We start from the raw sequence: 144,179 nt of genomic DNA on the forward strand, positions 1-144,179 counted from the left end.
TTATGTGGAATATTGCCTATACTAAACCCTTTAAATAACAGTCTGTTAGTAAATTTAAAATTATTGAAATTTACATTTATAGTTATTTATATACTATTATTACAACTTACTAGTTTTTTTACAATTTAACTTAATCCAATTACGTCTTACAATATTATTGTATAATATATTATAATTTGAATCTTTAGAGTATTTTAAACTGATTTTAGGTCATCAATGACCTCAGTGGCGTAGTTATAGGGTGACGATTGGGATAAATCTCCCCCAAAGCTTTTTTTTTTTTTATAATACTTTGACTTGTACTCGATATAAGATTATTTGATCATAAAATTTCCCACATTATGTTATAATCTCGAATATAATCCACCACATGTCCACATCCTTACCTTGCCTCTCAAATTATATCTATCGCCTATCATAGTAATAAACGCGATACTCTCCAGATATAGAACACTATGACATTTTATTGGTTGAGCTAAATTTGTGGAGGCGCAAACTAAGCAGATCATCAATAATATTCAAAAATCAGCTCTTCACTCTTCAAGCTCTTACTGAATATAGTGTTCATTTATTTCGTAATATATTTAAAGTTATCAAAATTGTATGTACATTGCAGCTGTCTCCTTCACCACGCCTAAGTGGATGTTTTCACCTCTACAAAGAATAAAGACGTATTTAAGAAATACAATGTCTGAAATAAGAATAAAAAACACTAGCTTTTTATGCATTGTCATAAAGCGATTGTCTTTACATTTTTATAATAATTAATTAATAACCATCATTTGTCATAAAACAGGATCGATTGAATGGATTAACTATGTTAGCTGTCCACAAAAACATACACAATTACACAGAGGAATTAATAAACGAGTTAGCCAAAAAACCTAGGAAATTGGATCTCATTTTATAAACTATAGAATTTATGATAGGTAATTAAATTTTTATGTAAAATTTAACTGTGTAATTATGCATAAAAAAAATATAAAAACCTGTTAGAGGGTGTGGGGCAAAGCCCTCCACTTTGCGTTTATCCAATAAATCATATATACCCCCCAGAACAAAATCATAACTATGCCATGGAATGACCTACCTATGACCTATCTCTATATTATCTAGGTCCGTTGGCCCCGAATGAAATTGAAACAGGCAGTACAAATAATTTAATTGATCCACCCACCCCTTCCAATTTACCAACCTTTCAATTATTAATTTTTAAGTATAGCTATAAATAAATATTTCATTTTAAATATAAATAATTTAATAAAATTCTTGTGTTTAATAAAATTATAGCAGAAAGACACTTTAAAGTATACTATCTATTATTTAATAACCCACCCACCCATCGACTTAATTTTTAAGGCAGTTTAATTGAACAACCTGAAGCGATTGTTCTACACCATTGATATTTTTTATTTATATTTTATAAATAGTTCATTTTTCAATATATATAAGAATATACGTTCAACATAATTGAAGCATGAAAATGATGTTTAAGTATTAATTATATAGACATCTATTATAAAAATGTATTTCTATTTATTATAATTATCTATTTAAAAATAATAAAAATATATTATTACAAAAACGTAATAAAGTAAAAAAATATATGGTACTTTAATATATTATTTTAAATTTATAGTAGTTTTAATTAGTTTAAAAACTCATTTTTATTTTTAATAAAAAAATCACTTAATTTGTTTAAACAATAAACTTATTGGTTCATTTGGTGTCAGTAGAATAGATCTTGGATTTAATTTAATAGGAATCGTTGTATCTTTACACGGAAATACTTCGAATTTTGATATTATTTCTGCTAGTCCCGTTTTGGCCTCCATCATTGCGAAACGTAGACCTATTTGTGCCGAACAAAAAAGATATAGTAAATATATTATTTGTCCAGTTTTGATATTTTAGTCATTATCCGAACTACGTAGTAGGATACAATATACTATATTTAAGTAAACAACTTTTACCGATACAAATCCTAGGTCCATCGCCAAATGGCAGGAATGTTCCATTTGGTCTCGAAGCTTTATTATCCTCGGTGAACCGCAAAGGATCAAACACTTCTGGATTTGGATAATATACGGGATCGTGATGTATTGAATATGTGGGTATCAAAATTTTCGTACCGATGTCCAAAGTTATGTCACTGTCTGGTATTTTAAATTTTTTAGTACATACTCGCAGTAAAGCAGGTCCAGGCGGATGTATTCTCAACGTTTCTAAGGTATTTGTAGTAATAATAAGTTATAGTTAAATATTTTTTTGTTATTATCTTCGAGTGTTTTACACTAAACTTGTGCTCTAACCATTTAACACCATATCCAAATACTTCATATTTTTTACCACATCGTAAGTGAGAATCCCTTCGTTTTCATTTAGCGTGTGCTTGATTTGTTGACGCAATTCGACTTGAATTTCTTGATTTAAAGCCAACTCATACAGACAATAGCTCATAGCGGATGCAGTGGTTTCAAAGCCAGCCGCGAAAAATACAAATGCATTTGAAGCTAAGACATCATCAGTAAATAATTCTGTAAATTGTTAAAATTTAGTTAGTACAATTAATAATTAATTATTATATATCGATTAATATAAGAAGAGTGACTAAAATGTCATCATATGCATATCTTTTTGCATTTATATAGTCACATAGATGTATTTATTATAAATTATAATATATAAACATATGTGATTATTTATTATTATGCCCTTATGCCCTTATCTAAACAAACTGTTCTATCGACTCAAATGACACCCATCGGCTATAGACCATTATTGGCTCGATTTCAACAAGAAAACGCTCCCTGCGTATGCCTCTGACTGTGTTTTATGGACTCTCACGCATAATAAATTGTGTAATATATACATTTAGTATTCTTAAATAATAAAAATATTCTTTCAAATATTTCCAATGTATTAATTATGTTCTTAATTAGTATTAAAGTACAAATAGATAAATATTAAACCTATTTTTTCTTCCTTTTTAGGTAGTATAAAATAAATGGTAAGTCTGCAATTGAATTAGGGTAAGTTAATATATTATAATATAATTAAACCTAAACCCTTATATATATATACTTACATGCGTGTTTAATACATACATGAGAAGGTAGTAAACTAGACTACTAGACTGTACGCGTAATGTATGTAATAGATAATATATACATAATTAATGAATTCTACATAATTAAAAAAGGTAAATATATATTATTATATATTGCGCACACACTTTATTTTTATATTACTATACCTAAGTAATATATACAGAGTGTCCCGCGAGGATTTACCCATTGCGATATCTCCTAAAAAAAATATTAAAATTAATGAATTTCTTAGTAATTATGTTAGATTCTTGGAGCAATTGCCCAACCAGAATTTATTTAAGAGGGGGGCATCAACTTCGTTTGATATGCAAAACACTGTTCACATATTCGATTTGATTCATGATAAAATAATAATAACTATATAAGTAATTACTATGGAACGGATTTAAATACAAATTGCATTTTTTTCCGAAAACATTGGTTTCCAAGCACAAAGTTCATTTCATATATCAATGAATTAAAAAATGATACTTTTATTTTTTATGTTTTTAAGTCATTTTTACATAGAAATCGATAAAATTCAATCAAAATTATGCGGCACCTAATAATACTACAGTGCTATTATGAAACACAAGGTAAAAGTATAATGAATGTATCTGTTTAAATTGTTTTTTTTTTTTTTTTAACTTTTATTTATAATACATACAATCTATAAATACATTTTACAATAAGCATGTTTGAGGAATTACGTTTAATGACATGATTGACTTGATAAAGAAATCGCCCAGCGGCAACACTTACTGACAAGAGGGTCAGAATTATTTTAGGTCACGGTTCCAGCTACGCTTTAACCTTCTAGGTGGGTTACCAGGAATGGACTCAGAGTTTAGAGCAAGGATTAGGGGGTTAGAGTGGTTTGTAAGGCGGGCACGGAAAAGTTTGTAGGAGTTTTTGGCTTCCTCTTTGACAGTGGGTATTTTTAAGTCTGAATGTAAGGTATGATTTGAAACATATGGAGGGGCGCATGTAATCATGCGAAGTGAGGTTGATTGGAAAGTTTAAATTGTATATTTATTTTTCGGAAATAATTTTCAGGATAAAAAGAAGATAGGAGAACTAAAAGATGATAAAAATGATATGAATAATTAATACCTAAGATTAAAAATGTATATAATTAAACAAATTTTTTCAATGTTAAAATAATTGTAAGAGCATATTTTTTAGGCATTTTTCTTGTTTTTTAGAGCATTTAAATCGGTTTCCTATTAATTACTAATTACATTGGTATATTACATTTACTATAGTTACTAGGTAGATATCTACCTATAATTAATTGTAGTCTCGTAATGTATCAAATGAAACATTGCTTATAGAATAGGCGTAAATAGGGGCGGAGCTTAGTCCCCCAAAAATAATTATATTTTGTGATAATTTAAAAACATCATAATAATACCTAGTGAGCTCTCCCCTCCAAAAAAAAAAAAATTTCAAACACTATTTACCTCTATATGAATAAGTATTTAAAATGTCTTTTATACAAATTACCAATTTTATTGTTGTTTTTTTTTTCATCGTTCCTCAATTTGGTTAAAATCGAAATGAAATCATTGCGATCTTCTTTCTCGTTTTTACGTAACTCCATTGTATCTTGAAATAGGTTTAAATAAAATTCATAGACTAGATCGGGCATACTACGTAATCGAAACAAGTCCACAAGCCATCCTAGATCAATTAACCTCATAAAGTTTAATACAGATGATTTCAGTGTGGGTGTAAAGACCGCTTGTCCAGCTCGTTGAAATTCTGTGTTTGTGTCAAAAAGAGTATTGCAATTTATCCCAAAAGCACACCTTCCAATTGTATCGATGGTAAATTTTGATGATATATCGGTGACATTAACAATACCTGTGTACAACAAATATAATGATGCTAGTTATTATTAAATACAAACGCATTATGTTAAATCACAATATATATTATTGTCTTTATTTTAATAGACATTTTAACATATTACCGAATATGTTTGTAAGCTTTATAGTATAAATACTAACTACATAATACTATAATAATTATAACTTATATATACTTCTAAATTGTCTAATATTGTAAATTGGGTTATACCTATACATTTGTACTCGGTAAAATTCGAAATATTGACATAAATACATAACACATTGCATTTAATAAATGACAATTTACCTCATGTGTGTAATTTTACGATTTATTATTATATTATTTATTACCAATTTAAGGTCACTCTTAAGTTATAATGATTGGTAAATTATACGTTTAGAATATATAAGCTACAAAGTAATATACACAGAAATTTAATTTGGAATATTTATTGTAACGTAGTACAATTACGTAAAAATAATAACGTAATGTATTTAATTTTTATATATAAAATACTTTTAATACGAATATATTATTGATTAGTCGTTTGTAAAATTTGCTTGATACGGTGATAAAAGATAAAAGATATAAGATACTTGACGTATTTACTATTTAAGTAATAATATGCTAGCTAATTTGTGATTTATTAAAGTAGGTATATTCTTATAAAAGCTAATTTTATACTTAAAATGTTTTTTTTTTCGAAAGATATTAAAAATAAATTAAAAGTCACAATGTGTATGACAGTCACAAATTTAATAATTTTAAATTACGTTTCTTTTAAATTAAATTATCTACCATAGAAATATCTGATTATTCTGATTGGTAGACGCTAATTTATATTTGAGTTTAAACGAAACGGTTTTTTTATTGTACTATTACTATTGTTTCAATAATATATTGACCTAAAATGTGTTTATGCACTCGAAAAGTGATAGTCTAAAAACAGCTTTCACTTATTATCCATCGCGGTGTATACCTAAAATAATAAAACACTCAACTTCAGCCTGCAGTTTAATAGTAAGTGATTATTTATTTTATTTTTTATCAATAAGCTTAGTAGGTATGACTAAAAGCTTCAATCATTTTAAAGTGTATGAGGTATTCGCTAACCTGCGACGCTCTGAATCACCTATTATATACCTAAGCGAAATCATGCATCGTAAAGTATATAACTCGCAGTATGATAATATGTCTATATTATAGTTGGTAAGTACTTAGCAGACAATATTTAATGTGACTATGCGACATTGCCGAAATTGGTCTTTTAACTGACAACAGTTATTATAATTAATAATATGAAGTGTTAATTTACGTAAAGCAGCAAACAATCAAATTATAAATAAGGTTATCATGTTGTTTTTGACATAGATTTTGATACACATTAATATTGTAATTATGATTTCAGAAAAACTTGGTGAAATTTTCATTCGGAGTCTTCACGTGTGTCTACAGTACCTATAATATTATAAACTTCATTATTCATTTTAAGGCTTTTTAAGCTTTCTAGTTTCTATATTGTATACTGTATAGCAATTGCCAGCAGGTATATAATATATTTATATAAAAACTATCAAAATTGATTAAATTATTGACGTCGACCGTGATATTATGCATCTTGTATAATATATGGGAGCATAATATTATGAAATATTATACCTTGGCCACCAGACGTCAATAGCAACAGTTTGTCGACGAGTTGGCCGGTGCACACATGCAGACTGGCGAACATGGCTTTGAGCTTGGCCACAGTGAACGTGGGGCTCAACTTAGCCCGGACCGCTTTCCACCTGTCGCCCCTCAGGTTCACCAGACTGTTGAACAGCCCGTCGTGTTCGAACGACGTTCGGCTTATCAACCGATCGTGGAACGACCCGAACTCTGTGGCCAGCACAGCGTGTACCAGTTCGGGGTCACGCACCACCAGCATGGGGTGCCGGAGCTGGTACATCCCAAAGTACCGATGACTGGCGAACCGCCGGTAGAGCGTGTCCACTGTGATGGTGGCCGACTCGCGGCCCGTCGTGGGCCCGGCGAAGTGGCCCAGCAACGGTGTCGGTTTGGTGTGCGGCACGCCCAGCGCCGTCCAGTGCCCATAGTGGCGCGTGCAGTACGCGTACGCCAGCAGCACCGACGCAATTGCGGTCACCGGTACGATCTCCAGCCAACTACTAAAGGAGATCATCACAAGCGACGCAAACGGTTGGCGCAGATCGGCACAGATAAATTTATGGATAACATCCGCGGACAACGGCGTCGGGACTGACGATACACTGCGTTAACGGAAAACGATGTCGTGAGTATTATAATAATAATAATAATAATAATATGTCGTCATTACTATTTAATCTGTAGTGGGAATTCCCCACTCTAACTGTCGGGCACAGTCCATAATTATATAAAATAATCTTGTTTTGTCCGTGCGGTAATCGATGTTTTGGCCTCGTTAAGATGTATAGAATGACCGTAGAAACGATACATAGTAATAATAATTATTATTAATAACGGGGCAGGAGAAGCTCCAGAAGCCAGCCTTTGGACGCGATACTTAAATTTATTTAATATCGTGTTATTGCGCATATTCTTATTTGGATATACGTTTATGTGCGATTCAATCCGCATCGAAATGTTGGTTAACATAGTATTTGTTCACTAACATTGCAGGATTAAAAGCATCTATCGTATCTAATTTTTAAAGTCAATTGGAATATTTTTTATTCTTTGATCAATATCATATCATCTTCCACGATCAAAACAGTAATTAGTATACCAAACTCTATGTTGTGGTCAATATTTTTACAAATGTGGATGGAGGCCGAACGGTTATGATTTGCGATTTATTCCAGAATATTATCTATGACTACTTGAAATGAAAATTAAGGATAAATTAACATTTATTTATATAGTTTACATTTTAAATAATATGCATATATATATAAATACCTATATATATTATAAACTTTTTTTAATTTGAAAACATTAAAGGATAGAAAAAAACAATTTTATATAACCTTCCTATTCAAACTCCTTAATAATAAAATAGACGATTCTTCCCTCCTAAGCAACATCATTTTAAGAACAACTAATACAAACACTCGGAATAAAGAATTATTTTATATAAAACCCTTCACTCAAAATTATATGTCTTGTGTCCCAACAAATATTTTACTGTCTAGTGGAAATTCTGTAAATAATTTAGATTTTTTTTCTCTATTACTTAATATCTCAATACTTATTATTATAAACTTTTATATTTTATCTTTTTTTTTATTGTATAAATACTTAGATATGTTATAATCTTATATTTATGTATTTTTAATATTATTCATTTTTTTTGAATGTGAATTGGACCAACGTTCGTTAAACAAATAAATAAATAAATAAATAATGATATATAAGTTACAAATATACATGTACATAGTTGCATAGTTACTCAAATTATTGCAACGTATCAATTATATTGCTTTGCATTATCAATATTTTTGTAGGAAATTAAAAATATTAAATTGTTGTAATTGGTTTTTTTTTGTTTGAAGTAAAATGTATTTACATATGGCTGCATGTTAGGTTTAGAGGCTAATTATTATTGCTGTTGTATTTTCATTGGTTTTATCTCTGTAAATATTAATTTTCATTAACTTGTTCATATGCATTTTTTTAATTTTAGAGTATGAGTTAGTTCGATTTCATCAATCGTTTTAAATAATTAATTTACGTAATAAGCCTAATATGCATTAAAAAGGTGGTTATATTACTCTCGAATTAACGCCATTGATTTGATGATCATTAATGATTGCATACTTTAAATTATCGTATCGAGAATTGAAGTGATGATAGTCCTATGTGAAAAAAATAATAGCAACAAATAACACATCGCAGATGTATTTATAACATAATAATTTATTAATACTTTTTAATTATTAATTAACCCTTATCATTGAATAACACAATATTTTAATTGTTATATTATTGATCAATACTTTTGAATGATAATCGAATTGATTCGTTTGGTGTGAGTAAAATCGATCTTGGTTTAATTTTGATTGGAGATTGTGTTTCTTTACATGGTGATATTTCAAATTTTGACAATATTTCCGCTAGTCCAGTTTTGGCTTCCATCATTGCAAATCGCAAACCTACGTTTTTATGGACGTAATACATTATTTAAAAAAAATTAAAGTGCATTGATAGTAGTAATTATAGCTAATTACCAATACATTTCCTAGGTCCATCACCAAACGGGAGGAACGTGCTATGTGGTATTGAACTCATGTTTTCTTCAGTAAATCGTTCAGGATCAAATATTTCTGGGTCTGAATAATACTTGGGATCATGATGTAATGAATACATGGGAATTATTATTTTCTCACCAACATTTAGAGTTATGTTACTGCCTGCAATTGTGTACTTCTGAGTGCAAACTCGATTTAAAATGGGAACTGGTGGATGCAGTCTAAATGTCTCTAAAAGTATATTTAAAAAAAAAGTTAACCATACAAAGTTAAAAATATATTTTATCTATTAATATTTAATTTACTGTAGATCTACAACATAACGCAATAAACATAAATATAATATATACATATATACTAACCATTTATCACCATATCCAAATATTTCAAGTCTTTTAACGTATCATATCCAAGCTTTCCATCGTTTGCGTCCAGTGTTTGCTTGATTTTTTCTCGTAATTTTACTTGAATTTCAGGATTCATCGCTAACTCGTATAAACAATAACTCATTGTGGAAGCTGTAGTTTCGAAACCAGCCACAAAGAATACGAATGTATTTGCTGCTAATATGTCATCAGTAAATAATTCTGAAAAGTAATTCAGAATTGAATAACAATATTATACTCTACATTACATATTTTCTCAAGATAGATTTTATTTTAATTAATATTATAATACATTTCGTGGTATAATTAAGTTATTTTTGTAATTTATGTATTTACAAAAAAAGTGCATTTGAAATTAATCGAATTAATTTCTTCATTTTAATAGTGATTACTGATTATGTACATTATAAGCTTATAGTTATAACTTATAGATTATTAGCAAATAATAATGAAATAGAGTATTCTTTATTCGAGTTATATTTAAGAGGACGCAATACCCGTATGTGTTGTCTCTGTCTTACTAAAGTATAACACAACAAATTTTCGTTCAGTAGAATATATTTTGTGGCGTTAGCTTTAATATTAGAGTAAATTTACCTATTATCAAATTTAAAGGTAAGAATATTATCTAGACTATGACTTATGCTTTTAATGATATAATCATTTTAAAGTGAGTTAAAGCTATGTAAAATATAATAACTTTAAATGTTCATAACTCACTTTAAAATGATAATATCATTAAAAGCATATGTCATTGTCTAGATAATATTCTTAACTTTAAATTTTATAATAGGTAAATTTACTCTAATATTAAAGCTAACGTCACAAAATGTATTCTACTGAATGAAAATTTGTTATGATGTACGTAAAACAGAGACAACACATGCGGGTATGGCGTCCTCTTAAGCTAATGATTGATCATTATTTGTATGCTATTATTAATATAATTATCAAACATCAATAACTATATTGGAAAAAATTACTAGATTTAAGCACAATTTAATGTATATTATACTTATCGTCAATCGATATACTTAATTAGTAATTATTGAATTAGTTAGCTAATAGTTGAATCTTTTTATAGTGTTTTAATAAGTAGGTAATACTGGTAATAGATTTTATAAAGCTACCGAGTACAAATAAACAATACTTAGTAAAGATTTATGATTAATATTTTATTACCGATTAACTTCTATAATATATTTAGTCGGGGGAAATACAATAACATAAAAATAGTATACAAAGTAATAAAAAGTAATACTAAGTATAAAACTAAGCTAAATGAGCGAATGTCCACCCAATACATATTGAAATAACTATAATAAAGCTAGATATACTGTGATATTTTTTAGACCCATTAATGACTAACACCACACTTATATACATGTATATATAATAAACATAATATTATTAGGTATATATAACAAAAATATACAATAATATTATTATAAATAAATACGTTATTAATGTTAATATTATATAGTCCACGACCTAGTTCTAACGGCCCATGGGTTGGAAACCGCTGGTCTATATAATATATGACTGTAACCAGTTTAATCTTATACTCATTTGTCGTAAATATAATTTCAATATATTTATCGTATTTATTTAATGATATACTAACGTTAAATATATATTATAAAGTTATAATAATATAAATATAAAAATATTTTACTTTTTTCAGATTCCATTAGTTTTTCTTCTTCTTTCAGTTTTACTAAAAGTGCTATAAAATCGTTTCGTGAATTTTTTTCATGTTTATGTTGTTCCATTGTTGTCTCAAGTAGATTATCAAAAAAGTCATATATGTTACTAGGCATACCACGTATTCTAAATACATCTAAAAGCCGACCAAAACCAAATAGTCTGATTAGATTTAGTAAAGTCGATCGAAATCTCGGCGCAAAGATGGCTTGTCCTGTACGACGAAATTCGGAATCCGGATTTGATAATGTATTGCAGTCTAAACCAAAAGCACAACGGCCAATAGTATCAGTTGTAAATTGAGCCGATGCTTCACTCACATCAACAATTCCTGTACAAAATAAAAAATTGTCTGCTTTGTTTTTTAGGTAAAATTAACAATAATTAGAAATTAGAACACCTACCTATTTGAAATATGTATATTTAAGTATAAACAATCTAATTTATTTACGTAATGGTCTTACGAGCTTACGACTATATTTATATTAAGTATTTTATAATACCTATCGTGTTTGTTATATTATTGGTCAGTGACGTAGCCAGGATTTTTCTTCGGGGGGGGGGGGGATCAATTTTAGTACAATATAATTTAAGATTTTTGTTGCGATTTTTACCATTAAAAATTAAAATAATTTTTAATTTTTTTTAATATTTTAGGGGGAGGGGGGATCATCTTCCCTGGCTACGGCACTGTCATTAGTACACATAATATAGAGTTTATACCAATAAATCTAAGTTCAAATTTAACTACGAAATGATTTATTTTAAATAAGTACTTAAAATAGCTATATATTAAATATTATGCATAGATACCGATATAAAATGATAAAATAATCATTATTAAAAATTACAATGTGACTGGTATAAGGTATTGTAGATTAAATCATAAGTGGCTATTGTATTATTAAAATTATTAAAAAATTAGGATTATTAATTAATAATCTGTGATAAAATATATTAATATAATATTAATCGTAATTGTATTGTAAAATTATCATTTGCAAAATGTTTTTATCTTAATATGATTTTTAATGTATTTATATGTATGTAATATGTATTATTTATTTACATAATGATGTATTCATTTATAATGTTTTATAATGTATGATTATAAAAATGCTTGAATATAAAGTATAAATAAATTAAAATTTATCGTTTAAAATATATAGGTAAATAATTAGTACTCAGGAAGGTAATTAATGAGTTATTTTAGTGTTTTGCAATGTAGCATTATTAAAATATATTAATTTCTAATTAAGAATGTGGGTACCTGCTACACCTAGTCCTAGTACGTATGCATAAATATACCTTATGGCTTACACGCATTATTTAGTCATCAGACATACCTACGGTTATTTGTTTTTTTTTTTGTTTTTGTTAATTATAAAAAATATGAGAACTAATGAATTTCGTAAACAAATTGAACATTTTAACCCGAGTATAGTAAATAATAAATATTGCAAATGCCCTAATATAAGTACTCATATTTTTATATTTATATATACATACAGAGCAGTTCTCACCTAACATGCTCACCTCTATTTTTTCCTTTAATTTTCATGTTTATTTAAAAATGCTAAACATCAGATTTCGAATAGTTGTATTATCGAAAAAAGCGAGTAGAGCATGCTTAGTAAATCGCCTTGTATGACGTGGTCACGTGTGTTATATTGTATATCATTACCATTGTTGCTCATTATTTGCTTGTTCAAGTTGTCGATCAGACGCGTTGTGCACACGTTTATGTCACCCAACATGAACTTGAGCTTAGCCGCCGAAAAAGTCGGACTCAACTTGGCCCTGATCGCTTTCCACTGTTCTCCCCGCAGGTGCACCAAGTGATCAAACAGCTTGTCGTGCTTGAACGACTCCTTGCTCGCGTTTCGGTCGACGAACGATCGGAAGTCCTTTACCATGATGGTGTGCACCAGTTCTGGGTCGCGAATCACCAGCAGCGGTTCGCGTCCCTCGTAGATGCCGAAATACCGATGTCCGTCGAATTTGTGGTATAACGAGTGGATGACGTCTACGAGCGGTATACGGCCCATGACCACGTCGCTAAGGCTGCCGAATGGCGGCGTTGGCTCGGCCTGCGATACGCTGAATCGCGACCATCTGCGGTAGTGGTACGTTAGGTACACGTAGCTCAGGAACGCGACCAGTAGAATGACGGCCGCATACAATTGGACAAACGGAATAGGCCACACGTCCGACATGGCAAATTCAACCGCTCAGTCAGCTACACACGAAATATTGGTGACACACGTATTTATTTAACGGTCCGCACAGTGTAAGATCTAAAAAGGATTATGTTAACTTTATCGCCGAATGCAATGCTCCTTTTCACCGGCGTAACCGTAACTGCTTGCACGTGCTATGTGGATTGGTCGGCGATGGTAGTATGGTACCGTTGTTGAACTTGAACGATAGGCACAACAGTGACGTTGTATATTATTATTACGACGACTTATTCCAATTCGACGACGATCACTACAAAATCTACGGCAAACATCAATTGTGTTGCTTTCCACCAGTATATATTTTATACTGAATTATTTGCGCGTACATTGTTTTATTATGAATAATAAGATTGGAAAGAGAAGAGGGTATTATTATCTATATCAGTATAGTAGTGGTAGTATAGTCTACTTTATTTTTTTCACTTATTTAGAAACGAAGTTCAAAAATAATTACTGCGATTAACCGCGTTCACGTGTTCTAATATAAAAATTATAATGAATACTATATAGGTACTTATTGCAAATCATTATCTGGTGAGGTTAATGATGTATACATTATACAAATAATATTTATATTATATTACTATGATTTGTGAGCCATATTATAGCCAATTAATAGGTACACACTATATATTCGTCATCATGATATCATTATTGCGCCAAACAAAATTGAAGAATGGACGGAATGGAGAGTTAGTTACATATAGTTATTAAAATAATAACTAGGTAAGAAGTAATGATTAAAGAGTTCCTTTCGCCGTTATAATTACCTACTCATGTAATTTTAAATTGGTCACTTACGATAGTGGTGGAACATTTTTGATAATCACTGTTATCGATATATTGCGATATTTTTCAGGATTATAATTATTTAAAGTATTATTAAAAAGTATTTTTTTAGTTTATAAGTTATGATAGGTACAATACGTAAAAATAAGTACATTTTTAACTTGTATATTACAGTACAAAAATAAATAATCATTTAATTTTTGATTTTTTAACGAAAAAGACCATTTTTTATGTATGTAAATTATTTAATAAAATATAATTACATAATACTTAATATTTTTTTTTAAATAAAGGAACATTAATTGTTCTGAATTTTGGTAATAATAAATGATATAACAGTACTTTTTTTTTTTAAAAAAAAACTGCATCAATAAAATAAAACACAAAGTAATACAAAGGTAATTTAGAAAAACTTAATTAATATTTGATATGTCAAATTACTAGTTTAATATGAAATATCTAATTATTATTCTGAATTGTAATTTTTCCATTATTTTCATACATTCTGTATAGTATATACGAAAATAATAAAACATATTGTTACAAGCTGTCCAATATTTAATTAAATATTAGGAATAAATTTGTTTATTTCGAAATTCGATGAATAACCACCAGTCGAATAATTAATATGAATATTAATAAGCATTTTGATCTCTGAGATACATACTTTAGACAGAAACTAACCATCAAAAACATAACAACCTCCGTGTTAATTTTATTTTTATTTTTATAGTATTTAATTATTATTTCTGAATTCTCAAGAAGTTAACTATTTAACATAAATCTGTTATTCGTATACGAACTTGTATTATTTAATTTTGTTTTGCATGTCAGTATAATTGTACAGTTAATTCCTAATTAAGTGTGCTGTACACAATAGTACGCATACGTTTCCAAAAACCAAACCCAGTAAGTATCTATTAAAAATATTAAATAATAATGAGTTTAGTATTATCACTGAATTATTATTATTATTATTGTTTATTCCTATTTAATTAGATTATGAAATCATCAACTTTAATAAAATAAGCATTATTATTTTCTACATTGGCTACCAAATACTGGACTGATCATCAATAAAAGTCATATTTAAAAATTAATTTTTTGTTTCCATCATACAATTATTATAAAATTAATATTTTACATATAATGTTATGATTTTATGGACATTGAGCTCATACATAAACCTAATGAAGTTGAACTGTAATCTTTAAAAACTAAATACGTATATTAAATGTTACGTAGTTATTTTTTACGATTAAATTATCTATATAGTTAATATTATGTATAATACTCCGTAATTGATAAATAACAATTAATTCATTGTTAAAATTAATACATCATTATATATTATAATACATAATAGGTATTAGGTAAGTATACAACTTTATACGAGTGATACATCATACATATAACATATACCTACCTACATTAGATAAATTATTGGTATAATCAGAATTTCAATTTTTGGGGTAAATCGTATAATTGGAATGTTATAAATAATTAATATCATGGACGGAAACTGAAAACAAACAGTTTGAACTGTTTTGATTGTTAACTTATTGAATATGATAATGCACGTGTTTTGTCATCACGTTTAAAAAAAAATACGATTAATGTTTTTACATTAGTTTACTAAAATATTATCAAAATCTGTAGGATTGCATTTTCATATAAAAAAAAAATGTATACTGGCGTGTTTTAATAGCTAGTTAAGTGTAATTTACATTTTTAGTTTAGATACATTCATTTATTTTACTTAATGTTTTATAGGAAGCTCGATTTCTTTTGAAAGTCTTGTGAGTTGTGGGACAAAATCGTATAGTTATACACCATAAGGTTTTATTACATTTATATTTTTACTATTGATATGGTTCAATTTAACCAAGTATTTTAATAGTATTGAATTATATGTTGATAATTTGTTAGCATTTTGAAAGATTAAAAATATTTTTTAGGTAAATTTTTAATCAACAAAATTGAAAACAAATATAATATTTTACTACCTATTACTTGATTTTTTAAATGTTGTTATATATTTTGTCACACTTTATAAATTAATTAAATGAAAGTATAATACAAATTGATAATTTTCCAATAGATATGTGTTTTTATACAACAATTTTATCCTCACACGATTTTTCTCTAGGGTACATACGAATAACGAATTTACCCCACACTTGGGGTAAATCCGTATTTTTCCAAAAAAAAGTAAAACATAAATTAAACATGTTTATATAAAAAAAAACGTAATTAAGTTTCAAATAAAAGTTATAGACCGTAAGTTTTTCTATGTATACCAGTTGAAAATATTTAATTTCGTAAAAAATTGCATGATTTATAAGCTATGAAAGCTTAACCATAAGGTACTGTCTCGCCTTACCCTAGATATCGCCAAAAAAGTTAACAGTATAATAAGTTATAACTAATATAATAACCAATCAATAAAGGTTTCAATAAATGTTTAAAAATAACATTTTTAGTTGAGTACCTAATTTATATACTTTGACTACAACAATTACATTTATTCTAATTTTTGCTATAAATAGTTATATTTGTTAAAGGTATCTATGTAAATTATATAAGATATAAAATTTGAATATTAACCTCTACTATGTCTGTTACTGAAATTCTATTTTGGCAACAACGTAACTGGGTCACTAAATATAGAATGACATTGATAATACTCTCCTGGCTTGTTAAAATTTGTACGGCTGAGCATCCGCCAGACTACAGAACTTTTAAAAATAGAAAAACTAAAAAAAAACTTTTACATCCTTCTGACAACATTTTTTCTGTGAGAAAATTGTATGGGTAGTACAGTTAAATTAAAACGAAATAAAAATTATAACAGTTAGGTAACAATTTTCCATTTATTTACACAATAACAATAATGAAGTCTGATTTTTATGATACAAATATAATATCCTCTTCATTCTCCAATTCACTATAGATGTATGCGCAAATTGGGTGAAATAGGCTGTTTAATTTTCTTACATACTAACCCATCAATTGGTTACTAAAATGGAATTTTTTTGTCTTAGACAAGGAGTGTTTTGATTTCATCATACAACACCAATACTAAGGCACCGCCAGTTCCTCTCAATACGTTTGAGAAAGCTCCCTTGAAGAAAGCACCAGTTCCTTCGGTCTTTGCAATTACTGACCAACAGTGGAGAGTGCTCTTGTAGACGATTTCAGACTTAGCACGACCACTTTGCATCATCATACGCCTTCTAACTGTATCGAAGGGATAGGAAACAATTCCAGCAACAGTTGTCACAGCCTACACAAATAAATGAACATTAATTAATAACTATGAATTTTTAAAACATAATTTTGAACTTATTAAATCTATCATATTTTTAATTGAGAAAATAGATCAAACATAAAATTATATCAGTATATTCAAAAAGTATGCATTTCGAATTTATTTTTTTATAATTATAGAGAAAGTTTATGTTTTTTGAACACATTACAATGTCCACCTATAATTTAATTGATATGCAATTAATTTATGAATGATTTAAATTTTATTAGCTCGCCAATACGATGTTAAATAATTTACCTGAGCGATAGCCCACGATACAAGGAATCCAGCAGATTTCGGGTCTGGCAACATTCCCTTAGCAGTATCGAAGCAACCGAAGTATGAAGCTCTGTAAATGATAATTCCTTGAACGGATACACCAAAACCTTTGTACAATCCAGTGATTCCGTCAGATTTGAATACTTTGGACAAGCAGTCTCCAAGACCGTTGAACTCCCGACCAGCTCCAGCTTTACCAACATCAGCGGCCAACCTTTTTAAATATTTAAGATATAAATTGTAAAAGTACATTTTTAAAAACTTTTAGTAGTGATAAAATTATATTCTTATTTCTTAACTTACCTAGTTCTAGCGAAATCCAATGGGTATACAAAACATAAGGAAGTGGCACCAGCTGCACCACCTGATGCTAAATTACCGGCAAAATATCTCCAGAATTGTGTGTTCTTATCTACACCACCCAAAAATACTTGCTTGTATTTATCCTTGAACGCAAAGTTCAAAGCTTGAGTCGGGAAGTACCTAATCACGTTGGCCATGTTTCCTCTCCAATAAGCTGTGACTCCCTGTTCCTTGGGGATACGTATAAAGCAGTCCACCATACCTTACGATTTATAAATTGTATTAGTGTTTACTTAAAAGTACAAGCAAACGTTATACATTTTCAGTGAAATGTTGGGCATCAGAGTGAATTATAAATGATACAAATCGTCTAAGAATCATTTTAGTCAACTAAAATTATACTTTATTGTCATTAAACAATTAATACCTTTATATCTGTCTTCAACTGCAATTTGCTTGGAAATATGTTGTACTTGCAACAACAATTTGACACGCTCAATGGGAGCAACAGCTGTCTTAGATACGGCAGCGGAAATACCACCGGCTAAGAAATCCTTAGCGAAAGACATAGGATCAGCTAAGGCAGGCATCATCTGTGTTTCTTTCTTGTTCAGAGCCATTGTTTTTTAATGTTGGTGTTTAACTGTGAAGTAAATAAATTTGATCGAAAATGACTCACACGCAACGGAGAAGGTACTGACACGACTGACTCTCAGGGCGTCGTAGCTAAGCTTATATCGTTGGGCTTTTGGCCACCCGGCGTAATGCCAAGTCACTTTGGGCCGCTACTATTGCGTTAATTTTACATTGATATCGTTATTGTGTAAAATCAAATGTAAAAATTGAAAAAAAAAATATTTAAAGTGAAAAATTGTTTCTTAATAAAAAGTTTCTTTTTATATAAAAATAATCATAATATATATAATGTATTTTAATATAGTATATTTATCTGTATATTTCAGATATACTGACTAATTTCATATTTCACATTTTATAATTTAGTTAAAATTTTTATTTATTTAATATGAAATTAATTAAATAAATTATATATATATATTACTATAATTTGTTTAACAACTATGAATTTGAATCTAAAAATTATTTAATTGGCTACGATATTTTTTAATTTAATAAAGCAAATAGATAAGTATAATGTAATGTATTTATCCAATGTTTCTAGGTAGTAGGTATTAATTGTATACTACAATATTGAAACAATATTATACTTATTTTATAAACAATATCGTATAATATAGTGAAATATTACCAATTAATACAGAATAATTAAAACATATTATTGCCAATCAAACGTGAACTACTTTTTATGTATTCTATTAATTCTAAATAATAAAATGGAGTAATAAATTCAAATATTTACACATATTAAGATAAATTAAAATAAAGCCTAAAAATTTTAATATAGGTATGTATTTCTTTTTAGGTATTATTTTAACTGTTATCATATTATCATATAATAAGATTACAAAAAAAAAAAAACAAATAATTGTTCTTAAGGCCTTAAATTACGGATATTTCGCCATAATTTTTACTCTGAAATAATTTTGGCAATCAATTATCGGTTTTTTTTTTACAAGGTCATCATTAGGTGTGTCAAATGATTTGTCAGGGACTATAATCATACTAGCTGCCAAACAATCATTATTCGTTCTGTTTCTATTGTAATAATTTAATCATTCTGCATACCCAGTTTAACTGATCGACAAGTTATTATAAAACTACAATCATTGTTATAAATTTAACGTTTTACATACTTTGTTAGTCTAGTAACCTTTTTAATTTGTTGTTTTAAACTGAATACAGTAGATGTAAGTATCAGAATCAAACTAAGAAATATAAACTATACGTTTTAAACCATTATTATAAGTAATATTGTTTTATAATTAAACTTTAACAATAAAAGAAAAATATTAACGTGTACGATTAATTTAATTAATATTAGGTATGTTAATGATATCTTAAAATCTCACTGAATTTAACAATAAATTGTTCTAAGCTACCTGGAAAATCTAAAACCGCGTTGACATCAACAAGTATAAGTCTTTATGAACCATTTTTGAATTAGGTAGATATCTATTTTTATATGTTTATATGATAAAAACATTGTTTTCAAATGTATATTTCATAAAAACTTTTTCTCGTTTATTAAAAAAAAAAATTAAAGTATTTTTATACCATTTAAAAATTTTTAAATTCTACCAGATTATTTTTTAAATCAACTAAATAAATAATATATTGCTTTAATAGGTACATTTGTATAGTAAAATATATTTTACATACTAAATAGATTAATAAAAGATAGTCAGTACAAATATTTTTTTTTTTTGTAATTATTCTTAATGCTTTTTACAATATTACCCTAAGTTAATCATTAGTTTTTGAGTAGAATATTAATAATTTATCTTTTTAAATATTATGATTTTTAATACCAACATACCTATAGTAGCTAACTATTATTTTATAAATCTAATTGTAACGTTGTTATCTATTATTGGTAAATAGAGCAGGCGAATAGCCAAAAACAAATTTTAATGTTTTGAAAAATATATAACGAAAATTATTTGATGGTTTTTTAAAATCAACCTTGTTTATATATTTTAATTTTTTCACTAGCTTATTATTCAGGTAAATATATTTGAGTTATTTTTCTGTAAACTGTTGTAATAACTAACTATATTACGATGTAAAATGTTTAATCTATTTAATGTGTTAATATAACATAAATAATATATTTTTGAGTACCAGTATGTTAGTAAAAGTACAGTATAAACACTACGAATAAAAGACTATTAGTATATTAAGTATACAATAAATTGAATACTTTAATACATTACTAAAATGTAGTAATATAAATTTATTTTAACCACTATTGCTTTGTTTTGAATGTATTTGAATTTTTTTATTATTTTATTTTAGTAAGCAATAATAATTTTATTTTAATCTGATTTGCAGTTGATAAACACTTATTCAATAGTGGAACATCAGGCTATTGTTATTTATTCGCAGAAAAAAAAATGTATATAATGTAATACAAATCAAATATAATAATATGTAGATCTCATAATAGTATAATTTGTATAAAATTACATTTAATTTGAAATTCAGGCGCAAACTATACCTCTAAATGTACATTAAAAACGTTATAATTTATAACTTTCAGAAGCTGTGAAGGCGCTAAATACGTAGTATCACAACATTTTTAAAACTAAACTAAATTCTGAATTTATCTACTTCTACAAAATTACAAAAAAATTGTTTTTATAGGTTGTTCGAGAATTGTTTAACATTTTAAAACGATTATTCAATCGGTTATTTATAATTTAATCTTTTATTGTATTCCATTAACCCCCTCCCTACTTCAAAAAAAATATCGCAGTCCCCAATGAAAAATATTTGTATTTATACATATAAACAAAAATGTAACTCTCTATGATCATATTGTCAAGGTTTATTTTTCTGAGTAAAAGAAAAATAAAAATAAGTTTTTCAATTACATTTGTAGAAATTCATTAAATATTATTTTTATATAGTTAAAGGTAATTCCTGAAAAGGATAAGTAGAGCTATTCAGAAACCTCATTACACATATTAGACAGGAGGTAGCTGGTCTCGTTTTTTTGCTGTTAGGCCGTTTAAAATAATGACATAACATGGAGTCCGAGTTCAGTTATTATTATTTATTAATATTATTTTTGTAGTACTAATACGGCAGAGTCCTCGCAAATTAGAAGCATAGGTATGACTGTATATATATATATATATATATATATCACTGACCTTCTTGAGAAAATAACTCATAACGAATCAAAGCTTTACATATAGGCAACCGCAATTTTAGTTAACTATATATTTATTTAATACTATGGTCATACAGATAACATTTTATATTATATTATTATGCATTAAATCAAGGGTTCATGATCTTTAATAATTAAATAGTGTATTTAATAATTCAATTATTATAATTGGAATTAGGTTTATTTTTTGTACAAATTATTGACGCCATTCAGTCATTAATAAGTGTGTGTTCGATAATACATAACCACACATGCAATAACGTATTTATAAAACAATTGAATATAGGCACAAACTAATTTAAACTACTTTAAGTACTAATATAATATATGAGTATCAACATACTATGTAGGTTGGTTTTATGTGTAATAACAGTATCATTTGTTCACATGATCAAATAAAAGGTATTATAAATTTAAAATGCATATTAAGATATTAAATACCTAATTAAAAAAAAAAAACTTTCATATAACATGTCACAGTTAGTGTAGTTACTTAATGACTGTGCTTCTAAAGTTTAGGTTTTCAGGTACAGTACCTATATGTTTTTAATAACGAATAAGTAAGTACCTATAATATGAGTATTTTTTTTTATTCTTTGAGAAGATAATGGGCTCTACTAAACAAATTTGCCTTATATAGTGTGTATAATAATATTGTATTAATATAGTATACATCTATGTGGGTGGTTATATGTATAAATGTGTGTGACGTGCGTTTTATACATATGATAACCGATAAGATATTAAAATGCGACAGTGTAAAAAATACGCAAAAACAAGAGTTATTCTAATTATTGATTAATATTATAATATCGAAACAAACATAGAAAACAAAAAATACAAAATATTGTAAAGTTACACTTATAAAAAACATTGTAGATACTATATTATTTACCAATATCTACAATAAATAATCTATTAAGTAGCTTATTGGTAATTATCAATTATTATTACACAATGTATAATATATCCACACGAAAAATGGAGGGGCAGATATGTCCCCCATCCGTAAATGCACATTTGCGACACACTTAACTACTCCTCAACAAGAATAATGCATACAAGAATTACAATGAAAGTTAAAAAAATGCCTAATTAATATTTTTTGTAAAAGGATAGGTAATTTATAGATTATTAGGTCTTTGAATATATATCATAGCAAATAAATATAATAGAATCACGAAAAATATATGAAGTAATTATATTTTTAATAATTATAACGAAGTTTATTATTGAAAAATTGAGAAATAATAATTCAAAATTATCATCCTGTACTTATATTAGGTAATTATTTACAGCCGACATTTTTGGCAATACAATTTTTTTAGATTGATGTCAATAGTTATCGAGTACCTAATCATAGATAATTGTGTTTGTAACACTGAACTACAAAAAATTGAATTAACCTGTGAGCTATAACTATATAAAAAACATGCATTACAGAAAAAAAAAACAAAAATATAATTAAATTATATTCAAAAAGATAGATAATGAATTAGTTAGAAAAAAATATTTTTAAACTATAATGACTAAGGCTGGTGATCATAAAATATTTTAAGAATTAGTGAAAAAATGTCTTTTACGTGTAGGTAGTAGATATTTAAACAAATAATATAAATTGTGATAGTTTTTATATATTATATTTTTTTTACCTTGTATCAAAATGACCTTAGCTCGTTATCAATAAGATAACGTTTTTTATATCATGACCAATCGGTTATATTTTATTGGTTATTAAATTATACTAATTTTCTATTATAATTGTTCATTTTTGTAGTATGCACGATCAAAAATATAAATTTTAAATTAACATCAATAATAATTTATGTATTGAACTACCTATAATAGGTACATTTAAATATATGATAATTTTTAATAATTCAGATTTGCATAATCTAAATACGCGTATATGTATATAGTTACAAAATAAATGTTGTTTGAAGGTATGTAAAATAGTTTATAAACTAAGTATGTGTATAACTTGTACAACACGTCATTATATTTAATGATATATTTATAAATATTTATCAATTTAGAAATACAAATAATTCGATAGGTATTGTATAAATACAAGTACAAAAAGGTAGGCAAGTGGGTACCACATTGCATTAGGTGTTGAGTGGGTCACTGATATGGGTGTGTTAAGTTTGATAATATATTATTGTATAGTGCACACGGTAAAACATTTTCAGTTTATACCTAAGATTTAACAATTTAATATACGACTCTTCTTACGTTTTGCAAATTACATTAAAAATAATTGCTACTGGAAATTCAAATTAATTTTTATGAACGTTTGAATTTATATGCATTTGAAATTTAAATTTTTATAAAATTTGTCAAAATCACAAATATTACAAACTACAAGTATTTTGTAGTAAAAATGTTATAAAATTTTTAATTTTTATAGCCAAGTTTTTAAATACAATATAAAATTCATCATAAGTATTTATTTTCATACTAAAACTAAAAATATACAAATAGGTTCTATTATTTTTATAGATATTTGAAGAAGTTCAAACTTGAACGCAATTATGTATTCTAATGATGAATGACGGTGTTAATTAACTTGTTTAAATTAAAAACATTATTCACGAGGGCTTAAAATGTATATTATATTATTATACATTTTACTATATGCATTAAATTATTTTAAGATATTATTTGTTTATTTTATACTATGAACCTGTTTTTACTGTTTTACGATATTTATAAAAATACATTATTACATTTTAAATTATATAAATTAATATAAAATGGTATACTAATTAATAATTATATAATAGATGCAATATTTTTGGAAAAAATTATACCTACTGTAATACTATTAGTTAAAAAAAGACTAATAAGTAATAGCTATACATTTATAACATAAAAAATATATTTAGTGATATAGGCTGACACATTGACAGTCCATCTCCACTCAGAATGGTTTTTCGGGTATCATTCAATGATTTAATTAAAACATAACACACCCATAATAGTGACCCACTCGACACTTAATGTACAGCAGAACAGTTAGTACCCACATGGCCACATGTCTAAACCTTTTTTTTTATAAATTTATTTAATTATACCATTTTAATTTTTATAGGATAACAAGAAACGTATGTGTATTATTTATTAATTCGTGTGCACTGCGCACGTTATTATAAAGTTTCTATCTTTCTGAAAGTCACTCATTTTATGGATTAAATTCATTACATTTTTACACTTGTGGCGGGTTAGGTTTTAAGTGAACTTAGGTATAATTAATAAAACTCTCGCAAAAAATAGAGTTGAATAATATTGTATTCCTTCGAACACAGATACATAGACATACAGTACATGTTATTACTATACATACCCATGTAAAAACCAGTTTAAAATGCTAACGTATACGACTATTACCACTTATATTTGTCAACTCAAATATTTTTTTATCGTATATTTACTATATTAAGCGTATATGTATGTCCTCATGATTAGTGTACTCACCAGACGTCGATTTTTCATCAGTCCACCAATCAAGTATTCTTAATAAATTTTGTTCAAACTATATTTTAATACCTGTGCGTGCGTGCGTGTGTTTGTGTGAATAAAATGTTTCAATTCAAAACGAAAATAAGAAATGTAGTAGTAGTTAATATAACAACTAGTATTTAATAATTTTCACTATGTAATCAATAATTATGAATATAAATACTAAAAATGCACTTAAAATAAACTAAATAAATAAAATATAAAAAAAAAATTTAATAAAATAAATAAATAAACTAATCACTTATTTCAAAAACAAACATACGTATTAACTGCAGCTGCTATGACTAATACACAGTATAGTTAGGTAACTAAAAGTTAATGGTTTAACGAGGACTAGGAATAAAAAAAAATTATACCCAACGAAAAGATTTCACATGTTAATAGAACTAATTTATAAATAGAATTCATTATAAACAAAAAGACCACAGAAATCATTTCGGTATGATAACAAACATTATTTTATCTATTTTCCTACAGTCCTACCTATAATAAATGCATCTAATTTATTATTGCAGATTGCGAATATCACTTCATTATGTTAGTCTAATAGAAGAAACCAAATGTCTACAAACATTCGAACTTCATTATGATAAGTTATCCGTTATGTAAGGTGCTTGGTTTGGTTGTTTTATCTGTTATCCCTTATTTTTTTAATTGTATAAATTATAGGTATAATAAACATTAACATTAATAGGACGTCAATTCTCATATTTTGTTGTTTCCGTCGACCGTCTTACGGACGTAAAACAGCAAATTTGCGTTCAGAGGAATTAATTTTATTTAATATTAAAGTAAATTTCCTTATTTTCAAACTTAAAGGTAATAATATTATCTAGGGCTCATAGGTTTTTATTGATATTTTAATTTTTAAGTGAGCATTATAGTAAGTTGTATGTAAGATATTAAAACATTAAAATTGTCGTAACTCATTTTAAAATATTAATATCAATCAAAGCCTACGAGATGCCTTAAATAATATATTACCTTCAAGTTTGATTATAGGTAAATTTACTCTAATATTAAAGCTAATAACATAAAATTGATTCAGCTGAACGCAAATTTGCTGTTTTCCGTTTGTAAGACGGAGATAATACATTCGGGTATGACGTCCTCTTAATAAATAATGTATAAATAAAAAATAATTTTAAAAGATTGGAGCTAAGCTAACATTATACATAAATAATTAAATTATATAGTACAAAGTAATACATTTTATTCAAATGATTATCAATTTCGGATAGAACAGAATATTTAAAATATTTTTTTGAGTTAAAAAGCAGTCTTAAAGAAGAATTATATAACCTATATAACAGGACGCATTTAACTGTATTATCTTTAAATTTAGTTTTTTATAACAGCGGAAAACTGGATGCTCATTTTTTTAGATGATTGAATTTAGTATAATATTTGTTAGTCTTTTAAGTTTTGTCTGTTTTAAAATTTGTCATTGTCTATTTGGATAATTAATTTTCGTCACTAACTACTTCAATATATTATTTTTATTAATTTATTCATTTCCTTATGTTATATAATATAATATAATATAATATACGTATATATCAAATTTTCAAGTACTATAAAATATAAAATATTACCTTAATAGATTGGATAATTATTATTTACAATAAAAATATAACCATAGTTATCACATAATATAATAGAAAAACGGGCTTATTCGAATGTCAATAATATTGTTCAAATAATATGTTAGAAATAAACAAAAATAAATCTTATTTGAAAACGTATTAGCTTTAATTTAGTGATACACCTATATATTTTCGTGATATAACCTTTTTGTAAATAAATAATAAATATCTTGTAACTTTAATGCTTAGTGTCTCAATTGAAATAAAAAGAAAACAGCATTTTTTTTGTAGTTTCTAATTTTATTTTGAAAATTAATAAAAGGTAGCTAATTTAAACATAACACACCCTTATATATAAGTAAAAATTTAACAAAGGATAAAGGATAAAATAGTACGCTACAAAGAGACTCGTTTCATGTTTATGACGTGTAATTTTGTATGACGTACAGAAAAATCAGAAACATTAAATTGCAATAATTATATTTTATGTTGACGTAACAAGGGAAATAAAATGGTGTTTATTTATTTATTATTATATTGTCTTATATAATTTTATATATTATGTATAATTGTATAAGGTATATTGGTATATACATAGAATAAATAATGTATAAGACTTACAGTATGTAAAATGATTACGTTTATATTATAAAAGCAGCATATAATATTATAAATAATTTAAAAATTTGGAAATGAAATTTACATATATTTTCTAATCCAATACAAGAGAGGTATATAAAAAAGAAGTTATAGTATTTAATAGCTATATGCAGGGACGCCTGTAGTTATGTAGTTAGCTAAGCAAAAAATAATTTAAGTGTTAATATTAGTCGTCGGTACAGCTTCACCTCCACACAACAAAACAAACCCTACAGTCTTATGTAGTTTTTATATATTAATGATCAGCATGATAAGATATAATACTTAAAACATAACTAAATTTATTTATTAATTATTCTAAGAAAATGTATTTTCTTATTTGCATTATATATTTATGTACATAATTAATAATTAAAAAGCAATGCCCACCGCTTAGAACTCATTCCCAACTTTTGTCAATTTTTTTCATTTGTATTCCAAAATGTTTTTATTTTTCATACCTTTGTTAAAGAATATTAATAAACCCTAAATTATATTATTATAATATTTTATTTATATACACCATTATATTATAACATATTTTATAAGGAGTTGCTCAAATATTTACCTAACAACGTACCACAGGCAACGGTTAACATAATACACAGATACACTTTTTCATCATCTGCCCCAAATACACCGTAGCGCAGAAGATACTCAAAAATCCTCATCACTCCACCGAGCCCTCAAAAATGAGAACATAGTTGCAATCAGTACATTTTTCTACAGTATAAATCTGAGCAATTCACTGTAAATAATGTATCAATACTTGTTCTAAATTGTAAAGTATATTAATCCCTTTTGAAAAGGTCCTTTTCCTTAAATTTTAATTATATATAGGCTAAAACCTATATTATTGAAGCCTGTCTCACATACAAAAGAAAAAATACACAAATAATAACGAAATCAATAATAATATCATAAATCATAAGTAACTAATATAAGTGATGTATCTATAGACGCTTGGTTCATTTGTGACTGAACTTACGTGGCTAAGTCAGTACAACAGTTTGTCATAAGTCATAATAGGTATTTTGTATTTGCTATATTGACCATAATTAACAAAGAAGGAATTTTTATATTTTATTATTTTTTGAAAAATCTAAATTATTAAAAAATATTTTCTCAAGTAGTGCATTTGCAATATAATCTGTCTCTTCTAGGCATCCATGGCTATATATATATATATATTGAACAAAGGATAGAATTTAGAGTTAAGTATGTCATTAAGACCTATCACAGCATCATCATTGCCATAATTTATAACGTTTCCATTTGGACTACCCAAATTATTAAATACAGTTTCAAAGAAAAGTACCATACGATTTTATGTACCTACCAATTTATAACTGCTGTGTAGGTGTACACTGTACACTGTACATCTACACAGCAGTTATAAGTTTGTAACAATTAATAATTTTAGACATATATCTTGTAGACTCATAATTCATTAATCAAATCTCTGTAAGAAGATATTCCTAAAGTCTAATAACAAAATCAAGAACTTCAAGACTTTTGTAGACTTTGAACGTGTTTATATCTATTTATATACTTAGAAAAGCTTAGCTGAGAATCTTAAAACCAAATAGCGTATGTCTTACAAGTCACGACTTACAGTGTAATGACTGTAATGTGCTTAACGAGATACTTAGCTAAGTGACAGGAAGTAGCTATATACATACATATATTAAATTTCCTCGCTTGTTCTTTTGATTTTATACATTTTCTTTTACCTATGATTTCATTAATAGTATTTACTTTCCAATGAAAAATATAACAATACTTTTTTTAAATATTTCGATACATAAAAAAAATGATTGGGGACTTGGAGTCAAGCCACCTGGTCCTAATATTAGATCGGTTGATGAGTCGTTACTGGCGAATGTTCACCATTCAGGTTCCGCGTAAACCGCAGACCATTGCAATATCGTTTTTGGCAATTAATAAAAATATTAAAGAAAATTACGATGTCCGTCACTTTCGTAGTTTTTCGCTAATAAAAATATGACTTTGACTAGGTACTTCGAGTACGTGTACGGCCCGGGGAACGTGTCGATAGTTACGGCATCTGGTGGACGGTAGTGTGTGCGATCGCCTCCGAATCCGCAGATGCCATTTGCATGGCGCGCATGCGCACTCGGACCGCTGCTGAAACGCGTCGACCGCAGCCGACGAATCGCGAACATCCCCTCCAGCTCAGGCACTCGGAGACCGTCATGACCCTTTGCACAAACAACACCACCATCCACCACCGACCGCAACCACGCTTCAAGACGCACGATTTCACCCTGCCGCCGGGTCGATCGCATCGATGTTACACCATTACAATAATCGTCATCACAATAGGTAATTTTTATATAACAACATAATAGGTATCACAGATTCACGAAATACATTATTATTATTACTATGTTCGTATAATCTGTTATGGTATTATTATCTCCTCTCACGGTGCACACTACGCGACTCACGCAAACACACTATATAACATACACGTCCGGCAGAAGTCATTTCGTTATGGTCCGACGTATTTGTTATTGTTGCGATTTTGTTTATGCTTTTATTTCCATAGCTCCGTTGGTTTGGGCGTTCATGCGTGTGCGCGTCTGTGTTTGGTCGAATTTTGACAACGCACTACAGCCGCCGCCGCCGCCGCCGACAATGGAACGGAACGCGGTCCGACGACAACGACCGTCATCGCCGCCACCACTGTCGTAGCAGACCGGTCGTCACTCGTCAGTCAGTCGGTCGGCGTCGGATGGTTGTACGCGTATCGTTCTTCGCAGTCCACGCGCACCACACTGTACGCGCTTTCGTTTGTATCAAGACGACGAATAAAACTCTTTTCCTCTCTCTCGCACTCTCACCACTCTTTTTAATACCACTTATTCTCACGGTTTTTTTTTTCTGCTGCGATCCATTCTTGGATCTTGGCCGTACATGTCTTTCCTCCTCGTAAATTAAAATATCATCGTCTTTTATCGATTTAATTGTATTTTTTATTTATTTTTTTTGTTTCTAAAAGTGCCGACTGTATATGTATATTATAGTGTCAAAGTATTTTTTTGTTATTTACACTTATACATTATATTTAATTAATTATTTACCTATATCTACCTATCTGCATCGGAGCCAACAAATTTCGTTTCGGGGTACGTAACCGACACAATACCTAACAAATTATAATATAATATCATTATCTTTCAGCAGTCCCATCCATGTATGTTTGATTTTTTTTACCACTCTGTTACCCGTTTCCGTCTTCTACAGAGAACGAAACCAGATGTCATCGCAACTAAACTACAATATCTATACATATCCATTTTAAACCGATTAATTTTCACTAATACATAATATGTATATAATTTTTTATCGTTTCACAACTCTGTTATACAACATAGTTTGTGGGAAGATATATTCGAGTGGTTCTCCTGAAAGAAGGGATGAGGCTCCTCATGGCCCAACTATCCATTTATTCTATTATCGATGTTGTTTCTATGTTTTATTAAATAGTTTTTTGCGCTCTTGTTAGTAAATAATAATATCTGTTCTGTAACTCGACTAAAAAATGTTGGTCTGGACAATTTTCAATTGTTCTCAATGAAATGATACAGATTTTTGTCGAGCATTAACTACCTATTTGCTTAAATATGTATCTAAATTTCATTTATATAATTTATCACCTATAATGCGTGTTGTATTTTACGATTTTAGATTTTACGAACCCGTTTATACAACATATACATTGCACGGTACATGACACAATATGTTGTTGTAATCAATAGAAAATAATATGACTAAAACGAAAGTAAAAGGTTTTATTATGTTAAAATATTTTTCTACAGAAGATTTTGTTAAGCGTGTTAGTTATTGTTTACATTTCGTAAGGTGATTTCAAGTACCTATATTAGACTATACGTACTATGTACTGTAGATCTGTAGCAACATGTTAACGGCATGCATGTAATAAAAGAGAACCTTTTTTTTTTTCAATGAGCCGCATTCCTATTATTACCTGCAACGTGGCTGCGATGTTCTATACGGTCAGCTCCCATTTTGCCGAATTTATTAATGTTACTGTACGATTACATACGTCATTATTAGGTACCTTTTATAGTCATAAATAAAAAAATATCAATAATTGCATAATAAAAATAATCATATAAAATAAAAAAAATTTTTTTGAACTTGTTAAAATTATTTGTTGTGTTTAATAAAATGACTAAGATTGTCCAAATAATCAATCCATTTCATTTATGAACGGTCACTTGTCACTCTTTCCATAAGACAAATTCTTTGTTCAAGCTTAGTGTATTCATTGTAAAATTTTTAACTTGTTTTCCACGTTGGAGAAGTTTCATGTTATCCTCAATTTTCAGAATTCGGATAGTATAGTAGTAGATCGTTTCAAATTATAATTATTTCACTATGTTTATTATTATTTATCACTTTATAAATGACAAATTCATAACCATGTTTTAATAAAAAAAATAATTTGAGAATTATGCGGTGAGAAATGGGTCGGTGGCAAAATGGGATTAATTTGGTGGTGAAACGAAATACAACCGTTCTATTCATATGATTCTACATGGGGTCTGTTTTTACAAATTCTGATAATATTCAAGAACTGTTTTAGTATGAAATGTTAAATTAACAAATAATTTTTTTACGCTTATGAGTTTTAATTGAATGAAGTAAAATATATATATATATTTAAGTTATTAAGTGCTTTGGAATTTAAGTTATTTATGAATTTGCATATTATAAAACTTAATAATTTCTGGAAAAAGTAATCTTTTTTCTTAGATACCACATTGAAACATTAAAGGTGTAGCCTAGACAAATTAATTTTTTCATTACAATGATTAAGTAAATATTTTACTATTTTATTTATACCACATTTCTTAATAGCGAAGGTTATAAACTTATATCTACTTATAATTATTGTATAACCCATTTAATTTATGTTAATTTAAAATTTAGAATTAGTTAAATTGTTTGTTTTATAATGTTTTATGCTAAATATTAAGTATCTTTTATTTATCGAAGTTTACTCATAATTCACAAGAGTTTAGTTATATTTATAGATGTTATATTTAGGTAGTTTTTTAATTTTCAACATATTTTCGAGTAAGTACATACCTATTTATATTTCATTCTGAGAAATATAACATTTTATTTATACAACTAACAAGTATCAATTATATTATACATTTATATTTTATACCCATATTAGTTAAATATGGGTATAAATAATAACAAATAAAAAAAGCAACAACTACCTCAATAAAATTTAAAACAAAAATAGGTATTAATATATTTTACATCCTGCAGATTTATGTGGATGTATAGCATTAGTAATTTGTCAGTTACCTATATTTATATTTACGGTAATAAATAAGATGTGAGACGTGAGTAACACTTTTTAATCAAATATTACAATTTAAATCTCAAATTTATACAATTATACATATCTAAGTATTAAAAATGTAAACAAATTATAGTAAAAGGTAATAGTTTTACTCCATTAGGCGTAAATGCATAAAATTTTTAATTTACATTTTTATAAAAACATTTTTAGGTACCTACCTTACAGTTTCGATTACATACCACGAATTGTATTGAATTGCCATGTATCTAGCAAACTTATGTGAATTTTACATACATAAACAATAATAATAGTATTAGTAAAAATATTTTATAGCTAAAAATATTTTGATAACTATCAAAATAATATTATTTATTTTATATGCATAAATCTTAAATAAAATAATTGGCAAGTATGTCGCACGACTATCTATTATTATTTTTTTGAATTTTAATAAAATACCTATAAAACTAATATTGATTTTGTTATATCGTGTACAATTTAGGTATATATTTTATGAATGGTTTTGCCATAAATTAAACCACTTTTTTCAAAAGTTTTCAATAGTTTTATTTTACGCGTGAGAATCTACTACGAAAATAGAATTATATAACCTCTTTAAATCAGCTAGTTAAATTTTCTAAATTCTTTTATAGTACATTCATAATAGTGTTACAGAACGCATTATTGTTTAATCAATATATTACTGAGGGGCTGATTACATTTCTCAGAAATTAGTGGTTTTTTTTTTAAATTTTGATTGGTAGGTACCTTTATGAATATATTATTGGATTTTAAATTACTTGTTATTTCTCTGTTATCGCGTACTCGAATTTAATTGATTTGAATCAAAAGTTTCATATGATGACATCGATTTATACAGAATTATTCAATTAACTCAGAAAATTATTATTTTTAAGTTTTGAGTAGTCTCAAGTAGAAATTAATTGGCTACTAAAAAAAGGTATTTACAGCAAACTGCAGTTATGTTTCAACTATTTTTTTTTATAACATTACAGAACAGATTATAATTCATACTAGTTCTTAAATATCTTTGAAATTCACTTGTTAGCTTAAAATATTTTTATCGAAATCAAAAACCGACCAGTACATACAGCTAACGAATGTTTGAAACTCTTCTTGCTTCGCACACTTAAGCGAAGAACTGAAATTATTAAATATTAATTAATAATTATTTAATTTAAAAAATAAATCTGCAGTGCGTTGGGTGCTCTGTTAAATGCATGTAATATGTATGAATGCATTTCATCTACAATCGTCGGCCTGGCGGTAGATTTTCCTTGTAATATACGTATATAGAAACTATTGGGAGATATAATCATTAAATTACCTATAATCTTAATTAGGTTATCAGTCATTAAAGTTGCTTCATGACACTTATGAAACTTTATGTAATATTCTTTTTATACGAAAAAGTGTCCATCTTAATAATATATTTATTTTACTTAAATTGTATATATAATAAATTAATGTTAATGTTAAAATATATAAATTAATTTGTTTTGCTTCATTATGAATTGACTATAAGTACCTACATTTTTAAGTACTAATAAAAGAAATTATTAGCTCATTAAGTTCTTGAGAATTTAATCTTAAAAATGTTCAAATGTGTTAGATGTCATTGTTCATATGATAATACGTATATTGCAGTGTTGAGAGTAACTTAATTATGTTTTGTGTAACAAATACTGAGATTGTTCGATTATTTCCTGTTATACAATTCATGTATTATATTTATAAGTATATATAGTATACACCTCCACATACCGGACGTTGTTTCTATCTCGGGTAATTATTTATTTCGATAAACATGTAACATATCGATATTTAGCGACACTATATGGTCATAACGCTATTAATTGAATAAAGTCTCATGTCGCTGTGAATTGTGATAATGACATTCTATGCCAAATAAATTTCATTATTTTGATAGAAAGAATGTATATATAAATATTATAATAGTAGTAAACTTGTAAAGTACAAGTAAAAGAACTTAATATTTTATTTTCGTGGTATATTGGTTGTAGACGGACATTTTTCATTTCTATATATACGAGTATATAGGTAATATTTATAGTTTTTTTTATGCTAGGAGAGATTTTAGCTATAGATACTATTTTTATCTGGATGATTATAGTAATATATATAGTTATTAAAACTTAAAACCATACATGATACACCTATTAGCCCAACCAGGAAATATTTTCTGGAGGGGTTGCATGTACATTGTAATTTATAATTTAATCTATAAAATCTATTAATCTATCTATCTGTATTCTATATAAGAATTTTATACATTCTACGAATGTTTTTTGATTGTTTTTTTTTATTATTATTTAAACTTAGTTATTTACAATTAGTTTCAACAGTTAAATTGATTGTTCCTTAAAGACTCAAAAACTTCTGGACTGTTTTCAATTAAATCTATATTAATAGATTCATTGAGACTCTGGGGGGTGTTTAAAGCTTATTTTCTTAATCCCTATACATCGCTATAAATTGTTTCACACTTAAGTATATTTATTTTTGATTCACGAAAATCGAATAATTTTTTTGATTTAAATGGTTGTTATTGGGGTTACATATTATATTAGTATATTACTACTATAATAAGGCTAGCTAAGAATTTTAAGCTTATGTGCTCAAAAACGTATAAAGACGAATACTAACTTTAACAATGTTGGATTGTAAATACGCTGGCTTTAAAGAATTTGTCTCCAGTTTTTTGTTTTACATATTTCCAAAACCAAGAAGTGGAAAATTATAAAATTAATCATTGTAATTAGTTTTGTATTATATATTTCAACTGAATCAAAATGGAAAATGATAGAAAGATTCACTTTAACTAAAGCGAAGTCTGATTAAAAAGTTATAATATAATATATCGTTAACAGGGATACTAGGAATAGGTACTTCAAATATAATTAATACAAATAACAAAATTTTTCCTATCATAATTCCTTTTAATAATAATTATAAGAAATATATTTATATTATATTAAGGTTATATAGTTTACAAAAAACAAAATTATTTCTTGACTTATACTTAGTTTTATTTTTAAAGTTTTTGCCATTTTATATCAATTACTATTATTGGATTAATATTGATGTGCCGGTGTTTGTTAATTGTTTTTTAACCATTTTATCTCTCTTGACTTGTAATATTTTAAATGTAATGTAGTATCTCTAGTAATTGCTGTATTTAGTAGTATAACAAGTATTAATTAATAAGTAATAAGTATTTGTATTAACTTAGAAATTATTGGGCAAAAGTCTAGGTTGCATTAAAAATAATCTTTTATCATAGTTATTCTTGGTGATTTAAATGTTTAACTTTTATAATGTACCGACAATATAATTCAAGTTTACCCATGAGGTTAAAATATACGTCTAAGCTTGTAATAAAATGTATTGTTATTTGATGTGTAATATTGTTAAATCTGTAAATTATTATTAAATCCTCAAAAGTTTCTTCAAATATTTATTTTTCATGTTTTGGTAATAGATAGTCGCATATTTACCCCATTTCCATAAATTTAATAACATAAATATTATTATAAGGTTCTAGCCTGCTATTTAGCGTAAAACTCAGATATAACATACAAAAACTCGGGCCATTCAGATTAGATTTTTGTTTGTAGATATCTTTGGACGCAACTAAAATGTAAAAACAATTTTACTTTATATATTTAATTTTATTTTCACGGATATTTTATTGATACATGTTAAATTGTAAAATGATTGTTGTAATGTATTGTAAAAATAAAATTCACTATTAGTATTAGGCACTTAAAGTCTCAAGAACTGGGATTTCTTTATGATTGGATTCAGAATTTGGTTTCTGGGAAATTGCGCCTTTGAGTCTAAATGCGTTATTGGACATATAGGCAATTACATTTTTTAGGTTTGTCTTACGTTAAAAAAAAAATCTTTAATTTAGTAAGTTATTCATTAAACTAGTCAGAGAACAAAATGAACTTACTACTTTGGATTTTTTGCTAATAGATACTATTTGGATTTATGTTTCGACTAGTTGATCTAGAACCTAGATTCTAGGTTGTCAGATATTAATTTTAAAATTAGATATAAACTTCACCCCATTCTAGCATTGTTCAAATAAGTTTTAAATCAAATTGAGCCTTACATTTTCAAAACTTTGAAGTATAGCTAATGCTCTACAACTTAAATTGTTGATTTTAAACAGAGATTCAAGAGAATCTAATATCTGAAATTAATTGTTTTCATTTATGTAAACTAAATAATTTTAATTTTGATCTATATATTATTTATTTTGTTTTATAATTTTAACTTTGACATGATTGAGTTATTTAAAATTATAGTAAATAATATTATTAGATTTTTTAAGTAAAATTCTGTATTTGATGATGATTTTTGAATTTTTTTATTTGTTGTATTCAGTACTCAAGATGTATTAATTTATATTATTACCTGCATTATTGTTATGGATTTCATTCACTCACACAGTATTTTTCTGAATTAAATAAAAGAATAAAAATTACGTGTAAAACTGCTGTTATGGCAACTTTAATGACACATAATGAATAAATGAATGATAAAAGGTAGGTAACATTGTCTGACATAAAACAAAAGTTATATCTCAATAGAACATGTTGTGAACATCGCCATTTGTGGGATTACTCGACTAATTCAAAATTGCTCTGGGTTAGTTTATGACATGAATCATACTCAATTTTTTTATTTTACTTTATTATGTATACTAAGTATAATATACATTTGACTTTAAATTTATAGCACATGTTATATTTTCGTTTTTTAACATTGATACAATTATTATATCAATACATAAATAGTCGTACAATAATAATTGTAAAACTATTTCAACTATAGTCTGTATATAATTTCACAATCAATTTATTATCAAATGATTCAATAGTCGTATAATTTCTAGTTTAAATTGTAAATAATTATACGATGAGTTATAGTAGATAATAATTAACTTCCGTAACTGTTGTAACTGTTAGACGTAAATAAAATTATATTCTCGAGTGCATTATTAAAAATCACATAAAAAAGAGCATGGTATTGTAAAGTATAATATTTTTATAATGTTTAGTAAATTTTAATTTCAATTTTAATAATAGTCAAATTTTGGGAATATTCTTTTAAAAACTTTTTGTGAGTACTATGACAGTAGGTGTCGACTGTTTACATATATTAATGATTGTAATATTAAGCGATTTCTTATTAAATACATTAAAAAATATGTATGTTAAGGTTCTTAAAATGGTATAATATTGTACTATGTTAGAAATTACAATAGTATACGAGTACATTCTCCAAATATACTATGTTGTTGACAGTTGTATAGTTGTATCATAATATATTTTCTGACTATAGTCTCTTCATATTAACGTTTTGCAAAGTAATGATTGATCTACACGTAACTGAAACGTAAAAAAACTGCAACTACTTAATATATTATAGTATAAAACAAAAGTGGTTCGTAGTAATAATTCATTCTTATTTCAATAATTATAACGTGAAAGGTCGTTGTTTATAAATTATAATATATATTCGACAAATTATGATTTCTTTTATTAAACATCTTAAATTGAAAAGACAGCGATAAAATTTAATTATAATTTATGTTGTGTATTTATTTTGCAGTGAGGTACTAAATTACATCAGAACGGCACTTGTAATATCAAAACTACCGGAAGGGACGCCGGTACAGCGATCAATGAGTTCGACCTATCGACCAGTAAGGATAGGTCGAGCACCAAGAAAAAAGATACCTCAACGTATACGATTTCAATTCTGTTTACTGTTTGGTAATATTGTACACCAATTACAAGATTAATTAAGAATACCTACATATTAATATCCAACATGAGCGCAAACGAAAAGAGACAAAGGACCCAACCCAGTGCATCAATGGATTATGCAAATATTGCTGTGAGTGTTAAAAGTATTTATTTTGTATGAATTAAAACGAGGTTATCATATATACGTATTTATATGTGATTAACTCGAAAATTATTAGTATTATCATTTTATGACAATGTGATATAGAAAATCTTTATCATACGTATTTTGCCTTTAGAATATAAAATAATTTATATGTATACATATTATTTTATAATAGTTAATAGTCATAGTTGTAGATGTTGTAGTGGCATTTTATAAGTAAAAGTAATACGTAATAGATGTAATGATCGTATTTAATCATTACTTATAATAATAAGCTTATAATAATATGCTTATATTATCAGCATAATATAATAAAATAATTTTGGCGCTATACATATACCTATAATTTATATATTTACCTACGAGAATAAATATATAAATATATATTTGCTTCATTAAAGAAATAATATTACCTACTAGCTTAGTTGATTAACTTAAAGCTTTTTAAAAATATCAATGATTATTATATGGATATTATTTAACATAAAGATTGCAGATTAATAAAAAAAATGAGAATGTCGATTATGAATCGAATTAGATCTGAATGAAAGGGTTTTTTGATAAATACTAAATAGACATCAGTTGTGTATAGTTTGTTGACTAATCAGTTTAATCAATTATGCAATTTTAGATTCTAAGCAGAGAAATTAATGTAGAGATCTTACAATGATTTCCTTTTTTTAGCATTAATTGTTACATATGTTACAATTTCGTGTGGTTTATTAAAATTGAAACCAATTATAGCTATCTATTATATTTCTTTAAAAAATATTAATAGTTAAGAAAAAAAATGCGTTTAATGTATGTTTCCTAAGGAGTTTTATAATAGTTTTTAACCTTAAACTATAATACGTAAGCTAATGTTTTCTTAAGTAGACAAATTAAAACTTAGCTTAATTATTGAAACAATTATAGTTTATTCCTTTAATTTAACAGCGAAACGCTAAATGAATTCTAATTGAGTATCACGCAACCAAAGAAATTTTACATCGGAAAAATAAAAATGTTTTTTTCTTAAATTAGCTAGGGCATAAGTGGTTAAATAATTAGTGAATACCTATGTTTAATATAAACGACTAAGTGCGTGTTTAATGTAAAAATACATCTTAGTTATATATTAAATATGAAAATTGTTCTTAAAATATTATTTATATAGACAATATATAGTATTGAAATGAAATACTGTATATTTTTCGTTCTAAATGCTTCCACGTTAGCCATTAACTTCTGTTTCTGGTGATATCCTTTTATATTGTGCATACAACTTCGTTTCAAGTTGAAGCACCTAGCCGCAGCGATATAATCCGTAAAGTGGATGTCTTTCGTTGTTTTTGTATTTTTCATTTTCGATTGTCGTTGATCTGCATATACCCGGAATTGATATTTCACTTAAGATGTAAAGTTTATACCTCTGATAATTTGAGGCTATCGTTTATAGTTCTACAAGAATTTTTCGTTTGTGTGCTGACTGCTGATGCTTACTAAACTATATATTTGTATTCAGCGTCTTATTTATTAAGCTGTTATTGTGGTTCTTAAAGTATTTGTATCAGATCTCTATTTGGAATTATAAGTTTCCAAATTACCCTTGTAATATTTCTGGTATTAACTTTGGATCGAACATTTTCACTGATTTTAATGCTAAAACACATACTATAAATAATTATAGACGAAAATGATTCTTTTGAATGTGTAAAATATTTTCCTGGTTTAAAAATACCGAACAATAAATTATTAAGAATAAATATGTGGACACGGCATTTATAAATTTAATAAAATAAAAAGCAACGAGATGTCCTCGAAAAAGTTCCATTAGTTTTTATTTTACATTATATGTTTCAAATTTAAATTCTTTTTAAAATTTTCTATCATTCATGTTAAAACCTTTTAAGCTTGTTATTTCTATATACAGTGTCTACCGCGTATAAAATACCATTAATTTTTCCAAGGAAAAACGTTCAGTATATGGCATATAGTATACTAAAAAACATAAACAATGTGCATTTCAAATTTATTTTGTATACAATATTGTTTGTTTAAAAAATTTACACACGGAAACAATGTTTCTGCTGAAACATTATATTTTGTTCGTTATAATTTTTAATTGTTTTAGTTTTGGGTGATTTGTACGTTACATACTAATATAATATATTATTATGTACATAATATAAATATACTATACTGTACTTGTATATATATTTATGAAACGTGTTGTGTATTACAAGCTATATTAATTTAATTGAGTAATATTACTATTGATTAACTTCAGTTATTTATTGTTTTATTATAAATAAGCAAAGAGCTCAATATTATTATTCTTATAATTTTAAATGAAAAAATAGTTACATAAATGATAAATGATATAACTATGTTTCTACTTACAAAACATTAATATTTTATATTCTATAAAGCATATTATGACGTCCAAAAAATGCGAAGTTAGTATGTGAAGTATGGCTCTAGTACTCGTGACATAATAAATAATTATAATTATATACAAGTACCTACCCACTAAAATAAATAGAGATTGATCTCAAGGGCAAGTTAGTTTTATATATTATGTATATAAGTAAAAGAATATGAATATTATGTAAATGTATAATCTAAAAGCCGAACAAAGTACAAAATCCAGGCATATATCACTCGTCTCACTTCTTAAATATCGCCACAGGACAGTAATTTTGTTAAAATATAAAAACTTGAAAGTAATGATAAATCAATATTCATGGTATTCAAAAAATTGTTCTTAAAATTTCGCTTGCGGACGTTTATTTATATAAAATTGTTGTCTTTAGTTTTTCTATACGATTTGAAGAAATTTTGATGAAATTGATAAATTACTTTTATTAAGTACCACCTGTTTATAAGTATTATAAATTTATATACAATAAAAAAAAAAAAACAGTAAAACCATTTCACTCTTTACTTTATTCAGGATCTAAAATGTAATTTATAAACAATTTTAAAACAGCTAGGTATCACAAATAAATAACATTTATTGTTTTATAGTGTACCATTATTTTATATGTATCGTAAACGTAATAGGTATAGGTACAATACATTCGTTGACAATATTGCAGAATTTGAAGGTCGATTTCTAGAATATTTGTGCGTTCGATTATATCATAAGTAGTGAACATATTGCTATAATATTTAATTTCATTATGTGTTTAAACATTATGTCTATGTATACTTTATTTTAAACACGATAGGTACATAAATTATACAGACATATAATTAAATAACTAATCATTTATTATATTCTAAATTATAATTATTAATATTTATTACCAATTAGATATAAAGTCTGTAGAGTGTAGTTATATTAATATTAATTTTATTATTTATATGATTTATAAGATGTATAATTTAATAATTAATATACTAAGTTATCATACTTGTTTTCATACTTCAAGGAAATACCTATCGATATTGTAATTAAATAATTTATATAATCATAGTTATTATAGTAAAGTATATAACAGTAGATCCGAACAATTCTGAATTACATTTAATTGACCTATATTTTTTTTAGAATAACATATTTGTAGTAAATTATAATAAAGATAGATAATAATATTATTACCATCTAAATATTTTATTTTTATAGCGCGTAGTATCTAGTTAAAATTGTCAATAATTTGGTTATATGTTGGTACATATTTTTTTAAATTTTATATTTTAAGTATAATTGAATATTTGTTTTAAATATTTTTATATTCAACATTCAATTTGTGAAATTTTGAAATAAATTTTAAATTTAGATTTATGACATCGATGGTATTTTCGATTAATTTTGTACATAATATAGTGTATTAACCTGTACTGTAACATATGTATCTGACATGTATGGTGTAAGTGAAACATGCTTGATAGCTGATAGTTATATCAATTGTTTGTAATATTTATTTATAATTATTAAAAAAAAAGTCAAAAAATATAAATTAATTCATTATTATGTTTTTCTTGATATTAAACAATGAATTAGATTTAATAATTATTCAAATATTATTACGATAGCGCAAAATTATTAAAATATATTCTAAATAGTCACAGTAGTCAGTAGATAAGAATAAATGAAGAAATAATCTACGTATATGAACCAAAACATAACCTAACCTATTATTTACGTAGTTATGTATTTGAACTGTACATAGACAATAGACATATATGATTTTAGAGGGTTTGGAAAGTTTGGATTTTTTATTTTAGTAGGAACTGATATTCTGAAGCATGATCAACCACAATCAATAAGATGAAGTATTTAATTTTTCTTAAAATCCATATATTTAGACATTTATTGTCAATTAAGAAATATATTCTAAAAAATCTGGAAAAGTCGTTCAATTGTATATGTAGAGGTATCGAGTGGTGCTCGTCATTAGGTTTATCACTTTATTGAGTGTTAGATTTGAATTTAATAATGTCTTAACCAACCATACATACCAAGCACTGTCTAAAATATTAAAAAATATATTATACCTATAGAAATTGATAATACCAATACATATTTGATAGAAATTTAAAATACCTTAAGTTATTCGTTTTTGATTAATAACAATAGGTAAAACAAACAATTTTTTTATTATTAGGTAAATATTTTATTTTATTTTTTTAGTTTTTCCCGGTTATTAAATAAAGTACGAAGAATTTTCTACTTTTGACCCCTAAAATTAAAATAAGTATTATAGAACAAAGTACTTTATACTATACTGGCGATTCTATTAATCAAACAACACTCATTATTTCAAAATATATTAATGATTTTTAAAAAATTTCCTTTGCATTATTTCTAGTTGAAATAAAACAAATTTTATTTTATTTTACTTGTGTTAAATGAAAATATACATTTTTTATTTCATATTCAGAAGCAGAATAATTTACACTTTTATACATTTTTAAATAATAAGTGCTTGATAAAGAATCATACAGCTAGGTTATACTATATCTTTGTATATTATCACTCGCTTAGTTCCTTTTCGAATCCAAAATATACAAATAATTAGGATACTATGTTTATTCATATTTGATTATTATTTTGTTTAATCTCCATGATTCAGAAACATTAACATGTATACTTTTAAGTAGTAAGTCGACTGTTGACGAGTTGAACTGTATATTTGATACATAGACCATAAAATGAGACAATCGTAATTAAATGTTTTAAACATAATAGCTTAAAAGTTAACTGGTTTTAATGTTTCATTGTTTTATATCTTATTGCCTTACTTGAATAGTGAAATATACTGGTATTGAGTACCTAAGCTAATATCATCGTCACTTATTAGTAAATACAAGGTGATCGTTAAAAATGTTTTTCTTACATATTTGTTTTTACTTTTTTGAATGGCAATATTATTAATATCATATTCCAATCAAAATACTTTTCAGAGTATTTCGATATAATTACCTAATTTTAATACAAACATATTATATTCAAGTTTTTAATTGTTGACTAAAATTTCAGTACTTATAAAATAAATGTTTCTAAATTCATGCGTAATAGGTATGTACATTTAGCATCATCGATTTTTATCCTAATAACATTGTAACTATTCTACTTTTGTTGATCTTATTTACACAATTTAAATTGTGTATTATTAACCGTTAAAGTTAAAATCGTCTAAACTGTATAAAGTATAATTATTAATTATCCAAATCATAATATATTCTCTGAACGTGTTATTCAAAAGTTAAAAAGTATGGAATTATTGGCTGTTACATATTTTCATTATTATTAATTTATAAATGACATGATTTTTTTTTGTCCATATAATGGCGCTTTCAATATGAAAACTTCAAAACTATACATATTGGGTCTTCGAAATTTCGTGCTACTATAAGTATTGCAGTAGTGAATACTGATGAGTAAATATTTGAGAGTATGTAAACTGTCGGGTTGTCAATTTAATTTGTTTCGTCGTCGCATGCCAAAAACATAATAAATGTGTATTTCTGTGTATGCTAATATTAGACTAGTTCTTTCGCTGTATTTTCACCTTCAATGTCATTACGTTTTTTAGCTTATAAAAATAAGATAATAATAATATATTAGTTAAATTATTTTTTTACTGTGAATTTTTATTTTACCAATAAAATTACTATTATTTTATCTTTACTTTATAATTCTTAATGTTATATTATTCTCAAGTTGGAGAATTTTGTATTGTTAGTGTTATCAGATATTATTACAGTTTGAATGTACGTATTATTATTTATTTTATAAATACTAAATACGTATGTCACTTTCGTATATGATATACATATAATACATAAATTATTCGAAATTAATATAATCTGCAATTATTATTGGTTAGTTTATCGACTCATCCATTTTTATATTTTCACTGCATGACTACGTTTTGCTGCAGTGAATTGTTATAGATGAAATCTACATAAATAAAAAAAGTATAAAATTAGAATAGTTTTTATTTTCATAGTGATTTATTTTTAGTGTTGATAAGTTGTAATAATTATACTTTCAGATGTTGGTATATTACATCATTATTATAATTTTACTAGAAATTTGATTTTTATTCAAAGTTCAATATGAATTATAAAAATATAAAATAATCCTATACCTACATTTAACAAACAGGTTAAGTCTTGTGGGTTATTATTTATTATTTTGTTCTCAAATACGTGTACTATTATCTTTTTGTTATATTTTTTTATGATGGGGAGGGGGTGCTCCAATTTTTTTTTTTTAATTGAAAGTAGCTCCTTGTTAGATAATAAATTAAGGGTACTTAGATAGTATTTCGAAGTAATAATTTATCAATTTTATTAAAAGATTTTTTATTTTACCTGTATAAAAAAACTATCAATATACATTCAAGTACGATTTTTTTTTAAATTTGATTATTTATTATTATTATTTAATTTATTATACCACACACGCCTACTACATTTTTAGTAATGCATTTATGTATAATTTTGATGCGAGAAAATCAAGAAAAGTTACTTACACTCAATGTTTGTATCCAATCAAGATAAAATTTACTTAAAAAATATAATAACTATTATTGTACTGTATTAACTAAAAATAAAAATAAGCGTGGAAGAATTATAAATTTATAAATTATAATAATATATAATATTATAATGTTTAATTGGCTCTAACTGCCCTAATTACTTTATTGCATATATTATCTAAACATGACAATATGTATATATATATATATATATATTGGCATATTGCACTCAAACAGTGTACGCATTTGTTTCTATAAAAATATAAGTATATAAATGACCCAGAGAATTTCATTTCATTTTATTCTCTTTATAGACAATTGGACTACCTTATATATTATTATAAATTAAAAAACATATGCTCGGTATAATTTTTATATGCCAAATGATTATGCATTAAGAATTAAGAAACCTTAAAATAATAAAAACAAATTGCGTAAAATAAAATAGTTTTGAACTTACTTATTTTTCTATATATAAATATATGTTTTAATTTATTTTTGTTTCAAACAAATAGTTTTTATGATAAAAAAATGTTAAATGCTATAATTATTTATTTTTAAGTAGGCGTATCTGTTTTACAGGTATTTAGTAGAATAATTATATTGTATTATTATTTTCGTTTTCAACGATTGAGGTTAAAAAATCCCTTTTATACTGAATTTTTGTTTATCGCCTACTCTAATGATTATTCTTTGACTACAATAGTAGTTATTACTATATTTAACAGAAATAAATTACTCTATTTTGTTGTAATCCTTTTCTGTTAAGTAATATAATTTTAGTATTTATATCAAGTATTAATTATAGGGACTATTAATGATTATTTATTACTTATTAATTATAAATATGATTAAAAATTATTTATGTTGTTTATTGGATTCGTTTATACAGCTTACTATAAATATTAATGTTTAATATAAATGCATAAAGTAAAAATGTTTTTAATTTAAATGGGTTACGTATAAAAATAATTTATATTTATAAAGGAGATAGAGACAATAACTACTTATTTGTAAGAAGCTTCGTTAGTTCGATTTAAAAGTTATTTTCTAGTAGGAGATTTAAAAATATTAAAAATTTTAATTATAATATTATTGAGTACAATAGTACAAAGTAGAAATGTTTTAGCAGTTACCTATTTCAAATTCAAAATATTACAAATGGGCTTGCTTTAATTTTTGACATTTTTGATAAAGCTTTTACATAATATTATAATAATAGGTAGGTATATTCAATTTTATTTAGTTGAAATAATAATTATTTTTTGTAATTCAATTAACGATTTGAAAAATTATATAATATTATTTAAAATACAAAAAGTTAAAGTTTAAGTTTAACTTTTTGCATTGATTAAAATTGGTAATGACTTGTGTTTTATACTATAAAATCTTAGAAGAATTTCTGAAATCATTAATAATTTTATAACTTTTAAAATCAAGTATAGTTTCCTCGCTTTGATTTATAAAAGAAAATAATTATTTAAGTTAAACTTTAAAAATAAATAATTTATTTAACGTTTATAAAGGCTAAAAAATATTATATTTTAGTCATATTTTTTAAATATAAATAAATATAGAATAAACAATATTTTAATTATTCATAATATGTATATAACATAGTATGTATTGTCTAATGAAAATAATACAATTTGGATACACACATAATATAATCAAAGTATTAATTATTATTATTACGTTGGCATTTATTGACTACCTATTGAATTTATTATTGTACCTGCAAAAATTATAACAAATAGAGACGTCTTTTAAAGAAATATTTTTATATCAAGTTACATATAGTCCATTTAACTCTATAATGGGTTTTACATATTAGCATGTCTTTTTTTTATTTTATTGACGTCAACTGTTTTAAATCAATTAAATTAAATTTATTGGGTTCAGCGTTATATATAGTATTAATTAGTAAGAAATTGGGAGTTCATAAGTATTGTAGGTAGTTACAACTTTCCATTTTAGTAGATATCCATACAAACCAGTTTTCAAGTGGTCTGATACTAAAACAAAGCAATTATTATTATTGAAATGCCACATTGTTGATTTTACTTAGTGTATAAAATTATAAATTATTTGCATTATTCTTATACACACACATGTGAAATTTACGATGCGTGAAGCGGTTTTCTTGTGTGGTGATGTTATATATGCAATGTAAAACGCAAACAAGGTACCTACACACCAAATATGGTTTTATAAGAACGTTATTCATAAAATATACATAATATGAATATATGTACCTATTACATATTATATTTTACAATTGTTATTGTTATACTTTCACTATGATTTATATACTTATTAAGAAATAATAATATTTATCTCGTTTTATATTGCATTACAGAAAAATAAGACGATTGGGAATGATGAGAGAGTTATAACTTTAAATATTTTATAAATTTAATTTAATAAAAATAATGGTATCTGATCGATATTAATATACATTATGTGAAACACCAAACATACTGACTTCCATTTTGTTTTTTATTTTTAATAATATTTTTATCCAAATTTTAACTTTTAGTATACGTAAGGAACATATTTTTAATTTTTTACCATTTAAAAAATGTCCTGTGATGGTAAAATTTTTTTTTACGTAATAACAACCTTATTTTATTGTTAATTGTTAAGCAGATGAAATTTTTTGAAAGTGTTGATGCGTCTAAACTGAAATTTGAACAACTACTTATTTACAACATACTTATTATACATAATATTATGTATATCTATTTACTTAATATATTTAGTAAATAAATATTAATAACTTAGAAATTACTCATTTGAATTTTTATTTGATATATTATCTATATTTTCAACAACTATAATTTTCTGTTTAATGTTACTCAATGTTATTTAATGTCAATTAAAAAGTGTTGTTCTTTTTTTTAAAATAGAAATTTATTTCATAACAGCACATTCCTCAAAAGGTAAAAAAACGGATTAAGAAAAATGGTATTCCATTATTTTTTTTATAAATTCCAAAAACTGTAGTTAAAATAATAATGCGTCATTGAAGGGTAAAAGGGGGAGTGAATTTCCTTTACATAGAATCGTGGATGGTTGCATGAATAAAAATAAACGTTCTTGGGGCTTCCGGAAGACGTGAAATCGATTGGGAAGGAAATATAAATCAAAAGTGTGTTATTGTGGTGGGGGAAGGTCAGCGGTAATTGGTGGTGGTGTAGGTACTTTCGGACCACTGCCGTAATAATAATATAATAACATATCGTTGTTCGTTTTGAATACATAATACAAATGCCTATAATGATTACAAAAGGGTTGGGGACATCGTATGGCATTGGCCATGTCGAGCGCTTTTAACGACGACTATCATAATATGTCAGGTATATCATAACGGCCGTATTTTTGTTTAAAATGACAAACTACAGTAGTAAATAAATAATGATAATATTAATAAAACCTAATAAATAATAATAATAATAATAATAATAATAATGTGACGGATTATTACAAAACGTCTTTATCGAGCGTACGTCCTCGGGAACTCGCCGCGGCGACCTTGCAAGGACCGGGACGCCACGCATATTGGCGTGGCGCGGTGTACCTACATGTGACACGCCGACGCGCGCGCCTTTGCGATAGGGTATGGTCGTCGGCGGCGGCGGTCGTGTACAGCTGTTGTTAGCGCGTTTTTCCCCGGGACCAGCTGCGAAAGGGCGGCTTGCCAACGGCGCAGGAATAGCGGTTACTGTCCCTCCTTCCCCCCTCCGCGCTGAAAAACCTTCACGGCCGCTACCACTCTCCCCCCCCCGCGTCCAGCACGCCGGCGCCGCGACGCCAAGGCGGCCCGTCGCTTTATCGCTCTCGCCTCAATATTTCGCGCCTGTCCCCCGCCGAACCGCCTCTTCCGCCACCGCCGCCACTGCATCGGACAACGGTTTAATATTTTCGATTTCGTCGTTCGTTATTTGTTGTTTTCGCTGTTTTTCCATCGTTTTCCGTTTACACGCGAGTTTAACGTATTTTTATTTTCTCGCTAGTTAAATCCACCCGGAGCTCCCCTATCACCCCCACCCCCTTCTCCTACAAAGTGTACTTTCTACCCCCGAACCTACAACATGATCACGGGCGAAACACGCAGCCGCTACCTGTAACACGCGCACCGCTCGCCGCTGAGACCGAAAAAGACAAAATATCGAAATCCGATCATGCGAAAAGTAAGTGTCGTAACCGCGACAATAAAAGACGATCGAATATTATTATGTTCGTCGCTGCACGTTATTAATACAGGTACAATAACAATACCTGTCCACGCAATTTATTATTCCGTGTGTGCGTGCGTAGACTGAGCATGGTATTATTTTCAGTAGTTTTTATCGTATAATATTTTCCTGACGGTGATTTCAGACGTTTTGTTTTTATTACAGTTTTGCGATCTTTATGTGAGTAGTTTGTTCTTGTATCCGTATAGGAAAAATATTAGAAATCATTATAATATTATTCCACTTTAAATAAACTCACGCAATTATGTTCAGTTAAAAATAATGTTCATTTTAATATTAATTTATTTCATTTTACTTTTTAATGATTAATACTGCTTACTATATTCGATAGTATTATACAAGTGTTATAATTTTTATTTTCTATGTAATAGTAGTTGTTAGTGCAAAACGTCTATTTCAATGAAAAATCAAATTATTTTTTACAACTCAAATGAACTGCACCGCCATTTCAATTTTTATAAATAAACATATTTATATTAGAGGCATATTACCTATATATTATATATTTGAAATAACTTTTTTGTATGTTTATGAAATTGCGAATGGTGTTTGTAGAAATGGTAATATACAGTATAAGTATGCACAAATTGTTAGAAAATCAATGTTTTGCAACAGTGTGCTGTTATTAAAAATTAGCAGCTCTGGGATCACCTTTGTTTGGCAAGATATTTAAATAATATTGCCATACTGTTTAAAAAAAAAGATTTAATATGCAATCTTTATGTTTTTACAAAATCATATGTGGGAGTTATCCTAGTAAAATTATTTATTTATAATTCATATAGCTTATGAAATATTTATTTAATATTTTTATTCATTAGCTATAAATTATAATATTATAAACTGTATATTATACAGTGCATTTTTTGTTAATATAAATAATACAAATTTAATTAATTAATTAGTTAAAGTTTATAGTTTTATTCCATATTTTCATATTTATAAGAGTATTTCTTTTTTGTTTGGCATAAACTGTTTATTAGATCGTAGTTAATATTTTTTTGTTTTTCTTTTATAATTAATATTTTTTTATTACTAACCATCGAATTAAAAATACCTTTACATGATTTTGTATGAAAATATATTAAATTAAAAAAAAAAACAGTTTGAGGTTTTTTTATAATTGTTATGTAATACTATTGTTCTTTTATTTTTATTATACTTTTAGTAAAAAAAAATAATTTGTTAAAACAAAATTTCTTATACTTAAATGTTTGATATATTATTAGTTATACATATTATCTTACATAGATGTATACCATTTATCAAATTAGATCCATGTTAATTACAAATGTATTTAATACAATATACGAAGTATTTTTTATTATCTACTCGTATTTACTTTTGTGTTTAAATAAGATATTTTATACAATATTGCTAAACTATACGGATAAGCAAGTCCAATAATATTCTTTAACGGTATTTAACTTCCATGAAGATTTTAACAGTATCGTTTTTGTAGTAATCAATCTGTATATTAAAATATAAATTAGAAATTCATGCCAATGTATTTTGTAGGAATCTGTATCATATACTAAAAACATTTTTTTTTTTGTGTGTGTGTGGAAGGGAATGTTAATATCTATAACACTACGCGTAAACAATAGGTTTATAAATTATTAAAAAAATAATAAATAATTATTTAACTAATATCGATACTATTATACTGCTACAATATATCTAGGTACTGTAGGTCAAGGTCTGGGTTGTACTGAATTTGTATTTTATTATGTATGACAATATTTGTTTGAGTTTTTACAATTGCATGATCGGGATTCAATATGAATTTAAAAACTTAGATTGTATTTAAATATACACTTTAATAAAGTTATTTAAGAGATTATTCCCTGATGATTGAAGTTTGTATGCGAAAAACATAAATATAATGTGACCATGTGAGAAGTAATCTACTAAAAGATTAAAAAGACATCGATATGAAATTGTTTATAAGGTTTCTATCATAATTTTAATATCAATATGCCGTTCACTTTGTATACTAAACTTGTTTAACATCATATTATCATAATCAAAAAATTTGGTGTTATTATTATATAGTTTTAAATTAAGTATTATACTATTATTTTCATTAATCTATATAGATTAGTTAAAGGGTAAATGGTTTAATTTTTAAAAAATATGTATTAGATTTATGAATAAGTGACTCATGACTTGTATGAATACTGAATTAACTAATAATTAGTAAAACAGTAATGAAGTTGAGTTTTTAAAAATATTAATCAGAAAATAGCGTAAGTTATTTTATTGTATTATTACTACATAGCTTAACTGACAGCAAATAAATCCATTTAAATTTAATACAACTTGTTTTGGATTTATAATGTAACCACGTTACATCATATGTTAAAATTGAAATACACTTAGGGCTTATTGTACATATGATTAAATAATAACATTAATAACAAATAGTTGTTGATCATGTATCCTAAAAATATTAAACTCTGGTGCAATTGACTAAATTTGTGCGGACGCATATTAACCGTTTATGTAGGTACATAAGACAGGGCAACAAAGGCGTAGCAGATACTGTAAGTATACAGTATACATAAACTTACGGAGCATGTCAGTAAAAAATTACATTGCATTCGGATTGCCGAAACCGGTCTTTAATGCACGGGTGTGATTTGTGTACGCAGAGTGCAACCTTGGTCTTGAAAGAAAACCGAAGTCTTTCACCTTGAACTCCGTGCTATGCACCCGCTGTAACCAGCCAGCTACAGCCATTGAGTCTGTGAATTCGGTACGCGCCCTTGACCTATAGGCTGGTGTTGCATTATATGAGTGTGGTCTATTGTCTACATTACATAAATGTATTACAATAATACAATACCATAATATTTATAATAAACAATTGAATAAAATATTTATTCGTTATGGGTGAAGAACTAATTGGGGTTCGTATTTTTAAAAATTATTGTTGTGGTAATTATGAGGCAAAAATGCAACATATAAAATAATTCAAAGTTTCATATTTTTTTTTTGAATAGTAAAAATCTCTAAAAGTTTCATTTTATAGATTTTCAAAATAGTACATAGAAGAAGTCAACTTTTAAAACATTAGTAGAATATTATAGTCGAAGATTATTTTAGAAATGTTGGCGTGGTTTTAATTGAGTTTTATTTTTATTTATTTTTTGAATGTGATGATAGTATAGGTAATATTTCTTTTTATTTTTATAATAATTTAATTCATTAAATATTATTGGTTTTACCCTGCTTTGCAGAGGTTAGGCGTGAGATAAATTAGGCCGTGTATAAACACAATATATTTATCATTTATGTATTTAAATCAAAATAAATTTCAGTTTTTAGTTGAAATTATGTATTATGTATGTAAGAGATCCAAAGCGTTTCGTTATTTGAAATGTAAAATACATCTAATTTTTAATTAATTGAATTATTATAACATACACAAATATTTGACTAACGTTCGATGTTTGAATACTTAATATTTTTGAAAATATTTTTTTTGTGTATATTGTAAATTTTAGAAAAAAAGTTGTAATGGTGTATATATCTGAATCATATAAAATAAATTGAAAAAAGTAAAAAATGTACTTAGAATGTAATCATTGTAATGTTATCTTTTATAAATAAAAAAACGAATCACTGTTTATAAAACGTATTTAAGGATATAGGTAGTATTTGACGTTAAAGTCGTCATTTGAGTTTTAAATAAAATTGATTCGTCTGTTACTCTGTTATCAATATACTATTAATCGGCATGCATTTGTTTTCGCTTTTATCTACTGAATACATAATAATATTACTATAAAAATATAGTTAGACGTTAAAAACGACACTTCATAAATCACGTTATGATAATATTTATTAAATACTTCATTAACTACTTTTATCGGTTTAAATATAATATAACCGTTGAAATTATTCATGAGTTTTATTGAACACGTATTGATTTACAATGCAAATAACAAATTTGGGTTTTATTCAAATTTGATATCCACAACTGGCATAAATAAACAATGATTTCATAGCCTCTGATAATATTGTATTATATGTCGTACATATAATACATTTCTTGAAATAAATTTAGAAAAAGATTATAATTTGTAATTTATTTATCTATATACAAATCGATATTGGCAGTAGTTTCTTTGTAGCAGCTGCAGTTGTTATATGTCATACAAAATGAGATAAAATGCTTTGTACTAGATAATTTTAGAATCTTATTAGTTTAATTTAAAAGAGGGTGTATGTTTAACTTATTGTGAAGTTTTACCTGCCTCAAGTTATTTAACTATTTATGATTAATGTATAGGAATTTTTTTTTTTTACAATTGGTACTTATTGGTTAAAAAAAATCTGTATTTTAATATGGTCTGAAAATGTATGCACTAGTAAATTATCATATGATAATAATTTGCAGAAGAAAGTAACAATTTTTTGAAAATTTATACTTACATTTATCTTGAGTAATGAAGTCAACGGTTGGTAAAAATATCGTTATTAATACAATAATAATAGCAAAAATAATAAATTAAAATATTTTGAAATTTTTATTTTAGCTTAAAATTTATTTATTTATTTATTTATCTTTAGTGATTAGGTATTTTTATATTATATTATAATATAAGTAATGTTTATTTTTATTTTTAAAGAAGTGTTTTCAATTTTTAAAAATCGGATGACTTAGTTAAAATATATGGTACCTAATACCTTTCTATTTGAAAAATAATATTTTCATTAAGATTAATAATAATATTATTATTACATAGGTATAATTTAAAAATGAAAATGCTAAGTACAATTGTAAATAAACTAAACAATTCAACAATAAATAATTACTTCTTCATATTGAATATTATTTATTCATATTTTATTTTTTGAATGTAAAGTGAATAAGATTAGTCAAGTATTAATTGACTACATATTTATTATTAAACACTACACTGTATCGGACTAATTAAACTTTTTAACGTAATATGTTACTGTGTTCTCTGTTTTTTTTTCATCGATTGAATATGCAGCTAATTGCTAATCTTAAATTTATTAATTAATTAATGGTTATAAACATTCCATTTTTAATTTATTTCAAGGGCTATACAATTATTAATAGGAAAAATTAATCATGCAGCTGGATTCATATTGTAATACGCGTTAATGTAGAGCTTAAATCATTTACGAAAGTATGTAAACTGTTTGAATGTTATGTTTATGTGTTTATATTATTATGTTAAAGACTAGACTACAGTATTATGTGTATAGTGTTTATCAACTAAAGAATATATAGATATTTTATGGATTTTTAATTTTATTAACGTCATTATCTTTTATGTGGGCGTTTTGTGATGTGAATTTCACTAAATTAATAAATTATTATATAATTATTACTGAATTGTTTAATTTAAGAATACATTATTATTTTATAGTTTTCTATATAAATATATGTTTCAATTCATCATTTATTTCATTGAAGTATATTTATCAAACATTAAAAATTACTTTATTTTTTAAATTTATCAAAAATAAATAGCATTGTACTGTATTCAAGACTGATCGAAGTTAATTATATATAAACATAAATACATAATATTATCTAGTATAGTATTATACTGATAAACATAAACGATTTATAAATAATAAATTATAACTATAACGTCATGATCAACATAAATTGTACCTACAAAAATTAATTGAAATCAATGTTAAAAAATGGAAATTGATAAATAAGTTGTATACTCATTATAATGCATATCTATCAATTATTATCATCCACAAAAAAACAGTAAAAAAAAAAAAAATCGAGGAACCACTTTGTTATATCGTAGGTATTAAGTGTACTTCATCATTGCAAAATTATATCGGTAAGGTATAATGGACGTGTTAAATTTAAATTCAATGATAAATTGATGTAAACTGACGACTTGTCAGTCAATATTTCTAAGAATAATTTATTATGTATATTTATATTACTATTAGTAATTTATTTTTCTATTAGTGACATCAAATATGGTAGACTGAACTCATTTTTGCCTAAAACAAATTGTATATATTATAATATTATTGTAATTATTATAACATTATTTCATATAATATTACTTCTTGTTCTTAATTTATAATTGCGTAACCTAAAATATATTAGTAGCTAATGTATAATCAATGATTGTATTAATGTCTATATTTCGCACAATTTTAAGATTATTTGATAATAGTTCTCAACAATTTGGACACTTAATATTGAAGCTTTTTGTTTCGATATAAATGAAATATTAAGTAGGCATATAATAATATTGTGGAGATCATTTGCTATTTTAACTGTGATATTATTGATTTAAGTCCATCAGTTTTTATCGTACGTTATTAGTAATTAGTGTATCCAGGATCAATAGGAATTTAGATGAATTGACTGTTCATTTTATATCTGTTATCTAAGTAGTCATTTACGATAAAACTTGCTTATTTTACCTTTTCATTACATTTATTATGGAACACTAACAGTTGTATATAATGATCACTTAACTATAACATAATATTATGTTTAATACTATATGCAGTTACAGCTTGTATATATTATAACAATAAATATATACTATAATATACACTTAAACCTAGCTATATGGCTATATATATTTAGGAAAAATACCGTATTTATAGATATATAATTTATTTATTGTGCTAATAATATTATAATAAAATTAAATAATAATATATAATATAATATTAAATTATATAATTATTATAATATATTTATAGTAAACAAATATATTCACGAAAGTTTAATAAATGCTGCTTGTATAATATATAATAAAGATATTTAATTTTAAATTAATAAGTACATTTTTTTTCACATCAAATAAATATATAATGATTTACAGTTTACACTATATTATCGTTTTTAGGCCTGATTTTTAAGAGGATGCCTACCCGCAGTGTTGTCTTTGTCTTACTAATTTATATCATCATAACAAATTTGCGTTCAGCACAACATATTTTGTGATGTCAGCTTTAAATGCTTTAATATTAGAGTAAATTTGCCTATTATCAAATTTAAAGGTACGAATAATATCTAGAAAATGAAATATGCTTTTATTGATAAAGTGAATTATAGCTATGCAAAATATTACAACTTTAAAATGTTCATAACTCACTTTTAAATGATAATATCAATAAAAGCATATGCCATTTTCTAGATAATATTCGTACCTTTAAATTTGATAATAGGTAAATTTATTCTGATATAATTATATAAAGCTGATATCACAAAATATGTTTTGCTGAACGTAAATTTGTTATGATGTACGTTAGTAAGACAGAGACAACACTGCGGGTAGGCGTCTTCTTAAATTTGAAACCAATTCAATTTTAATAGTTTTAACATTTTCTATAGCTTTTTTAATTTTAACTTAAGTCAACAATATAACTTTAATTTTATATTTTTATTATTAAAGTTGATAATATTCAACGAACATTTTTATCTTTTTGGTAATAATACACAAATAGTTGACAAATTTAAATTTTTGTTATTACAAGTAAACTTTATAATAAGTGCTTGGCTGAAGGCTGAACTATAATATAAGGATTTGAAACCATTATAATATTATAATTTACAATGACGGTTGAAATAATAACTTTTTTATAATGCTAAAAATACAATACCACATATACAATGGTGAACTACTAATAAAAATCTACAATTTTGTATTAGATTTGAACCATTTACTAATTTTAATTATTTTTCCTAATGATATGCACATAAGATAGAATTTAAGGCATGAAATATCAGCGGAATTCTTATTATAATATATATAATGTTACAAAATATAATCAATACTACGTCTCATGTTTATAGTAGGTACCTACCTATTGGCTCTTCTAAATTTTAATGCTATTTAATTATTATAATAAATATACTTATTACGTATTTAATTTATAAAATATTAGATTTTGTACTGTTCACAGTGTTACGAATATATACAATTATATTGTGCATTGCCTTAAATCGACTGTTAAAAATAATCGAATGTTTATTGGTTGATTCGTTAAAGGTGATTTTATCGTGTATTATATCTGCAACGAAACAGTCTCCTGACTTAGCTATGCAATTCGGTATACTAATGACAATACGATGTTGGTAAACAATCGATCACCCGCGGTTAAAAAGGGTGTGCGTTCCTGGTTAATATAAATATGTAGTACTAGACATTTACACTTTGCTTTCACGACGATGACTGTGATGAGTAATGACTGTATTGACATGTATTCGTAATATTTGTGCATATTACATTTCGTTGATTATTTATACTGTTGTATAGGTTCAATCACAACGATAGGAAACTTTTTAAATATTGCACTGCGTCGATAAAGTAGTTTTTCTAGAGATAGGTATTATAACTATTATATTATATCATATTGTATACCTATATACATTAAATAATATTAATTCACAAGTCTTATTGTATGAGTCTGTGTAAAACAAACGAAGAAACCAATTGTAGAACGATTCTTGTACATAATACAGTCGAGTTGCGATAACTCGAAGTTGAAGGGAGATAAAAATTCGACTCGACTGTATTAACTAATAGTTTGTTCAGAACCGATTATTTGTCATAATATTATAATTAATTATAATACAAAGGATTTTCTATAAACACCCTTATATATTATCACTCCCATACAATTTAAAAATAGCTCGGAAATCGTTTTTAATAATGCCTATTTTGTTTTAATATATAAATATTGATGTGTAATCGTTAAATTTTTAATAAATACTATTTCTGTTGATAAATTATAAGTTAAGATTAACTGGCTATATCTCCATTTAATATTAGGTAGATACACCGGCATATTACATACATACATAGTACATACATGTATATATTTAAAATGTGTGTTTATTTCGATGTAGGAATTGTAGGATATTATAATATATTATCTTCTTCATCAAAAATTTATTTTTATTTTTATTGTGAGATCTTGTAAATTATAACTATTGCATTTTCATTGTTGTATTTTTATTATTTATTAGAACGTTTATATTTTAGATTTACGTTATATCATAAGTACTATTGTTATTACAGGCCGAGAGCAGTAGATCCACTAATGAAGTGCATCGAGAAACACACGATTTAGATGAAGAGATGGAACGTGTATTTGCTGGCGTTTCTAGTGGAGCCGATCCTCACCGATTTGGCTTGTCCAGATTTTCTAGCGATCGGTCGCCTCGACCAGGGGATAGACGATTTAGCGAAGATGATTATACTGGTATGTTTTTGTTGACTATTATATGTGTAGTATTAAAGAAGTATTAAATTCGGGTTCATGGTTATGTTTACACAGGACAGGCCATTTATAAATTATATTTATGTTGGGAGACTTATTATTAATTATTCTAATAATTAATTGCAATTATAATACAAACAATATAACAGAGGTAGTAGAATCCAAAAAAAAAAAAAAAAAATTAATCGGTAAGATAAAAAATGTGGTTATTGAAATTTATCTATTACAAGGCTAATATTTTCCAAATTCGGTCAACTCAGCAAGAAACACTATGAATTTGCAATAAAATCATTATATAACGACCGTCCTGGTTTATTGATCTTGGATCTACATCTACAAGGATCATAGCAGTTTAAAGATCCTAGTCTTAGTTAAAATTTGACCTCGATAATCGTATTTTAAACCAATTTAATAAGCCATTTTATACAAATCGTCACATTTATTGTTTGCAGTTCATCGAAATACCAGCCGATCGCTCGTCCATATACCGCTCAAGTCTATTCCAAAATCAATAAGAAAACAATCTACCACATCGATTAAATCCAGAGATCAAGAGACGGTAAATTACTTTATAATATATTGTTTTAAAAATCTATTAATAATTGTTAAATTATCATAACGATTTCCTAACTTTCATTAACTAATAAGGAATTTAAGAAGCCTGATGATCACAGGGATGTAACAGATTCTGATAGTGCAATGAGTCCACCAACTACAAGTCAACAAACATCCAGGTAAATTACTTCCTATATTATTCTTTATTACCTTATTTTATAATTACATTTATGCATAATTTTATTTTAAATAACAGAAAAAATATATGATAGAAAAATGCATAATAATTATTTATAGTACCTACATAACATCTATAACTATAACTATAACTATCTCTTACTATACCTTATTGTATATATTTTCTGTCTTAATACATAAAATAGATGCACAATGACAATATAACGACAAAATATACCGAACATAATGTATGTTTATATAATTCCTTGACCAAAATATTAAACTTAACTTGTAACTATATACTTTCAAGTTTTTAACTGTTATAATAATAACTTATAAGGAACCGTATAATAAACCTTTAAAAATACAACGATATTAACATAAATCGAAAAAACGAAACAAATAGACAAATTCAAATGTCTTTAATAGCTCAAAACAAGTTAAAATATATTAATAAATTATAACTAGAAAATGCTAATATAAATATTTAGTAATCATACTACTTTCTTTTCTCCACTCAGAAGATCGAGAAATTAGAATTTAAAATAATAAGAATATAAAAATATTTAATTATCTATTTTCTATAAATATTTTATCACGAAAAAAATTTTATAATTGGCTTATTAAATGTATACATAATATGACATTATTATCATTATATTGTTGTAAATAATAAAGGTTTTACTATACATTTTTATTCAATTTATAAATAGTTTATAGTATACATTTTAAATTTCAATAGTATTATATTAAATATTTTTGAAATAGAAGATTGAAAGTATAATTATTATGAAAACTTAATGAATATATTATAATTTTGTTTTAAAAAATACATTATTTTCTTTTAGTGAAATGTTTACCCTAAGGCTATATTATAATATTTACATGACTAATGAGTATACGTATACTATACATGGTTCATAAATGTTTATATTATAAAAAGTTGTTGTAAAATATTGTCAACTACTTATATAATGTGTGTAACGAAATTAGATGTAGACTGAATATTTTAAATTAATTAATTAACATAATTGTTTTTTGTTAAGTTCCAATTAAATGAAAAAAATATTTGTTTTATCCTGCGTTGGTATTTAGTCTTTTTGTTTAACCTGCTAATGAATTAAGAGCTCAAAAACATAATATATAGTTAACAATGTATATAGTATATTAGTTTAATACATTATAATAACTAGGTATTAAACAAACAAAAGAATATTTAAGAAATAAATTAGTAGAACAATAATGCAGTAATTTGTAAACATTTGAATTTTCAAATTAATTTCTTTTTCGTTGAAATATAAGATAATAATATAATAATATTATAAATATTTATATATTTAGAATTTATGTTTCACTTTTAATTGCAGAATATTGAATAATAATAATTAAAAAAAATGACCCTATTTGAATTTTTTTTAAACATTTTAACGTCACAACTACAATGTAATATTGTGGTTTATTGGTCTAATAGAATATTACTCAGATATTATAGCACTTACACCTTATAATCTAGTAAAAAAGTTCAGTTCGTTAGTAAAAACATAAATTTTATATCTAACATAAATCATGCAAATCGAATTTGGTTAATTTAATTAAATAGTTATAATATCAAGTTACATTTTTAGATTTATTGCACAAAAATACCAATCATATGTATTATGTGATCAAACTTTAAATTACTTGACATAAGACGCAACTAACATAATATAGATTTATTTCTGTGGTTAAATATGACATAATTGAAATGTCTCTGTTATCTATAACACAAAGTTAGTAGCTACTACAATAAGTACAATAGATATAATGATGTAATGCTTACTTTGTTGTAGAAAAGGTGGGAATCAGTGTAGTATTCTGTGAATACTTTGTTAACAAACAAGTTAATAATCAGATAAAATTCTTAACGATAATGTATTGTTAAACTAAATTAATAGATAATTATTCTTTAAATAATGAGTCAAAATATAAGAAAGTAAATATTAATTAAAAACCACAATTAGTGATTTTGGTAAACCACCAATATGATATGGTTTATAATTAAGTACAAGGTATTATTAAAGAGGTACTATTTGTTGCAATGAGTGTATTTTTTCTTCAATATTAACCACAATAGTTAAACAAGTTATTGTTAAATTTATAGTTTATAATCAATTTATATTTAATATTCCAAAAAAATATGAAAACAATTGAGAATTATATTAAATAATAATTATTATAAACTATATGTACAATAATAGGTGAATCGAGATTCAAAAGTTTGCTAGTTATATTTTGTATCTTAACACCTAAAATCTGTATTCAAAGATTATGTTTAGTAAAAATTTAAGAAATATAAAAAGAAATATTATTATTATTATATTCACTTTTAATTAAATAATTGTTATAGGTTTACCCATTTGTTTTTAAAAACCATATAGCTCAACAGAAAATTATCTTTGAGATTTAATGACGTACACATGTCACACACACATAATTAGTTCAAAAATTGGTTTAAATTTATAATATACAATCAGACATAATTCTTGGATGACTATTCGAAACTGGTATTTTACTTTTGTTTAATACAAATTATGGCTACAGGATAATTGCTATTTTTGTGAAATCCTAGCTTAAGCCTTTCGGTGGGGAGCAAGTGATCTCCATTGTCTACCCTTAAATCTATCTCTGACCTCATCTTAAAATCAAACTTATTTAAATTATTACTAACATGATCACAAAATATGTTTTTTTTAGAGATTCCTAACTTGTTATTTTATATCAATTATTAATAATTATAACTTAAATGCTATGAAAACGTTGAACAAGGAATTTTTTACTCCTGTACATCGTACTTGATAACTGCACTGTTAAATTTATTTTACGTTGGATTAAATTATTAAAAGTTTAATTATATGATAATGTATATAAAAAAATAATTGACTAATTTCCAGAAAAAAAAAATTATGCATTTGAAATTGTGTAATTTGTTCGTTAAGTTCACTTCTAAAAATAATGTAATCTCCCTGCTAAAAGGTTCTGTGAACAGACAAATACTAACTAATATTACCTAAAATTAATATTAATAAGGCTATTATATATATTACTTGTATTAAAGTGAAATAAATTGTGCTCTAAAGCAATGCATAATAATTGTTTGTAGGAGTAGGATATTACAGTAATTTATTTTGTACGTTGTATAAATATATATTTGTAATACATATATTCATATATATAATACGTATATTTTCATATTTGTATGCTATGATTTAGCAACAGCGGTGTATTACTTTCCATGGCTGCTGGCATTAGTCCAAACTTTGTGGACATTGAATCAGATGGTTCGAGGGCTGAAGACGGACTCTTGAGTAGTGAATGTGATACTCCAATGTACGAAAAACCAAAATTCAGTCACTACTTCAGACAGGACTCCGTTGACAAACACGTTCAGTTTAATATCGGTAAGTGCAACCAATGTAAATTAGATCAGTTAAACGTATTTTATACGTAATAACGAAGGTACATTTAAATTTAACATATTACATACAATTACGTAACGTGAAACTATAATATTAATATAATATATTATATTAATATTTGATATTAATTTTGTTTTAATTTTGATGTCACGAATTAGGCCTAGATGACTCTAATACCAAATAATAGTAAATTAGTAAATAATATAATATAATGTAACGTTTTGTAAAATTTTCTTTCATAAACCCACACATTTTTTTTTTGTTTTGGTACTTAATTACATTATAAGATAAAATATAATGCCTGTTTCAAAATTCTATAAAAATGAAATTTCTTATTCCACGGAGGTGTTTGATGTGTATCTACATATTATATTATTCAAATGTACACATTATAGATATGCTTAATAATTTTGTTTTATTTTAATTAAACTATAGATAAATTATAATATTATATATTCCCTAAAAAAATGTTTGGTTATGTATACGTGACTACAATTATTATGTTAGATACGTATTATTTATTATAGCTTCTGTTAATCGATCAATAGCATATCACTATACAAAGTACATCGCATTAGATATTACTAAACTTATTAATTCTAATTTACTGAAAATTTACTAATTTAATAAACATTATTTCTACAGTTTATATAAATTATCAATAATAGTTAATATTTAATTGGTTCAATTTAATTAAGTGGTATTCAAAATAAAGTTAGAACAATATGATTAATACGTATTAAATAAGATAAAATTAATTTTTTATTAATTTCTCTATATAGATTAACTTTATTTTAAAAATGTATTGTATAGTCGAGCCAAACATTTCAATTATAGACTATAATATTAAGACATATATATAAAATACGTTATGTACTTATATCTACTAAAATAATAGAGTACGTGTTAAATCGGAAGATTTATAGTCGTATTACCCTGTTACTCGTGCATAGTCAATTAGTTACTTTAGTTTGCTTTAGTTATGAAGTATACAATTTTGATCCAAACGTTTTTGTTATTGGCATTATAAAATTATTCAATTCTGTAAATTATACTTGGTTTTGATTACTTAATAATGACTTATTTATATAATTGTTGTTTAATATGTTAAACTATAAACTATGTTATTCGCATAGCTAATTTAAGTTTAGCAAAAAATCATTAGATTTTTTAACATAAATATTTAAGTAAATTAATCTTTCTTCGAATTTAAAAGTTAGAATATTATCTGAGTTTTTTTACAATGTTTTAATTTTATAATGGTTTATGTGCAGTTTTAAATTATATTATACATACTTATGATTCACTTTGAAATTGGGATTGTTTAAGTTAAAAAATAACAAGCGGCTTCAATTCAAGATCTTTGAAGTCATCAGATAAGGTCTGAGGGACTTTAAAAAAAAAATTTTAAAAATACGATAATCAAAAATACAAAACAATATATTTATTATACTTATTATATAATCATTTTATTATATATTTTGTATTGACATTAAAATAATAAATTATTTATTTTATTTATTTATGATCTGACACCCGTCAAGCCAAATTCTACTTATTATTTTATAAACATTATTGTCCAGTATAATAATAATATACAAAATATAATAAAGTCAATAAAGTCAATGTCGAACATGAACTAGCAAAAACTGCATAAAAAATAAATGTATAAAATCAATGAGCTATTGTATTGTAATAGATTATATATTTATAAGATTAGTATGATTACATGCCTTGAAAAATATGTCTATAGATAACGTGAAATATTTTGAATATTATATTATATGACCTTCAATTTAAATAATTTTTATGGCTATTTAAAACCTTAAGGCTATAGAACAATATTTTTTAGTTATTGTTTTGTTCGTTTTTGTAGATTTTCACAGTAAAAATTGAAAACTTTATTAAATTATATAAAAAAATCATAGGTTAAGCCAACATTGCAAGTACTGAATTTAGTTCCGTTACCAGAAGCTACAGAGCCAATTTTATATTGTTAACTAGATAATTTCACTAGGTAGTGGATATTTTAAACATTCGCGATGTTTGTAATGCAAAGAATATGACGACATTTGTTTAAAATTAAATATGATCGATTTCTCGTGAACATTCTTGTGAAACCATATTCAAGATTAGAGTATATTAAGACCTATTATAAACTTAAAGGTTTGAAAATTATTTGTATTTGTATAATTTGATATTTTACGAAATTTTAATTTTAAGCTAGTTTCTAGCATTTTTCAATTTGATTGTAATATTTATTTTTACATACTCGTAACTTGTTTAAAAATCAATGTATAAACACAAACAATGTTCTTATCTTTAAGTTTTATAATATAATAATTCATTCTAGTATTAAAATCAGTGATGTAACTTAAAGTTTGGGCCCGGAAACGTATTAGCGTGCCCTTAAGAAATAATTAATGGTTTAAATTAAGAAATATACATATAACTATATATAAGTCATATTTGATGATTCTGGTACCCGATGAATTTGTCGCGAACAAAAGTCTTTAGTTTCTTAGTTATTTATACTATATAAGGTATATTTTATAAAGAATATGAATATGATGTATACATTTATAAAATGTATTTTTCCTATACTAAAACTTTATTAATAATAATTTGTAATATTTTATTGATACAAATTATAACAATTTGACAAAATTAAGCTATAAAATAAACGCCGCACTTTTGTTAATAAACTCAAAATTCTTTATCTTTAAAAACCGAAATCAGATAACTAAATAACTAAAATACAAAAGTAGTCATTATTATAATCGGCAATAATGTGGCGATAATTTCGATAAATTATTTGATATCTTTGTATTTTTAAAATTAGTCTACACCGTCAACAATTCTATTGAAGAATAGTATAATGGCTTCGTAACTGCTCTAAACACATTCCAATTTATTCCTATCCATCAATGTGGAAATGCATAGATTCATTTGAAAAGGAGGATTCGTTTATCTGATGGTCAGCATAATTAATATACAGTAATAAAACTATAATAGATACAAAAACAATGCCGAATGAATTTTAAAAATACGTGATGTTTATGATAAGATAAATAAGGTAGACTTAGTAATAACCTATATTTTCCTACTTCAAAAGTAGTAATATACATTTTGTATTTTTAAATTTAATTGATTTTAATTTTATAACATTTATACCATATCTTATTTCATTTTAAATTATTTTATGAAAACAAAATTATAAAATGGTTTTAATATTTGTGTTATGTTTAATTTTGTACACCATATAATAATAAAAATAGAAGATATATTATTATTAAAGTGAAAAGATTTTAAAATAGTTTTTACTTTTTCATCAATTATTTTAGTGACTATTTTTACCCAATCGTGATCAATTCACCGACGATTGAATTGTTCGAGATTAATCGATAATTCTATACCAATAATATTTTAAAGTAAAAGTTTAAAAAAAACTTACTTACCTATATAATATACTAATATTAATATTCGTTGGACGTTATCAATTTTACAAGACGGACGAAGATGATTACGATTGAACTAACAATTAACATTAAACACCAACACGAACAGGCTCCCAAGCTTTTCGGGATATTTTGTGATTTACGATGACTTGAATGTGTATGGGATACAAAGCTGTAAAATGTACCGCATTAAAATGTCTTAAACGTTATTTTAATTTTTTTTAAGTGTACAATAGAATATTAGAGTATGCAAGTAAATGTTAAAATCAAGACGGTACATGAATTTTAAATATATAATTATTTATCATGTTGAATGTAAATTATTTTTCAACTGTTAGTTACTAAAACCATACTTATCAAATAACATTAACTCAAAACCATCATTTTAAACAAACATTTTTATAGACTCGTTTTTTTCTGGACCCTCCACGCTGTTGTAGATCCTGTTCGCCCATTCGTTACTCCACTCAATTTAAAATTAACAACACAAAATTGGTTCTGTAACTTTTGTTGAACGAAAATTTATCATGCTATACGTTTATTAGACAAACAAGACATGCGGTTGTGGTATTTTCTTAACATAATATAAGAGCTATAAGTTCGTATAAAAGTCTTAAACTGATAATAGCAATAAGAGAGTTAAAAGTATTTTTAATTAAAATTACTCTTAGTCATCTATTTTTTTTTTTTTTTGTAATTTTTTTGTAAATAATAGATTGTTGTAGAATTATATTTTTAGTTTTTATGATTAGAAATTTGACAGTTTTTTGACAAACTAATATTTATGGTTTATATAATACATAAATGAAAGGTTAGATAAATTGAATAGCTCAACATTTCGAATGAAGTTATGATAAGCTATTAATTTTTCAATCCTGGTATATTATTTTTTCTGTGAACACACAAATAAGTAACGAAAATATATTCTGTTTATGTAATATAAATATTTATATCTATACAATCACACTCCCAGACCTTTTAAAGTGCTGTCTTTTTTATACACGCTTTTGCGTCATTTTTTTAGTAATATTTTGACTGTCATCAGTGTATTTCCAAAGCCATAGATAAGTCAATTTTTTTTTGTTATTTTTATATAATGTTATTCATTTCCCAGTTAACAAACACAACTCAAATATAATCGTTTCATTTTTATTTTACGTGAAAATTTATTATCGTAATAATTTTATTTAAATTACACTATTAACACGCAACTACTTGTACTATATTATACTCTATAGTGTATATACATATAATATATCTAACGATTTTTTTGGCTCACTCGTTATAAATTTAAATATTTTCTTTTTTTTCTAAACGTTAAAACCTAACACGAAATTTGTTTGATTTTGATATATACAATACTATATTTTTATGTATTGAAATTATTTTGTCGACTATTAATTTTGTAAAACCTTAAATCATAGGAAATAGTTAGTCTGTATTATTGGGAACATGATCACTTATATTTAATGGTTTTGTTCTCTGTTCATTCAATAATTACATGTGTCTAGTAATCTTTCAGTATATTTATGTTTTTGCATTGATTTTCGGCTCCTGTCTCGGAACATCTACCCACAATAGATGAATTGTTGACCATCACTTTTTTTTTTAAGATAAAGGTCATTATGATCTCCTAAGTTCGTGGGTCGTGATCGATCTATTAACATAAGTAATATATCATGTTACTCTTCACCGTATTGGCGTAGGAGACAAGCATATAAACCAAATCTCGGGATAATATTGATAATAGGATGTATTTCGACGTATTCGAGGTCGTGAAATATAAAGAGAAATAATTTCAGTGAATTTCACAATGCGTTTATTGATTAAAGAGTAATCTTTGTCAAAAAAATCATCTGCAATAATAATTATAAAATGTAGGTATTGGAAACATTATACTCAATGCGTGAAGTAATTTATAATATAACGAGTGTCCAAAAAATATTACTTGCGTGGGTTTGTGACCACTCATCAAAGTATAATAGTATTACACTACGTTTATGTGTAAAGTAAATACATGTCTACAAAGCACGGAATTCGATTTTCTTAAAATTAACATCAGTTAGTAATGAAAATCGCATGAAAACGTAAAAATAAGAATGGAAGGTTCACTCAAGTTTGCAAATTGTATGTGATCAAATGCATAAAAAAAAATATATACATATAATTTGTCCTATTAAAACGTATATTAAATACTTATCTCTACAATACTGTTGACAGTTTTATATATCAGTACTCTGTGTCATTCGTTGGTAGTCAGCAATGACACAACGATACATCTCATGTTAAAATATATTGTCAGATGCTCTGAAAACAGATGTATTGCTGAGCTTATCACCCTTTTGCTAAGATGCATTTGATTTTTGAGATATCGTGTAAAGAATTAGAATTTTTATATAAATATTTGGATATCGTCTGATAAAGTGATCTGTATTGAAATTAAATATGTAATCATATTTTTGACAATACGCTGTATATTATATAAGGTGTAACAAGACTATTTAACAAACTTCCATTACAAATGTTACTATATTTGTTAAATAGCCTTGTTACACTCTGTATATTTATTTTATGAGATAATAATTATTTATCATGCTGATATTGATGTAATATTTATTATATTTTTAACAAAACTGTTCTTTATTACCATTAGTATTTATGTGTATTTAATTTTGAATATTTCACCTTTATTTCGTGTTTTACTTAATTCCTATACAGTATACAGTGGCGTATCTAGACATTTTTTATGGTGGGGACACACATACTGTATGCGTTCATGTATACAAATAAAGAATATAAATATTTAAAAAAAAAATAGCAAATACGGGCAATGAGATGAGCATGACTCCCTTGTCTCTTTTCCACACACTGGATAAGTCACTGAAAGTATATGAATATAGAGTATAACTACAGAAATAATTAATGGATATAATTAACTTACTACCTCAGCTACTATATTTTTGTTTACATATCATATGATAATTATTATTTATGAAGTATATTATATATATATTTTTTAAACTTAATATTAAGTAGAACAATAGTTATAATAGGTATATTTTATTAATTACATTTGTTACGTATTTGTGTTATACCTTAATTAATTATTTAAAAGAATATAATGAAAAGTACTTTATGTTTTTTTTTTTTTAATAAATACAATCAAAAAATTTATGAGTCGAACTTTTTTTATTTCAAATTATAGACGAACAAAATGAAGAAGCAGCTTATAACCAACACAGAGAACTTGATAAAACTACACAAGAACGACCACATCAAGAACTCAAAAAAACTAAACATAAACACAGGTATACATACATTTATATTATTTATTTTACTTTAATTGACATGTTAACAGTAAATAGTATGAATATTATGGTTTAAAGATATTTGTGCACAACATAATTTGATATTTGACTCCATAATTATGCATTTTGAGTAATTTAATAAAAGATATTAGTTTTAGAAACTTGACACGCTGAACAGTGTAAAATCAAATTTTTTATTTTTATTTTTACACCATTGCAAAAATTCTAAAGTTCTTTTAATTTTTCCTTACTGTAGTACAATTAATAACTATATTAAACAATAAAAATAGTAAAAAAATCTAGTTAGCTGTGTTTGGTATTATTATTATTATTATTATTTGTTACGTATTATTGTATATTAAAATAAAAATAATATTTATATCATTCATTTTACAATAAATTTATGGAAATTAAATCAAATTTTACATATTTTCATGGTTTTATCTTGCTATTGACTAACTAAATAAAAAATCGTTCAGTTCAGATCCATAATGTATGATATTACTTACTTATAATATATATTTATTAAAATTACAGCGAAGTTAAGAAAAAACATTTTTTTTTTTATTTATATACACATCATTTTCTTCAATTTTATAATATAATATGTTCAGTTACTTTTTCTTTGTAGACACCATCGTCGTCATCATAGCCGACATAAGAATAATGAACGAGAAATTTTTATACCTAAGGATGATTTACAAATCGATGAAAATTTAGATGAGTTCATTCAAGACGATTTAACAAGTAAGATAATTTAAAAATTGTTTTTGACTTAATCGTTAAAACTATTTTTTTAAAAAAACGACGACTCACCCTGTTAATAGCAACATTTTAACTCAAATAAAAATAATCAACTTTTGAAAACCCTTCAATGTATACTATTGTTATTTATTAGTATTTCATTTATTTTATTATAATAATAATTTATAATTAAAAGTTCCAATTTATTCTCATGAATCTATGTAGTTTAATAATATTTAAAATTGTTTAATAAAAACCAATTATTAATTAGATATTTGACAATAAAAATCTTGGTTTCCGATTTTATTATATCTTACATTTATAAAAAAAAACTTATATAATTTATTATAAGGTACTAAAAAATTAGACGAATTTAATGTTTTATTGTTGTATTAAAAATACGAAGTAATAATGTACCTACAGTCTTGAAAAATTCTCTGAAAATAACACTGAATGTTTTTTTACATTATTGATATTTTTTTTATTCCATGTTTAGTTTCACTGCTTGATGTATTTTATTTGGCATGGTTTAAATGTTATAAACTAGTATAAAATAATATTGACGATCAGAATCTTAGACAAATTACTCGAAGACAAACGCAAGACAGACTCATTCGTAGTATATGGTACAGTGTGGTTTTGTAAAGAATAAACACATAATTAATATTTTAGACATTAACATTTTTATAATAAACATACACTATTTATAGATGTATAGTATTCGTTCGAAATATCGATAAAGTACCTTTTTAATTGTTAATTAAACACCATATTATTATCTTTTCGATGATTTTATTTTCATAAACTACCGGATACTTAATAGTTAATAGACAATAATAATGTTGTACCTAGCTGTTATTTAAAACGCCACTCCCTTTTATCGTATTAATTCATTAATACATTTAAAATTACATAGGTAATTATAGTTATTTTATTATATAGTGACTATGTTTATATTAATAATAAATGTTTGATAACTTGTATTAATCTCTAATTTATTTATTTCATATACTTAAATAATATTGATGACATAACAATGACATTCATGACGTTAATTAATATAATAGTGATTATTTTATGATGTAAGATAACAGATGTATTAATTCGAGTATCATTTTTTTTTTTGTAATATGATAAAATGTAATGGATTTATTTTTATTATTATTCGTAGGTCATAGATACGACTGCAACAAAGAAAAACGGAGATTCAGTAGCAAAAATAAAAGTTCCTTTTTGGTTCCGTATGCTGGAGATATAGAAGGAACTTTAATCGCAGGCTTGCCAATAAATGTGATTAAGAAATACGTAGATCATAGTCCTCATGCGGTACGTTATTATTATTATTATTATTAATATTATGATTATAATATTCAAGTACATTGCTCGTTGAGACACCTTTTGAGATAAAATGAGCGTTGTTTTTATTTATGCGTCGCGCTGTTCACGCGTATATTTTCTCAATGATTGACTTATTTGTACAGGTTTTTGTTCAATTAGACGAATTAAAAGGTACTGGAGAAGAACGAGAATGGAAAGAAACTGCTCGATGGATAAAGTACGAGGAAGATGTACAAGAAGGAACGGACAGATGGGGACGTCCACACGTGGCTTCTTTGAGTTTCCATTCACTGTTGAATGTAAGGAGGTCTTTGGAGTCTGGTGAGTTTGTGAAAACATTTACGTTATCCACCGAGAATTATTGTGAGCTAAAAATAATTAAAATTTTCTCGAAGGCGTGATATTGCTGGACTTGGAAGAAAAAGACCTACCTGGTGTAATATATCGGGTGGTCGAACAAATGGCCATCGAAGAACTTATCAACCAAGAAGACAAAGCTGCGGTAATGAGATTATTGTTGCTCCGACATAAACACGTTCAACAAGACAACGACAAGTTTAGTAGGTTTATTAGACGAAATACATCAAGCTACACAAGTCTTACGGTAATTTGTTTTATTGATTCACCTAATTTTAAAATGGCTTCAGAATATCATTTATTATTTTGATATTTTTTTATTTTCAAGATTTTCTTTTTAATTATTAAAAAATAAATTCAACTATAATATTTTTGAAATATAATGTTCGCTATATGTTATTGATGAATACATATATACATACCATTTTTAAAATATTATGTCGTAAATATTTAAATATCTATTTTGAAAGCCACGGTTATTTTTTATAAGATTTAATAATAGGTATGTTATAATTTTGTTTAAATATTGTTTTTCTGACAGCAATTTGAGGCAGAATTTCTGGCTAAGCGGTCGGCATCACTTACACACAATGTAAATTAAGTCTCTTGGTTGAATATAAAGATATTTTATTATAATAATAATAACGTGCATCATTCGTATTAAATTATTAACAACATTTAGGCATTTTTATTGTTTGTTTTATCGTAGAATTTAATATTTAGTTAAAATCCCTTGATTGACAAGTGTCCACATGCTACAACTATATCTGAATCGCTTTTTTTTTTTTAACTTTTTTCAGGATGAGGCAATAGGCCATCGATTCATAACATATTCACGATATGCTTTTTACTATTAATATAAATATTTATATTATAAATCAATAAATTAGTATCATCAAAATGCGATGCTTTAATTATGTAGTTTACTCATCTTTTTTAGATTTCAAAATATTCAAAACAAATAATCCTTGTAGCTAATAAAGCCTATAGTTTATAATTTAGTTTTATGCGATAGATTTACTATAAAGATACAATAATATTACCGGTTTTTATTTTTAGAATCTGAATGATGACGGAAAGTCGAAGATGAAAAGTACTTTATCAAGTCATGAAATGCATTCAAGTCCTAAATTCGGAGTCATCAATAACAATAACAATCGTTCTTTCCTAGACTTGGACAAAAATCATATTAATATAGACATGAAAGAAGAGACTTATACCTCATCAACCGAAGACATGGTAAAAAGAGCTCAAAAAGAAAGCATTCTTAAGCGAATACCAGTTGGTGCTGAAGCCACTACGGTATTAGTTGGTTCAGTAGATTTCTTAAAAAATAGAACCGCAGCTTTTGTACGTTTAGCTGAGGGCATTGTGATACCCTCATTGACCGAAGTTACAATACCAGTACGATTTATGTTTATACTTTTGGGTCCTCCTGACCCAAAAGATATCGATTATCACGAAGTTGGAAGATCAATGTCAACTTTAATGTCAAATTCTGTGAGTGTTGTTCTCAAATTATAACCAAAAAAAAAAAAAAAATTTTAATTGCGTACCTAACAATATATATGACTTAAAAAATATGTATCAAAACTAGTAAAATTTAATGTTTAGCGAACAAATTAAACAATTTTTATAATAATTGTAGGAATTTCATTGCAAAGCTTACAAAGCGGGGGAACGTAAGGAACTTATCAGTTTACTGAACGAGTTTCTTGACAGCAGTATTGTACTTCCACCGTGCGATTGGGAAAGAGAAGAATTGTTATCTCTAAGAGAGCTCAAAGAAAAAAGTGAACAGATCAAGAGGCGAAAAACACGCGCAGCTTCACAAAAAGGTATATAATATTATTGGTGAATATTTTTTTAGCAACTATTGATATAATAGACCATTGTAGATAAATTCATTAAAAATTAAATAAACAAAAAACGTGTGTGGTCTGTTTTTAGTGGCAACCTTAACTTCAACTTCAAGTGAAAAGAGCGATGATATCAAAGATGATCCTTTGAGGCGTACAAAAAAACCTTGGGGAGGTTTAGTGAAAGACATAAAACGCCGATTACCATATTACAAATCTGACTTCATTCAAGGGTTAAATTTGCAGTGTATAGCGTCTGCGATATTCATATACTTTGCTGCTCTGTCAGCAGCAATCACTTTTGGTGGTCTAATGGGTCAGTAAAATTGTTCAAAAGTTGTTGATTAACAAACTGATTAACTAACCGCCTATTGAGTGGAATATTGTTGTTATTTTTAAATGTAACAATATCTTCATGTAATTTTTCAGCGGACAAAACGAAAAACTTTATCGGAATATCGGAAACGCTAGTTGCCACCTCTGTGTCCGGTGTCATCTTCTCACTGTTTTCCGGACAGCCATTATTGATAGTCGGAACTACTGGACCTTTATTGCTTTTTGATGAGGCATTGTTTACTGTGAGTTTGCGTTTATGGCTGTTCAAAAATGTTTGAATTCTTTTTCTACGTTCAAATCACTCTAACACAATCATGCGTATTTGTTGTGTATTTTGTAGTTTTGCCGCAGCAACGACATCGAATTTTTGCCTATGAGGGTTTATATTGGTATATGGTTAGTAATCATAGCTCTACTTGTTAGTTGCGTCGAAGGCAGTGTTTTGGTCAAAGTATTCACAAGATTTACTGAAGAAATTTTCGCATCACTCATATCATTAATTTATATATGGGAAAGTTTATCAAAATGTTTTCATGTAAGTATATTACAATGATGGTAATTTCTTTGATTTTTTACACTTCAATGAATTCATATAATGTATTTTCAATGGTAAAATATTTATTCTTTTTGAAGGTATTTACCACACATCCACTATTACCGTTGAAAGATTATTGCGAAGAAGACGCATTAGCGCGCATTGAAAACTCTATTTCTTTCTCAAACTCTACTTCTTATAATTCTACATATAAGTGAGTACTTGATTCGTATGCATCTGTTTGTGATTGTCTATATTTTTTATTATTTATAGCCCTATATTACATTATTGTTTCTATCGTTATTACTATTAATAGCCGACCTTCATATGCAAAATAAAATAAATAGATTTATTTTAAATGAAAATATAGTGTTGACTAATGTGCTGTAAAATTTTAAAGTTTTAACCACTAGAATTATTAATAAAAACCAATAAAGCATTTTATTTTTCCACCGTGGAAAATTTTTAATTATATTTAATTACTTAATACAAGTACGGTATGGTTAAATCATAAATATTTTTTTGTTAAAATATGTTTTTTATTTTAATTGCTCTAATATGTTTAAATGTTTATATATTTAAACAATTATATCACTATAATTATTCGCTGATTAGTTGTATAAGTTGTCAATAAAATCATAATCAAAAATGTAATCGAATCTATATGCATTTTAGCGACACTGAGTTGTATAAACCCATAGATCACCAGCCTTTGATCACAAAGCAGCCAAATACTGCACTACTATGCACTATACTAGCGCTGGGAACATTTTTTGTTGCATATTACCTTCGGCATTTCAGAAATAGCAAATTTCTTGGAAGAAATGTGAGTGAATTTTATTTTAAATATTTTTATAATTATTCGTATAGATTATAATATTGATGAACTCCGTCCTTTTTTCTATAATATTATATTTCTTTAGTTGATAAATTAATTATTATTTCATTTTATATCTTTTATGGATCATACGGATCAAATCGTTTTGTAAACACAATAATTTAACTCATCAAACTAATTACCAAATCAATAATTGAAATCATTATTATTATTTAACTATAATTTTTTTTTCATTATTTAATGAAACAAAATTAAGTATAGGAGGTATGAAATGCTCATATGCATTTCAGTGTGAGTGACATTAATGCCTCTTTATACTCCTCCGAGGCTCGGGAGTCGGCATCTGCGCAATAAATTATTTATATATTGGTACGTTAATCATTTCAGATCCGAAGAGCATTAGGTGATTTTGGTGTGCCTATAGCTATCATATCAATGGTAGCCGCCGATTATTTCAATCCTACTACTTACACTGAAAAACTCAAAGTTCCCGAGGGTTTGACACCATCGGACCCGGCAGCACGTGGATGGTTCATATCACCAAGTGGGATTAAGAGTCCAGTCGAGCCCTGGGTGCCCTTTGTTGCCATTGTGCCGGCAATACTCGTTTACATTCTCATGTTCATGGAAACTCACATCAGCGAGTACGTATCCAGTATCCATAAAAACTTGGACAAGCATGCTAGTGCCTAAATATAACTATAAAAATATAACTGACCGCTCTATCGGTTTTCATCAGGTTAATTATCGCCAAAAAAGAACGCAAACTTCAAAAAGGCAGCGGCTTTCATTTGGATATCGTACTAGTAAATTTTATCAATCTGATGTGTGGCGTGATTGGAGCCCCATGGATGAGCGCCGCGACTGTCAGATCCGTTGCTCACGTATCATCACTAACAGTGATGAGCCGGACTCACGCCCCTGGTCAAAAGCCTCATATCATCGAAGTAAAAGGTACGTGCAAAAATCTATATCACAAACGAATGAAATTTAAGATAATTTTGCAATTTGTTTTCCGTGTATTTTTTTATGTGCCGAGTAAAGTAACGACCTAACTCGTGAAGTTTGAATATAAAAACCTCACCCAGATTTGCTTTACTAAAATATCGTTCTTTACTTATTAATAGTCAATAGAAGTTATAATGTAGTTTTAATATTATACCTACGTATATAGTATATCAAAGTATAACAAGAAAAACACATTTTTGGGTTGGTTGTCTTTTTTGTTTTAAACTGATGCAAATTATAAAATATTATGTACGGCATTTACTCAAAATGATGAACATTTTAATTATGTAACGTCATCCATAAACCATAAGCGATTGTAAATATTATTGTATAACTTGCAGCTTTTATGTATTATTTAATATCTTATTTTATTTATTTTTAATTTCTTCTTTTTATTATTATTATTACTAGAGCAAAGAGTTAGTTCTCTATTAGTGTCTATAATGGTTGGTTGTTCAGTGGTCATGTCTCCTTTATTACGATTGATACCGATGGCTGTACTTTTTGGCGTATTTCTTTACATGGGAATATCGTCTATCGATGGCATACAGTTTTTCGAACGTCTCAAATTGGTTTTCATGCCAGTGAAACATCATTCAGAAGCACCATACGTTCGCCATGTAAGTTATTAATATATTACATTTTTAATTTTAACCAAAACCATATTGCTATTAAAAATATAAATTTTAACCTAAATATTTATTTTTAACTGAATAATTTAATTTAATAATTGTCATTTGTTAACATAAAAACACATTCAAAGAATTGATATAAATAAATTATTCTTTATAAACGCCTTATAAATTATAATTGTGTACCTAAAGTTAAAAAATCCAAATTCGTGCATCGGTAATAATAGTAATACATTATTTTTACTAATTTGGTCTCGATTCTTTATCAAAATTATATTAATTATTAATACATTTTCATATCGAATTTCGCTTTTTAGGTTCAAACGTACAAAATGCACCTATTCACTGGAATTCAACTCGTATGTTTGTGTATTCTATGGAGCGTTAAGTCGTCATCATTTTCTTTATTGTTTCCGTTTTTCTTGATCATGATGATTCCTGTGCGGTCTCAACTATGTAATAAACTATTTACTGCAAAAGAATTACGAGCAGTAAGTGTCCAGAGATTGATAATTCAATTCTTTTTGCAAATATTATAATACTTTATTGTTGTTTTTCTTCAACTACAGCTAGACAGCAATGAGCCAACAAACATGACTAATGACGAAGATGAACCCGACTTCTATGCTGAATCTCGACTTCCGGGATAATTATATTTTGTTGACTGTTATAATACAATTTTCTCCTTTTTTTTTTTTACTCGGTGTTTTGTTTATTTTTATTTTGAGAAAATTAATTTACTTTCGACTTCTTACCTAATATGGTTTTGAAAAATAGTGCACGTTTTTGACTTTAGGCTTACAACTGAAACTGACATAAATTGGATAACAATTTTACATCTGTGCGATCTTTCTTACAATTTCACTATTTATCCATCGATCGTTTACTGTAATTGATTTATTTATATAATATGATACACATGTATACACTAAATTATTTATGAATATTTTCAAAATCGCTTAAAAATAATTTAATTCAATTATATCGATCTTATTAGGATATATTAAATTATATATTAATTTATCATGATAATAATTAATTGTTATTTCTTTTATAATAAATTAGGAGATTTTTGTATAAAAATAATTTGTATTAATCTAACATACATATACATAACTACTTATTAATTATTACTCTAACTGGCCCATAGTAAATTCTGAAAAATCAGCTGTTAAGTGCTTTAAGTCTTCTCTATCTATTGCTTAAGTCAATAGATTTGCTCATTTTGTTGCCAAAAGTTTATTTTCCATACATTCCAGCTAACAGCAATCAATTATGTTATCTTTGCTATGTGTATCGATAATATTGTCGATCATAGAATAAACGTTTTGTCACTGCTATTATACTCGTAATATTTATTCACTTATTATTTTATGTCAAATGAATAGATATATAACACATGGATCTGAAATATTGTACAATAATACTATTGCTGAGTCCTATTATTTTTGTATTTGTGGTGCAATATTATTAAGCTTTAATTGAGTTTATGTAGTTTAAATAAATTTTATGAGTATTAATAATAGTAATAGACGATGTATTCTTTTAAATGTGTTATTAATCGTTGAATTGTATTATTATTAATTAATGTTATTATATTTAAATTATTATATGCATATTTATATGCAAATACCTACTTATGTATTAAGTTTAAAGAATTTTCAGTATTTTTTTTTCATTATGATACTTTTAGACTAAAATAAAACGTTTGCAGGTTAATATACGTACGGTACCTAAATGTTGTTTATTTTTAATTGGATTGTTGAAGATTTTTTCAATATATATTTGTTATTAAAATTTTAGTTTTGTAAATTAAAATATGAATGGATAAAATGTTTGTTACTTATTGGCGATTGTATTATAAATATCTTATTTTTATAGTAATTAAATCTTAATGAAAACTTGTGTTTTAATCCAATAAAATTGTATAAAATGTTAAATTTCTATTGCTTACAAATAATAGATGGTAACCCACATATCTATACTATTTAGCTTAATATACACCATTTATTAAATGTACATTGATTGTGAGCTCTAATTCTGCTATTACTGGCAACTTGTTAAATTTGTTTAGTCTTATATTTAATATATTATGATATAGGTACCATAATTTATGGTTAACTGACATTTAATTTAAGTATAATGCATAATATTATTATTTTTTGTGTATCATTAATATTTAGATGTGTCAAAAGTCAAAATTTTAAAATATCAAGATTGGTAACTAATTCGTAATAAAAGATTTCCATACACATTTAGATAAAACCATTATATTATTAAAGAAAATAAAGCAATATTAAAATAAATATATAATATATAATAAATTACATTTTTGTAAAGTAATTTTTGTAAGTTTATGTGGAATTTCTTAGTACAATAGATACACCTACTCAATTGTTAATGTAAAATTAATAATCGTCCACCACTATCGGAGAGAAAAAATCTTTAGTATTATTAAAAAATTTAAATAAAAAGTACCTACTTGTCAAATTTTTTTTGTATAACCTAATAAATAAATAAAATATAATCCCTCCTACCTAATTGAAAATTTCTTTTTATACTACACAGGGCCCCCACATAAAATCTTGGGTTTCTGTATTAAATGTTTCAAATGTTTGTCCGGGCCCTTTATAAAACTCTACAAATTAATTTCAATGGGACCACGGGCCCCTGTACTCGAGGTCCGTCAGTGCCCCCTTGTGGGGGCCCTGATGCTACATTGCCACTGACTTAAGACTTAATATAGTCTTAAATATAGACTTAAATAGGTCGCAACATATTGTATTTTTATTCTTCTTTGTCGTTATCATATCAATATTTTATTGATCTTGTTTATTATTAAATATTATATATAACTGTTATATTTCTAATTAATCAAAAATATGATATTTTTAAGCCTTCTATACTATGATACATTTATAAGACTAGCTTTTCCAATTTTAATTCTATAAAAACCTTATATAAGAAGTATTGACATCATTTCTAAGATTTGATCCAACGTTTTTGTTAATGTTATATTAATTTCAGACTTAGTTATGTTTAATAAAACATCTAATATAGATATAAACATATTTACTTGTATTTATCAAAGATGGAAATTCATATTTTGAAATGTGTGTCAATTAAATTCAAGAAGATATGTCAAGCTAACTTCAGATTTTTTCAGAATTAAAAATTGGAACGGCCCAAGTTTCACAATTTTTCTTTAAAAGAAAAAGTATACTGCCATATTTTCATTACATTGACATTTTTATGCATGTGTGAGTAATAATACAAATCTCAATTACAGTGTGTAGCACACAAGCACTAATAATAATTTATTTTGCACAAAATTATAATAATGCCTATCGAATATATTGACAATTTACATTCACGACTTTCCTTAGAAAATGACAGACTAGAATCATATAATAAAAAATATTATACATTACATATTCTGTTGTTTGAAGCACATTATAATCTATAGTCCAAAATCTAAAAATAAATATCTGAACTTATTTTAAGTAGGTACCTAAATATAATTTACTACTTATACGCTTTCGCAATTATTACTAAATCAAAACGTATTTCATTTTTTATTTCATTGACTTGATAGATATGTTGGTTCATGCACAAAAACGTTTTAAATACCTTGTCAAAAATATATTTTTATTATTACTTGTACAATGCTATTTAGTATTCAATAAAATTTACTTACTTGTAATGTATAATTTATGTCATTTATTTTTATGTATTTGTAACACCAAACAGTGTATCTACAATCTATTTATAAATTATAATGATAATTAATACAAATTTTATTTTATTAAATTAAAGACGATTGTTTTTAAGGAAATGTAAAAATCTACTTAATCAAATTATATTAAATGATAATGATAATAATATTAGTGGTATACTTACCTACAAAAGTAAACTTTTGTTTATATTGTATACTTACAAATTATTCTTTTACTAATATAAAATAATTATATTCTTAGTAAGTATATTGTTATGTTAATAATTGAAAGAAATTTTAACTGAATAAATATCTAAAATGTAAGTGTGTTTATTTCATTCTACTCGAAGATTTAAGTAAACGAATTAGCTAGATGTTAAATAAATATTGAGTAATGACGTAGGTAGTTTTTAACATTTTTATAAATTTATAACAATTCTAAATACTAATAATCAATTTTATATTCAAGTAGAACATACTCTAAAATACCTACCTATAGAAAACTTAGATAATTATATAAAATAAAAATAATATAATATTAATAATATTGTATAGATATTTCACGAAATTTGTTATCTGTAGATTTGAAGTATGTCGCACTTTAAAAGCTAAAATCAAACAACGGTACATTTACTAAACAATGTAGAATATTTTATATAATTAATAGGTTACCTATGTAGATACCTATTAATTAAACGAATTCATAATCATAATATATAGGTAGGTTGGTAGGTACATACCTGTACGGGCTATACGTCCTATACTTTAGCTAATACTTAATATTAATAATTATATTATAATTTCGAGATTAATAAATTGTAGGTAATTAATAAACTCAATTAATCAAAATTTACTATAAATGACCTTAGTGGTGGATCTATGATTTTTTGTTTCATATCAATTATGTAAACACTAAACACTATTTAGGATTTGATATTAAGCCTTAAGAACTAATAGAAACTAATACCTAAACTATAAAGTCATACTAGTATAACTAGTATATAACTATATACATAGTATGACTTGGTCGATTTATATGTAACATGATATAATATATCATATTTAAATTAAAATATAATCGAATGTAAACAAGTGCCTATATATATTATGTTGTATTCCATAGTACAATTAATTTAAATATTAATTTTTTTAGTGCTTACATAATTTATGTATAGGTTAGGCGAGGTTACCTAGGTTATGGAAACCAGCTTCTAATATCTAATTAGACCATAGCTAATGTGTAAGTAGGTAGGTTTGTAGACAAGTGGATATTATAGGCACTTATTACCTATTAAGATATAATATCATAATAATCATGAAAACTATTTAGAACGTTTACACAAAATCAATGGCGAAGCGTCATAGAAGACAATGAGACAACGTCTATTCACTTAGAAATTAGAACACAGGACAAATAACTTTGTTTTATAAAATATTCACAAATTTTAACGTCATTTATATTATAAAAATGATATATGTTTTAATATTTGATAAAATTGGTTTTTCGTTGTACAGTTATAGTCTTTAAGAATTATTAAAATAGATTAGATGCGCGCGATACGGCCGTGCAGGTCTTCCAAATATATTACATCAAAGATGCAACGTCTCCCAAGTATGGTCGCGTGGATAGGGGGGGGGGATTTTAATGTAAGTGGGGTTTACTATCTTCGCTGTGAGACACGTCTCGCTATTCGGATTTCTTCAGTTATCGACATCGCCATTCCGTGTAACCGTCCCCTGTAAATCGCTATTACTGATAGCCGATAGGTACCTATGTGTTTCTTAATATTGTTGTTTTTACATTGTAGTTTGTCCTCGTGGCTGATGATTTAATTTATGTCATTTTGAACGATGGAATTATTAATTACTCATACGAAAAAAAATGTATTATCAAATAGGTAAAATAAAAAGGGAGAAATCCAAGCGTATTAGTGTAATTTTGTTCAATGTCTCCCCAACTATAAACTTAAGCTTCGCCACTGCACAAAATGTTGGTATGAATTTTGTTTAGTGATCACATAGTTTTTCAAATTTGTTTTCAGTAAATATATATACTTTTTACGCAGATAATAATAGGTAATTAGAACGACCTGATGGAGTGAGCGGACTTAGTTTCGACTTTCGAAGTCGTTACATTTTCAATTTTATCTGGATTTGTTCCTAAATGTAATTTATTTTATATTGTTGTAAACGGTGGACAATCAATAAAATACCTATTGTAAGCCACGGAAGTAGTTCAAAGGTATTTGAATCGTGAAAACACAAATAACTTGAGTTCTAAAAATTAAACATACAGAAAATTAGTACATTTTGTATTTAAAATAATACATTATAAGGTAGGTACTAGGTACCTACAATTACATAACAAATCCGTGTAAATACAATCTAATTCGCATTCGCGATGATTATTCAAACATGATTTTTCCAATCAATATTGTAAACACGTGTAGGCAATCCATATTATAATTTATTATTTATAGCGGTATAAATTATGTACTTAATATTATTTTTATTTTTTATACACAATCAACGGATTTATCTGTATTTTGTAGTCATTTTGTTTTAAATATGTTCGTCTTGTCTCGGTTAATAATTATAGCCTATTATAAGTTAATATTTTAACACGTGTATATTCATGCATGTATAATATAGGTGTCAACAATAATGAAAGGAAAATAATTACAGTTAATTATTATTTATAGTTCAACATGTTAATATTTATTGTTTAACATGTGTTCTATGTACATTTTTAAATTGACACAGAGATTTAAAAATAAAAAAAAACAATTACTTAGGTAGAATTTTTATTTGGTTAATAAATTAAAATTTAACTTAAATTAACTAGATAATTTATAGCGCTGTTTATAGGTACAACCATTACTTTGGAAAAAAACGATAATAAATTTAAAAACAAATTGATTTTTCCATCTTATTTTCCCTTACAAGTCTCAAAAAGAGTCGCAGCCAATGGTATAATAAATAATAATAATATTATACTATATTTTATAAAAGTAATTACATTTTTTTTAAAACCGTATAGAAATATTGTAAATTTTGTAATATCTATATGTTTGGTGTATTTCGTATAGTCTCGACTTTCAATAATATTATAATAAAAGATTCAAAAATTTATATTGTCAGCATTAAGAATAAATTTCACTCCTGCTTCTATCGTCATTTAACCACGGAAATGGTGTAACGTCATTAGGTATATTATTTAGTTTTAGTTAAGGCTGTGAGATATACCATTACCTATGGTGCCTGTAACTATGGACTGTACACGCGTCAACAAATGTATGAAAATGATGTTTTTTTTTTAAATGATTTACATGATTTTAATTATATTTGGTGACAAAATATATGGTAAGTACCTAAAGAACCTATAAAAATGTATGATAAATATGTATGTGTATATGTAAAATGTAAGCGCAGTGATGTAGTCCTAAAAATTTTTATGGGTACACGCCTGAATCATTGTAAAAAAAATGTGGGGGGCTATGCCCTAATTAGTACTCGTCCATGTTATCTACCAGTAACTATCACATATTTGATAGACAAAACCAACATTTTCATTTATAAATACCATGCTAATCCATCAGTCAACATAAAATTATGGTAGACAAAATACTCGGGTTAGATAGCGTACTGAACAAGTATCCACTATTTTGTTTATTTATCAGTTGTCTATAATATAATATACAGTAATACCTAATACAGTATGATATATAAATATCAAAATTTAATAAGTTTACATATTATTTGCTGGGTAACGTAAACGTTAATACATCTTATTCATGCTCCGTACCACGATTTTCGTTAAGAGTACACGCATAATTATAAAATTAGGAGGTGGGTACACGCCGTGTACCCTCCACTACACCACTGGATGTAAAAATAATGTGAGTACTTCTTTATAGGTACTTGTATAATGTATTTATATATAGGAAGACCAATTACGTATCAAAAATAAGTTTATACAAAAATAAACAAAATCGATTTAGTTGAATTTTGGATTTGCGTAAAAATCCTCGTTTTTCTTTAATTTTTTTTTTTGATAATAAAATTTTTCACGTTTGACCCCTCCATTCACCAAACTAACATATATATCTAAGTCTACCTTTATTTTGTTGACAAAAACATACTTCATTGTAAAATCAATATGTTCTAAGCGGAATGGCGAATGTATTGATTTTACAGTGATGTGTTAATTTATTCAATTTTCTAATACCTGTAGTTGCAGAGTTGGATTAATGAAATTAGTAGGCTAATTTATTTTTGGGAGCTCTAATTTTACAAAAAAAAAAGCATTTTTATGATAATATGTCAATGTTATTAGTTAAATAAGAAAAACATTTTTCCTTCGACAGAAAATTTACATTACATAGTTGATTTATTAAAAAATACAATTTAATTAACTATTAAAATATAAAATTTATGGTAATAATACAAAAATACAAACAAATGATTATTTAAAATAATTTTTCAAGATTTATTAAATGTAAAAGTATCTAAAACATAATAAAATGAGAGTTTTTTTTTTACATATTCTATCATTTTTATTTAATATAATTGTTAATGTGTTTTAATTTTCGTTTTTCTGCTCCAAAAAGATACTTTCTTGAAGACATTGAATTTTTCAAAATTATATTTTAAAATTATTAAATAAATGAATGAAATTTTGAAATAAATTTATAACACAACGGAACTGTTATGTTACTTAAATGAATAAAAACTAAATGCACCTAAATATGTAAAAATATGTTACAATGTGTATACAACAGAAAACCAAGATAACTAACATGATACCAAAGCTATTAAACGATTGTAATTTTAAGTTTATTTTCCATGTAATTAAAAATTAAAAATTTTGAAGCTATAAAATAAAATGAAATAAGACAGTAGGTATATTGGCATGTTGTATGTACCTATAAAATTCAATAACATGGTTGTCACAGATAATTATTTTAAATTATTAATATGAATGTATCTTTAAATAAATATTGTTATAATATTTTTTTTTTAATTGTATATATATATATATATCTAAAAATTGTAGAAAACCTGCAAGTCTATAATATTTTTTGGGGAAGACTGCAGGGCTTTATCCTGCTTAGACCTTCCCCACTTAACCCGGCTATGCCTAATTGATAATTTATTATTATTAATAATTATTTTTTTACAATTTATAAAACAAAATAGTATTTATTGGTATTGTAATGGGCTACCGAATTGCAACCAATCAATCACTCAGAATAATATACACAATTAGGAAATATGTTGTTTCATAATAACTACAAATCCTTGGACTCACCGTTTCGATTTACGAATACATTATAGCAATCATTAGTATTATAGTGTTGTGATGTACCATGTACGAATAAACGGATTTGACCTATCCAACGTATATGATGATAAGGCATTGTTATCATACGAGTTCACACAAATTAATCTACAGAAACAAAAACTTTTGAAAAACGTAACAATGAGGCTATGACCAAGTTACAGACTTCAGAATTAGGAAGAGAAACAAGGACACCACACCGCCACATAATATAAGGAAGTCCCCAGCACAACATAGTCAGATGTACCGGAGCCGTTGAGTGGAAAGCACCTTCACGTCACACCCTAATACTTTATCACATGATCCTATAGTCCTGTATCGGCTGTATCTATACTTAAATTAAACTTATAAACAATCATTTTAAAAGTACCATCGAATTTAATCTTATATTTCGAAGCAACGGAAAATAGGCATAGTACTGTTTTTAGTTAGAATATCATAAGCATATTGCGAATAGGAATAATAAAATTATATTTCTACTTCGATTAATTATTTTTAATTTATCAATTGACTTATTTAACTCTTGAATTTAAAGATTACCTATACTGCGTTCATTACTCAACGATTAAGTGATGTTATCACTCATCTGCAGTAGTTGTTTTTAAAGTATAGAATGTAAAGATGTTTGTTCTTTTACTACGCTGTATATTGTATAAGCCTGTACATACTGTGTATTATTTCATAGTACATAATATTAAACATATTTTATTAATATATTAAACATACTACATACGCAAATACATGAACAAAATCAACTCACAAAATTTGTGTAATATACCGAACAATCGAACATTGTATATAAATGTATTATATTTATACATTACCTATTTAGTATATAATAATATAATATATATGCACTTAGATAGTTAGAAAGATATACATATAACCTATACGTTCTACGTATTATTTATAAGGAATGTTAATTTAAAGATGTCAAATATTATTCAATTATAATATAATGTCATTAAATATAATTTTACACGATTCTACATTATGGCATTTATAATTTACAACAATTCATACAAAAAAATGTTTAGAGGTAAGTACCTACACCTATATTAAACTATTTTTTCGCTATCTACTCATTAATAACTATAAAAAATAATGTAGGTCAAAATATCCAAACCAAAATATTCAAGGACAAAATATCTAAATTCAAAAATAAACACAAACATTTTAAAACCTCTATAAACTCAAATAATATAACTATATTTTCTAATAAAAATTAGTTCAAATATAAAATTATAAAATTGCAAGCATACAATTTTTTTTAAATAAAAAGATATACCTACACAAATTTTTTGAGTTAATTTTGTTCATGTATTTGTATGTTTGATACTTTTGTATTCTCCTGAGCCAAAAATCTTTCATTCTCCCTTCAATCCACCTCTAAGTTGAGCTTTTAAATTCTGTTGAAAGTTATAATAATGAAAATAATAAAATATGCGGTATGAAAATGCAGCAGACGAAACTAAAGTCGCATAGTGTGAACTGCAAGATAACATAATGGTACCACAGATAAAAAATAAAATAAAAGACAAATTAAAAGATCTTTGCGAGGAATATTATGATAGCAGTGGGAATATTTAAAAAGTTTTAAATGTTATTGCTAATTTTATTAGTAAATAATTTACATAACTTATTATATTATCACATTTTATAAAAATAAAATGTTCTATTTATAGAAACATTTTTAGAAATTTTTAGAAAATAGTGTGTACTAATTAATGTCATTGCATTATTTTATATTATTTTACTACACAACTAATGTTTGTGAAACATATTTTGTGATGTTATTGCTAATTGCTTTTAATGTAATTTATTTTACTATTAGTAATACAGTGTATCTAGGTTGAATTAATTTTACGAAGTAATTTTATTAGAAAATAAAGTGCTTACAAATTTGAATATTTTATCCGTGAATAATTTGACCGATTACCAATAAAAAAAATAACAATCATCAATTTTTGTTTAGTTTATGCATAAACTATCCGTGGATATTTTAAAATCCTGCAGTTCGTAGGTTCTATTAATTTCCCAATTGACTTGCAAGATGTAATAAGAATTTATGAATTCCAATAAGTAAACTTCATTATACAATATTACAATCGAACTTAATAGTTTATATTATATTTACACGAATTAAGCGGTATTAATTGTATAGTTATATGAATTATGCAGTATTAATTTTTTAATTACACGTGCGTAACACTGATGACAGTGTTCTAACAATAATAATTACGTTGAAATAAAGATTGTGTGAGTCACTAGATGAAGCGTCACCAAGTAGTTATATATAAATGCACATTTATTATTTATATAATACATATTATACGATTCTAATTTCTAGGTATTTTAAAATAATATACATTATACACTATATATTACAATATTAGATATGTACTTTAGTTAGAATAGTAGATAAAAAATTTCATTCGTCTCAATGATTGGTATGGTGTACTCCTGTGTACCTACCCTCCACTACACCACTGGTTGTCTCATTGTCTCCTATGACGCTTCGCCACTGCTATATCTTATTAATCAAGGTAAATTATATTATGTATATCTAGGTAACATATATGTTTAAATACAAAACTATTAACTATACAAGATCTGATGGGTATACCATCGTAGCGTTGGATATTTTATGAAAATACATTAAAAATTATTTTAATGTAATTATTTAAAAACAAAATGTACAACGTTTTACTATTATATATTCAAAAAATAAATAGTTACTAACATTTCTTGTAATATTATATTATGCGTACCTATGAGTATTGAGTATAATATAAGTGCGAAAAGAATAATTTTATTTCCCCCGCGCCCAATATGAATATATTCAGTAAATCTTATCTAAGCATCTAACACATGGTATAAATGAAAGTCGAATTCCGTACTAGCGAGCAGTATTTAACCGTGATAACTTCATAGTTCAGCATAGTTCATTCGTTAGTGGTCAGTCTGCAATCTGAAACAAACATCCGATCACAACGTCCCTGGCCTGAGGAATAATTACGTATTTTTTTGATAAAAATTTACTAATTTATTTACTTGATTTGAAAATTGAAATTAACTAGGAATGGAAATAAAATATTTTATAATATACCTAATCGTCATTTGTCACTCTTTCTCGATTAAATAATTTTCTCAATCAAACCGTTTTCGCATGATCAGGATTTAATCAGTTTATTTTCTAATCATAATATGTGTTGATTGAACAATGAATGAACTTTGGCTTAAAAATATTTTTGAATTATTACAACAAAATAACTAAAATCGTTGATATTCGTTTAGATATCGAATTTTGTCCAAAAAACTTTAAAAAATCAAGTTTAAATAGATTTTAGATTTTTTTATTCTGTTATTCTTGACTGATTTTGTCAAAACTAACTTAAATGCATATAAAAATAAAGTCGTGCCCATGTATCTTTAATCTCGTAATTTTAAATGGATATAATAAATCTTATAAAGAGCCATGACATCTTGTATAAACTTTTTAAACCTTTTGATCGAGCGAAAATACATTTATTTGATATTATAACTATTATATCATCATGATTAAAGTTTATTACGGACTGACATAGTACTCATAGTGTCATCTTGCTAACTGTTGCTATGTTAGTGAAGTTTTTTCTTCACTTTTGTATCAATCGTGTTATCACTTATCATGACAGCAGCATAGATAACAACATAAAAAAATTTATTGATTTAATATAAAAATCTTATGTTTGAGATACCTATTAAATTAGGTTAGTATATGCTTAAAAAGATGTTGCTAAAATATTAAGGCATTATAATTCTTTACATATGTAAACATTATATTATTTAATGTTATATACAAGGTGATTCTCTTTTATCATGAACCACTCAGTGTTTACAGAAATTAAAATTGCTATAAAACCTTTTTTTTAATGATATTTTTATTATTTTCATTATTTTTAAAATTTTTACTTTTTTTGAAAAATACAGCATTAAGTAGTGTTTGTAATATAAGAATCACCTTATGTATATTTACGTTTAAAAACAAATATTAAAATTTTATTTTTATATTACTTTACAGTTAACGGCTGCAGAATTAGTTTGTAATAGCCTGTCATTTTGATCTTTGATTATCATATTCAATTCACAAATTATTTGTTCGAGCCTATGACATTTTTGAATTAGACATGTGTTCTTTTGTCAAAGATCTGACACTGCTGTTTGGACAAATTGAAAATTTTTTTTCGATCTCCGAGGAGTACTAAAATCTACTTCAGTCAAGTCACCAAATCTTGACGAAGAACAGAATACTTTTCTAGGGGATACAGATGAGCTCGAAAATAGTTTCCTGTATAGAAATAACAATCAAATATTGTTTTAAAATAATATTATATTTAAATTACACATTTATCAGTTAGGTATCTTTTAGATTGATACAGTGGTGTTTCTGGTGATTAAACCTAATTTGAATCATTTTCATCTTTACTGTAAAAAAAAATAAATATTATGTATAATTTTGTTTAAAATATTGTGATTTAAATAAATGAATAATAATTTTACTTTTTCAAAACATCTTGAGTTGGTACTGCATCATATACTAATCATTTTTTGGAACCATGAACAAAATAATCCTGTGATTTAAAATGGTTTGAACAAATTTTATCCCACTGGCCAACACTTGTCAAGTTTAATTTACTTAACCACAAGTTTTTTCTTTGATCTTTGGGAAACCTTAAATATTGAGAAATAAATATTATGATGTAAAATTAAATTATTAAATTCTTAATTAGCTACTTACGAATGAAAAGACAGTTTATATTATTTATCGACGATGATCCATAGTACAAACAATTATAAACCATTTAAAAAAATACTAAAGTACCTACAGAGTACAGTTATAAATATTAAATTACAAGTTATAATAGTCTTAAATAACAAATAATAAATTATTTTAATTATTGATAAACGAAGTATTATCTATGCTTATACTCTGTGTTGATAACATAGTTTTATCATAAACCACTAATATAATCACAAGTAACCAGTGTGGTAACATATATTCTCTTCGGTCACATTACGCCGTGTGTATTAAGTATAGGGATGTCCTATCCATGTATATATTATCTATGGGTCAACTACGACAGACAACAGCCGCGAGCTAGTGGTCGTCTGACAGATAAAATAAATACAATAAACGAAAGATAGATAACAATATTGTGATAATGTGATATGTATCCAATACTAACTGTTTACCGTTTAGTGATTATAGTGAAATGTGAATGCGGTTAATTGTCCGTCACACAAATTACAGACATCTGACATACGGACATTCTAACATTTAGTTACAGGCTAGTATTTCAATTGCCAGAATGTCAGTAGTCACTAATCAGTATTATGGACTAGTGGGCAGTGGCGTAACGTAATACGTTCACAGAACACTGAAAGTATTTTTAAATCTTACTGGAGTACCCTTGCCCCCCTTTCCACCTTCTCATGGCTACGCCACTGTTAGTCTCAACTAAAATAGTTGTCAGTCGGCCAGTCTACAACACTTTGTGGAGTGTATACTGCGAAACAATTCTAAAAAACGACTTTGAACTTGTTGGAGTCCATTGGGGCATCCAACAGGGTGCGCGATACACCTGTAGCACTCATAAGTTGTTTTTATTCGTAAATCGCGATTGTGACACATTTTAAGGAAGAAATAAATAATGTCGTTGTACGATAGATAGTAGGTAATAATAATGTCCGTTATTTCGTAGTCGTCTATTCGACTAGCGTCTGACGAACGCTGAAATACAAGACGCAACAAATAACTATGATTATCGATTAATAATAAAGTGATGTTATTACGTTCTACAGTGATCAGTAGTCGATCGTTAAAAGTCTGCGGAGCCGTCGTCGGGCGGTGGAAGAAAAGCGATCTCGATCGACGTCGTCACGACAGTACCTACGAATACGACGGCCGGTTCCGTCGCTCAGTTTCGCCTCGTCACTCGTGCGTTTCGGTCCGTCTCCGTCCCGTGTTCGGACTGTTCTGTCGGAAGACGGTGGACAATCACGTACGGCAGTCGACACTCGACAGATATAGTACTGCGACACACGTACGTGACATTCACACGCGGACAGTCTTGTACGGCGTCCACCATCGCCGTCGTCATAGACGGTTGCAGTTCGTCGCGTCGCATGCAGTGACGTATGTATAGATTCAGCGGTTGTTTGCCCCCTCGTTATTTGTGTTGCTGATAAATCACATACACACCAACATCACCCGACAGCGATAATATTTAACAATTTAATATTAATATAGTACTAAATTATACAATACTTGATTTATATGTGAACAGAAAATAGGTAGGTAACGCAACAATACCGGCTGCGTTGAAATAATATACCTACATAATACACCAAACGATTGATATATTCGTTTTTGGTTTTATTTTTCTACTCATAATCCTGCCTACGTTTGTCTTTGGCTCTCGGGTGCAATTGACGTGTAAGTCATTGTTGGTCATTTTTTTATTTATGAAATCTCATAGTTGTGGTTCCCTCCCTTCCACTGAAAACGGCATGTCTGTTGTGGATTTGGGGGAGTACAGCTGATAGACGCCACACTTATGTCTACTGTGTGTTTTTTTTAACCTAGTCAGCCTAGTCTTCACACGACTAGAAGATGTTGTCACGTTTTAGCGGCCACGTTGTGGTCGTCCTGCTCATAGCAGCGCTCAATACTGGTCCGGCGTGCACAGAACTTATTGGCCTATATGAAGACACTGATTTGATGGAAATATTGGATAAAACGAATTTTAATGACAAAGTGTTGCAAGGAAACACATCTTACGTGATTGAGTTTTACAATGCTTTTTGTGGACATTGTATAAGGTTTTCGACCCCTTGGAAAGGATTTGGAATTCAAGTCTACGGTAATAAACTATTCATTTAATATTTATTTATTTAAAAAAATAATTGTGTAGGTAATATACTGACGTAATTAAATATGCAAATCATTTTTGAGTTTCAATTAAAGAATTTTACCATTCAAATTGAGATTTACATTGTACCTATTGTGTATACCATAAAAAATTGCAAACATTGTAATTATGTTTTATACAAAATATATTATTTCTTGTCTGCAATCATTAATTTTTATTATACATATTTATCATAAATTAAAACATTTATAATATAATTAACAATTGTGAGTTGTATATAAAATAATATTTTGTTAACTTATTAAAAAAATGTTTTAATATTTAAATGTAATTTATTTGATAATACATATACTATCATTACACTAATAATAATGTCAGATAATATTAAGAATATTAAAATATAATAGTTAAAAAATATATGGTGGGAGTTTTACCATGACTTGTATGCACTAGCCGCTATTTGGACTTATGACGTATTATTATAATAAAAAATGGTTCATAGGTTGGTAATATTTTTTGAACTGTATTGTTCTTACACTTTTTAACACATACAGTCATACTTTATAATCAATCATAGTTTTTAGTTAGTTACTGACATTTAAAACCATAAATTAATTTATAGGTACCATTAATTTTAGTACTTAAACATGAAATAAATTATATTTATCTAATTTATTATGTACATTTATTAAAATAGGTATATCAAATCAGTTAACAATATTGGGTATCTATAAATATTGAACGGTACCAATATTAAAATTAAAAAATACTTATGCAATCAGAGTTTTAATACTAACACTTGACTACTTGAATACTTAAAGTCTCAAATAAGACTTAACTTAGTTTTGAATCCAATGTTATTGAATCGCGGGGGATTAATTTATCATTGGATTTTTTATAAATAAATATTAATTTAATAGTAATAATTTTTTATAAATTGATATTTATAATTTACGTTTTTTGCTTTGAGTTATTAGTGTATTACGTATTATATTATATTAATTTGTAATTAAATTAACTGTTTACTCATTTTTATTTTGAACACACTACAAAGTAATCATGGTTCATATTTTTTACTTCTAGTAAGACCTTCAATGTGATATTTTATTAGAATATTTTCTTTTATTACTTTTGATTTTCACTTAAAAAGTTATTGAGTTATTTTCTACCGTTTATACCTATTGTTTATTTTATTAATTAGGCACCAATAATATAACTAGTTAACATAGTTATACAAACTATTGTATGTTATAACTTATTACTTGGTATAATTTGGATCGTTAAAAATATATAATAAAATAGAATGAATTGAAATGTATTAAAGAATTTGTAATTTGAAGTTAGTTTTTATCCTTTAAAATGTAAATGTATACTTAGTTATTTCATTTGAATTGTATATGTCTGTTTTTTGGAGCCAAAGAATACAAATGTATATTTTTTAAATATATCGACTTAATTGAAATTACCGAAGAGGAAAATTAATGTTTTTAATGTAAAAGTATCATTACAAGGGAACGGAGTTTTTTTAAATAAAAACCATAAAATGTTATGATTAGTATTTTTATGAATTCAATATTTTTTAAATTTTGTTTTATGATTTTATAGGGTGGAGGAATTATGTAAAAGTTGGTGTAATTGACTGTTCAAATGAAATAAACAGTCAAATATGCCGAGATTATGAAGTCATGGCTTATCCTACTGTACGCTACTTTCCTCCTCGGCCAGCATCAGATAATATTGGTAAAGATTTTATTAGATCTTTTAATATACAAGTTATGAAAGATTTTCTCATTAAAATGCTTCAAGAAACTCAAAAAAACACAACTGAATCAATTTTGTGCGATATACAGCCCTACGAAAAAGCCAATGTAGAATTGGATACAAATAATATTTTAACATTTATTGTAATTGATAAATCAAACAATAAGCTTGCTCAGGAGCTCATTATTGATTTCTGTCCACTCAAAAAAGTTAAAATAATAAGCGCAGAAAATTCTAACACAGAATTGTCTGACCTATTAAAAACAGAAACATATCCAAGTCTTTATCTTGTTGAAAACAATAACCAATTCAAACTTTTAGCAAGTGGAAATAACAAAACAAGTTTTACAAATTCCATTAATAAGTACTTGGAAACAGTGCACATGACTCCATTTAGTTTAATTGATATTACTACAACGCTTTATAATTTATTATTTCAAAAAGACAAAGGTTCAGTGCATACTGATAATACAGTTTATTTGTCAGATTTAGAAGCTACTTTAAGATATTCTTTAGAACATGAGATTCTATCACGGAGTGTTATCACTGGCGAGTCATTAACTGCGTTGAATAGTTACTTAGAACTTCTTATTGAATGTTTCCCTTCTAGTATTAGAGGTAAAAAATTCATTAAGTTAATATGGGATCATACACGTTTCAATAAAACAGTGTCTGGAGAGAAACTTGGAAATTTTATTAACAACTATGAATTGTTGTTAAAACCTTATGTTACTAATCATATTTGGATGGGATGTGAAGGTAGCCAGCCAATGTATAGGAAATATCCATGTGGCTTATGGACTATGTTTCATACACTTGCAGTACAAGCATCTATGAAGAATTTGATAACATTTAATGGAAAACAAGTTTTGGAAACTATTGCTGGTTATGTAAAACATTTCTTTGGATGTACAGATTGTTCTGAACATTTCATGAATATGGCTACAACAATTCAAACCAATGTTTCTTCATTGGATGATGCAGTGCTGTGGCTTTGGTCAGCTCATAATCAAGTAAACCAGAGACTTAAGGGTGATGTTACTGAAGATCCAATGCATCCAAAAATATTATTCCCGTCGAAAGTACACTGTGAAACATGTTATCAAAATAGTACTGATATGTGGAATAAAACCGAAGTGCTAAAATATTTGAAAAATATGTATTCAGCCATCAGTCTTCAAAAGACAACATATGATAATATTCATTCTCAACCTAAAAATTTGATAATCTCCAGTAAAAGATCTATTGACGATGATGATGATATTAATTATAATAACAATGTGCTTGATGAAAAAGTATGGATGTTTGATATTAACACTTGTATGGTAATATATATTTTATCATGTATTGTTTTAATGACCTTATTTTATTTACTGTTGGTGAAGAAACACTGTAAAAAAAATAAATTTATTTATTTGATACTGGGTAAAGTTTGATTGTTACTATAACTTAAATGTTTTTTTTTCTATTATTAAATATAATTTAAATTTGTTACTAAGATATTATATATTTTATACAACTCATCTACAAATTTAAAAATAATTTATTTATAAGACTGTGTTATGTAATAAATACAAATAGATTCTGATATATTAAATTAAAAATGTATTCTTGCTTTCACATTTTAAATATTATAATGAAATGTTACCTACATATTATTAATTTTAATACAAATAATTCTTTATTTTATATGTTATTTTATGTACTATTTGAAAATGTTAAAACAATTTGTTATTTTGGAAAATTTTACTACAAATGTTTTTACTTTATTAAACATTATAAGATTTTAGTTTCATAAATGTTTTATAATATATTATTACAAGGTGATGGAAATGTTTCTGATCCAATTTACAGATAACTACAATTGTGATAAGCAAGGATGATGGATAGTCAGATTTCGGGAAATTAGGAACTTTCTCAATGAATTATTTCTTTTGTAAAATTAATTTTACTAACACAATTACAATATTTTAACATTATAGGTATATCTACTTTTAAATCAACTAAATTAACCAAAATTAAACAAGGATAGAGCAATCAATCGAATGTCTGTTCCTGGTAGCCAATTGGTCCGTCAACAGATGTTAAAGACCTGCATAGGCCGTGCTAAGCCTGGCCCGGGTAGCTTTAGGGCCGGGACTGGACCTATAAAATCCTAGGCCGGGCATTTTTTTGGACAAAAATTAAAGAGCTGGATCGTGCCAAACTTAAATGTAGTTGAAGCTGACCGGACTTCTATGAAAAATAGAGAATTGTTCTTCAAATTTAGTTATAATTTATATTATTCAAATTTTTATCCAAAGGATTTAATGTATAAATAAAGTGATATTTGATATTGAAGAATTTTTATATATCAATTATATTAAATATTTTTAGTATAAATATGTTGTTATAACTTAAAAGTAAATTATAGTTATTGTTTATGAATACAATATTAAAAAAAAAAAAAAAAACCATAAAAAATTGACCTACTTTGGGCGGGCTTACTTAAAATAATTACAAAAGGTTTCCAGGTCCGGTCGGAGAATTGTTACCGGGCTGGGCCGAGCTTACTTGAATCTATTGACTTTGATATGAGACTATCAAAAAATTAGCTTTTCTAAACGCAAGAAAAAAAATGTTTTTAAACATATTAAATATATAATTTAACGTAATTGTAGAAATGATAGAAGAAAACTAATAAATTAAAGGAACTGTAGTTTTATTTATTGTTATTCTCTGCTTAAATACCAAATTTGAACTTAACATTCTTATAAAAATAAAATGTATAGTTTAAAGATTGTGATAGTATGAACATTATGAACTCATTTATGAAATGTTTTGTATTAAAATTTTAATCTTTTGCTATAAAAATTGAACATTTTATAAATCTAAACCTACAAAATTAACTATAGATTTCCTTGATTTTGACTAATTTTATTTCATAATCTGAGCTTTAAATGCTCATAAATATATATATATAATGGCCATGTGTCTTTAATAATTTTAAATATCTATACTAAAAACTTATTGTTAGGTATGAGGAACCTTGTATAAAATTTTTATCATCAAAAAAGAATCTTGTCAACAGTTTTTAAGTAGTTACAAATATTGTATACTTAAATCAAAAAAGAAATTAAAAATGTTAAACTAAACATCTGTTAATAACACAAAATAACCAAAAATTTTTGAAAGTTACATCTTTTATTTGGTTAAAAAGTAATCTATAGTACAACAGTGCACTACATTTCATAAAGTAAAAAAAAAAATCATCAAATTGTGTAGTTGAGAGGGGCAATTTCATGAATATTTACTTATTTAATTTAGCCTAATATGTACAGTATGCAGGAAGAAAATGCTGTGAAAGAACAATTGTGTTTTCTTTTGCATTTCATCCAAACAAACAGATCTATTATACAGTAAGTTGGAGTAATGAAATACATGGATATTATAATGATCAAACAAAAACAATTTGTAAATAATGGTATTGTATTAATTCATGATCGTCGAAAACAGTTGTAACTTTTACATAAAAGTTTAAACAAAATGCACATTATAGTTTCATTTAATAAATTAATGAACATTTCATTTTAATAACTGCGTCCAAACAGAGTAAATGACCCAGCTGTTTGTCCACATTCTGGATGTATACATTGATCGGTGGACTTTAATTGTTCATCTCCCTTAGGTTGTTCAAATGGCACACATAATGACTTTGCTCCCATTGTCGAAGCTCCAACTTCTGCAGTACCATCATCCCTATGAAATCATTAATACAAAAATATTAAATTATAGTTAATTTTAAAATAATGTTTGTACTATATTTGCATACAATGTGGTATCTCGTTTGATGTTATCCTCGCAGTTAGGGCGTCCACAAAACGGTATCAATAATAAACGTTTTGCTGCTAAATGTGCAGCACATTCGGACCATTTACGACATATCACAATGTTTTCTTTCATTTCTTTTTCTGCTTTAGCATACATATCTTGCTGTATTTGATTCAATAATTCAGTTATTCTTACAACCATCTTGTCATTTCCACCATTATCTTTTAAACATCCCTCTAAGGGAATAGTTAGTTTCTCTCCATTATCCCGCCGTACAGCTACCATTTGGTTTTTATCCAAGTCTTTTGGTCCAATTTCTAACCTCAATGGAACTCCCTAAAATACAATTTTATGATATTACCTTTTTTAAATCACACACAATTTGAAAATAAATAAATACCTTTAATTCCCAATGGTTGAATTTCCATCCAGGTGAATAATTATCCCGCAAATCTGTATCTGCCCTAATTATTGTTGTAGACTTACGATGTTGGGCAACACTATTGTCATTTTCATCGTTATTTTCTATTAAACTATCTCCTTTTAAACGGTTACATACATCTAAACAGGTTTTAGTCAAGTTCTCTTTGACTTTGTTTGCTGTGCTAGCGCCAACACCACATGGTACTATAATAACCTATATTTAAATTTTAAATTATTTAATAAAGAAGTAACCAAAAGGTAACTTTAAAGTAATGACAAATTTTGGAAAAATTTATATTTACCTGAATAGATGCTATGCGTGGAGGTAAAACAAGCCCACGATCATCACCATGAACCATTACCATAACACCAATTGTTCTAGTGGTCATTCCAAATGAAATCTGATGAACAAATGTTTTTTCATGTGTATCTGGATGTTCAAAATGAACATCAAACATATGTGCAAAATTGGTACCCAGATAATGTGAAGTGGCGCCCTGGATTGCTCGACCGCTGGATGCTACATATGCTTCACAAGTAGTAGTAAATACTCCTCCAGCAAACTTTTCTTTTTCAGTTTTTTTACCTTTTATAACTGGTACTGCCAGCATATTCTTATAGACATATTCATAATAACCTAAAAATACCACAAATTAGTAATCAGTCAACTTAATAAAATTACTTAATAATTTTTAACTAACTTAATGTTATTAATACATCACGTTCTGCTTCTTCTCTAGTTGCATATGCATTATGACCTTCTTGCCACAAAAACTCTCTAGTTCTCAAGAAGGGTTGAGGGTGTTTGAATTCCCATCTCTGAAGTAAATAAATAAATTAAATATGTCTCCTGTTAAGGAATTTTTCATTTTATAAAAGAACGACAAAAAAAATATAACATACCACAACACTATTCCATTGATTGAGTTTCAAAGGCAAGTCTCTATAAGACTGAATCCATTTGGCAAAAGCTGGATACATTCCTGTTTCGCTGGTTGGTCTTATAGCAATAGGCTCAGCTAAATCTGTTTCACCAGATTTGGTAACCCAAGCTACCTGTTAAGACATTATTAATTTCATTAAATTAGTAAAAATTATATTTTATTTTATAATATTGGAATTTTACCTCTGGTGCAAAATCTGCAATATGTTCTTTTTCTCTTTCTAATGCACCTTGTGATACAAACATTGGAAAGTAGCAATTGCGCACATTAAGAGGTTTACTTTTAATCCGAGCATCAAACCATTCTTGTATTAATTCCCATATTCTGTAAGCCCAAGGCCTTAGCACGTAACATCCACTTACGTCATAATATTCAATCATTTCACCTTTAACTAACACTTGAGAATACCATTCTCCAAGATTTTCTGACACTTTTGGTACTTCTAATCCTAATTTAGTTACTTTTTTGGTGTTTGTATTATCAACTGTTTTAGAAGTGGTCACAGCAATATTGTCTTTTTTCTTTGCTTTTTTATCCTAAAACATTTAATTTTTCATGTTCAAATAATAAATATTAAGATAATTAAAAAATTACGCTTTTCTATTTTAAATGTACTGACTGATGTAATTGATGATCTGCCAGTATTAGTTGGAGGTTGATAATCTTTACCAGTCATTGATTTATAATCATTTTTTAAAGTTAATAGAACTTTTACTTGTTCTTCAATATCAGTCTACAAAAAAAAATATATATATAAATTTAATATACACTTATAGATTTTGATTTTTTGACATTTTATATTAATCATACTGAACTAATTAAAATAAAATTAAGTTCTGTCATATTATTCAATTTTAATTTATTTACTATTTCTATTGAATTTTAATATATTTGCTAGGTATTAACTATATTTTATTTAATGATCATTTTAGATTTATTATAAAATAGTTATAATTTATAACCAAAACGATACCCTTTAACTATAACATTATAAAATAGTATAATTATTGTATACAATTTTTATCTTTTTTATCATTTTCATTACTTACTTATATAAAGTAATATTAAATAATATTTAATTCTCCAAAGTGACTTAATATCTGAGTTTGAATCATTGTTAATAAATATTAACTTTTTTATTTTATTACATCCATAAATTAAATACATACTTTAGAAGCATTACTACTTTTCATTGATCGCACTTTATCTCCTTGTTCGTTAATTTTTATCACAATGGCATCTGCTGAAGGTTTACTTGGTTCAGAATTGGATGTATTAGGTTGCTTTGGTGTTGGAATACCCTTGGCAGGGAAATCATCTCCTGTGATAGTTTTGTACTCAGCTTTCAAAGCAAGTAATACTTTGACAGCTTCCCCAACATCAGCCTAAATTTATAAAAATAAAAATACATTGTAAAAAAAATAATCCTAAGGAAAAATGCTTTTTAAGGTAAGGAATAGTTAAAAAATATTACATACTTTAGGAGCATTACTACTTTTCAATGATCGCACTTTATCTCCTTGTTCGTTAATTTTTATCACAATGGCATCTGCTGAAGGTTTACTTGGTTCAGAATTGGATGTATTAGGTTGCTTTGGTGTTGGAATACCCTTGGCAGGGAAATCATTCCCTGTGATAGTTTTGTACTCAGCTTTCAAAGCAAGTAATACTTTGACAGCTTCCCCAACATCAGCCTAAATTTATAAAAATAAAAATACATTGTAAAAAAAATAATCCTAAGGAAAAATGCTTTTTAAGGTAAGGAATATTTAAAAAATATTACATACTTTAGGAGCATTACTACTTTTCAATGATCGCACTTTATCTCCTTGTTCGTTAATTTTTATCACAATGGCATCTGCTGAAGGTTTACTTGGTTCAGAATTGGATGTATTAGGTTGCTTTGGTGTTGGAATACCCTTGGCAGGGAAATCATCCCCTGTGATAGTTTTGTACTCAGCTTTCAAAGCAAGTAATACTTTGACAGCTTCCCCAACATCAGCCTAAATTTATAAAAATAAAAATACATTGTAAAAAAAATAATCCTAAGGAAAAATGCTTTTTAAGGTAAGGAATAGTTAAAAAATATTACATACTTTAGGAGCATTACTACTTTTCAATGATCGCACTTTATCTCCTTGTTCGTTAATTTTTATCACAATGGCATCTGCTGAAGGTTTACTTGGTTCAGAATTGGATGTATTAGGTTGCTTTGGTGTTGGAATACCCTTGGCAGGGAAATCATTCCCTGTGATAGTTTTGTACTCAGCTTTCAAAGCAAGTAACACTTTTTCAGCTTCATCTAAGTCTGCCTATAGTTTGAAATATGTATCATTAAAATATTTTTAAGAATTTAAACTATTAATATTTTCAAATTTAATTTATGTGTAGAGCAAAGATTTCTCTGAAATTTCATAATTTTTCAGGTTAATTTTATTGTATGTATAAAATATAAAAATACAATTCACAACATTTGTGATTAAATACTCAACATTTTTAAGGTATATATACATTTTTTTTTGTAAATTAATAAATATTTGATTATTGTTAATTTGTAATAAAAATGAAATATTTAATTTATCACAATAGTTCTAGTGGTAGTATAGATTACTAAATAGTCCACCATAAAATGTATCAAACCTATGTAGTTTATTTTTATTTAATATTTTTTTATCATGTTGCCATGATCTAATAATAATTTGGTAAATCTGATAATTTCAGTACATAATTTTTATAGTACAATAGGTCCTTGCACTACTCATGAGTATAAATAAATTACAGAATATGGTTATTATAAGATTTATAATTCATTTTAGTTATCCTGCAGACAATTTAATTATTTAAAATAAAATTATTCATCATACCTTCATACAATGGACTTTTTTAGCTTGATCATTTATTTGAATGATTAAAGTGTCGACATTATTATTTGTATTTTTCTGTAATAAAAACAAAATTACAATAATTTTATAAAATGGTTTTACTAATTTATTTTTAATCAAGAAAGAATATTTTATAAAAAACTTAAACCAGACATTTGTGAAATATTATTGTATATCACATTAAAAAAATTTATAAGTTGAGCTTGGTCATTAAAACCGCATTAAATGTGTTTTATTTAATACATTTTACTCATTTTAGCAACTTAACAATGTTTTCCAAGCTCCTAGTAAAACCCACAACAAAATAAAAATAAAATTTATAAAATAAATTTAAATATATAACATATATTGTACAAATAAATAAAGATTTGTAAATTTATATGACAAAATATAAATCTTGAAAAACAAAAAAAAAAAAAGCTCAGATTACGAGTATAATAACAAAAATCCAGCACGTAAATCAAAAACAATATTTAAAATATTAACCATGTTTTATAAACCGTTATTTATGTCAATATAGATTAATTTTGTTTTTATTACCTTGGCATCACTTTGGGCAATTGCTACAGGAACAGTAGTTATTGGAACTGTTTTTGTGTGACCATCAGGTATATTAAATAACACTAATGGTGTTTGCTTCCCCGTGTGAATACTTCAAAAAATTGTTTGTTTATAATAAACATTTTAGCCATACCATTTTCTAAACTAAAACTTACCTGAATTGTTGGTACGTTGAATCACATATAAAGTAACCTCTACGTTGTAATTGAATCACGTCTCCTTTTTTTAAATCTTTCAACTCTGAATCACCTAACATTTGCAATTCCCAACGACTATTTTCTGTATTTAAATATTGCTTGAAATCATCATCTTTGGCTAAAACTGCTTTACTGATTAAATGATCAAAATAAACACAAACAACTGGTACAAGAATAGGCAAAACTTCTTCAGATTCTGAATAATCAGTACTTGGTAGCCAAGTAACTTTAAGTGTAGATTTAAAATCTGTGTTTTCAAGGTTAGTAACTGCATAAATTTTCTCTATTTTATTATTATCTTGATTCCTAAAGAAATGATAATCTATGAGCGAGAAATTATGCTTTTATATCAATATAAGAATTACCTTTCAATACGATTTATTAAAAGATTGCCCCAGTTAATAAATGTGGCTCGACGTCCAACTTCTAATAACTCTGCATCACTATAATCTATAAGAATTTTAGGTGCAGCCCAAACACAATTTTTTAATCCTAGTTGGGAATTTTTAGGATGTTTAAGGACATTGTCAATTTTATATGGTTTTTCAACATTTTCTACCACAACTTCAACTGGCGGATAAGATATTACAGTATTTTCTTTATTTGAATTGGATAACAATAAAGCAGTATGCCTTGGTGCTATTAAATCAATGATACTACGGTTCAATGACCAAATTTTATCCCATTGCATGGCTGTAACAGTTCTGGAAGATCCTTGGGCCACTATGAATTGTTTTAATGCTTCCACCTGCATACCTCTCCTTAATACACCACGAACAGTTGGCATGCGTGGATCATCCCTTAAAAAAACATTTCATTATAAATTGTAACAAAATGAAGAACACACCAGTAATTTCAACTTGTAAACTTTATAAGTTACAATTAATTAAATACTATGTAATTATTAAAGTACATAAATTGTCAATTTTACTAACCATCCATCTACGTGACCTTGTTCAACAAACCAAGTTAATTTTCTTTTTGACAGAACAGTATTGGTCATATTTAATCTCGAATATGACCACACATAAGGTCGGGTTTCATTGTTGCGGGTTCCGAGTTTTAATGCATCACAAAACCAATAATATTGCGCATCACGATCAGTATACTCTGTGGTACGTAAACAATGAGTAACACCTTCTAAACTATCCACAATAGGACAAGCGAAGTCGTAAGTTGGATATACTCTAAAATAAATTCAAATGGTTTGAAAATTAAATAAATAAAACATAACTACCTAATAAACTAAATTAATTTTTAATTTTATTGAAACCTTTTTTGAGATTACGGGGCCTCATTGAGACAAACTTGTGTAGAGGATGAGAGTTATTTATATCAAAAGCAAATCTATAAAATTAATCTACATTATAAATAGAATAAGTAGTAGAAATTATATCTTCTTGGATGTATATCATTATTTTATTATACAAATCACTTTTTTCATTACTTTCCATTTCATGTCAGTTCATATTTCTGTATATTCTTACCTAAATATTTAGTTTCTAACAATATTGAACGATTTACACTATAAATACATAGGCCTATATATTGAAAGTTATCATCGTAAATTTTAATGATGTGTATAATCTGTTATGTGAATTTGATACAGAATGGAATATAACAACAGATTCAAAATTTAAATATAAACTACTAGGAGTAATATAAACAGGATGATTCTTTAATCATGAAACACTCATTATTTCAAAAAATATTTATGTTTTCGAAAATATTTTTTTACATAGCTTCAATTTGTTACAAAAACGTTTTTATTAAAAATATTTTTTATCCTTATATTATTTTAAGTTTTACTTTTTTGAATGACAACATAAAGTTATAATTTCAGAGAAAAGCAGAATATTTTTTTGAGTATTTTCATACATAAAAATCGAATTCAGGGCGAGTAGTTTATGAGTTATAAGTATTTCAAGTTTTGATGCACGGAGTGGAGTGGTATGGGGTTACCCCGCAAAATATTTGTCTACTACTCCGCTTGTCTAAACTTTAAATACGTATAACTCATAAATTACTCGCCCTAAATTTGTTTTTAAGTCCTTACTTATACTTATCACCAGTTCTAGGATGGTGTTCAGGTTTACAACGATATATTGTTGGATCACGCATACATCCATTTGCCGATTGCATATCAATTTTAGCACGAACACAACACTTTTGACCAATTTCTGTTCCTAAGACCATTTGTTTCCATAACTCTAAGTTCTTCTCGATTGCTGAAATGTAAGTAAATAAATAATCTGTATTTTTTAAGTATAATATTTAAATCATAATACTTACAGTTGTTTCTATTTATTGAATCAATCCGTTGTTCACGTTCCAAACGAATTTTATCTCCATCAGTATCATCCACATAAGCTAAACCTTCTTTTAACATTCCATTCTCACATATATCTAACATTTTATCAAAATGATCAGAAGTATATGTAAAAGTGTCAGGTTTAATTTTTAACATTTCAACGTCTTCTAATATAACCTTAACAAAATAAAATAAGTATGACCAAATTATTCCTCATAATTCAGTATAATATGATTTTTAATATTTGTCATAAAATAGATAAAAACAAACCAGAATAATTAGTAAAAATAAGATGAACATATATATTTTTACCTTCTCAAAATCTTCTTTCTCTTTTGCTGGATTTGTATCATCAAAACGCATTATTAGGCGACCATTAAAAGCCAATTGATAGTGTTGATTTAATAGAGCAGCTTTTGCATGACCAATATGCAAATATCTGAAAAAAATTATTTATAACATTCAATTAACCATAATGCATAAAAACAATACACTTTTTCATTTTAAATTCTTAAGGGGATTGGAAGCGGTAACTTCTGTCTTTGTCTAACAAATGTGGAACATAGCTATACGCCTGACAATAATTAAGATACTTCTAGTTGTTCGATTTAAAATATGTATAGATGTTTTAATTGGTATACAAGTTTACTTTGCATCGGTATAAGCACTTTTCCAATTATTTTATTATTTAAAATAAATATTTTAAATCTTATAAATTTGTCAATTTTTATTATTAAATATATTAAAAATATACTTTGACCGATGCAAAGTAAACTTGTATACCAATTCAATCATTTTTACATATTTTAAATCAAACGATTAGAAGTACCTTAATTTTTGTCAGGCGCGTATGTTAATTTTCTTATGTTCCACGTGTAACACAAAGACAAAAAATCACTATTCCCAATCTCCTTAAGGTAATTTGTTACTATAAATGTTAAAAAATGTATAAAACACATTAGCACTAACCCACTTGCTTCAGGAGGAAATCTAACAACAACTTTTCCTATTTCAGCTCCTGGTAATTCGACAAACTTTCCTTGTTGCTTGCTATTGTCTTCAACAGACTTTTGCGGTTTTGATGCTTTTTCATTTTTTTTAGAGCCTGTTTTCTTATTTTTAAGGATAGGAGTAAAACCTATGCATGGACCAATAAAATAAAAAATAATAATAATAATAATAATAATACCATTAATATAACTTATACAAACTTAAAAAGTAAAAACTTATTAATAATTGAAAAAATTTAAATACTTAATATTTAATAGATGCATTAGATGCAATATACATTGATTTTTTAAAGTTAAGATATAAGTAGGCAAAATAAAATGAACAAATTATTAGAATACAATCGGTAATTATAATATATGTAATTAGAACTTAAATAAAGGTGTGTTATTATTATTAAAATCTGTCAATAAATTTTTATGATAACCCCAAAATAAGTAAATTTATACAAATATAACATTTTTTTAACTAAAAATATATGAAATAAATTTAGTTGACAATAAAACTAATTTATATTAAACTAACTTTCTATTAATTATTAAAAAAAAAAAGTTAACTAATAATACATACAATTAACATTAGTCAAATACAATTACAAATGTTATAAATAGGTTAGGCATTATAAGAAATTCATTTACTTCAATGGACATATAGTAGATATAAACGACAAAAAAATGATAGGTAAATATGTACCGCTCTGCTATATATTAGATGTCGAGTAGTTTGCTATTATTATATATATGTTATGGAGTGTGTTAAATTTGAACTCAATAATAGGTATTATCATTGTATATGAAAAATGATTCTAATTGGAAACGATTTATCAACCTTTATCACTGAGTTTATTTCATGATAAATTTTATTAATAATTTTAACACAACAATATTATTTTATTATTGTATTATTTATTTTAATAATAATATTGAATTTGAGTAAAAATTCCTATTTTTCTTTAATTTACCCCAATTATTAAGAAAAATATTAGGGATTTTTACTTTTGATCCCCTTCCCCAGTAATAACTACATTTATTTTTCTACCAGAAAAGTTGTTGAAGTTGAAAATCAAAGCATTTTTACTGCCTCAAAACAAATCTCCAATCACAAAAAAATACATACATCATTGTAAAATTTAAACATTCCTCAGTCCACTCTAAAATAAATTAGTTTCTAGGAAATTCAAGCTGTAAAGAAATTATTTGACGAGGAATATGAGACGAAAATATTTTTTGGACCATATCATAGTTCATTTTTCACTAGAATAATTTGTTTAAAATATTTGTATTTATGTAAACACAAATAAATGTCAAATCTACAGTATTGTAGCTCAATAAATTATTTAAATGAATATGTCTAACATATGTTAAAATAACTGCATTAAAGACTAAAAATTACCTTGTTTATTTGCATTCATATTTTGCAAATCTGGAGTAGCCAACTAAAACAAATTAAAAAAAAAAAAAAAAAAAAAACAAATAAATTATAAATAATAATATTAGTTTTTGATTTGTCATACTGATTTAATAAGAACATGGATGATATATTTCTAACTGACAAAACAATAAGATATCAATCGGTAACTATTATTTTAATACTGATTCGGCGATACACATAACATTGAGATTTTATCACAGTTCGGGGTATTACAAAATTTGATCAAAAATTAGCGTCGAATCGTATACATATATCTACTTACATTGTCTATACGCAAACATAATACCATTTTATCGAGAATATAAGTAATTATTTGAACTGTTAACTGTATATTATTAAATGTTGATCGTCTTACCTGCTGCTCCAGACTGGACAGATCATTTTCGGGAGCGGTACTCATCTTTAATTGACTAACGTTAACGAAAAATCCCAAGTAAAGAGAGTGCCACAAAAAGGAAATGAGTCTAAAACTCAACAATTGCGAAGTGAAAGCAAAATTGAAAATAATGATTACTGAATGGCGATTACAGCGTGTTAGGTATTACTGATAACAACGACGCGTCGACGCACACACACACGACGTAGGTATACTCGTGTGTGATGTTGTGTGACAAAGCAGCTGCGAATGGTACTATCGAAATATTCGATAGTGTTGTAACAAATTTGGTTCATGTCTCTCACCAATTTTTATGTATCGGAATGATCGTATTAATATTTAAGTGAGATGCAATCATTTTTAGTACAATCAAAATATGACGGTTGGACTAGATTGTACTTAAGTAGTAGGCTTAAATAGTTATTTCATATCATATCATTTATCTATATCCTTTTGAAGTTCATCATTCACTGACTTGTTTAAAGGTGGGAGGGGGGTTAGGGGTTTGATGAATTAGCAAATAAGAACAGAAAGTTTGATTTAATTTTATAATTTGACATATATTTATAAATATAAATATAAAATGTAATCAATTTTCACCCCCCTCCCCCTGAAAAAAATAATAGGCACCCCATTTTCGTCTGTCGTCATTTATTATGTGCACTACCTAGTCGATTCTGGCCTTCTGGGTGTTTGGAAGCCGCTTTCGAGTTGGAACTGAAAATTGTTTCACCAGAAATTCGGTAGGGAATGGTGATTGGGTATTTGGGTGTTTAGAAATCGATCACTAAAAAATATAACAAAGTCGCGACTTTAATTCTAATCTAATATATTGGTTGAAATATCTATGATACCTAGGTATTTAGTAAAGCAATCCTATGAAATAGTAAACATAACTACATTGTTTAATAATTAAACTTTAATTCCTACAATGAAATAGTTTTATTGAAGTTGTAAACTTGTAACTAAACATAAAGTTGAAACAGCTAAATATTTTTAACAACTTGACTGCCATGAGATCCAAACGTGGGTCTCAGAAGACTTTTATAAAATGCCATGGTATATTTAACTAAACCAATTTAGTATTTATAACTTATAGATTGCCCCTATGTTAACCTGAAAATACGATTGAAATAACCATTTCAATAGTTGGGTTAAACCTTCATTTTTTTCCGTGCGATTGTCATGTTTATTGTGAGTGTAGCAGTTATCATACGGTGTAAAAGTTTGTCCCGACGCTTGCCAGATGCTTTTTTGAATCCAAAAAGAATAAACGCATACCAAAAATGGTGATTAAGTGCCTAGCTATCAACTAGTCAGTGTAAATCGATACTTGGCTGAGCAATCCACCTACGATGGATTATCATACATCCTACGTCGAAAGTCTGATGTTATATTTTAGGAAAAAAAGTTTAGGTCGAACGAAATGTTAACACTGCAGTCAAGTTATCAGTTATAATCGGGGAAAATCGATTTAAACGCAACTAAATCACCCAGGTAGAACTATGTGGGCGCAATTAATGAAATCTGATTTATTTACTTACTACTATAATTTCAAAATGCTTTATACCTATATAACTAAACCTCTCATGTAGGCAATCCTATGGTTGCGTCGAACGGCGGACAATGTGCACGTAGTAAATGAAATCAAAATGTTGTATAAACTCAATCTTTAATCAAATAGTATATAAATTGCCTATATAAACACCCGTTAAAGTATATATCACTCGAAATATTTATAGTTTTTGTCCATTTAAATCTTATAAAAAACCCAGAACTATGATATCTCCATTATTTCAGAAGATATCGTAATGGGTAAATTCTTACGGGATACTGCATGTATGTAGTCCACAATACATTAATTAAATTTATCACATTATGTTGTACATGTATTGTATTTTTTGGCCTTGAACTTGAAAGATATTAATAATTTTGCATAAAACTCATTATACTTTTCAAAGCAGTGTAAAATAAAATAATAATTATTAATATTAGTTAATAAAAATTAAATTCCCTCTAATAGTTGAATAAATATGCATTGACTGTGATAATTACAATGAAATAACAAGAAAATCAGATATCAAAGAAAAAATTGAAAAAAGTGCAAAAAATTCGAATACCGCGTGTGTTCAAGGCGCCGCCGTCGCTGCTAATCCGCCAGAGCCGGAGTTGTTCTTGCTAATCCAACCTGCCTTGTTAGACTCAATTTAGTTTACAAAATAGGAAAATGGTTTCGAGTGAGTTAGATATAACTGAATGATCGTTGTCACGTAATACAATTTTTTGATCAATATTATTTCTGACCAATTAGCGTGATTTAGGTTTAGCGGGGAAAAAAGTGACTTAGATACAAATTTAAAAACTAGACTGGCGTGGTCACGAGAATGACATACTTTATACTCAAAAAATATACTTCAAATAACTTATTTTTTACTATCGTTGGAAGCTGTTGATGCTGATATCTATTGCTAACTGTTTCTATAAATTTTTAACTTTATGTAGGAAAAATTGTCACGAGGGTTTCAAAATTAAGCTTACAAATTCGCGTATATTATATATACGTCGACAATTTTTCTAAAATCTTGATTTTCATTAGGATATACAGCTGAAAATACGTATTTCTAGCCGTCCGATGTTATCATAAATGTACGGAAGAGAGACGTGTGAATTTCAAAATTGAAGACCTCAGTGCAATAACCGAATACAGCCATATTTTTCAAAAATCTTTTTTTGATATAGAAATATTCAGAAAACAGATCTCTATCGACGGGTGCAAAAATCGAATAAGTTCTATGAATATAGCATTGAAATAAAAATGATAAAAACTGATTTTTAAATTTTTGTTGGGTGCAATAATTACCTGAGAGATCCGGACGTATCCATTGAAATAGTATAGATCCATTTGTGTGCTCAACGTTTTTACACAAATTTTGGTTTTATTGCGACCATTGAAAATGTAATTATTATAATTTTTTAGTTTTTTATAAATATTATCATGAATACAAAATTCAAATCAAAGAGAATTTGTTTAAGTGATGTATCTAATTCTGACAAAAAGAATTACACTACGTTTTTAATTTTTGGTTAATTTACCAATTTTATACAGTTTTTTTATATTTCTTGAATATTTTGAAAAATAGATGTATCCCGTTATTGCACCGGAACCTTCAATTAGGTTTGTATGTTCATGACAAAAGCGTGCTCTATACTTAGTGCGGCAAAACAAACAGTGCAGTTTAAAAGGCTATTAAAAAAAAAAAAATCATGTAACTTACAGAAATGAGGTTTATTTTATCCTGCGGTACATCATGCCGTTTTATGCATTAAGATTTGAAAATAACATCAGAAAAATGATGACCTCCCAACAGCAATACATTGTTGAAAGCGATTTTTAAAGTTTGATGACCGATTTGAGCATTTGTGACTTTTTCTGTGGGGCTACCTGAAAGAAAATGTCTTAAAGCATCGACTTCATACATTGGAAGAACTCAAAAATCGAATTCGGGAGGAAATTGCTGCTTTACCTGTCAATATGTGCAAAAATGTGCATAAACTTCAACAATCGCCTTCAACAATGTATTACTGCTAGAGGTCATAATTTTCTGATGTAATTTTCAAAACTTAATGTATAAAACGGTATGATGTACCGAACTACCGAATAAAATAAAATAAATTTCATTTCTGTAAGTTCTATAGCTTTTTTTTAATAATTGCACTATCGTTTTTCCGCACTCTGTATATTAAGCATAAGCAAATTTTTCGAAAAAGTTATTTTTATTATTGATGGACCTATATGAGAATTTTTGATTTCTGTTTCCGTGTATTTTTAATTTTACGCAATTGTATGAGAGATTAATAACTTAGTTATTAAGTTTGCACGTTCATGAAGTATAAAATGAAAAAATTAAAAAAAAAAAATTAAAATTAATTATTTTAATATATATATATTTTTTAAATCTCAATTTTTACATGAATGGATTTTGGTGAGACCTGTTGCTTGCCGTATTTCTATGTATTTTCATTTAATCCGTCAGAAGGCGCGTTAGTGTTTGTAACACGATTAGTCGCGTATGAGCGCCACGCTCACTTTTCCTATTTTTACTATTAAAAGTGGTTATTCGAAGTGTAAGTGGAAATTCTAGTATGAATAATTAATTAGGATCACTATGATTATTTATCATTAAAAAATTCCTTTACATAGGCACATATCCGTTACAGTTATTTATTATAAATCTGAATTTGCTTCTGAGCACGATCGACGGGATTTACATACAGTACATATGGCGCGGCACTCACTTTTGTCGGGACCGGCCATTTTAATCCATTGTCATTTCAACACAAGACTTTGTATTGGGTTATATTATTTATAGAAAAATTCCCAGGTATGATAACATAAGGTATAAATAGATATCAACAATATTAGAATTAAATTAAAACCAATAATGGTGAATATAAAAAATCAAGTGAGCGCCGCACTCATACGCGATTACCGACGGGTTAAGTCATTATATAGGTGAAAAATTGTCATATGTATTCAATACTAAGCTTGAATATTCACGGGTATGGCGTGGGTTAAAATACAGGGCGATTCTTTTATCAAACAATATTCGTTATTTCAAAATAAAACGGTATTATATTTATAATTTTTATCGTTATAATTTTTAAGTTTTTACTTTTTTGAGTAACAACATACATTTTTAATATTATACATTCTCAAGCAGAATATTTTCCGAATTAAACATACAAATTTAAATTCAGACGAGTAGTTTATGAGTTATAAGTATTTAAAGTTTAGTTGAGCGGAGTGGAGAGGTATGGAGATACCTCGAAAAATGTATACGCTTCACTTAAATTTGAATTATATTATTAATTTATTTACAATATTGATATTATTTAACTAATAGTTGGAAGTTGGAACACGCATGTTATTTTTATTATAATTTCATATTTTAAAGGAGGATGAAATATAAACCGTATTTTTAATGTAATTTATCACGTGTCACAATCTGTGACTTGGTGAGTATGAACATTGTTGTCAGTGAACATTGCAAATACATATCACGTGTTAAAGCTTGTTTAGTAAATTATAAATAACGTGGGCATTATAATGAGTTATATAATATAGTTCATGCAGTAAATATGATGTGAAACAACTAATATATTTACATTGCAGTTGAGTAAATATGATGTCTACTTGACTACCTATGAATATTATGATATATTTGAATAAATGAAATAACTATTATTCATGTATATTTTTTAATTTAATAAGTACGCAGTCAGCATAAAAGTTGGTGTCAAATATTCCAGCATACAAAGCAGACGGAGTGAACCTCGTTGACTGCAAATAAGTGTTCTTCTTTAGTGGCGTGGCGAGTGAAATATTAATTGTGGGCAAATACATATTTGTAGACCTATCCCTACTAATTTATATTGGTATCAACTTTATTATGCGCCAAAATATTTTTCTGTATTTACACAATTTTAGTTATTAAATGTTATCAATTTCACTTTTGGTTTGCCAAAAGTGACCCGCATTTTCTTGCATTATTAAAAATACAGTATACAGTAATGTTGGTCCACAAATATAGTGGTTCCGGGTAAATCGGGTAAGGAGTACCCTTTAAAATTTGGCGAGGGAAATTACCCGTTTGGGACCTATATTGGCTACACCATTGGTCTGCATGGGGGCTGAACGTTTGGTCACATTGACCCAAAAGTCGACACGTTTGGATAAAAATAGACACAACGTTTGGGCACATAAAATAAAAGATATTTTTGTTTTTACCTGGTAAATTAGAGAACGTTTGGGTACACACAGTGGCGTAGCTAGGAATTTTAGTGGGGGGGGGGGCAATATTTCAAAATTGTTCATAATCAGGGCTTGAGACTTAAAATCATTAAAATGAGCGCTTAAAAACATCATTATAACCACTCAAATAATCATTTAAAAAACTTAAATTTGAACAAAAATATTTAATCAAAAAACATGATTTGTAACTGTGCTAAAAATAATATAATTAGGTATTACAAAAAATATTGAAACAAAATGATTAGAAAAAGTTTCTAACTAAAAAATAAAAATAAATCATTATATTATCTTTATATTATAAAAAAATCAAACTTCACTTTCAAGACATTTTGACTTATTGTTTATAGATTTTCTGTTCAAATTTCATAATCGAACGTGTTGTAACATGACATACACTGCCATACCAGCAAATGGTTTAAGTAATGAACCCTGTTTATAATAATCATGGATTATATAAAGTCAAATACACAATTATATAGGTAGTAATTAGTAATTCATTTCAGTAAATGAAAATAATAAAATAAATGATAGAATATAGAAATTAATACTATAGAATTTCTTACATATTTTATTTAAAAAAAAAAAGTATTATTTTTATATAAATACTAAAATTTACTGTGGTAATAATATGTATAATAATTATATATATATTTATCAATTCAACAACATTATCAATCAAAAAAATATTTTTTTCAATACACAGTTTTTTAAATTGTCAAATTTTGTTTAAAAGTTAATTTTCAGAGGAGGTTGAGGGGGGTAAGCGCCCCCTTTGTTCCTTCTGTAACTACGTCACTGGGTACACACATACAAGACACGTTTGGGTACACTTTATAAACACGTGACCTACAATAGTAGTATACTCATAAAGTTTATCTCTAAACCAATTAATATCAATTACTTTTATTATTTTGATTATTCTATGATTGATATCGTATAGTATACGCAACTACGAATTTTGTCGGGAAAAAAGTAAATAATATAGATAAGTAAATAAATAAAATAATATTAACCAAATATATTGATAAATATTTTAATATAAAATGATAAAATAAAATAATTAAAATATTAATTATATCAACAAAAAAATAATAAACGTTTTTGGAAGACTACTAAGAGCCAACCTCCTCGCGGTGTCTCCTAGGTAACGCTAATAAGTTCTATAAAATAAAATTTAAAGTTTTAAAGTAAAAAAGTGTACCTAAATGTGGTATTATTTTAAAAATACTATGTACTCAAACGTTGTATTGAATTTTTGGGTCTGAAAAAAAGTGTACCTAAACGTGTGTTCCCAATCGTTCTCCAAAATCCCAGGTGAAAATGTCATTTTGTGTCCAAACGTGTTACGGCCGGTCTGCATCACAGTATCGGTGGTAAAAACTTGTTAGAAATTTTTTTATAAATGTTCTTTATATTTTGACACTGACTTTATTAAGACAGTCAACGGTAATAAAATATGATAGACACGTTTTAAAATATGAAATAAAACAATAAAACATTAAAATTATATATTATTACAATATGTTATATCTTATATAGCTACAATATAATTTATAATTGTCGACTCGACTGTCATTATTAATTGAGCTACAAGAACTCAGATTGATATAGGTACTACGCAAAATAATTCGGATACAACGTATAAAAATCCAAATATTTTATTATTATATATTAAATTGTAAAATAATTAAGTACCCTCAAATACTGTGGATCTCTCTTTATTGGACTTAGAATTTGGCATTGGCACCCGGGGCAATTGACTTGTGAGCCGCACTAAATATGCCACAGTGGCGAATAAACAAGGCAAATTGGAGCGAGTCGTGTTACTTCCAAAATAAGCTAATTTAGTGCCGATCATTTAACTACGAGTGTCATGGTCTTTCCATAGTTCTTCCAAATAATTCGAATGCTGGAATTTGTCTGCCTTATTACAGCAGGTAGCTCACTGTGTGTATTTGCCAGATCACACATAGTTATATTTTGCGTATTTATTGGTTTTTTTGTTTCCTACGTTAAGTCTTGACATTTTTGGTGTTGATGATGGCTGGGGATTGTAAGGTCGTATTGTATTATATGGTTGGATTGACTTTAGTCTTTTAGCGTCAGTGACAGATCTGTGTGCCGTATAGAAATGCCACGTTTATCCACACAAGTCGGCCACATATTTGTCTTCTTAACGTGAATAGAGCGTAGTACTTTAACAGCTAAATGTTGTGTAGCTTTTTTCAACTTTTTTACCCTTTATTTTTAATCTTTCATTTACTCATTTACTTAAGGTATACATAAATGGACTAATGGGTCATGTTTTTAATTATAAAAATATGTCGGTTTGTTTGTTTATCTATACTGCTTATTGTTAACTTTAAAATGAATGTACGTCGAAAGATCTAAAATAGAAAATAGGTAACTAGTAGTAATGAATTTTACAAAAAAAAAAAAACAAGATATTTACATCTGCTTAATACGTGTTTGACAAAAACGATTTTTTTTTAAATATTAATCGTAACAATGCCACAAGGATTTCAGAATATTCTATTATTTTGTTATTATTTCTTATATACAATCAAGTTTAAAAAATAATTAAAAAATAGTAATTACTAAAATGTTAATGAATATAATAATTTAAAATATAGGTAATGTAATACATTATTATATAATTTTATTTAATATCTAATTTTAAATTGTATATAGGTAATACGAATCTACTAACATTGTTCTATTGTTTGTAGGTATTGACTTCAAAGATTGAATGGGTAAAAATATTAATATATGATATACATATAACTACTATATAATAATAATTATTATATGCTACGTTTTCGTATTTTTTTTCGTATTTTCGTATTTTATAACCTGCTATTAATAGAAAAATAAATAATAAAATATTTTTAGAATTAGAATTTAGAGTTTAAACGCCGCTTCCTCTCAGTATTGTTTTTTTAATACAATTATTTATCATCGAATTCCAAATTAATATATTAATTATAGTAAAACTTTTCAATGACGATGCACACGAACCAACATAATTATGCAGCATAGTGACTTCTCTTATGGTTATTTATTTTGTCAACCAACATGTAATTAATATAAAAAAAATAGTTTTATTGTATTTACTTAATATTATAATTTGTTGATACAAAATTCTCGTTTGTTTTATGTTTAATTAGGTGGTTAATTTAATTCAAAATAATAATGATTTGTGAGAAATATTTATTTTTGATTACTTAAGTATTATATTTGTTATTATTTTGTTATTTATTTTGTCAACCAACATGTAATTAATATAAAAAAAATAGTTTTATTGTATTTACTTAATATTATAATTTGTTGATACAAAATTCTCGTTTGTTTTATGTTTAATTAGGTGGTTAATTTAATTCAAAATAATAATGATTTGTGAGAAATATTTATTTTTGATTACTTAAGTATTATATTTGTTCATTGAATCAGTATTATACCGTATAAACGTTTAATATACTCGAAATATCATGTTTTTTATTTCAGTCGATCCAGTTTTTTAGACGAAAAATATACTGCAAAATGCAGTTACTCTGCTTGTTGTTATTTATAGGAGTTGCGCAAGTGAGATATTTTATTATTTTTTAGTGTATTAGATTCTTCCTAATTACGATTTTCTTACAACATACATACAATTTCAAAATAAAATGATTGAATGTTTTAATTCAGATGACAACATAGTTAATAATTTATAAATTTATATTAATATATATATATATATGATTATTACTATTAAGAATAATAAATACAAAAATAATGTTTTAGTTTCATGCATTATTTTGTGGTTTTGTATGATTAAAGAAAACCTACTTCAGTAAAATTTAGATAATGTATAGTGCAAAATAGTTTGTATGCGTGATACGCCAATACCCAAGTACTTACACTAAATGCATTTTTAAAACTTTAAAACTATTCACTAAATTAAATGTGTAAAAATGTACTTATATATATTTTTAGTAGTTATTGCATTTGTATTAAAAAAAGACTATAGTAATGCATTATTATTAGTAGCAAATGATTTGTAAAATAAAAATAAAATGTTTTTAATATTATATAAGAAAGTTGATTATAACGTTTAAGTGTAGGTATAGTGTACACGTTGGTATAACCTTTGTCTAAATCTAGTGCTGTAGCCTGATGAACATTATATGCATCAGGGAAATTTATTATAACATAATATAGTTGGGACTATTCTACGAGTATGAAATAATTCATAAATAATTCTTTTGGGATTCAAATTTTTTCTAGTGTGAATATTTAGATTGTATAATTTGAATCAGATACTTATGGTTTATAGATCTATTGATATTTTAAGATTTTAAAATTTTCTAATTTTCATTTTTTTTTTGGTTACCACAGTATTATGTTTTAATATACATTATGTTATGCAATATTATCCCAAGTAAAATCACAGTATTAATTTTTTTTTTAAAGACATCTAATTATTTTATTCACAGAAGTTCTGTATAGTGTATCGTAACACTACAGTAGGTTTATATTATACATTATACATACTCATATATCTCATAATATAGTAGTTAAAATAGTAAAGCGTTACTTAGAATTATTTTTTTTTCCTATAATTTTATAATCGCAATCAAATTTATTAATCAATATGTATACATTAATATTTCGCATAAATGTAAAAAATGCAAGATGCGTGCTTTACTTCTAGTATATTGCCTGGATTCACTTTTTATTTTATTCATTACGAGTGATAAAGGCTGCCTATTATTATAATATAATAAAATATTTAACTACATATTGTTAAGATCTAATATTTAAAACTATTGAAAATTATATAAAATAATTAAAAATAAATTAATTTAGATATTTAACGGACTAATGATTTAAATTTTTTAGTGTGATGATTCGACTGTATTGCCAACTTCTTATGATAATTTGGGTGTACCAAATGCTGTCGAATATGTATCGCATTATCAATTATCAGTTCAAACATCATATATAACTTCAGTTGAATGTATGTTATCATCAAATAATTATATACAAAGTGGATTTATTGAAATTGATAGTAGCTCAAATGATATTGCAACAAATTTAATAATGACATTTAAAAATAACTTTGGAAGTTTAGAAAATACGATATTCGGCTTACAAAGTGATGTCGATAAAGAATCGAAAGACAAGCTTAATTCTATATTGTACATGACAACCACATATTACCAAAATAAACAGGTAACTGTTACAAAAACAGAAACAATGCTCGGCCAAGTAACAGAAATACAACAAGCGCAATCAATTTTAACGGCAAGACGTTGTGAATCAGAATACATTAACTTTATGAATGACATTACAACGATAAAATCAAATTATAATAGTGGACAGACTAATGCAAATAATATTAATAATAATCAATGGGCTACTCTGGTGAAACAGTATTACGACGCAAGACAAACTGTAGTTAGTAATACGAATGTGTACACATCAATTAGAGATGCGTTTTTGTTTGGTAGTGGAATAAATTTGTGTAAAGGATCTCAAAATACTGATCAATCGTTACTGGTTAGTAAATATTGTTTTTTATTTTTTTAATTCATTTGCTTTATTAATTTAGATGATTTAATAAGTATCTAGAATTCTCGTATTTTTTTTTTTAGGGTATATACAGCACTGATGATTTATCAACGTACTTTGGAAAAAATGATAATTGCGCATCCACATTATTTCATCAGACGGTCACACAAATGTATAAAATTTATAAGAGCTCATTGGCTGTTATTTATTTAAAATCTGTAGTTCATTCAGAAAGTGATTTAGCAATGCGAGTTACGATGTGGCAACAAGTGAATTTAGTTCGAGCGAACTTTGAGTATATGAGTCAAAATATAGACATGTTTATAAAAACAACAAAAACAGACGCTGAATCTACTTATAATGCTAATTCTGAGGAATACAAAAAAATAATGATAACTTTACACACTTGTGTGAATAAAATGCTTATAACGGTTGTTAAATCTACTGAGGTGCATTATAAGCGAGCGTTGAACTTTAATCCCGATGGAAGTATGATTACAACTGATTACAATCAATTTAAAGTTGATACGATTGATACATATTATAAAAATATTCTTTGGAATAATCCTAATGCAGCTCGTTATGATATACGTCTAATTAATGAAAAAGACTGTTCATTACCAACACCAGATATGTGTATACCACAGAATATGTACTCGTTACAAATAAATAAATTAGTTTTTCAAACTTTTATATGTCAAATAAATAATATAAATGCAAAAATAAAAACAACGAAGTGTAATAACTCAACTGTGGATTATTGGATATATGATAAAATCACAATAATAGAATTAAAATGCTCAGTCGTATTTTCAAAGTGTTCAGTGACTGTAAACAAAATTTTTATTATAAATAGTGCCACTTATACATATATTGTAATGACCACGGACAAAACGGACCAAAGTACTCAGACTACTGAAGTTCAAAAAGTTTTAGATCAAACTAAAAATGATGTAGTTGGAACACTATGTGTACATACAAAGGAGTTAACTGAAACGTCTAATACTGTTGAGAATTTTATATATACGAATAGTAATAATAAAAACGCCTCATCAATAATATTTAAACCTAATCAAAATCTCACTCCCAAACCATCAACGCAAGGTACCTCACCGACTTACCCAACCCCTACTTATTCTCCACAACCGGGACCATCAGGAACTACACAGGGCTCACCGACTTACCCAACTCCTACTTATTCTCTACAACCGGGACCATCAGGAACTACACAGGGCTCACCGACTTACCCAACTCCTACTCCTTCTTCACAACCGGGAAGTCCAGGAGGTCCAGGAAGTACTGAAAGTCCAACATACACAGGAAATAATATTAATACCGACATCCAATATACGTTTATAACATCTGATACACAAATAACACAATTTGTACAGAATTATCAAACTTCTGTTGAGGAAAAAATAACGATAAGTTTAAAAAACGTTCAGGAATCAGAAAAAACTGATTACTCGTTAGTAGTAATAAAATCATTGGAAATTAGTCAACAAATATATCAGTGCAATATAGATTATCTTAATTGCATAGTTTCAGATTCATTACAATATATATCTCAACAGACAACTCCTGGTTCTCAAGAGTATACAAATGCATTAATCGTAATATATAGAGATTTAGAGGAAAAAGTGTCAGAACTATCTTCGACGATGGAAATACCATTAAAGAGAACTTTTTATCCGTTAACATCTAATGAATACAATTGTGTGTCTCAATCTGTTGATTACAGTAAATTTGTCAACAATTTTTATCAATATTTTGATGTGAAAATCGAAGAAATATATAATACGCAAAACGATGCTGATTTATTCCTAACAAATAGTATAACACAATTTAATATGATATATAACAAGGTTAACACGGCAGTTCAACAAGCACCGGACGATGCTTACAAAAATTTTTTATTATGCTATTTACAAAAAACTATGACTGTTTATACACAAACAACCAACTATTTTAAAGAACAAATTGTTCAAACACAACAGTTTATTTCTGAAACCGGAGATAACAGCAAAGTTGCGTTTTATAATGAAATAACACAACGGATGAATTCATTTACTGTACTTTACTCTAGTGTTCTTATAAAGTGCTATCAATATTCCATGGACAGTAATTCTATTACAATATATCAATCTGAATATGACGTTATCGTTGTTGATACAACAATAGTAAGTAGTTATACTGAAACCACCTATAGTTAAATTGAATTTGAAGTGCCACCATAAGTATTATAACTAGTTGCTGAAATTTGAAAAATTAGGAGTTTAAACTCGCATTATAAATTATATTATACCATAAATTTATCTCTGTATACATTTTACAAGAAATAGAGTATATTTAAGAATTTATGTTCGGATTAATCGTAAAAAAAGTTGTATCTCAAATATTCATGTTTGTTAATATTTGTAATATTTTTAACATGTATTTACATATATTTATTTGATTGTACAAAGTAAAGTCATTGTGTTAAAATTATTATTATCAGCATTTAAATTTTATAATTTGTTAATAACCATAAAAAGAAAGTTACCTTTTTGGCAATGATTATGTTTAATTACCTACCCATTATAGCATTGAAATGCACACATAAATACAATTATTGTTGTAACAGTTACTGTTCATTTTTCTCTTGTTTATCATTTAATTTATTAAATTAAAAATTTCAAAATATTATTCATGAACCTATCCTTACATCCTTTTACAAATTTAAAAAATATATCTTAATTATTTTGTGCGTTGTTGGTAATAATTTACATGTTATTATATTGTTTTACAAATTTAATTTGATAACATTAATACAAGGTTTATCTTAAGTTATTTTTTCTTGAATTAATTAAAGAAATTAGCATTATGCCACATTATTTTTTATGAATATAAGATTTTTTCGAAATTTGTTAAATTTATAAAAATTTGTAAATTGTTTTATAGCAAAAAATGTATTGATTTTATCATGATATGTTTTTTTGTGGAGAGTACTAGAGTTGTTGATAACAATATAAAATGAATTGATTTTTAAATATGGTGGTAGTTATAGACATAAAATTGGATCTAGTTTGTATTTTGAAGAGGTAATATTTAAGAATGTTCATTATTTATTTTAACAATTGAGAAAAACAAATAAAAATTAAGAAAAACGGGATTTTTCACCCAAATCCTTTTACAACAAAATCAATTTAGAATTGTTGATGTTATTCAAAAATAAAAATGAATAACCGTAGATACTTAAAATGTGAAATTGTGAATATTGTCAAAACCACAAAAAATTTCAAATTATTTTGAAGTTAAAATTTAATGAAAAATTATTTTTGTGTCTAAGTTTTGAATATTGAAAAGCAGTTCATACTGAAATTATGAAATTTAAAAAATGTTGAAGGATAATTATTTTTTATGGATATTTTAAATTCCAACTTCGACAAAATTACTTATTTAAATGATAAATAATGATGTTATAATTATTTTGTTATATTTAAAAAATTTTATTTGTGGAAACATAAAACTTATACGTATATTATATTGCTATGAATTTTACTATAAGCAATAACATTTTTGATTTATTTTAAAGTATTATATGTTTATAGGTACTATGGTTCTATTTTTACTGTTACACGGTATTTTACAAAAATATTTTATTAAATTTTGAGTTAGATATATAAGTTGATACAATACGAAAAAATAATACTAATTAAATATAAATAATATAATAAACCATGTGCAATATTTTTGGAAACAATTGTATAAACCTACCATAATACTAAAAGTAAAATAAATGACTAATAACTATATCTATAATTTTGTTCCTATCCAAACCGCTTGTTAATAATAGAAATTTTATTTGAAATTATATTGAAATTAAAACTAAGTATATAATAATATATACAGTTTATTTTTGACAAAAATTAGTCAATTTATCGTATTTCCAACTAATAGAAAAATGGATAACATTAACAATACAAATATAATTTTGTTAAAATATCAATATACTGACAGACAGCCCCCGCACAGAATTATTTTGCGTTACTACATTATTACAATAATTATTTAATATTAAATTCAAATATATCACATTAATTTCTTTTTTAAAATTAAAAACGCTCATTACTATTTAAAATAATGGGTAAAAAACTAAAATAAAAATACGAATATTTGTTAAAATTTTATAATTATTATGGTTAAATAATGTTTTTTACCTATCATAATTTTTGTTTTTAGTAAAAGTCAAATTTTTGGAAAAATATTTTTTGTCGTGGAAAAAAAATGTTATATTTTTTTGTTTTTTTTCTATATATATTAATCATATATTTTAGATTGTTATTATAAATATGATATTATTGATATTAATAATGAATTAATGGTCTTATATTAAGCTTGACGCTTGTACCATATGATTGTAGAATAATCTATTCTATAATCAATACTTGTACGTTGTTTGTTTGGTAGTAAACTAGTAAAGATATATAATTAGTAATTACTTAATTTATTTTAATACAATGTAATGGTTCAGAAAACTTAAAATGGTTTAATCCTATTATAGGTACTTAAATATTTTACCAATTACTTATGTAAGTACATGGTATGCAAAAGCTATTATGAACTTAGATTAATAAAACATATTTTAATTTGTGCTAAATACTAGACTTTTCTTTACATTTGTACATTATAATATTATACCATTTAAGAGTTATAAATATAAATATTTTAATTTTTAAGACATTATCATGCTTGATAGTTATAGTTTTTTTATAGTACAAATTATAATCAATTAATAGTAGGTAAATACTAAAACAACATTAACCACGGTAATATAGTTATCAGTTAAGACGACCATTCTTATTCGCATTTCTTGTATACATTGTACTTAATTTTTAGAAATGTATTTAAAAATATCTCTAGCTCAGGGGTGCCGAACCTTTTAGGGGTCAATTGCCAAATTTTCCCAGTCAAGGTTTTGAAAATTTTTCACGTGCCCAAAGGAAATTCATTTTTCTAAGGATAAAAATAAAGTTACGGATTTTTTATAGGTACATTATTTTATTAAGTAAGAACACATTTTTTTGGTAATTATTATTTTTTAAATGTATATAATTTGTTTCTTTGAATTTTTTTTTACAATTATAATTAAAACTTTATAAATACCGTTATTTTTAATAATTGCAATTATTTCACGTGCCATTGACATTTGATAAACGTGCCATCTTTGGCACGCGTACCGTAGGTTCGCCACCCCTTCTCTAGCTTATAGTTGTTATGGGAATTACCTGTTTCCGCCAATCTATCTGCTATGGAATAATTATTTTAATATATTCCATATTTTTCGTAAAAAAGAAAAATTTTTATAGTTTACAAATCCTAAATTATATAACAAAAAAATATATATATGAACCATTGACTTTTACTTTATTATTGTATTTATTATAACTATGACAAAATATTATCTATTTATTATTTGCTTTATTAGTTATAAATATATTTTTCAATATTTAATGTCATCATATAAACCCTATACAATTATTTCAAGTTAAAACTTAAGTATACCGTTAAAATTAATACAAATTATTATAATTTTATCATAGCAAGTAGATTGGCGGAAACGGGAATCGAACCTTTTTTAAATTGGAGGAATCGGTCATTTCAAATTTTGGCGGAAACGGTACATGCCCGTTGTTATGTATTTTTTTTTTATATTTTTCAGTGTTTTATTAATATGTTCACTAAAATGTATTAATAAATTGTACCTATTGGGTTTCTCAAATAATAAAAAAAAAAAAATTAAAAAATATTATAGTTATTAATAATATAGTTATAATGTTATATTAGTAAATTGCATTTTTTATTTACTGTTTTATTTGATATATATTTAAATAATCCAAAATTAATTATTTTATACGGCTAAATAATGACCAAGGAATTATTGATATATATATAGAACTATTGAAACTACTAAAAGTGGTAAAATAATTAAACATGCTTTCTGAAGTTCGATTGAAATTTCAAAAAAAATTGTTGACTTTTTAAGTTTCTAGATTAGGCTAGGACTATTTAGGAATCACTTTTTCTATTTAAAATCTTTTACGTCCAAAATAAATACAAATTTAATGTAATTACTAATTACAGGATTTTATTCCTAATTTTTAAAATAATATTTTAATTTTAAGTTTTTACGAAATTGCAAATTATAAATTGATATCCTGAAAAGCTTAGATATTTTGTCAAAGAAATTATACATAAATTAAAAATAAAATTGGAGATTGTGAAGTTTGTATAATTTTATAATTTTCCATTACTTATTAATTCCCATAATTCGTAATGCTAAATCTAAATATATTTTTACTATTGCAGCTAAATAATTCAATTAGAGTGCTACTATTTTTATTTCTTCAGAATGATATTGTTACATTTTTTGTAGCCTTGTTTAAGTTAAACACATAATATTTTAATAATATTACTATGAAAAATGCATACATTATAACATTATGAATCTTTCAATCAGTAAGATCATATGTTCTTCTTTTTAAAAGAATAATGATACAATACATTATTTTAAATACTCAAGTCCAAGTTGAATTAATTAATACGGTGCAGGACAAAGATTGTATGTCTTAAGTTATAAAAGTCAAACACTTAAGGGGTGAGAACTTGACGTTTTGTATAAAATAAAGCAATTTAATTTAAATTAGTTAACATATTTTAATCAATCGTTTAGAGAAAAGATTTTTTAAACTTTTAATTGCTCACCTTGAAATTGGATATTTATGATTTATGTCCGTTTACTCAAGAACCAGATTAATGTCTGGAATAATATAATTTGTACAAGGCAAATTTGAATGTTCAAATAATAACATATAGATCACAATTTAAACAGGAAAAATATATAAAATACACAAAAATCTGTTGTTTTTCGAGCCTTTAAAGTTGATATACATTAAAAATTACACCCTGTATGGTTAAATACATTGATCATTTGTAATTTTCATCGAGTATAAGTTTTTTTATTTGCGTAACCGAATGACGTTAATCACATGTTTTTTGTTATTTGTAGCGTCGTTCAAAACATTTGTTTGTATGGTTGAGAATTATATATTATACATTTAAAAAAAAAAATTTAAAAATGTCAGTCTATACCTATCTGTAATTTATTGGTTGTTAACAACATTTTTATCGAGGTTGATGTCTGTAATTGTTTGTTAATATATTACTCACAGATGATAGTTATATCAAGTGTTTTTAAAGTTGTTATAACCATAAAAAATATAGTATTATAATTAAAGTGGACTATTTCGTTAAATCATTATTTTCTATTATTTTAAGTTATTATCATGAAAAGATTATTTATTATATTTGTTTTAATTTATCTTAATGTAAGTACCTATTTAATATTTTAATTTTTTATTAAATTAAGAAATTATACATAGTGTTAATTAATTGTTTTTCTATTAGGTTCATGACCGACAATGTATGATACCTAGTAATATTCTTGAAGTCGATACTTTTGATGTACCGTCACCTTACGAGTTTTTATGGATAACAACTATGTCATATTGTAATGTTTATTATTTGACTTATAATATGTTTATTCGAGTTGGAGTGCCAGTAAAAAAACCAAATTATTCTAATGATGATATAGCGGCTTTTCTTATACCTGATAATATTGATGATTGGTCAGACGAAACAGTCTTAGACTTGCCATACAAATTTTTAAAATTGAGGGAAGCTTCTCAAATTATCGAAAGTTTTGTTTTTGAAATTAAGGAATATCAAAATGTTACAGGAGCTGAAGATAAAATAACAGGATTAAAAATATGGGAGTCAGTTGAAGATAATTTTGTCAATTTCATGAACAATATTTACATTTTATCAAATCAAGTGAATCAAGTGATATATGAATTGAATATTGAGCAACAAACCGTATATACCACGGACTCTTCAACTATGATGTACTTATACTTAGATATTTTTGATCAAATGGTTGATATAATGTCAGAAAGCATTGTACCATATCAAAATGCATTTAACTTCCTTGAAAAATATAATTCAAAAAATAATGAAGAAGTAAGTATATTAAAATTTATTAGCTACTTTTAGGGTTGGGAAATATCAAAGATATAATTGATCTTGTATATTGTATAATTTTAAAGTATCAAGTATTATGCATCATAATACATTTTATACTAGCATCACGTATTTTATTTTTCAATAAGATAAAAGATAAGTGCTATTATTATACACTTGTATTGAATAATACTAAGAAATTTGAATTCGATTTATAGTACACTCAAAACGTAAAACAAATGTAACAATATTGTGGTAATTTTTTTTTTTTGTGTCTTTATTCTTAATATTATAATTAAATAATTTCATCATGGATATTTGAGTTGAATATTTTTGCGAAAAATTGTCTAGACGCAATCAAGTCGAAATTAAAGATAACGAAAAAAAAATACCACACAATGTTATAACTTATAAGATATTTTTAAAATTATGATTTTAAAGGTTTTTATGTATAGACAGTATACTAGGTATGGTATATAAGAGTTTAATAGTTAATACAAATTCAACTCTACCTACTTATATGCTTATGATACATTTAAACTTATAAATCATTTTTATAAAATTTATTCAACATATTTATCAAAAATTATTAATTCCTAACTTAACTTATCCCGATAAACTAGAAAAAAAAAACCAAAAATAAATTAAATTAAAATATTTTGTATAGATGCTTTGTACTTATATTGTCATCCGACATTATTTGTAAATATAATATAAATCAACAATAAATTACAACAATTGTAAAAGAAAAAGATACAACAAATAGTTCAATTTTTGCTTCATTTTTATATTTTCAATGTTATTTATATATAAATCAGTAAGGTTAATGATTAAAGGTAACATTGTAGTTGATAGAAATAATTAAAAAGAATAAAAATAAAATAATAAAATAATTAATATTCATTAACAATTTTTTTATATATACAGAAAAATATTAAGCAAGAATTGAAAAACGAAAATAATCTAAATTCACAAGAATATACTCGAGTAAAGTTGGTTGAAGTATATGATTTGTATATAAAAGCATTAAGAATATTTTACAATTCGATTGAAATACAATTTTCTGGATTACATTTTATAACATGGTATGACTTAAATTCATCAAAGAGTATTTTTGATTATAAAGCATCACAACTTTTAACATATATTATAAAATTAAAAGAATATGTTCAAGAAGCGTATAAATATAATAAGGCAACTATACCAAAATTAACATCAAAAATTCATGAGTATGTTATTACAAATTTGTATAATATTGTTAGATTAATAAAATCACCTCTACAAAAATTTTTAAAAAATGAAGATTTAATTAAATATGATGTATTATTAAATTCTATGAACGATGACACAATATTGATAAATGAATTATTAAATTCTAAACAAAAAGTTTTGCCTATTGAACGAATTCAAAATATTCAATTAAATTGGAAAGATAGCAATTTAGAAATTATTGCTAGGGACATATTAAATAAATATAATTCATCATTATGTGATACTAATGTTAATCATAACACAAAACTGATGTATTGGGTAGAACAAATGTCAATTGACGAACAAAAAAGTAATATGCTCGAATCATCAATTTATGCGATGATAATAATAAAAAATTTAGAAAATGTTGTTCTGTCCTATATTGAAAATAATTCTGATGTAAACAAAGAAGAAATTATTAAAAATCTTATAGAAGATGTGGATCAAAAATTAAATGCCATTTATAAATACACTATATATTCAATTACAGACAACAATGAAAATATAATACCTGATTTATGGATCTATATACAAAATCAAGAAAATAATATTTTTAATATATTAGATTGGTTAAATAAAAATGTTTCTAAACTAAACCTCCCATATTGGCCAAACGATGTGGGATGTAATGAAATTTATATAAAAAATATAATACAATTGGCATCTGTATCTTCATACATGCTATATGATGTAACGCTAACAAGTATGCATCGGGCATTGGAAAAAAATGAAATTGATAATGAAATAGAAGAGTTCAACGCTTTGTTTATATTAGAAGATCTTGAACGTACTAAACAGATTTATAAAAATGTAATACAAAATATTAAAAATCTTGCAAGAATCAATACGTTGTACATAAAATCAAATAATTTATTAAGCCAAAATTTAAAAGACAAAGCAATAAAAGAGTTAGCTAAATCTATAAAGTATAAAATATTTGCAATAACTGAGTTACTAAAACCAGCCTTTAGAAAAACAGAATATTACAATCTAGTAGAACCAGAAGATAAACAGGAATATTCAGAACATTTTAATAATATGCAAAAAATATTCTTCAGTTATTTTGGAAAGACAATTGATTTAAAGAATAAAAATGAAACTGCAATTGACCTGATAAAAAATAACGAACATGAAATAATATCGATCTATAATAAACTCCGATATAAAAATAAAAAAATAAAAAATAAACATAGATATATAAGGCTACTAAAATATAATATGATAACAGTGAAACGAATGTATCGTAACATAATAAACCAATTAAAAAAAATAACCGAAGTCAATAACAACCTAAACTTGAAAAATAACCAACAAGAAATAAAAAAAAGGCTAATAATTACAATTGCACTTATCATGGAAGATTTCATAAGATTTGATTCATATATAGATGTACAAGATCAAACAACTCCATTATATGATGGACAAAACAGATACACGATATCAGGAATAGATTTAGAAAAGCAAAATATATTCATTGATTATACAAATATATACAGAAAAAAAAAGAAAACAGAATATAAACAAATACCGGATAAAACTGAAAAAATCAAAATGACCATACCAACAAGTATAGAAATAGAAAATATAAAACACGAGAACATAGAAATAATTATGCCGGGAGAACAAGATAAGAAAGATACAATTACCATAACCAAAAACATCAAATCACACGAATCGTCTGATGAAAGTATTTCGACAGATCGAGGATACGAGAAGACTATTAAAACTACATCAATAAAATATAAAAAAACAAAATATGATACTGATGAACAAACATCAGAAGAAAACGACAAATCTGGTGAGATACCAAAATCACCTACCAAAATTGAATCACATGAAAAGGAAATAAATGGAATAAACACTCAACAAAAAATAACTAGATCAACCAATAATATTGATTTAACAAATATAGAGAATAAAAATGAAATAAATTCAAATTCATTCATGTCAACTATATCATCCATGGTATCCGAAAAGGATTCAGATGTATCTGATACACCAGATAAAATACCTAATATAATTGTTGATCAGAAAAATACAGTTAAAAGTACCGTAATGGAAATTTCATCTAATTCACCTGGTTCATCCGCTGAGAGAACGTCATCAGAAAAACGCTTTGAAAGCACTGTACAATCAACTTCAATAAAATCAACAACAATAACTGATCAAGATTTAGATACTGTTATTAAACCCGATATGAATAATAGAATAAATATTTCTCCTCAAAAACCTACAATACCTGATGATATTGATTTATCGGATCTTCAAGATGAAAAAACAATAATTACAAGTTCATTTATGTCAACAGCAACAACTACAATTAATAAACAAGATACAGATGAAGATATTAAGCCCGACATGATGTCTCCCTCTAATGTTAATGCTAAAAACATAAAAACTAATGGAATAAATATTTCTCCTAAAACACCTACAATACCTGTTGATATTGATTTATCGAATCTTCAAGATGATAAAACAATAACTACGAGTTCATTTAAGTCAACAGCAACAACCACAATAATCCAACAAGACGCAGATGAAGATATAACACCCGACATGATGTCTCCCTCTAATGTTAATGCTAAAAACATAAAATCTAATGGAATAAATATTTCTCCTACAAAACCTACAATACCTGTTGATATTGATTTATCGGATCTTCAAGATGATAAGACAATAACTACAAGTTCATTTAAGTCAACAGCAACAACCACAATAATCCAACAAGACGCAGATGAAGATATAACACCCGACATGATGTCTCCCTCTAATGTTAATGATAAAAACATAAAATCTAATGAAATAAATATTTCTCCTAAAACACCTACAATACCTGTTGATATTGATTTATCGGATCTTCAAGATGAAAAAACAAGAACTACAAGTTCATTTATGTCAACAGCAACAACTACAATTAATAAACAAGATACAGATGAAGATATTAAGCCCGATATGATGTCTCCCTCTAATGTTAATGCTAAAAACATAAAATCTAATGGAATAAATATTTCTCCTACAAAACCTACAATACCTGTTGATATTGATTTATCGGATCTTCAAGATGATAAGACAATAACTACAAGTTCATTTAAGTCAACAGCAACAACCACAATAATCCAACAAGACGCAGATGAAGATATAACACCCGACATGATGTCTCCCTCTAATGTTAATGCTAAAAACATAAAATCTAATGGAATAAATATTTCTCCTACAAAACCTACAATACCTGTTGATATTGATTTATCGGATCTTCAAGATGATAAGACAATAACTACAAGTTCATTTAAGTCAACAGCAACAACCACAATAATCCAACAAGACGCAGATGAAGATATAACACCCGACATGATGTCTCCCTCTAATGTTAATGCTAGAAACATAAAATCCAATGGAATCAATTTTTCTCCTAATAATCCTACAGTGACTGACGAATTTGATTTATCGGATCTTCAAGATGAAAAAACAATAACTACAAGTTCATTTATGTCAACAGCAACAACTACAATTAACAAACAAGATACAGATGAAGATATTAAGCCCGACATGATGTCTCCCTCTAATGTTAATGCTAAAAATATAAAATCTAATGGAATAAATATTTCTCCTAAAACACCTACAATACCTGTTGATATTGATTTATCGAATCTTCAAGATGATAAAACAATAACTTCAAGTTCATTTAAGTCAACAGCAACAACCACAATAATCCAACAAGACGCAGATGAAGATATAACACCCGACATGATGTCTCCCTCTAATGTTAATGCAAGAAACATAAAATCCAATGGAATCAATTTTTCTCCTAATAATCCTACAGTGACTGACGAATTTGATTTATCGGATCTTCAAGATGAAAAAACAATAACTACAAGTTCATTTATGTCAACAGCAACAACTACAATTAACAAACAAGATACAGATGAAGATATAACACCCGACATGATGTCTCCCTCTAATGTTAATGCTAAAAACATAAAATCTAATGGAATAAATATTTCTCCTAAAACACCTACAATACCTGTTGATATTGATTTATCGGATCTTCAAGATGATAAGACAATAACTACAAGTTCATTTAAGTCAACAGCAACAACCACAATAATCCAACAAGACGCAGATGAAGATATAACACCCGACATGATGTCTCCCTCTAATGTTAATGCTAAAAACATAAAATCTAATGAAATAAACATTTCTCCTAAAAAACCTACAATACCTGTTGATATTGATTTATCGGATCTTCAAGATGATAAAACAATAACTACAAGTTCATTTAAGTCAACAGCAACAACCACAATAATCCAACAAGACGCAGATGAAGATATAACACCCGACATGATGTCTCCCTCTAATGTTAATGCTAGAAACATAAAATCCAATGGAATCAATTTTTCTCCTAATAATCCTACAGTGACTGACGAATTTGATTTATCGGATCTTCAAGATGAAAAAACAATAACTACAAGTTCATTTATGTCAACAGCAACAACTACAATTAACAAACAAGATACAGATGAAGATATTAAGCCCGACATGATGTCTCCCTCTAATGTTAATGCTAAAAATATAAAATCTAATGGAATAAATATTTCTCCTAAAACACCTACAATACCTGTTGATATTGATTTATCGAATCTTCAAGATGATAAAACAATAACTACAAGTTCATTTAAGTCAACAGCAACAACCACAATAATCCAACAAGACGCAGATGAAGATATAACACCCGACATGATGTCTCCCTCTAATGTTAATGCTAGAAACATAAAATCCAATGGAATCAATTTTTCTCCTAATAATCCTACAGTGACTGACGAATTTGATTTATCGGATCTTCAAGATGAAAAAACAATAACTACAAGTTCATTTATGTCAACAGCAACAACTACAATTAACAAACAAGATACAGATGAAGATATTAAGCCCGACATGATGTCTCCCTCTAATGTTAATGCTAAAAATATAAAATCTAATGGAATAAATATTTCTCCTAAAACACCTACAATACCTGTTGATATTGATTTATCGAATCTTCAAGATGATAAAACAATAACTACAAGTTCATTTAAGTCAACAGCAACAACCACAATAATCCAACAAGACGCAGATGAAGATATAACACCCGACATGATGTCTCCCTCTAATGTTAATGCTAAAAACATAAAATCTAATGGAATAAATATTTCTCCTACAAAACCTACAATACCTGTTGATATTGATTTATCGGATCTTCAAGATGATAAGACAATAACTACAAGTTCATTTAAGTCAACAGCAACAACCACAATAATCCAACAAGACGCAGATGAAGATATAACACCCGACATGATGTCTCCCTCTAATGTTAATGCTAAAAACATAAAATCTAATGAAATAAACATTTCTCCTAAAAAACCTACAATACCTGTTGATATTGATTTATCGGATCTTCAAGATGATAAAACAATAACTACAAGTTCATTTAAGTCAACAGCAACAACCACAATAATCCAACAAGACGCAGATGAAGATATAACACCCGACATGATGTCTCCCTCTAATGTTAATGCTAGAAACATAAAATCCAATGGAATCAATTTTTCTCCTAATAATCCTACAGTGACTGACGAATTTGATTTATCGGATCTTCAAGATGAAAAAACAATAACTACAAGTTCATTTATGTCAACAGCAACAACTACAATTAACAAACAAGATACAGATGAAGATATTAAGCCCGACATGATGTCTCCCTCTAATGTTAATGCTAAAAATATAAAATCTAATGGAATAAATATTTCTCCTAAAACACCTACAATACCTGTTGATATTGATTTATCGGATCTTCAAGTTGATAAGACAATAACTACAAGTTCATTTAAGTCAACAGCAACAACCACAATAATCCAACAAGACGCAGATGAAGATATAACACCCGACATGATGTCTCCCTCTAATGTTAATGCTAGAAACATAAAATCCAATGGAATCAATTTTTCTCCTAATAATCCTACAGTGACTGACGAATTTGATTTATCGGATCTTCAAGATGAAAAAACAATAACTACAAGTTCATTTATGTCAACAGCAACAACTACAATTAACAAACAAGATACAGATGAAGATATTAAGCCCGACATGATGTCTCCCTCTAATGTTAATGCTAAAAATATAAAATCTAATGGAATAAATATTTCTCCTAAAACACCTACAATACCTGTTGATATTGATTTATCGAATCTTCAAGATGATAAAACAATAACTACAAGTTCATTTAAGTCAACAGCAACAACCACAATAATCCAACAAGACGCAGATGAAGATATAACACCCGACATGATGTCTCCCTCTAATGTTAATGCTAAAAACATAAAATCTAATGGAATAAATATTTCTCCTACAAAACCTACAATACCTGTTGATATTGATTTATCGGATCTTCAAGATGATAAGACAATAACTACAAGTTCATTTAAGTCAACAGCAACAACCACAATAATCCAACAAGACGCAGATGAAGATATAACACCCGACATGATGTCTCCCTCTAATGTTAATGCTGAAAACATAAAATCTAATGAAATAAACATTTCTCCTAAAAAACCTACAATACCTGTTGATATTGATTTATCGGATCTTCAAGATGATAAAACAATAACTACAAGTTCATTTAAGTCAACAGCAACAACCACAATAATCCAACAAGACGCAGATGAAGATATAACACCCGACATGATGTCTCCCTCTAATGTTAATGCTAAAAACATAAAATCTAATGGAATAAATATTTCTCCTACAAAACCTACAATACCTGTTGATTTTGATTTATCGGATCTTCAAGATGATAAAACAATAACTACAAGTTCATTTAAGTCAACAGCAACAACCACAATAATCCAACAAGACGCAGATGAAGATATAACACCCGACATGATGTCTCCCTCTAATGTTAATGCTACAAACATAAAATCCAATGGAATCAATTTTTCTCCTAATAATCCTACAGTGACTGACGAATTTGATTTATCGGATCTTCAAGATGAAAAAACAATAACTACAAGTTCATTTATGTCAACAGCAACAACTACAATTAACAAACAAGATACAGATGAAGATATTAAGCCCGACATGATGTCTCCCTCTAATGTTAATGCTAAAAATATAAAATCTAATGGAATAAATATTTCTCCTAAAACACCTACAATACCTGTTGATATTGATTTATCGAATCTTCAAGATGATAAAACAATAACTACAAGTTCATTTAAGTCAACAGCAACAACCACAATAATCCAACAAGACGCAGATGAAGATATAACACCCGACTTGATGTCTCCCTCTAATGTTAATGCTAAAAACATAAAATCTAATGGAATAAATATTTCTCCTACAAAACCTACAATACCTGTTGATATTGATTTATCGGATCTTCAAGATGATAAGACAATAACTACAAGTTCATTTAAGTCAACGGCAACAACCACAATAATCCAACAAGACGCAGATGAAGATATAACACCCGACATGATGTCTCCCTCTAATGTTAATGCTAAAAACATAAAATCTAATGAAATAAATATTTCTCCTAAAAAACCTACAATACCTGTTGATATTGATTTATCGGATCTTCAAGATGATAAAACAATAACTACAAGTTCATTTAAGTCAACAGCAACAACCACAATAATCCAACAAGACGCAGATGAAGATATAACACCCGACATGATGTCTCCCTCTAATGTTAATGCTAGAAACATAAAATCCAATGGAATCAATTTTTCTCCTAATAATCCTACAGTGACTGACGAATTTGATTTATCGGATCTTCAAGATGAAAAAACAATAACTACAAGTTCATTTATGTCAACAGCAACAACTACAATTAACAAACAAGATACAGATGAAGATATAACACCCGACTTGATGTCTCCCTCTAATGTTAATGCTAAAAACATAAAATCTAATGGAATAAATATTTCTCCTACAAAACCTACAATACCTGTTGATATTGATTTATCGGATCTTCAAGATGATAAGACAATAACTACAAGTTCATTTAAGTCAACAGCAACAACCACAATAATCCAACAAGACGCAGATGAAGATATAACACCCGACATGATGTCTCCCTCTAATGTTAATGCTAAAAACATAAAATCTAATGAAATAAACATTTCTCCTAAAAAACCTACAATACCTGTTGATATTGATTTATCGGATCTTCAAGATGATAAAACAATAACTACAAGTTCATTTAAGTCAACAGCAACAACCACAATAATCCAACAAGACGCAGATGAAGATATAACACCCGACATGATGTCTCCCTCTAATGTTAATGCTAGAAACATAAAATCCAATGGAATCAATTTTTCTCCTAATAATCCTACAGTGACTGACGAATTTGATTTATCGGATCTTCAAGATGAAAAAACAATAACTACAAGTTCATTTATGTCAACAGCAACAACTACAATTAACAAACAAGATACAGATGAAGATATTAAGCCCGACATGATGTCTCCCTCTAATGTTAATGCTAAAAACATAAAATCTAATGGAATAAATATTTCTCCTAAAAAACCTACAATACCTGTTGATATTGATTTATCGGATCTTCAAGATGATAAAACAATAACTACAGGTACATTTAAGTCAACAGCAACAACCACAATAATCCAACAAGACGCAGATGAAGATATAACACCCGACTTGATGTCTCCCTCTAATGTTAATGCTAAAAACATAAAATCTAATGGAATAAATATTTCTCCTACAAAACCTACAATACCTGTTGATATTGATTTATCGGATCTTCAAGATGATAAGACAATAACTACAAGTTCATTTAAGTCAACAGCAACAACCACAATAATCCAACAAGACGCAGATGAAGATATAACACCCGACATGATGTCTCCCTCTAATGTTAATGCTAAAAACATAAAATCTAATGAAATAAATATTTCTCCTAAAAAACCTACAATACCTGTTGATATTGATTTATCGGATCTTCAAGATGATAAAACAATAACTACAAGTTCATTTAAGTCAACAGCAACAACCACAATAATCCAACAAGACGCAGATGAAGATATAACACCCGACATGATGTCTCCCTCTAATGTTAATGCTAAAAACATAAAATCTAATGAAATAAATATTTCTCCTAAAAAACCTACAATACCTGTTGATATTGATTTATCGGATCTTCAAGATGATAAAACAATAACTACAAGTTCATTTAAGTCAACAGCAACAACCACAATAATCCAACAAGACGCAGATGAAGATATAACACCCGACATGATGTCTCCCTCTAATGTTAATGCTAGAAACATAAAATCCAATGGAATCAATTTTTCTCCTACAAAACCTACAATACCTGTTGATATTGATTTATCGGATCTTCAAGATGATAAGACAATAACTACAAGTTCATTTAAGTCAACAGCAACAACCACAATAATCCAACAAGACGCAGATGAAGATATAACACCCGACATGATGTCTCCCTCTAATGTTAATGCTAGAAACATAAAATCCAATGGAATCAATTTTTCTCCTAATAATCCTACAGTGACTGACGAATTTGATTTATCGGATCTTCAAGATGAAAAAACAATAACTACAAGTTCATTTATGTCAACAGCAACAACTACAATTAACAAACAAGATACAGATGAAGATATTAAGCCCGACATGATGTCTCCCTCTAATGTTAATGCTAAAAACATAAAATCTAATGGAATAAATATTTCTCCTAAAAAACCTACAATACCTGTTGATATTGATTTATCGGATCTTCAAGATGATAAAACAATAACTACAGGTACATTTAAGTCAACAGCAACAACCACAATAATCCAACAAGACGCAGATGAAGATATAACACCCGACATGATGTCTCCGTCTAATGTTAATGCTAGAAACATAAAATCCAATGGAATCAATTTTTCTCCTAATAATCCTACAGTGACTGACGAATTTGATTTATCGGATCTTCAAGATGATAAAACAATAACTACAAGTTCATTTATGTCAACAGCCACAACTACAATTAACAAACAAGATACAGATGAAGATATTAAGCCCGACATTATGTCTCCCTCTAATGTTAATGCTAGAAACATAAAATCCGATGGAATCAATTTTTCTCCTAAAAAACCTTCAATACCTGTTGATATTGATTTATCGGATCTTCAAGATGATAAAACAATAACTACTAGTTCATTTAAGTCAACAGCAACAACTACAATTAACAAGGAAGATACAGTTGAAGATATTACACTCGACATGATATCTCCCTCTAATGTTAATGCTAAAAACATAAAATCCAATGGAATCAATTTTTCTCCTAAAAATCCTACAGTGACTGACGAAATTGATTTGCTGGATCTTCAAGATGAAAATACAATAACTACAAGCTCATTTATGTCAACAGCAACAACTACAATTAACAAACAAGATACAGATGAAGATATTAAGCCCGACATGATGTCTCCCTCTAATGTTAATGCTAAAAACATAAAATCTAATGGAATAAATATTTCTCCTAAAAAACCTACAATACCTGTTGATATTGATTTATCGGATCTTCAAGATGATAAAACAATAACTACAAGTTCATTTAAGTCAACAGCAACAACCACAATAATCCAAAAAGACAAAGATGAAGATATTACAGCCGACATGATGTCTCCCTCTAATGTTAATGCTAAAAACATAAAATCTAATGGAATAAATATTTCTCCTAAAAAACCTACAATACCTGTTGATATTGATTTATCGGATCTTCAAGATGATAAAACAATAACTACAAGTTCATTTAAGTCAACAGCAACAACCACAATAATCCAAAAAGACAAAGATGAAGATATTACAGCCGACATGATGTCTCCCTCTAATGTTAAGGCTAAAAACATAAAATCTAATGGAATAAATATTTCTCCTAATAAACCTTCAATACCTGTTGATATTGATTTATCGGATCTTCAAGATGAAAATACAATAACTACAAGTTCATTTAAGTCAACAGCAACAACTACAATTAACAAGGAAGATACAGTTGAAGATATTACACTCGACATGATATCTCCCTCTAATGTTAATGCTAAAAACATAAAATCCAATGGAATCAATTTTTCTCCTAAAAATCCTACAGTGACTGACGAAATTGATTTGCTGGATCTTCAAGATGAAAATACAATAACTACAAGTTCATTTATGTCAACAGCAACAACTACAATTAACAAGGAAGATACAGTTGAAGATATTACACTCGACATGATATCTCCCTCTAATGTTAATGCTAAAAACATAAAATCCAATGGAATCAATTTTTCTCCTAAAAATCCTACAGTGACTGACGAAATTGATTTATTGGATCTTCAAGATGAAAATTCAATATTATCAAGTTCAGTTGGTTCATCTATTTCATCTATGGTATCCGAAAAGTTTTCTGATGTTTCTAATACTCCAGATCAAATATCTTATAATAATGTTGATCAGAAAAGTACGGTTATAAGTACCGTAATGGAAACTTCTTCCAATTCACCTGGTTCATCCATCGAGAGTATTTTATCAGATTAACTCTATGAAAGTAGTATAGAATTAATTCATTTTTTTCAACAACCATATTCAATGATTTCGTGTTAGTGTCTGATGTTTTACCTGCTATTATTTCTCGATCTTATGTTGGTTCCACATAAATAATATGTAACGGAATATAAATTTCATTAAATAATTCTAGTGCATTTGGTTATATAATAATAATTACAGTACATTATTGGTAACTATTTGTATTTCGTATTTTAAGTTAATTTTTATATTTACGTTGTTTTTTTTTTATTCATTAATATATAATTTACTTGTCAATTTATAGTATTTGATTTTAGTTTTTTGTTTTTAATATTATCATATCATATCCATTTTACTTTTATTGTTTTATAATAACAATAATGTTAAGTTATGTTTTTATTTATATATTTTGTATCGATTAAATCTTTTTCGTGGTTTGTTATTTCAAGCTTAATGTTTTTCATGATTTTAGGTTGTTTTCTTCATTGCTTTCATACCTACATATTTAATTTATTTTAAATTTTATTTAATTTAGGTATGTTATTTTATTTTGTTATTTAATTATTTTTACTTGTTATTCCTATTATTAATTATTATAAATAGTTTTTACTTTTATTGTTTGATTAATAAATATATTTTTAAATGTTTATCATAATAAATTGTATATTTTAATTTTGACTTTTTATTAGAAATTTGATTGCTTTATTTTGTTAATTACATATTTTTTTTTGTAGATTTGTATAATAATTATGATTCAAATTTTGTATAGGTTTTTTATATAATAAGTGGTTATTTGATATTTTTAATTGAATTCAATTTGAATGCTTTTATTTTTATTTTGAGTTCAAGTTATTCTCATGGTAATAGTAATAAATTACAATTTTTAATAATCGTATTGGTTTGTAGTGTTTGTACTATCTTAACTTAATTCAAATCTTTGTTTTGTTTTTTGTTAATTACTTAATGTTTATGTTAAATTAATTTCAACGTAAAATCTATGCAGTGTCGCATTTAGGTTTTTGTCAAGGGATATATAGAAGTTGACAATCATATCATTTCTTTGCCATATTATATTATTATGTGTTTATGGGACGTGGATTTATTACATTTACCATTACCATCGTTTCTCCTCAAAAATATTGAATATTTATATAATTTATTTATTGTATGCATAAATCTGTATTCTTTTGTTTTTAACTTTTATTTTCATAATTAATTCTTTATATAATGGAGAAATTCATAAGAATATAATAATATGTAGGTATACAAATTTATATGCGGGATGAAAGCTGAATAATAGTGTACTAGATTACTAGTGTGCGACTATAATAACGTATAAATACTGAGTAGTGATTTATTATGATGGGTTAATAATAAACTATTACTTTATAAATTATAAAAATAACTCATATTCTAGTGTTTGAGGTTTATCGTTATTTGTATCTCATTTCATTATTGGAATTTATTGCTTAAAATGCCTATTTTTATATACATTCCCTCGTTCTGGAATGTGTTTTGAAATATCAACTAAAAACTAAACGTTTATTATTACACGGAAATGTAAGTTTTATTTTTTTGCTAATAATTAAAATAAATAAAATTCTTCGTATGTATCTTTAAATACATTTGGTGACTCAGCATGTTTTTCAAAGCACATTTCAATTAATTTTATTATTGTGTATACATTTTTATTTGGGTGTGTTAAAAATCCTCTTTACTCATATTATTAAAAACACTTTCAAATAATTTCAAATGTATAAGAACATTCAATTGTTCAATCTGAAAATTGATCTTGAAATTGGGTATGATCAATTGTAGTTGTTCTACAGCCTATGACTGGTACTGCTCTAGATTTTAATCTTAGTCGTTTCAGACATATCTTATTAATAAATAATATACATAATTTGTTAAATTAAAATTATTTGCAATTGAGATAGATTTTTAATCTATGTAATAAACACTTACAGTTTATTTACTGTATTCCTCACCTGAACTCCGTGTACTAATAATATCTGCTTCATTAAAATGACTAGAACAAACTCTATCCCATTTTTTAAAAATAATTCCCAATGATTTTTCCCACTTTTTTT

The 144,179-nt window shown here is 26.4% G+C and overlaps 8 protein-coding genes and 1 long non-coding RNA gene across 14 annotated transcripts; 5 read left to right on the forward strand and 4 right to left on the reverse strand.

The window, feature by feature from the left end:
- Nucleotides 1–1,615: 1,615 nt before the first annotated feature.
- LOC113549011 lies at nucleotides 1,616–13,841 on the reverse strand. The gene is made up of 10 exons (XM_026950151.1): nucleotides 12,950–13,841; nucleotides 11,237–11,596; nucleotides 9,538–9,762; nucleotides 9,155–9,406; nucleotides 8,915–9,079; nucleotides 6,603–7,223; nucleotides 4,596–4,955; nucleotides 2,313–2,537; nucleotides 1,974–2,225; nucleotides 1,616–1,852 (listed from the first exon to the last, which is right to left on the reverse strand). The coding sequence occupies exons 1-10, from the start codon at nucleotides 13,479–13,481 to the stop codon at nucleotides 1,686–1,688; spliced, it is 3,159 nt and encodes a 1,052-aa protein (XP_026805952.1). The 5' UTR covers nucleotides 13,482–13,841; the 3' UTR covers nucleotides 1,616–1,685.
- Nucleotides 13,842–17,139: 3,298 nt separating this feature from the next.
- LOC113550648 (ADP,ATP carrier protein 2) lies at nucleotides 17,140–18,893 on the reverse strand. The gene is made up of 4 exons (XM_026952609.1): nucleotides 18,614–18,893; nucleotides 18,187–18,448; nucleotides 17,863–18,097; nucleotides 17,140–17,580 (listed from the first exon to the last, which is right to left on the reverse strand). Exons 1-4 carry the CDS (start codon nucleotides 18,804–18,806, stop codon nucleotides 17,335–17,337), a joined length of 936 nt encoding a protein of 311 aa, XP_026808410.1. The 5' UTR covers nucleotides 18,807–18,893; the 3' UTR covers nucleotides 17,140–17,334.
- Nucleotides 18,894–29,944: 11,051 nt separating this feature from the next.
- Nucleotides 29,945–79,171, forward strand: LOC113550701 (band 3 anion transport protein-like). 3 transcript variants are annotated; one of them, XM_026952701.1, is made up of 25 exons: nucleotides 29,957–30,093; nucleotides 30,320–30,899; nucleotides 38,786–39,073; nucleotides 59,378–59,561; nucleotides 60,032–60,138; nucleotides 60,228–60,313; nucleotides 63,561–63,748; nucleotides 70,430–70,532; nucleotides 71,164–71,279; nucleotides 72,448–72,602; nucleotides 72,758–72,935; nucleotides 73,010–73,218; nucleotides 73,513–73,563; nucleotides 74,031–74,471; nucleotides 74,620–74,809; nucleotides 74,922–75,146; nucleotides 75,260–75,408; nucleotides 75,507–75,701; nucleotides 75,800–75,915; nucleotides 76,377–76,527; nucleotides 76,927–77,183; nucleotides 77,279–77,493; nucleotides 77,959–78,167; nucleotides 78,497–78,670; nucleotides 78,749–79,171. In XM_026952701.1, the coding sequence occupies exons 3-25, from the start codon at nucleotides 39,008–39,010 to the stop codon at nucleotides 78,827–78,829; spliced, it is 3,846 nt and encodes a 1,281-aa protein (XP_026808502.1). In that variant the 5' UTR covers nucleotides 29,957–30,093; nucleotides 30,320–30,899; nucleotides 38,786–39,007; the 3' UTR covers nucleotides 78,830–79,171. The 3 variants fall into 3 exon arrangements, with proteins under 3 accessions (XP_026808503.1, XP_026808502.1, XP_026808504.1); XM_026952702.1 differs by lacking the exon at nucleotides 30,320–30,899 and having other exon boundaries at nucleotides 29,945–30,093; XM_026952703.1 differs by lacking the exon at nucleotides 73,513–73,563 and having other exon boundaries at nucleotides 78,749–79,170.
- A 12,253-nt stretch (nucleotides 79,172–91,424) lies between these two features.
- Nucleotides 91,425–92,075, reverse strand: LOC113551118. Its single transcript, XR_003405106.1, has 4 exons — nucleotides 92,016–92,075; nucleotides 91,778–91,948; nucleotides 91,621–91,702; nucleotides 91,425–91,565 (listed from the first exon to the last, which is right to left on the reverse strand). It is a non-coding gene; the product is annotated as an uncharacterized LOC113551118 (long non-coding RNA).
- A 434-nt stretch (nucleotides 92,076–92,509) lies between these two features.
- LOC113551091 (sulfhydryl oxidase 2-like) lies at nucleotides 92,510–97,363 on the forward strand. 4 transcript variants are annotated; one of them, XM_026953145.1, is made up of 5 exons: nucleotides 92,511–92,952; nucleotides 93,080–93,413; nucleotides 93,565–93,713; nucleotides 93,864–94,140; nucleotides 95,755–97,363. In XM_026953145.1, exons 4-5 carry the CDS (start codon nucleotides 93,891–93,893, stop codon nucleotides 97,344–97,346), a joined length of 1,842 nt encoding a protein of 613 aa, XP_026808946.1. In that variant the 5' UTR covers nucleotides 92,511–92,952; nucleotides 93,080–93,413; nucleotides 93,565–93,713; nucleotides 93,864–93,890; the 3' UTR covers nucleotides 97,347–97,363. The 4 variants fall into 4 exon arrangements, with proteins under 4 accessions (XP_026808938.1, XP_026808946.1, XP_026808930.1 ...); XM_026953129.1 differs by having other exon boundaries at nucleotides 93,080–93,713; XM_026953151.1 differs by lacking the exon at nucleotides 93,565–93,713.
- A 1,997-nt stretch (nucleotides 97,364–99,360) lies between these two features.
- On the reverse strand, nucleotides 99,361–109,999 carry LOC113555419 (bifunctional glutamate/proline--tRNA ligase). Its single transcript, XM_026959748.1, has 23 exons — nucleotides 109,833–109,999; nucleotides 109,439–109,481; nucleotides 108,008–108,176; nucleotides 107,351–107,477; nucleotides 107,020–107,215; nucleotides 106,784–106,955; nucleotides 105,663–105,914; nucleotides 105,093–105,527; nucleotides 104,686–105,033; nucleotides 104,510–104,621; nucleotides 103,952–104,026; nucleotides 103,184–103,399; nucleotides 102,875–103,090; nucleotides 102,566–102,781; nucleotides 102,257–102,472; nucleotides 101,707–101,820; nucleotides 101,270–101,623; nucleotides 101,047–101,199; nucleotides 100,845–100,962; nucleotides 100,446–100,780; nucleotides 100,121–100,357; nucleotides 99,722–100,056; nucleotides 99,361–99,648 (listed from the first exon to the last, which is right to left on the reverse strand). Exons 1-23 carry the CDS (start codon nucleotides 109,875–109,877, stop codon nucleotides 99,480–99,482), a joined length of 4,653 nt encoding a protein of 1,550 aa, XP_026815549.1. The 5' UTR covers nucleotides 109,878–109,999; the 3' UTR covers nucleotides 99,361–99,479.
- Nucleotides 110,000–119,121: 9,122 nt separating this feature from the next.
- Nucleotides 119,122–123,599, forward strand: LOC113549457. Its single transcript, XM_026950767.1, has 3 exons — nucleotides 119,122–119,247; nucleotides 120,547–121,206; nucleotides 121,302–123,599. Exons 1-3 carry the CDS (start codon nucleotides 119,206–119,208, stop codon nucleotides 123,429–123,431), a joined length of 2,832 nt encoding a protein of 943 aa, XP_026806568.1. The 5' UTR covers nucleotides 119,122–119,205; the 3' UTR covers nucleotides 123,432–123,599.
- Nucleotides 123,600–128,534: 4,935 nt separating this feature from the next.
- Nucleotides 128,535–131,027, forward strand: LOC113549018. The gene is made up of 4 exons (XM_026950163.1): nucleotides 128,535–128,585; nucleotides 128,665–129,276; nucleotides 130,204–130,505; nucleotides 131,018–131,027. Exons 1-4 carry the CDS (start codon nucleotides 128,544–128,546, stop codon nucleotides 131,025–131,027), a joined length of 966 nt encoding a protein of 321 aa, XP_026805964.1. The 5' UTR covers nucleotides 128,535–128,543.
- Nucleotides 131,028–131,186: 159 nt separating this feature from the next.
- On the forward strand, nucleotides 131,187–142,284 carry LOC113550003. The gene is made up of 2 exons (XM_026951572.1): nucleotides 131,187–133,286; nucleotides 133,485–142,284. The coding sequence occupies exons 1-2, from the start codon at nucleotides 131,206–131,208 to the stop codon at nucleotides 142,099–142,101; spliced, it is 10,698 nt and encodes a 3,565-aa protein (XP_026807373.1). The 5' UTR covers nucleotides 131,187–131,205; the 3' UTR covers nucleotides 142,102–142,284.
- Nucleotides 142,285–144,179: the final 1,895 nt, after the last annotated feature.

The sequence above is a fragment of the Rhopalosiphum maidis genome, chromosome 4, assembly GCF_003676215.2.
Source record: "Rhopalosiphum maidis isolate BTI-1 chromosome 4, ASM367621v3, whole genome shotgun sequence".
Lineage (NCBI taxonomy): Eukaryota > Metazoa > Arthropoda > Insecta > Hemiptera > Aphididae > Rhopalosiphum > Rhopalosiphum maidis.

Bases quoted from the DNA above. Each gene is read 5' to 3' on its own strand.
- LOC113549018 (XM_026950163.1), top strand. From the start codon at position 128,544: ATGAAAAGATTATTTATTATATTTGTTTTAATTTATCTTAAT. The intron at 128,586-128,664 runs GTAAGTACCTAT...TTTTTCTATTAG, and splicing joins TTGTTTTAATTTATCTTAAT to GTTCATGACCGACAATGTAT. The intron at 129,277-130,203 runs GTAAGTATATTA...TTATATATACAG, and splicing joins ATTCAAAAAATAATGAAGAA to AAAAATATTAAGCAAGAATT.
- LOC113550648 (XM_026952609.1), bottom strand. From the start codon at position 18,806: ATGGCTCTGAACAAGAAAGAAACACAGATGATGCCTGCCTTAGCTGAT. The intron at 18,449-18,613 runs GTATTAATTGTT...ATAAATCGTAAG, and splicing joins AGTTGAAGACAGATATAAAG to GTATGGTGGACTGCTTTATA. The intron at 17,581-17,862 runs GTAAATTATTTA...TTATTTGTGTAG, and splicing joins TATCGTGGGCTATCGCTCAG to GCTGTGACAACTGTTGCTGG.
- LOC113549457 (XM_026950767.1), top strand. From the start codon at position 119,206: ATGCAGTTACTCTGCTTGTTGTTATTTATAGGAGTTGCGCAA. The intron at 119,248-120,546 runs GTGAGATATTTT...TAAATTTTTTAG, and splicing joins TATTTATAGGAGTTGCGCAA to TGTGATGATTCGACTGTATT. The intron at 121,207-121,301 runs GTTAGTAAATAT...TTTTTTTTTTAG, and splicing joins ATACTGATCAATCGTTACTG to GGTATATACAGCACTGATGA.
- LOC113549011 (XM_026950151.1), bottom strand. From the start codon at position 13,481: ATGTCGGACGTGTGGCCTATTCCGTTTGTCCAATTGTATGCGGCCGTC. The intron at 9,763-11,236 runs GTAAAATATTTT...ATTACTTTTCAG, and splicing joins ACTAATGGAATCTGAAAAAA to AATTATTTACTGATGACATA. The intron at 2,538-4,595 runs GTAATTTGTATA...AACAATTTACAG, and splicing joins AAAAAACAACAATAAAATTG to AATTATTTACTGATGATGTC.
- LOC113550701 (XM_026952702.1), top strand. From the start codon at position 39,008: ATGAGCGCAAACGAAAAGAGACAAAGGACCCAACCCAGTGCATCAATG. The intron at 72,603-72,757 runs GTACGTTATTAT...TTATTTGTACAG, and splicing joins TAGATCATAGTCCTCATGCG to GTTTTTGTTCAATTAGACGA. The intron at 77,494-77,958 runs GTACGTGCAAAA...TATTATTACTAG, and splicing joins TCATATCATCGAAGTAAAAG to AGCAAAGAGTTAGTTCTCTA.
- LOC113550003 (XM_026951572.1), top strand. From the start codon at position 131,206: ATGCTATATGATGTAACGCTAACAAGTATGCATCGGGCATTGGAAAAA. The intron at 133,287-133,484 runs GTCTCCCTCTAA...GCCCGATATGAT, and splicing joins GATATAACACCCGACATGAT to GTCTCCCTCTAATGTTAATG.
- LOC113555419 (XM_026959748.1), bottom strand. From the start codon at position 109,877: ATGAGTACCGCTCCCGAAAATGATCTGTCCAGTCTGGAGCAGCAG. The intron at 105,915-106,783 runs GTAAGGACTTAA...AATTTATTTTAG, and splicing joins AGAACTGGTGATAAGTATAA to AGTATATCCAACTTACGACT. The intron at 105,034-105,092 runs GTAATTCTTATA...TCATTTCTTTAG, and splicing joins TTAATAAATCGTATTGAAAG to GAATCAAGATAATAATAAAA.
- LOC113551091 (XM_026953137.1), top strand. From the start codon at position 93,891: ATGTTGTCACGTTTTAGCGGCCACGTTGTGGTCGTCCTGCTCATAGCA. The intron at 94,141-95,754 runs GTAATAAACTAT...ATGATTTTATAG, and splicing joins ATTTGGAATTCAAGTCTACG to GGTGGAGGAATTATGTAAAA.